General features: G+C 40.7%; 8 protein-coding genes across 9 annotated transcripts; 6 read left to right on the top strand and 2 right to left on the bottom strand.

The window, feature by feature from the left end:
* The first annotated feature begins 15,922 nt into the window (after window positions 1-15,922).
* LOC125178571 lies at window positions 15,923-17,069 on the top strand. Its single transcript, XM_047882666.1, has one exon. It carries the CDS (start codon window positions 16,215-16,217, stop codon window positions 17,067-17,069), a length of 855 nt encoding a protein of 284 aa, XP_047738622.1. The 5' UTR covers window positions 15,923-16,214.
* A 2,561-nt stretch (window positions 17,070-19,630) lies between these two features.
* LOC108669805 (flocculation protein FLO11) lies at window positions 19,631-29,665 on the top strand. The gene is made up of 11 exons (XM_047882665.1): window positions 19,631-20,216; window positions 21,122-21,243; window positions 22,196-23,810; window positions 24,468-24,520; window positions 24,653-24,907; window positions 25,129-25,817; window positions 26,181-26,391; window positions 27,288-27,488; window positions 28,218-28,436; window positions 29,252-29,428; window positions 29,569-29,665. Exons 1-11 carry the CDS (start codon window positions 20,093-20,095, stop codon window positions 29,590-29,592), a joined length of 3,690 nt encoding a protein of 1,229 aa, XP_047738621.1. The 5' UTR covers window positions 19,631-20,092; the 3' UTR covers window positions 29,593-29,665.
* An 8,908-nt stretch (window positions 29,666-38,573) lies between these two features.
* Window positions 38,574-43,782, top strand: LOC108669822 (eukaryotic translation initiation factor 2 subunit 1). The gene is made up of 4 exons (XM_018157238.2): window positions 38,574-38,863; window positions 39,201-39,429; window positions 39,970-40,202; window positions 41,802-43,782. The coding sequence occupies exons 1-4, from the start codon at window positions 38,626-38,628 to the stop codon at window positions 42,053-42,055; spliced, it is 954 nt and encodes a 317-aa protein (XP_018012727.1). The 5' UTR covers window positions 38,574-38,625; the 3' UTR covers window positions 42,056-43,782.
* Window positions 43,783-49,836: 6,054 nt separating this feature from the next.
* On the top strand, window positions 49,837-59,637 carry LOC108669808. Its single transcript, XM_018157218.2, has 2 exons — window positions 49,837-50,645; window positions 58,696-59,637. Exons 1-2 carry the CDS (start codon window positions 50,262-50,264, stop codon window positions 59,191-59,193), a joined length of 882 nt encoding a protein of 293 aa, XP_018012707.1. The 5' UTR covers window positions 49,837-50,261; the 3' UTR covers window positions 59,194-59,637.
* Window positions 59,638-65,020: 5,383 nt separating this feature from the next.
* Window positions 65,021-67,196, top strand: LOC108669809 (kxDL motif-containing protein CG10681-like). The gene is made up of 3 exons (XM_018157219.2): window positions 65,021-65,315; window positions 66,103-66,302; window positions 66,590-67,196. Exons 1-3 carry the CDS (start codon window positions 65,173-65,175, stop codon window positions 66,988-66,990), a joined length of 744 nt encoding a protein of 247 aa, XP_018012708.1. The 5' UTR covers window positions 65,021-65,172; the 3' UTR covers window positions 66,991-67,196.
* A 4,812-nt stretch (window positions 67,197-72,008) lies between these two features.
* On the top strand, window positions 72,009-82,790 carry LOC108669804. The gene is made up of 8 exons (XM_047882664.1): window positions 72,009-72,716; window positions 75,008-75,099; window positions 75,733-75,853; window positions 77,859-77,992; window positions 79,391-79,561; window positions 80,304-80,438; window positions 80,790-80,969; window positions 81,718-82,790. The coding sequence occupies exons 1-8, from the start codon at window positions 72,575-72,577 to the stop codon at window positions 82,003-82,005; spliced, it is 1,263 nt and encodes a 420-aa protein (XP_047738620.1). The 5' UTR covers window positions 72,009-72,574; the 3' UTR covers window positions 82,006-82,790.
* On the bottom strand, window positions 82,273-100,529 carry LOC108669803. Of its 2 annotated transcripts, none has more exons than XM_018157211.2 (17): window positions 100,405-100,529; window positions 98,731-98,753; window positions 96,215-96,361; window positions 95,550-95,691; window positions 94,930-95,019; window positions 94,563-94,708; window positions 93,729-93,875; window positions 93,190-93,288; window positions 92,496-92,661; window positions 91,610-91,713; window positions 91,092-91,268; window positions 89,807-89,924; window positions 88,913-89,143; window positions 88,115-88,194; window positions 86,990-87,077; window positions 85,422-85,559; window positions 82,273-84,032 (listed from the first exon to the last, which is right to left on the bottom strand). In XM_018157211.2, exons 2-17 carry the CDS (start codon window positions 98,744-98,746, stop codon window positions 83,936-83,938), a joined length of 1,986 nt encoding a protein of 661 aa, XP_018012700.1. In that variant the 5' UTR covers window positions 98,747-98,753; window positions 100,405-100,529; the 3' UTR covers window positions 82,273-83,935. The 2 variants fall into 2 exon arrangements, with proteins under 2 accessions (XP_018012700.1, XP_047738615.1); XM_047882659.1 differs by lacking the exon at window positions 100,405-100,529 and adding an exon at window positions 99,796-99,842.
* A 7,908-nt stretch (window positions 100,530-108,437) lies between these two features.
* LOC108669801 lies at window positions 108,438-113,379 on the bottom strand. The gene is made up of 6 exons (XM_018157210.2): window positions 112,765-113,379; window positions 111,746-111,948; window positions 110,981-111,172; window positions 110,182-110,277; window positions 109,659-109,829; window positions 108,438-108,616 (listed from the first exon to the last, which is right to left on the bottom strand). The coding sequence occupies exons 1-6, from the start codon at window positions 112,961-112,963 to the stop codon at window positions 108,440-108,442; spliced, it is 1,038 nt and encodes a 345-aa protein (XP_018012699.1). The 5' UTR covers window positions 112,964-113,379; the 3' UTR covers window positions 108,438-108,439.
* Between the last annotated feature and the right edge of the window lie 271 nt (window positions 113,380-113,650).

The raw sequence follows: 113,650 nt of genomic DNA, 5'->3' as shown, positions 1-113,650 counted from the left end.
CATTGTCATTTTTCACGTCATTGATATAAATCTGGAAGCAACGTAAGTAAGTAAGGAATTTCCCAGTTCAAATATTTATTTATTTACTTATATCAACTTCGAAACTGTACATATTTTAAAATTGAGTTGTTATGAGACCATAACTGAGAAAATGTTGCTCAATGGGTTAGTCCAGTCGTAAATGAGACTTTCGTTATTCCCTTCCTAAACCCCCCCCGCCGAGCCGGACCGGGCGATGCTCTTGCAAACGCATAAGTACTCACAATAATTCCCTGCCACCATGCTTCAATGCTCCCACCTCCAGCCAAAATAACATACAGAATGTAATAACAAGTCAACTCAAAACATTTCCTCCACGAAGATTGTGTAGTTGCAGTTACGTCAGAATGGTCATACTGCATTATCAATTGTACAGTTGCGGGAGTTGCCTGTTGCCTCTTAAGTGAAGACAAATGCTAGTGACTGTTTTTTGTATAGGACTTTGTAAATAACATGGGTCTTTGTATGCATGGGAGTGATGGGACTTTGTGAATAACAAGTTCACGGGTCATAGGGTAAACACACCATATTCCGACACATTAAGGACGTACCAACTACCAAGAAACGAATGCCTATAAAAAGATCACCGTATGCGCAGCTTGAGTTCTGATTGCTTTACGTCACTCTCAAAACACCACACTACGTGCCAGCAACAATGAAACGTCACATACTGTTGCCAACTTGCCATAGTTATTTAAAAGCCTTTAGAATTCAAATCTAAAAAATCCCTGAATTCTGACGCTGTGTGTGACTAAATTTGGCATATTGTGAGACTAATTCCAAGTCCAACACCTCTTCAAACTTACTAATTTGTAATTCCGACGCCCTGTGTGAGCTGTATTGGAATATGACACAGCTCGGAATGAGCTTAATTGAAAAATTTTAATTTTTTAATTCAGCTTTTAATTAACAGCTATTTATCTTTTAATTGAGAAAATTTCAATTTTCAATCTCTTAACTTAATCATCTATTAATTTATTTACCACTTGAAATAAGCAAATACAAGTACGTACCTATACCTGAACTTCTGAAGGATTCCTAATATATTCACAGACTTATTTAAAAGTCTCAAACCATAACATTCTTTCTACACAAACAGTGTATGGTATCACTATTTGGTAGAGCAAGGTCAACTATCAACTTTGACAAGTGTTTCAATGTTCTCACTAGTTGACTTGGACTTTTGCTCTGAGGATCTTAACATTTTCCCGCCAGACCTAGTGTTTTGCAGGAATCTGGCGCGCAATAGTATGACGTCACTATTTCAACCATCTACGCATGCGTGGAACTAAGACAAAGCTTAATATAAAGGAAAAAGTTGAAAAGTGTCGGAAATACATACGATGTCAGAATATGGTTCATTTACACTAATGGCTTTTCATGGCCGAGATATGGAATTCACGGCTTGAATAAATTGAATCAAGGCTGGCAAACTCATGAAGCTGCTGCTCGAATAAATGGAAACATGGCTGGCAACCCCATGAAGCCATGGCTCAAAAATCTAGTCGCGGCCCACCAAGTAGATTCATTCCATGCCTTTTGGCAATGAAGAAACACCTGTTGCCAATTCTTGTACTTTTGATGACTTGATTCACAAATCACAAGGGATCTGGCCTTTTGAACCAAATCTTTCCATAACTTATAACTGATGATTGATTGAGATAGCTTCTGCCTTCTAGACTTATTGCCTGATCCATAATTTGCTATGCATTTTAAGACTGAGCATATGTTCCTGTATAGCTTTGTCTAGTCTGTTCAACATATATATAATTATATATGTGTTTAGGTCAAGTTCAACCACATGTAGGCAATGCACCTAAGCTAAGAAAAGGCTGAGGAGTCAAGTTCATTTTTGAAGCTGTTAACCCAAGCTCATTTTTGAGCTGTGAAACCATTTTTAGGCCTATCTAAAATAAGCATTAAACATGGTGGCAATCTAGGAATTGGGGAAACCTCTATTTGGACTTGTTCACTTTTAATCACTTCACTCGTTCACTTTTCATCATTTGAAATACCACTTCTGTAAGTCTTGTAATCTGTTAGTAGCCTACATAAATTTGCACGACGAATGGAATAGCTCCTTATTAAAAGTTCATTATTAAATGATACACTAAACGACTACAAATTCTTGACCTGGTCTATATCGAATTACTGCAAAATGTATGCCAGTGCGTGACTGTGCGTGGTACGCATTTAGACGTGCAATTAGCCGTTACATAGTGATCGCGGATTAGAATGTTATTTTCCCGCGCTGCGGAAGAAAGTACGAAATTAATTGCAGCATAAGCACTAACCTCCGGCAGCATAATCATACCTTCTAATCATTTGCAACTGTCATATCAGTTCGCTTATTCAAACGTGATATTACTTGTAAAAATTTTCCTGAATATAGGTAGGTAATAAAAATGACAGCATCGAAAAAATTGCTTGTGCGTTAGCATGCACTATTGCCATACCGTTTTGACACGGCCCATTCATTCTATTCGTAATCAATATTTATGAAATTAAATACAGTTTTCAATGCCAATTGCTTTGTGGCATGGATATTTTTTCATATTTCCTCATTCCTCTACTCCCAATTTAAACAGTTTTGGTTAAGTTTGGCTAGGTTAGGTTCCACTCTTTTGCCGTATTAATTGAAGACGAGAGGACGTGAATATAAAAAAAAACATTGATACTGCTCAATGAGTATTTACATGTCTGCATTAAATTTCATATCTATTGCTAATGAATGGAGAAAAAAATTGTGCGCGAAGTGGCATCAAGATGGCTACGCTATGCCACGCTTATGGGATGGCCCACACGCTTCTGTCAGACCAGTCGCGTTGGCAATTTTAGGAAGAATTTTTTGGAAAAAATTTTCATAGCGGGTATAATAAGCATAATTAAGTAATTTCAAACATGATAAAGCTAAGAAAAAAGCTATATACAAACAATATTTTTGCGAGCGCTGTCAAAATTCGTTTCAATTTTAACTAGCGCGATAAAAGCAAATTTGTAGCACGTTTCATGCACATAAGTTTTTATAATCAAAACCAAGCTTAACCTTTCCAACAACAAAGCTATTTATTCAAAATACACTACTGCAAGCGTTAAGAGAATTATATATATGCATATGTAAGACCTCTCAGACACTTTTACGACCGGGCTCGCAATCTACAAGTTTCCGTGAGCCTAAAATATCTCCCAAACTAATGAACGCAGCTTGATGAAACTTTGCACACGTCTTCACTAACGTTGATGTTTAGGTCGTTTTAATTTTTTTTTAATTGCGCCTTTAATTAAAGGTACACAAAAAGCCTGTGCAAGAGGATAGGAGATGTTAGGCTCACTGTGAATTTAGAACCATATAAGGCGCACCAAAGGTGAAATTGAAAAAAATGATCATGACCTAAACATCCCCGTTTTTTTGAACATTTGCTAAGTTCATTAGTTTCGGAGATATTTTAGTCTTAATGAGGAAAATTAATTGATGTGGGGAAGAAGTGAAAAAAATGATCATTTATCACGTTCATTTGCTCGAGGGCATTGTGAATGAATAGTTTCGTTTGTAATTTGGTAAAGATTATTATTTGTTCACAAAGTGTTGGATCGATATATCATTTGCGAAAATCCCCTCAACACAGTGTTTGCTCTAAATCAGGAATTAAATCGAAAGCGGAATCCGGAAGGAAAATCCGGATAGGCAAGCACTTGAACGTCTGTCTCCTCCTATGACAAACGCGCCACTTATTTATTTTCTGAACGAGAGAATGTAAGCTAAATATGAACTAGTCCGAACGGCCAATCATAGCTTGATGCGTGTTGTCGATATATGTGTTGCCAGCTGCAGCCTGCACCCTGCAGCCAGCCAGCAGTGCGTTTTGAACTGGCGCCGCGTATGGTTGTTGATGCATGTGCTTCCAGTCATGCACTGTCGTCTGCCTCGATTCTACTAGCGTATGAGTCAGAGGTGTCTGGTGCGTAAAAACTAAGATTTTTTGTTAACTGATTTTAATGAATTGAATTATGATTGTTTAACATTCGCGTTCATAAATTTAGTCTGCAATGCATAGGCTTAATTTGCGTTCAGAAATGGGATGTTTACCCTAAAATAAAAACGTGTTCTCGATTGCCACTATGGCATTAAATATATCTGTGTTTTAAGCCATGACTCATTTACCTCTTTTCTTTACTTTTATCTTATTGGTAACCAAAGTGCATGATTGAACTGCAAGATTTAAATTTCTATGTATCAAAAATTCTAAACTTTGGAGCTGCACAATTTTAATAATCAGTAGAAAAATTTCCAGTGCTGATTCTGAAATATGTGGCAAAACTTTCTAAAAAATTTATGATAGAAGATAATTGTTTTATAGGTAATTTGTAGAAATTATGGGCAAAGATTTTTTTCTAAGAAAGAAATCAGACGAAGACCAGAAAAATGTTTGCAAGCATGGGTAATTTTGTCCTATTTAGTATTTACAGATGGTAGCAGCGGTTGCAGCCGTTGGCCTGATTTTCCAAAATTTTTCTAAGCAGCCCAATTTGGAAAACTGGTGCTTATTGGGCAGAAGTTTCCTGAAATTGTAGGCAACCAGGATCATTTCATGAGCAATTTTTGAAAACTACAGGTAAAAATGGGCCATTTATCTTAGCATTAGAATAATTGGGAACAGGCAATAGAAATGGGTAAATAGGCCAGATGAGTGGCTCCTGCCCAATGTTCTACTTGGGTAAGCAGCCAAGCCATTTAAAACCTTTTTTTGCCAATATTTATTTCTACAGCCCAGGGTGCAGAAAGTGAGCAAGATTGTAAAGATCATAGGAGGAGCATCAATACAGCTATTGTGCAAGGATGAAGAATGAACACAGATATACAGGCATAATGCATTGCATTTGCAATCAATATGGCCACTCTGCTGAAGAGGGCCGCAGAACACTATATTGTACAAAAGAATCATTCATTTACAGTTGTACCTTAATGTATGCCATGTTTTATTTCATTACCTTTCAAATGTCCTGTGCATCTTATTAATGAATTACAAATCTTCATACCGGTACTCTCTACCGGTCCGGTATAGTATTCTAACAATAAATTTTGCAAAAATTGTCTTTTATAAATTTAGCTCTAAATTGAATTCCTATATGGCTGCTCAGTACAAGATCCTGCCACTCACGGAGCTTACCCACCAACTTGCATTCATGAGGCGGTACGAAGAGTCTTTGAGTGATGGCACCCCAACTGGGGAGATGATTAGAAGCTTCGAGTCGCTCAGTGAAGATGTCAGAAGTCTGTTTACGGAGCCCATCGACTTGGTTCATTTCCGTGAGATGCTTAAGCACTTCCCTGAAATGATATCATCGTGGCAGACGCCCGGGGACGTGGCGAAAGACAGGTTCCTTCTGTACAGAAAACTTGTCCAGCTCAAATTATCGGCAAAGAACTGGTCAACTAGCGACATGAGGATTGACAATCTGTTTGATGACATCGGTGCTGAAGCACTCGGGTTGCTTCGTGAAAATGCCGCCACAGTCTCAGAAGTCGAGTTGCGTCCCATTAAACAAAAATGGGTTGATACCATTGACCCCCAAAAAATTTTATCAGTGGTCCTAAAGTGCACAAGCCACTGTCCGAAGGAGGGTGCAAGCACTTTGAGCTTCACCACAACTTTGTTCACGTAATGTTCGCTGCCAATTACATTGTCTATCACCTCATAGTCCGTGCAGAATCCCTCAACCGCATTCTGGCAGTCCCATCCGAGGATATAAAAAGGCTGCGGGAGTTGCTGCTGTACGTGGTGGTGGCCCTCAGCAGGGACAGTCCCCGCCACCTCACACGGCAATGGGGGGAGCTGAAGGAGGCCCTGATGGAGGCCGGCATCACCATCGCCGACGATGTGATGGACTGCGTCGCGCACTGCCGTCCCGACCACGCGGGGATGGTGGCCGAGCTCGCCACCCTGACGGAGGACGAGATATGGGACGCCAGGAACGGTTGCCATGTTGCTGCAATGTTGCGTCACGGTAAGCCTGATGAAGCGAGGGTGGACATGGAGGCCGCGGCCCTGAGGGGGGCGCCGTGGCGGCGGCGGCGGGGGGCGTGAAGGTCGAGCTGACGCTGTCCAGCCATGACGACTTCGAGCCTCACGAGTTAGTGAGGCAAGCTCGTGAGGCTCGTAGTTGTCGGGGCTGGACACTAACTCCAACAGTGGCCTAACCCCATCTCACTCGGCAATTACCTCCTTGGATACCATCCCCTCCCACAAACAACAGTCCAACATATTGATAAATTATTATGCTAGCATCAGTCACCTACCCAAGCATAGGGCAGACAGACAAATTTACAGGCGCAAACACAAATTTCCACTAGCGAATAACTTCATCCTAGCCACAGCATCAGACACCTCACGTGTCATAAAACAGCTCAAAAATTATTCAGCCATGGGGCCAGACAACATCTCAAACATTCAGCTGAAACACCTCGGCCCGCATGGTATCATCACTCTCACAAATATAGCCAACTTTTAATTTGCCAACTGCATCATACCATCAATCTGGAAAACTGGCAAAAATCATAACTCTCCTGAAACCAAACAAACCCCCCACCGAGGAAGCCTCCTACAGGCTCATTACACTCCTCTGCACACCATCCAAAGTTGTAGAGCGCCTCATACTCTACATAACCATGCCTCACATTTCCCTCTCACCCACACAACACAGTTACAGAACCCATCACTCCACCACCACACTCCTCACCAACCTCACACAATGTATACAAGAGGGCATTAACTCCAAGCGCCCTGCACATCACACACTTCTGATTACAATTGACATTATATAGCAAAGCATTTGATGACTTCCCACTCATGGACAAAATCTATAAAACAACACTACATAACAACACCAAACGTTGGCTTGCCAACTATTTAACAGGCAGACAGTTGTTCGTTCACTACAATGGCAAATCATCACACACAAAGAACATACCGAACAGAGTACCCCAAGGATCAGTCCTCTCAGCGACACTTTTCAACCTTTACATGCACGACATCACAGCCCCACCAGACAACATTCACATTTCGTCTTATGCAGATGACATCACAATTACATCAAAACACACCAATGCTAACGCATGCTCTACACAAGTACAATCTTACATCACACAACTAGAGAGCTGGCTAGCTGCAACAGACTCAAAGTTACCCCCACCAAATCAAAAAGCACACTGCTAACAAGCGACACAAAGGAGCATCAACACAGACCCACAGTCACTCTAAACAACACCATCACACCACAGTAACCACACACACATGAAACCAAGATCCTAGGTGTCACTTACAACACTTCTGTCTTTCGGGCAACACATACAGGACATGAAAACAAAATGCAGACCTAGGCTAAACACACTCAGAGCCCTCACAGGAACAACATTCGGACAAAACAAAGAAACCCTCACACTAGTGTACAAACAATACGTACGCTCAGTGCTAGACTATGCAAGTCCAGCCTGGGCACCCATAATTTCACCCACACTTCACAAACACCTACAAACCATACAAAACACAGCCCTCAGAATCGCACTTGGCACCACCTAAACCACACCATTCAGTCACGTCCATGCAGAAACCAAAGTCCTCTCTATGAAAGAACACCTAGACATAAGAGGCACCCAATTCCTTGCATCAGCACTCCATAACCCCCTCAGTCCCTGCCATCACTTTCAGTACCTACACCCAGACAAATTGCCAACACACCATACAACTACTATCTCACAATAATTAATTCCATACCTCCGCCCACAGACCCAGCCAACTTCATTAAACGCATACACACACACCTAACCCGGCACACACTCTTAAATCTACCAATCATCAACAGCATCATTGACGACATACCACCAGACATCAGCCATCAAGGTCCCAGAAGGATTACTAGAATTTGAAACAAGAACCAACACCAGGGGCCATGACTATAAACTAAAAAAACTGCGTTGTAACACATCCACGTGACAACATCTCTTCTTGCTTTGAGTCACCGATATGTGGAACAGCCTCCCTGATAGCATCGTTGATGCTCCGAGTATGAACGCCTTCAAGAACAGACTAGACGAAGCTATGCAGGAGCATATGTTCAGTCTTAAAATGCCTAGCAAATTACGGACCAGGCAATAAGTCCAGCAGCTATCTCAATCAATCGTCAGTTATGGAAAGATTGGGTTCCAAAGGCTGGATCCCTTGTGAATCAAGTCACGAAAAAATTCAAGAATCGGCAACAGGCCATTGGCCTATTTTTTCAGTGCCGACACTTCTATTCTATTATATTCTATACTAGGTACCTTGAATTAATCACAACCTTGCATAAATTTTCAGGTATAAACTATTAATTCATTTTAATTCTAAATTTAATTTTTATACCTTGAATTAATCACACAATGATATTTTCCCTTCTACTTCTATGTTATAAGGAGTCCACAAAAATTAAGATGAGCTAAATCATCTCAAAACCCTGACTTCATATGTGGAAGTGGGTTAACTCTACTCCTAATATATTGATTCAAATGGAATCAAGACGAGGATGACGGGATGTATCCCATAGAGCCTTCAGTATAACTTCATTTAATCACCCTGACTTCTTGCTAGGTGATTTGACTAAGAAATATAGATGGTCATAACCAAACAGATGACACACAAAATCAGGACTAAACTATTTGTTGAAGAATGTACCAAGCAAGCAAGAAGGGAGAATAAAATAAAGTTGAACGTTTCCTTTGAAGTACCATACCTATTGTCTAGGATAATAATTTTAATATTATGTAATTAATAATACCTTAAAATGGGGTAACTTTGACCACTTTTTTTCAAATGATGCCATTTTGTTACTAGATAAGTTAAACTTAAATTGAAAAATGCAAAATACAGGTCTATACTCTAGCTTTGCTCACCATAAATTGCTGGCTCCTGCCTCTCATAGTTTTGATGTAATTTAAACAAAATCAATCTTTTTTACCCCAGCTCTGGGGGTATATTTGACTGGGTGGTCTTAGTAACCCCATTGGGTGTTCTTAGTCACCCCATCTTGGTTTAAGTTGCCCCTAATGTTAATAATTTCGCAAGTATTTAACAATACACTTTATTTACTTTATACACTTTTACACAATACACTTTTATTTATACATATTGTATACAGGGAATACAATATTAACTTTTGAGCAAAATACACACAATTGGCAAAAAATTTCCATTTTTTGAACATATTTCAAAGAAATAAACATAATAGCTAACTGTTTCTTTTGTAAATATATGCACTAACTTCCTTTTGTAAATAAACATGATAACTTTCTTCCATAAATGTAATAACTTTTTTTCATAAACATAAAAAATGTTCCTTTCATAAATAAAGACTGAGTCACTGACCTAAGCTAATGCCTACAGACTTACATCAAGAGCAGCATTGAACACATACTGCTCTCTACTATTAAACTTATAAGGCACGTAAATTATCACACAGATGTCCGTCATCTCCACTGAGGCTGTCATCTCTAGCCACTGTAAATACAGTCTTGGATTCACTTGCATGGAGGAATGTGACAGACACCTCAGTCTCATCAAACTGATCAACAGTAGCTAAATATTTTTGATGTTTGTCACTGCTGTTGGTGACATAGACTTTGGTAATCACAATGCTATCCACTTTAAGTGCACTGCTTTTAGTTACTGTTGAGGTACAGGATCCTTCATCAGTGGCACCGATAGGAGCAGTTGCTTTTAGTTTCTTGGTAGGGGTGGGTTTTACTTTGTTAGATGTATTACCTGCTGTAGGGGTCCCAGAACTAGGAGAGGGTATTTCTTTCTGCACCTTTGATGGTGTGCCTGCTGGTGTACGTGTACAGGGAATAAAATATTAACTTCTTAGCAATGAACACACAACTAGCAAAAAATGTCCATTTCTTGAACATATTTCAAATAAATAAACATAATAGCTAACTGTTCCTGTATTACCAGGTATCATTGGCTACTCTCTTTCTGATCTCACTATGCCGCTTAATGAAGGACTGGGCCTGGCAAATTCATAGAAAACATGGGAACGGTGCGCCCTTCTGAATCAAGGTAGCTTTTAACTATGATGCACAAGTCCATTGGTTGGAGAGAGAAGCCATAGTCACTGCACTGAAGTGTCCTTTTCACTATAAGGGCCTCCTCTACCTGTGAGAGAACAGTCTGTCGTCCATGACTAAGCACAGTTTTTCCATGCACTCTGTTGAAAAGAACACACTTGCCGATGCCATACTGCTTTGCAGCTTTTGTCAAACTTATTTCCTTGTCTTTGATCTTCTGCACTACTTGATCAACAAGATCTCTGCTGTAATTCTGGTAGGTACGAGCCCCCTTCGGACGTTTGTAGGTCCTAGGCATCTTGAACTAAGGTCAATACATATAAGTTTAAACTCTATATCTAACAATAATTAGAGTCTGTAGAGTCGGAAACATAAAGAAAATACATTAATAGGTGTTTCAAAGATAAATTGTTATATATGGTCATTTTAAATTAATTAAAAAAAAGTTAAAATTAAAGTTCCCCCATTGGGGGGCGCCGCCCCCCATTTGCAAACTATGACACTTTCCTAAAATTTTTCATTTGCATATGTAACTAGAAGAGTTCTACTAAAATGCATCAAAACCTGGAGTTATTTTGCCAAAAAATAAAGAAATTGGAGGGGGTACTCTGACAGGCTTTAAATAATAGCTCTTTTTCGTGGGTCACATTTTTTATTTTTTAACCTATTAGATATGCAAACTTTTTAAATCTTTTTATTGTATTACGTAGCCTCAGGATTAGGCCTTTAATGCCTATTGACAAAATTTTTCTATGTCAAATAGTTTTTGAGTTTTGGTGGTTTTTGTTAAATAAACGAAAAGTGGTCAAAGTTACCCCGGGAGTCAAAGTTACCCCATTTTACGGTACTCACTAATATTAAATCAATAATAATAAGTTATGATCAATAATCTAATATTAAATATTACTTCTTTTGCTCAAATTCATTTCTTGCCTTCATGCCCAACAGCAGCGACTTCGTTTTCTCGTTTTCGTTGCTGTTTGCAAATAGCTACTAATTTCCCGATCTTAAATAATATTATATATACTGCTAAAAGCTTTTTGATGCATTTCATATCCATGTAGTACATTGTCACCTTATAGGACAAAAAATTCTGCTCAGTTCATGTAAGAAGTTGTTAAAAATGTATGACGTTTTCTACCCTTATTTTCCGTATGCTTTAAGCAGCTATATATCTCTGTGTCATAGATGCTCGCTCTCAGATTTTGTTCTGTGGAAGAAACAAATTTTCAAAATTTTAGACCAAGATTCATAATTATATACTACGACATGAACATTTTCAAGTCGTGTTATTTAAAGTGAAGACAGGAGTAGATTTTTAACACAATCTTGTATTGAAAAGGTTACCGGCTCACAGATATTTAATCCATTTATAGCTCACGCAAATATATTTTATTACTATATATATATATATATCACGAATTATACTCGTATCACGAATCGCATCGAACCGTTTTGTTCAAGTTTCAAGTTTGTTAGTTATGAGGTAGATGCTCTGTTATGTCGAACGAAACAATTTGAATTTTCTCAATAATTTAGACGCTCCGTCGCACTTTCAAGTTTCGAAGTTTCTCTATCGATGTTGGGTGATTGTCAAGTTGTCAACATGAACTAAATTGAACGAAATAATTTCATTTACTGCTTATCAAGAAGATTAGGCAATTCCATATTGATTTGCGTCGCACGAATTTGTATGAAAAAGTGTTTAGAACTGATTAATTTAGACAAGCAAATTACGGTGCATTTGTAGCATAGTTGACTACGGCCAATAATCAGTCGGGCCTTCCGTGTTTTCCTCTTACGGCTGCTACATCCATAGAATCAAAACCTATACATTACACAATTCCGTATTTTACTGCGATGGAGTTCGCAAGAAAAATGGAGTTCGATTAACTGGAGCCGGTTGTGCAAGTGAACAAAATGCGATTTTCGGTATCGATACGTGACTTTCAAAGTAATTTCCTACAATTCGCGGCGAGGAACAGTTTAGGCAACGCACCGTAGAATACAGACGAATTCTATTCATCGTTTCGAACGTGCATGAGGTTATGGCATGATCCACAGTAGCTGTAGATATGCTCATAAATATATTTTGAATGTTAGGTTACGATATGCTACACAGTAGCTGTAGATATGCTCATATATACAGTGGGGGGAAATAAATATTCGTACACTTGAAAAATCGTATTTTAATGTATGTAAGTACATCCATAAATATATTTAGAATGTTAGGTTATGATATGCTACACAGTAGCTGTAGGTATACCCATAAATATATTTAGAATGTTAGGTAGTGATATGGTGCACAGGAGGCATAGATATGCTCATACAAAAGAAGTTAGTATCAGAGGGCAGAATAAATAAATACATTCGAAACGTCGTTAATAAATTGATATTACTCCCTTGAACCTGCATTTTGATCAATTAATGTCATCTGAAGAATATTGTTCGACCCTGAAAATTTAAATTGACGAATTCTCTGGCCATTAACCACCCGTGTTCATACAAATGAGTAGATGATGCGCTGTACAAGCGAAGTGTTGTGCCGGGTGTCAGGTCTTATCTTGTTTGTTGGGGGGTCGTCTTCCGCTCACTGGTCACTGGTCAGCCTTGTCTGTGTGAGATAAAAAACCTCTAACTCTCTCACTAATTATATCGCCTTACTAGCAAGTGTTTTGGCATTGTCACGGCCAGCGGGATAAAGTTTTAGTATAAAACTAATACTGCGCTCCTACTTATTTCGCCTCACTAGCTAGTGTTGTGAAATTGTCACGGTCAGTGGATGAAGTTTAGTTTAGAACTAAAATTACGCTCCTACTTATATCTCCTCACTATAGTGTTTTGGCTTTGTCACGGCCAATGGGATGAAGTTTTAGTACTTCTATAGAACTGATATGTGATTATAAGTTCAGTGCTTCTCATGATATTTCATGTCGCCATTCTCATACACGAGTACGATTGAATTCAGATGTCTAATACAAGTAATACGAGCGTGTGTAATGAATCGTTGTTCATACAGACCTGGTGCCCTGTGTAGGCTCTCTGTCTTGACTAGTTAACACAAATCTGTGTAGCTCATCGTGCCTGCGATGGCACTATGAATACCGTAATAATAGTATCGTACTAGCTCAATGTGCTAAGAGAGCTATAAACATAACATAATTTATTTGAATGGCGGACGACACCGATGTGTGAATTAAAATATGCGTAATTACTCGGCTTTGTCGACGTTTTCTCTAAACTTTGCAATAAATATATGCGACTTTATTGAATAATATCACTATAATCTCTGTTATTATTCATTGTTACTTTGATCTTCTTGATTAAAATAAACGTACATGGTCTGGCACAGACATGCAGTTGACTTGAGATCGAGTATTTCTTGCGGGATCGATGGCAACAACGAAGAAATTCAATTTATTTCGTCAGAAATAAATTGAACTGCTCTACATAAAAGAGCCCCTAAAAAATTGAAAACGTTATTATTTTCAACAATAAGATAAAATAAAAAAACAGCACTCCTTCTCTCCGTGGAATTTGTTTAATCTAGCAGTAGACGATCACTGAAGCTGCATCTACATAGAATAGAATAGAAGTGTCGGCACCGAAGAAATAGGCCCATGGCCTGTTGCCGATTCTTGAATTTTTCGTGACTTGATTCACAAGGGATCCGGCCTTTGGAACCCGATCTTTCTATAGCTGACGATTGATTGAGATAGCTGCTGGACTTATTGCCTGGTCCGTAATTTGCTAGGCATTTTAAGACTGAACATATGCTCCAGCATAGCTTCGTCCGGACTTATTGCCTGGTCCGTAATTTGCTAGGCATTTTAAGACTGAACATGCGTCCTAAATCACCAGCGATACTACCCTTCGTAATGATCATAGTTACCGGCCAACCAACGCACACTTGCAATTTATTGACAATTCTATCGTATTTATTATCTCTCAATTTACAGGAATGTTATTTTTAGTTCATTAAAAATAACAGCTCGTCATACAGTGTCGGTTACTACTTATGAAAAATCTACTTTATCTGGATAGAGATGATATTGATACACTTCCTTGTATAGCGTAGAATTCTCGCAGGTTTACATGAAAAATTTACCATTATTGTTCCACGCAGGTCATTAATTTATTGCCGTTGTTTACATTGGATCTCACGGTACTGTGAACTGAGGTTATTACATTGCGTAAGATACCGTACTGTTACATTACTGTTACGTTACTGTTACATTACGTATTGCGTTACGTATGACACTTACGTACGTTACGTAAAATAAATTTCTTTCCTACGCGATTTATTAAATGACATGGCTAATTGACAAGCTAAGAAAACGCATGTACAGGAAAAGAAAGCATCTTGATTCTATTACTTTGTGCCGTCAAGGAACCATAGATAATCTGTGGATGTTAATTGTCATGAACTCAGCCTCAATCAAAAGGCGATGCTTTTTTTTGGAAATTATTATTCATGACCTGAAATGTAGCAGAAAGTCTACTTTATTATTCAATATTTATATTTACAGTAATATCTAATTAGTGATTAAATTCAATTATTATTTTTCAAGATTCATAAATTAGAAGTCCGTTGCAAAGACTACCTAGCGAAAATATGAATATTAACATTTTATCCGTTATTCCTGTTTACCACCTACAAGGCTTGCAACTTAATTGTATCGAACACAATCCCTGATTGAACCACAACTATAAATAACGATTAAATTCGCTTAATATTAAAACGAAAAATAAACTGCCTGACTACTCGATCATTTCTCCTGAGTTTCTCAGCCTATTTATCGCAGCTAAAATGTTACCTACAAATATTTTTCCTAATTTGCCAGTAATTAGCGGCAGAGAGGTGCTTGCATCGCTACAACAGGCGGCGTGGTGCTTGTCTGTTGGCTTTCCACGCTCTATCCTCAAAAAACAACCGGGGTCAAATTCAGGCGTCCAGTTTCCCGTGAAAAATAAAGCTGTGATTTGGAGCCCCGCGCTGTGGGGCTTCATCCTGTGCCACCGCCATTACCTCCACCATCACCACCAACACCACCACCACCAACACCACCACCATCCACCACCACCACCGCTGGGTTGCCCTGCTACACGCCATCCACCACCACCACCATCGCTCCGCTATCAGCGGGTGGAAGGCCCTGCGCTGTAATCGCTGCTGGTCACAAATGATGCTCGCGGTAATGTGGCGGTGTCGCCCCTACCTCTTCCTGTTGGTCGGACGCATGGTTTAGTCGACACAGTGGCACCTCCAGAGACGGAACTCCCCTCTTCTCTTCGGGAAAGTTTGCAATGTCAGTTTTCTTGTACTGAAAAAAAGAACTTATCGAAAAATTTCTGTTCATGCCTGGAAAAATGACTAACGGCAAGCCCGTCCGCTTCTTTTCGATAGTTTTTCAACGGGAATCGTGCATCTTCATTTGTATTCAACTCGATTTATGAACTTTTTCAATTTGCGCACATTAATCATAAAAATCTACTAAGCGCTAATAAACTGTGTATTTATTGAAAAATATTGACTGCACTATTAAATTGAAGTGCATTTATTTGCTCGCCGGCATTCGACGGCCGGTTGACGTCATTTTCCTTCGTAGGAAATTTATCACGACTGGACTAAAACGCATTTTATATTCATGCAGTCAAAATGGGTCTCTTTAAAGAAAAACGGAAGAAGCTACGAGTGCGGGAACCCAAGATGCTCCCGAAGGATCTTGGATCAACTAAGTTAGTCACTCCTGCAGGTGCAAACATAATGGCCGCAACTAAAGCAGATCTCCCAACTGAGGTTCGTGCCTCTATTATTTGTTCCTTATCACCCGTTGAAAAACGTTCACCACACACGCGGCACCACAATGGTGATGAACGCGAGGCTAGTGATGACGCTTCCATCCAAGCGGAGAACCACGAAAACGGGACACACAATCGCCGCGCGGCTGACGCTTTCGAAACCAACATTGATGTCATTTTTGCATCCGATCCTCCGACTGTTGTCCTCAGCATCAGCGCTGAGGATCTCGATTCTTCCAATTCGTCGTTACTGACCATTCCTCCTGCCCCAGAGTCGATGAAGAATAACATTTCATCGACTAATTCCTCATGTTGTCTAATCACGTCGGAAGCATCGCTTTGGAACGACTCCTGTAACTCGGCTGATGATGACAACCGGCATCATGTGTATACCCGCAGTTCAATTAATGTAAGCAAGCTCAAAAGTGAATCTTCCGATTGCATATCAGAGGAGTCCAGTGTTCTAATTGATGATGCCATAGAAATAATTGAAAAACACATGAGAAATGAAAAGCAACATGGGCTTAAATTTGGCACCGAGGAGCAGTTGTCGACATGGGCTTCGAATGCGAGCGTTGATAGCAGCTACCAACTCGTCGGTGACCATAAGACAAACTCGGACGTCAACTCCTGTCAAGAGCCTGATCCTTCTTACGCGTCATGCGTCAAAAACGAACCATGTGATCCGAATGACCCTATTTCTAACTTCGATGTTCAGAACTTCTCCGATCTCATAAGATTTAACCGGCCATCAATCATCCAAGAAATGCCTCAGAGTGATCTGTATGATTTTAAACTTCTTGACTCGAATACAAGTACTCAATGGACAGATCACTCGAATATGCGCTCCACTCCCTCGCACTCCTCTGACAGTATCCAGTACAGACCTTCAGTTATCTCGGACGTCTTAACGCCCGTGTCGAGCATTGCCGCAAGTTCTCATATTCTTGCGACGTCCGTGCAGTGCGACGGGTCATCAGTGTTGACACCTACCACGTGGAAGCCTCCAGGCGTTGAGAAAGACTTCGATGCTCAATATTTCGACCCTGCGTGGGATCCCTGGGACTATCAGGCATCGCAATTAGATCCTTATGATTACAGGTATAGTTATGTCATTAAATTTGTGCCATAATACAGGTTTAATTGTCGAACTTACGGCGCATACCATTAGATCCGTGCCATTACAGGTTTAATTGACGAACTTACGGCGCATACCATTAAATCTGTGCTATTACAGGTTTAATTGTCGAACCTGCTGCGCGCACCATTAGATCCGTGCCATTACAGGTTTAATTGCCGAACCTGCGGAGCATACATTAGATCCGTGCCATTACAGGTTTAATTGCCGAACCTGCGGAGCATACATTAGATCCGTGCCATTACAGGTTTAATTGTCGAACCTGCGGCGCACACCATTAGATCCTACGAATACAGGTATAATTGCTGCACTAGAAACGCCCATTTTCCATACGAGTCTTCGTATTATTTTTTCATCAATTACATAGTCTGTCCACCATCAATTACTCGTTTGTATGTCTATTTGCTTGTCATCCACCGAACTACTGCCATATTATATAACTGAGTTCACTACTAAGTGATCAGGACTCAACACAATCAATAAGTTCATTGTTAAAAATTCCTGTAACTTGTTGTACAAGACGAGTTTTGCAGAGGGAATAACTGCTTGAACAGTTCTTCACACTGACTTTGTAATTTTAATATGCAAAGCGCTTGTAATGTGTGCCGTTTTGCAATGGTACCTACCACATCATTTCTCAATAAAGAAAAATTTTTTTTCAAATTATCAATCATAACGAATACATAGATAGAGCGAATGCAGAGATGTATAACCAATGTCGATATATTATGAATGCAGTGACAAAGAACTATTTGGACAAGATCTCGCTCATTCCTATGAGTGATGGGCACAATGATCTGGTTACAATTGAAGGTCATGAAGGTAATTGTTCAATATACTGCTGAGTCACCAGCAGCTGCCCACATACTGATCTGTTGTGCATAGCGCCCTTGCTGGGTCATGATCACCTACACGGACAACCTTATGTAATCTGATCACCTCCTACACTCATCACCTCCTACACTCATCACCTCCTACACTCATCACCTCCTACACTCATCACCTCCTACACTCATCACCTCCTACACTCATCACCTCCTACACCAACAAATAGCCTATGGTATAAAAGTATAACCTACTAATCCCTACGTACGCCCGATAATGTGCCATTATTGTCACTTCTTCATTGAACTGCTGTGCAAGTTACTTTTGACTAATCTCAAAATATAATTTTTTTTTTCATAGCTCCGTATAGATCACGCGTGTGCTAATATTGTTTGAACTCCTAATTAATATCCATTTAACTGTTACAATCACGATTTAACTGTTGTGTAAAAACGATTTAAGTGTTGGGAGGCTAATTTGTTTTAAAATGTTGTGTAATTATTTTCAAACACTTATTTATCTCAAATTAAGCCTTGGTTCCCTTGCTAATCTATTGCACGTGTATTCTGATAGGCCCACCTGGAGACAGGCTATGTATAGGTCAATTGCGCTATCTTTATCAGTTAACGATGGCGTGGTAAGCAAGTGTGCAGCTCCTATAGTGACCGATACTTATCACTGTATCGCCCAGACTTTGGACAGTCTTCACTGAGCCGTTGACTGTGAGTGATGCTTGCTAGGGACTTGTGTCGCAAATAAATATTTATATATCAAATAAATCAATCAATAAGAAAGAGCTTCTGTCGCAAATAAATATTTATCAATCAAATTAAATATGAACCGATTAAATTTCTCGATTTTTTAACACCTACATTATTACAACACTAAAAGAAGCGAATATGAATAAGACGAAACAGGAGTGTTTCCCAGTTGTGTGCGTGGTGCCGTTCAAACGTTATTTTGATGTAGCCATGTTTTGATGTTCCTCAAAGTGTATCATCTTCCTTTCTGTGAACTTATCAATTAATTTTCATTTTGAAAAAACTTCTGTAAATTGTTTAACGAATGGATAATGAACACTGGACAAAGTAATTGCTTATAACAGTAATTTCATCCTTTATTTACGGATACATTGACCGTTGTCAATGCTATTCTTCTACTAAGGCCTGGGTCCCAGAGGTTCCGTCAGTGTTAAGCGAGTAACAACTTATTGGTGAAAAAAATTGATAAAAATTACTCTTAGCTTACAAAAGTTCATTATTATTGCGTTTATTTTTCATAAGTAATAACTTAATTTTGTTCGGTAGACGAAATCAATTTCCATGCCACGCGAGCTCGTAGACAAGCGGAAGGGGCGCCGGTGAGTGTAGCGATGCCATCAACAATCTCCGTGCATTCTGTTCTTACGTTCCAATTTTAGTTTAGTGTGATCTTCATCTTATATTCATTGTCGAGAGGGTCCACTTCTTCCGATATCTCGATGATGATCTACTTGTGCAGCAGATATGAGGCTATTCTAGCCTCGATTCCAGTCGTCAGCAACTATAACAAAATATGTTGTGCCTTTTACAATGTTGTCGTTATGACCATTTGTTCAACTTGTTACGTATTCGGTGGTAACTACACGTCTCTAATTTATGTACATTATTGTCATTTAGTGTGCATTACCCAACTATCCACATATTATTTCCATTAATGGAAAAATTTTGACTTACAGGCGCGATGTAGCAGCTGGTGGCCTGGCTGCCTGGACTCCATCGGCCACATGGAATGACAGGAGTGCTGGGAATGAAGGTATCGGAGAGGTGGCATCTACATCCATCAGCCTGCCATCTGCATCCATCAGTCTGCCATCTGCTCCTCAAACGTCTCCTCTGCAGCTACAGCTCCGACAGCATCTTTACGCCGCCAATCAATTTCTAGATGACACTTGCTATGACTTCAACTCTGACCACGCGCATCCTTGTTACTCCGGTAATCGGGAGTTTAGCTCCTACTCTCCGTGTCCCACTGAACGACCCCATTTGGACTCCTACGGGTACTTGTACCATGGAAGTCCTGCCCCGAACCCGCTCATAGTTTCGCCGCACCTTCATTTCGACACGTCGTCCAACTGTCTACGGTTGCCGGCGACTCAAGGCGACACGTCGTCCAACTGTCTACGGTTGCCGGCCACTCAAGTGCACCCCCGTATGGACCAGACAGGCGCGTCGCCCCCCGACGACGGGGAGCGCCCTAGGACGGACCAACAATCGGTCGACTCCAACCCGTCCGTTAGCGGGGCGAACTCCCCCTTCGGCAGCCCCGGTATGTCGGGTAAGTGGACAAACCCGACAACTTATAAAGCCTTTTTTAAATTAAGTTATTGAATTGAAATTAATAATGTTTCTAAAATTATTTTGTAGTAATTGGAAATTATTATCGTGCTGGCTATTACATGGGACTGCTAAATTCAACTCATTTTAATGCGGGTCCTGAAATTGAGTCATGTAACACATTCACCATTGATTTAAGAGTTCGTATGTTTCAGTCTAAATACGTATAGAAATGAAAGAATTATTAAAATATTAGTAGGTACTTATGTACAATAATTTTCATTAAAAACTTTTATATACAATACTTCTTTAGATATTTAATGTTCAATACATAAATAAATATTCGTCAAGACTTTCGAAATCTTTTTTCACTGGACGACTCTACACTTGGGCGACCGCTTATGTTCCCAGTAATTATGTATATGCCCCCTCTTGCACCTTCACATGGATAATTTATTTGCAATTATCTTGCTCGATAATGCATTATCTTGCTCCGCATTTATTAACCTGATCATGTGCTGTACGCTATCCCTATCTATTTATTATCCCCAAGCCACCCAGTTCACTGTAATTATCAAACATTTGCCATGATCCATCATCTGCGTGATGCGTGGGGATTGTTCGACGTGGATCTCGCCACGGCTATTGTAATGCAGCAAATAAGTTCTGCATTGATCTAACTGCCAGAAGAAACAATGATAAATATGAAAGGTTCATGCAACAATAATTGTGTGATTCTAGCCTCCTTGTGACGCTTGCCTCCTTGTGACGCTTGCCTCCTTGTGACGCTGGCCTCCTTGTGACGCTAGCCTCCTTGTGACGCTGGCCTCCTTGTGACGCTGGCCTCCTTGTGACGCTAGCCTCCTTGTGACGTGTGTGTGTGCTAGCCTCCTGTATGTATCGCAGGCAAGGGTCGCCTGGATCGCCTGTGTGGCGTGTGTGGCGACAAGGCGCTGGGTTATAACTTCAACGCTGTCACGTGCGAGTCCTGCAAGGCATTTTTCAGACGCAACGCACTCAAGAATAAGGTGCGTATACTTCGCGACATCTTGAATTCATACATTTTTCATTTAGTGTTAATTTTCCTTATAAATATTATTAATATTAACTGATCCTGCAAGGCTTTTTTCAGACGTAAGGGTACGCACACAGTGAAAGCAGGTTGCCAGCGTGCTGGTTACCTGCTCAGGCTGGCGCCTGTAACCATAGAATACAGAAGCCTATTCGTACAGGTTTTCACTGTGAACACTTACATTATTATCCTATGTTCATTCTTGTGGCAGGTTGGAGCAGGTTGCCCGCGCGGGCAAACCTGCTTTCACTGTGTGCGTACCCTAACGCTCTCAAGAATAAGATGCGTATACATCGCCGCCATCTTAACTTCATGCATGTTTCAATTAGTGTTAATTTTCCTCCTAACTATTATTACTTGCTAAGTTTCAATATGTAAGGTACCTATATCTGTGTTTCTATTTACGTCCATCAGATCCTTGGGTGGTTTTATTTACATTTCAGTTTACGTTTTCATTTCGCCTTAAATTAGCAGTTATGAGATACAGCTTCTGATGCTAAACACTTGAGCAGCAGCGAGGCTTGAAGACCGAGCTATCGGCCCACATTCATACATTTGGAGATAGTGTTACTATGTAGTTTATACATACCTAGAGTTTTATATAAATGCTTGGGAGTTTTATGTATACCTAAAGATTTTCTTAATTTTAATGTCACCTTCATGGAAGGTCTAGTTTGATGATATAAATTGTCTTGCTGTATCAGGAATAGGTAGGATTGGCGCTAGATAATTTTGATATCACCTGCGACTCCTGACGTTAAATACGAGGTTCCTTGCTAATCGTGATGTATGTTTTTGTTAGGTGTTATCTTATAAATTTTCTTTTTATTCCTACACGTGATTGTTTGTTGTTGTTTGTGTGTTGCGAATCACAAATTATTAATTAACTGCTATTAATGACATTTCAGAATCTAAAATGTCCGTTCCAAGACAACTGCTCCGTAGACACGGTCACCCGGCGCTTCTGCCAGAAGTGTCGTTTGCGCAAGTGCTTCGAAATTGGCATGAAAAAAGAATGGATCATGACCGACGAGGAAAAGTTCAAGAAGAAACAGAAAATAGAAGCCAATAAACTACGCAAACAGTTTGGCCATTCTATACCGAATCCCACGCTGACCACAAATGATGTTACCTCTCATCCATCGCCGGCAATTTCGCCGTTCCTTAAGGGCGATCTTTGCCCAAGCCCTTCGTCGTCTACTGCTTCTTCTGACCTCGCACAGACCCATCCAGACTTGCAGGGGCGCCAAAAATTATCTACTTACCAGGAAATAAATGATGTCTTGGGGCAAGCTCCCTCTCGTCCGAGAGCAGATGATGGAGCTGAGGGCGACTATCGCGACAGGACTGCAGCTGGAGCGACATCTATGATGACAAGTCCTGTTGTATTAGAACCTCTTGCTAATGAGAGTCCGAGCAAACCACAAGCGGTGGTCATAGGGATGGTCAGAGAGACCGATGTGACCGGAAGAACTTCTGCCAAGGTCCTGAGGCTAGATAATCAAACTGATGTCCACCACGAAATAAATAATTTGTACACAAATGAGGCTCACTCGTCTAACACATCGTCTACTCATATAGCCTCACTGGAAGCAGTTGGTAATTCTCATCAATTAAATGCTAATCTAAACAATCAGCAAGTATTTTACCAGTCCTTCCCTTCTATTCAGTCCAACCCTGAACAGGTAATAGAACTCAGTTCTCTTGTGTCAACTCCCAGCCCCGAGGTCACCGCCACCGATCCTTCAAGCATGACTGTAGGTCCCGCTTTACCTGTTGCTTTAGTTCCTCCTGTGCCTCATTTGATGTCAAGTGATGTCATAAACGACTTATCCTCAATTCCGCACACCACAGCTACGCCAAAAGTATCTCGACCTAATATCCAAACTGCCATTAATCCATCTGCACTGCAGTCTTCTCGAGCTTCCAGTTCATCTTCAAGTGAACCTTCATTCCCACCGCATCAGATCCTAACTTCTAGCGCACCTTTGCCTCCAGAAACTGGTAATTCTGCTCAAAATCCTGCCAGTTTACCGCTGCCTCTGTCAACTGTCAACTCGCCTCACAATCCTGCCAGTTTACCGTTGCCCCCGTCAACTGTCAACTCGCCTCACAATCCTGCCAGTTTACCGCTGCCTCTGTCAACTGTCAACTCGCCTCACAATCCTGCCAGTTTACCGCTGCCTCTGTCAACTGTCAACTCGCCTCACAATCCTGCCAGTTTACCGTTGCCCCCGTCAACTGTCAACTCGCCTCACAATCCTGCCAGTTTACCGCTGCCTCTGTCAACTGTCAACTCGCCTCACAGTCCTACTTGTTTACCGTCGTCTCTGTCACCTGGCAATTCTGCTCACAATCCTGCCAGTTTACCGCTGCCTCCGTCAACTGGCAACTCGCCTCACAATCCTACCAGTTTACCGTCGTCTCTGTCAACTGTCAACTCGCACTCTGATGTCACGGGAGCGGTCGCCGGTCTCGGAGGTTGCGAGGTGCGGGGTAGCGAAACTCGGACGTCGTCAGCAGGCAAGTTAACAATAATTATTTTGATTTTATGTACCTATGTGTATTTTTGCTTTTCAGCGCATTTTCTCATTTATGGAAATGTCCGTCTGTCTGTCATGTCCGTTTGTCTGTCTTTCCGTCTGTCTGTCCGCCTGTCCGTCCGTCTGTCCGTCCGTCTGTCTGTCCGCCTGTCCGTCCGCTGTCTGTCTGTCCGTCCGTCCGTCCGTCCGTCCGTCTGTCCGTCCGTCTGTCCGCCCGTCTATCCGTCCGTCTGTCCGTCCGTCCGCGACCACGTTTTTGTCGATGAGAAAATGCGCTCTCTGTCACTCACTGCAGTGAGTACTGAGTTATATTTTTTGTTTTCTTGGTGATCTCTTGGGTTATTTCCTTCATTCGTGTTTTATGTTTATGATCGTCTATATGTTGTTGCAATAGTTTGTTTTTATACATAGGGTTGAATTTTCTCTATTGTACAAGCCTCCGCACACGCGTTTAGTTTTGAAAGCATTCCATTTAATTCTGAATTCACCAAATCTTAGAAATAATTTCATTCACGATTTTTAAAATAAACGTAAATTTGGTTCAGGTCTGGGTTCGTTACTCATTCTTGTTGAATAAAATTTGTTCTGTAGAAATTCTTCATTGTATTTAGTACTTAAATGTTTGTTATACGAGCAGACTGCAGCACCAGCATGAAGCTGTCACAGCTGCTGCAAGCGCCCACATCAACAGTGAGTTATAGGCGGATTAAATTATGTCATATAGTTTTTTATTTGCTTATTCTACTCCATTTTGAGTCGAGCCCACATTAAAATATTTTACGGTTGCTTAGTGTTGTGAATAAAACTTAGTTCCCTCAACAGCGGCCGCTCCTCTGCTCTCGTCCTTCACGTCAGAGGCCAGAAAGCTTTTCGTTGTCACGTCCAACCCAAGACTTGTCCTCTCGATTCCCGATACCCGCACGTCTGGAAACGAATTCTCTTGTTGGGCCGGATTGTCTCGTTTCTGCTGGTCCAGATTCGGATTTTTCTCCTGACTCTGAACCTGGCCATCACTCCTGTAGAAATAACGGAAATATGATCCCGTCATCGCCTGCTCTGTTTGAAATTAAGCAAGAGGTTGGTAGTACGTTCGATAAAAATCATTCCCTGCAGATAATCTTGTGACGTTATTTGCCCAGTTCGCTCGATAAAACATTGAGAAAACTTTAACCCTTGAAAAATATTTATTCAACCCTAATATATTTATTCAACCCTAATATATTTATTCAACCCTAATTACTTCTTACCTAAACTAGCAATCACTAAAGCGTTTAAATAATCTAGAATCTTTGTTGCAGCCTGTAACGTCGAGCGGCATTACAGAAGCAGTACCTCTGCTAGACCAGCCCGCTTCTACCGTTTTGGATTCATCCTCGTGCACGACGCCGGGCATCAGCAGCTGCAACACGACGCACGGCAGCTGCAACACGACGCACGGCAGCTGCAACACGACACACGGCAGCTGCAACTCGACGCACGGCAGCTGCAACACGACACACGGCAGATGCAGTGACTGGAGCACCAGCAACGCAATGCTGGCCCCACTTAACAAAGTTCACACCGGCTGTAAACATCACGACAAAGTTACAGCCAATCCTAATCCCGCGTGTACCGAGAACTCGGCTGACAATTCAGGCACGTCTTCCGTGAATGTGGATACCTTTCCGAACTCGAGAGCCCCTGCCGGGAATATTGAAAGTCCAAAATCTGGTTCGTTATGTGCTGCAGCAGGCAGCTCGCAAGGACCTCCTGTGACCCAAGAGTCTTCCAAAATTACTCTCGTGAAGCCCGAAATTATCGAAGGCCACCCGAAATTATCGAAGGCCACACTCGTGAAGCCCGAAATTATCGAAGGGCCTCTTGACAGTTCGCAGGAACCTCCTACGAGCTCCGAGGACGCTACTTCGGCGCAGGATTTTGAGCCGTTCTGCGTGCTGGAGGCGCTGAAGAAAATACAAGTCCCCCAGGAGGACAGCGCTGACCATACGTGAGTCCCCCAGGAGGACAGCGTAGTCCCCCAGGAGGACAGTGTCCATACATAAAATAAGTCCCCCAGGAGGACAAATATAAGTCCCCCAAGAATAAGTCGCTATATCGCTGTCCCCCAGGAGGACAGCGCTGACCATACGTGAGAGTCACGTGGCAGTTACGGTGTTGGAAATGATGTTTCATGTTGACAAATTGCTTTTTCTTTTGCTGGATTATTTTTTGTTAGTCTCACCAAAGCGATGTCCGTTGCAATCTCGCCTACACAATGTCTTGTCTTTGCTCACCTAATCACCACTAGTCACCACCACCCATCACCACCACTAGTCACCACAACCCCTCATCACCCTCCTGTACACCACAGGACCACCAAGGGCGCTCCTGACGAGGCTGTGGACGACATCCTGAACAGCGCTGTGGCGGCAGAGTTCTCGCCCTACGCCCTCGTGTTCGGCGGCGCCCCCCAAGGCGCCCCGGGGGCGCTGACGCCCCCCGAGCGCCACAAGCTCGCTGAGCTGCAGCGCGCAGACACCGCCATGCTGGCGCCCCTCAGCGAGGACCAGGCCTACAAGATGGTCTGTAGGGGGGCGGTGGTTTGTAGGGGCCTACAAGATGGTCTGTAGGGGCAGGTGGTCTGTAGGGGCCTACAAGATGGTCTGTAGGGGCAGGTGGTCTGTAGGGGCCTACAAGATGGTCTGTAGGGGCAGGTGGTCTCTAGGGGCCTACAATATGGTCTGTAGGGGCGTGCGCTCATAGAAATCAACGGGACTTTGTCTAAATAGCGGTGCACTTCTTCCACTTTTGAGGGTCATCTTGATCCTGTTAGGCCCGATAAAAGAGGTGTAACATGGAGGAAGCGTGTCACTATTTGGACAATATACCCATTCTTTTCTCTGTGTGAGGATCCTGAAATTTATTAGTTAATCGCTTATAATATTCTCCCGGAAACAAAGTTTAGTTTCTCGATGGCTTGTTACTGAATTAACTTGCTCTAAATTACGTTTTGATTTAGTAACTCCTCGAAAATAAAATGTTGACGGTATTTTTTTCGTGGATATTTTTAGCAGCAAGACTTTACTGTAGATTAGGTTTTAATTTAATGAGTTAATGATGATTTATTAATTTAATAATAATAATTAATAATAATAAATAATAATTTAATGATTTAATAATGATTTATTGATTGAAGGCATTAAAACATATTTAATGCCTTCAAAATTAATCCATAAATCATAGTGCACGTGTCCTGTATGTTTTGTGTTCGGATATCAATAAAAGAATTTTTATGTCTGCAATATTGACTGATATTGATCGGCAGGACTAAGTAAATATAATTTAAATGTCAGGATCAAGTGAATATAATTTAAATATCATAATTAAATATATAATATAATGACGTATTATTATGAGCAGGACCAAATAAAGTATATTATTATGAGCAGGACCAAATAAAGTATATTATTATGAGCAGGACCAAATGAACTCGTCGCTGCTGACGGTGATCAACATGACGGACATCGCCATACGGCGGCTCATCCAAATGTCTAAGCAACTCGCCGGGTTCTCGGGCCTCTGCACCGACGACCAGATCGCGCTGCTCAAGGGCAGCTGCACAGAGATGATGATCCTGCGCTCCGTTACTGCTTATGATGAGGATAAGGAGGAGTGGAAGGTGGGGGAGTGGGTGGTGGTGGGGGAGTGGGTGGTGATCCTGCGCTCCGTTACTGCTTATGATGAGGACAAGGAGGAGTGGAAGGTGGGGGAGTGGGTGGTGGTAGAGGGGTGAAGAAGTGGTGGGGGAGTTGTGTCGTTTTTAATCTGCCCGCTCTAGGCACCAACAATCCTCATGTCTAATCCAGCTCATTTAGCCTGAAATTTGCTTTGATTTATTGCTGTTCTTTATTTTGTGCCACTATAAATAAAGGAAAAACATGTCTTATCCACCCCCCACTTTTTTAATGAACAATCCTCATGTCTAATTCGTCTCATTCCGCCTGATATTTGCAGTGTTTCAGCTGTTGTTGTCGTGCAGATCCGCAAATTGTTACGTGCAGATCCACAAATTGTTGCCGTGCAGATCCGCAAATTGTTGCGTGCAGATCCACAAATTGTTGCCGTGCAGATCCGCAAATTGTTGCCGTGCAGATCCACAAATTGTTGCCGTGCAGATCCGCAAATTGTTACGTGCAGATCCACAAATTGTTGCCGTGCAGATCCGCAAATTGTTGCCATGCAGATCCACAAATTGTCCATTGTTGCCTTGCAGATCCACAAATTGTTGCCGTACAGATCCACAAATTGTCCATTGTTGCCGTGCAGATCCACAAATTGTCCATTGTTGCCTTGCAGATCCACAAATTGTTGCCGTACAGATCCACAAATTGTCCATTGTGTCCGGCAGATCCCCGAGCACCGCGACACGTACAAGTCCATCAAGCTGAAGGTGATCAAGGAGGCGCCTGGCAACGTGCACGTCTACGAGGAACACAAGCGCTTCATCCTCGCCTTCAGGCCAGAGTGGCGGCATGACCAGAACATCATGCTGCTCCTCTCTGCCATCACGCTCTTCACGCCATCCCGCCCTAACGTCCTGCACCCCAAGGCCATCCAGCATGAGCAGGTCAGTTGTCCTGCACCCCAAGGCCATCCAGCACGAGCAGGTCAGTTGTCCTGCACCCCAAGGCCATCCAGCACGAGCAGGTCAGTCGTCCAGCATGAGCAGGTCAGTCGTCCTGCACCCCAAGGCCATCCAGCATGAGCAGGTCAGTCGTCCAGCATGAGCAGGTCAGTCGTCCTGCATGCATGAGCAGGTCAGTCGTCCTGCACCCCAAGGCCATCCGCATGAGCAGGTCAGTCGTCCAGCATGAGCAGGTCAGTCGCCCAGCATGAGCAGGTCAGTCGTCCAGCATGAGCAGGTCAGTCGTCCAGCATGAGCAGGTCAGTCGTCCAGCATGAGCAGGTCAGTCGCCCAGCATGAGCAGGTCAGTCGTCCAGCATGAGCAGGTCAGTCGTTCAGCATGAGCAGGTCAGTCGTCCAGCATGAGCAGGTCAGGTTATAGATTCCATCATCGCCAAGGTAGTGCTGCTATCTATCATCGATGTATAATTAAAATGATATTTACCCTGTTATGATCGCTATCATTGTGTGTGCAGTGCTGCTATCTATCATCGATGTAATAATAATAATAATATTCCTGCTGTTTTCGATCTCTTATCTGTATAGTTTTGCTGCCTATCATCGATATAATTAAAATGATATTTACCCTATTATGATCACTATCATTGTCTGTGCAGTGCTGCTATCTATCATCGATGTAATAATAATAATAATATTCCTGCTGTTATCGATCTCTTATCTGTATAGTTTTGCTGCCTATCATCGATATAATTAAAATGATGATCACACTGTTATCATCGGTATCATTGTCTGTGCAGTGCTGCTACCTGCTGCTGCTCAAGCGCTACCTGGAGACGAAGCTGGGCGTGTGTGAGAGCAGGGCGGTGTACTGGGACCTGCTGGAGCGCATCAACGACCTGCGTCGTCTCAACGAGAACCACGTCAAGCTCTACATGCAAGTCAACCCTGAGGAGGTCCGCCCTCTCTTGATAGAAATATTCGACCTGAAACAGCGGTAAAACTAGAAGAAATATTCGACCTCAAACAGCGGTAAAACTAGAAGAAATATTCGACCTCAAACAGCGGTGAAACTTGAAGAAATATTCGGCCTGAAACAGAGGTAAAACTAGTAGAAATATTCGACCTCAAACAGCGGTGAAACTTGTAGAAATATTCGACCTCTAACAGCGGTGAAACTTGTAGAAATATTCGACCTCTAACAGCGGTGAAACCCAGAAGTATTCGACCTGAGACGCGTTGACACTCGTGCCATATTCTGTCCAAGTTTCAATAGGTACGGTATCGGTTAATGTGCTCTTGTGCAATCTCGTAGTTCAGAATGTTACATTATTGTTGGATTTTATTTCTATAACAGAGCAGATTTACCCAGCACTATATTCGTGTTCTCGGTTAATAGCTTAGATTTATTTTAGTTCTGAATGCGGATAAGACACATCCGCTACCTCGGAAACTAAGGATGCTAGTCAGGGTTAGTATGCGAACGTCATAACAGTATAATATTGCACATTATTCAGATATACAGGACTTATAAGATCTTGCCAAGCATCTGAACTTTCTGTTCTCTATACGTCGTTGAAAAATCGACCGGATTGGAGGAATGATTTAATTTTGGATTTGGATCTCATTCCTGATTGATAAAAATGTGAATGATTTTCCTGTGCACTTTTTTGGTGCGCTTCTTTGGAAAGAAGACGAAAATTTGATGAAAGAGAAACACTGATTTATTTATGTATTCATATCTTAGTTTTTCACTAGAGGATCCTCACTAAGATCTTAGATTGATGTGATCCGCGCAACGAAAGATCATAGTTCTCTGGAAGTGTGTGACCGCAACAACTATTAATGTTTAGTTCGTACCATTTCTTTTAAGCGGCCATACCTCAATGAGATGAACGCTCTCTCAGTCTCTACTGTACATACTTTATTAAGAGTGTAAAAACTTGTTTACGTTTAACAATATCTTCTGCTTTCATTCTTTCTGTTTTCCAATACTCGTTTCTTCCGTTGTTTTTTAAATTTATATTATGAATGTTCGCAAATTTGTTGATTTCGATCCAATCAATAATCTTGGCATTTTCCAGAGTTGCTAATTATTATTCTCTAATAATTTTATCAGAATTGAGAGTAAATTGTTATGTAATAACATAATATTAATACATATTAACATTAACATAGTGATGTCGGCGCTGAAGTGTAGGCCTGATGTGGCCTGTCGCCGATTCTTTTCCTTTTCGTGCCTTGTTCACAGGAGATCTAAACTAAAAATATAAGCTTGTATATCGTTAATTTATAGCAGCCAGGCACCTGCACCCTGTTTCTTGATATTGCTGGGGGACTACGTCTTTCTACCACTTGATTCGGGTACTGCAAGTACATGTAATGGTTCAGTTCATTTAGCCTACCGAGATTTCACACGTACGTGTATTGGCAAATCACGTGTGTACAATTGCGTTGTGCTCTTATGCTCCTTTCCATCTCTAAAACAAGATTGATTAAATCTCGGATGCCTGCAAAACCTAATATGCGGAAAACTGTCAATCTAAATAGAAAGATTATTACGACAAAAATGATAATTACCAATTTGTTTAAATTGATGATATTCCCTGACAATATAACCCAGTTTATCGGGCAGAGGGAGTTCTCTTTTTCTGTCTTCTCCAAAATGATGAAATATTTTCATTTTATTTGATATATATGAAGTTTTGGCTCCAAACAAGTCTGTTTTATCATGAAAGTTGTTATAGGCTACGTGCTTACGAATCCTAAATGTGTTTGTGCAGGATTAAGACGATCGTCCTGTCGATATTCTTGTTGTGTTCTTTTCATAACATGTTCATGAAGTCTTAATATTTTGCATTGTTGTTTGTTCTTCTTTTTTAATCTCATGGCGAGCTGCAATTAGTTCTCATTGTTGCTAATTCGGCATCGGTGTAGACATTTCATGGGAACTTTTATGTTACTCTGAAGTATTTCCGAGAATTTTTATGGAGATTTATTTTGAAATTTCTTTACCCCATGTCTCTTTTGATGTGTTATTTTCCTCCAATGGAACGGAAATTACAATTTTATTTTGTTAATCAACATAAATCATGTAAATATTTCTATTTATACCATGTCTTAATCTTCAAGAGTGATACAGAGAAATCGCCCATAAGTATATTTTAAAAGAGCTCACTCCTAGATATCAGGAGGCCTCCTCTGAAGATTTCTTATCGTTCAGTTGTCTACCCATCGTGAACCAGCTGTGTTTTCTTTTCTTAAAATTTATATATTATATTTTTATTATCTTATTCAGTTATTTTTTTTATGTGTTCGCAGTATTTGACCTCTGGAGATTCAGAAGGAACATTTTATCTTTAGCGTCCGTACAGATTGTCGATCTGGTATCTGTTAGAATTTTTTTAGCATGAAGACTGAAATTCTCTTCAAATGTGAGATGCTAATGTACAAAACTGTGCAGATGTCGATACTATTACTGGTGTTTCGATACAATCAATTTATGATAACTAGTGCCTTGTGAGACATGAAGTCGAGATACATGATGCACATGATGCATGAAATACATGATGCAAGAGATACATGATGCAAGAGATACTTGATGCAAGAGATACTTGATGCAAGAGATACTTTATGCAAGAGATACATGATGCATAAGCTACACGATGCAAGAGATATTTGATGCAAGAGATAAATGATGCAATAGATACATGATGCAAGAGAGACTTGATGCAAGAGATACTTGATGCAAGAGATACATGATGCATGAGAGATACATGATGCAAGAGATATTTGATGCAAGAGATAAATGATGCAATAGATACATGATGCAAGAGAGACTTGATGCAAGAGATACTTGATGCAAGAGATACATGATGCATGAGAGATACTTACATGATGCATGAGAGATACTTGATGCAAGAGATACTTGATGCAAGAGATACATGATGCATGAGAGATACTTGATGCAAGAGATACATGATGCAAGAGATACATGATAAGATACATACACACTTGGCTGTTGGAGTCGGGACACAAATGTGATGGAAAAGTAGTGCCATGACACGGAGGTTTCCTAATTGAAGACGCTTCTTGTGAACAGTGATGTTACTTACATACCGAAATCAGGTACTATTTACTGTGGCATTATTTTAGGATTAGTCTGAAATGTGTAAGATTAAATATACGTTGCAAAATACAGGCTGGTTGATGAACCTCTGAAAAGTTGTTCATCAATTATTCTTATTCAGTGCAGCGCTCAAACTTCCATGCGATGCTATTTTAATTATCAATTATGTTGGTCGAAATATAGAATTAGTTTAAGACATCGAGTGCCATAAATAAGATTTTTTTTCTTGGTCATCACTGAGGCGAGAAGCCATGTTTACTTGTTAAGTAAATACAGACCTGGGGCCATACTTTCAAAACTCGCTAAGTGAACGTAAGTACTTACGCTCTATTTTCTTGTCTATGATTGGTGGATTTTGCTTGAAAGGCCGTCAATGATTGGCTGATGAACTTACGATCTCTTAACTGTTTTTAAAAGAGTGGCTTGAAAGGCCGTCAATGATTGGCTGATGAACTTACGATCTCTTATCCTTTCTTGAAAGTATAGGTCCAGCAGGAAACTTTCGTACTTGGGGTTAAGAGTTACCATTGATGTATTATTATAAGTGATCGAAGTTTGACACGGCATCTCGACTTTGTTAACTAATATGTGCTAATATTGGTGTGTGTGCCATTCAGAATTAACCTTGAATATTCAGCGTGTTTATTAGCATAGAGGCAATTACTGTAAGAAACTCGTTGCTTGTATAATCAATTTATTCTCAGTATATGTTTTTCACATTTTTGCCCTCTTTTAGTCGCCCGAGGTTATTTTTATGTATTGAAATCGTATAATTATTTTTTCATGTAATTCATGATGGGTCGTTCTCAACCCTGATCATCATAATGCGTCGTTCTCAACCCTGATCATCGTAATGCGTCGTTCTCAACCCTGATCATCGTAATGCGTCGCTCTCAACCCTGATCACCGTAATGCGTCGCTCTCAACCCTGATCATCGTAATGCGGCGCTCTCAACCCTGATCATCGTAATGCGTCGCTCTCAACCCTGATCATCGTAATGCGTCGCTCTCAACCCTGATCATCGTAATGCGTCGCTCTCAACCCTGATCAGGGGGGACTTCTGACGTGTGTCTGTGCTCGTCAGAAGTCCTATGGGATTTCGCGCTCCTAGGGGGATTGTTCCTGAGCGCCCCACCGCTGAGCTCGCGGTGTCTGACTGCAGGTCTCAGTTGTGGGGTTAAGTTATTATGTAGGTAGGATTCCTTACATTTTCCCTACGTTCATTACTTTGGGAGATATTCCTTATTAACTGAATTTGAAGAAGAACTTCACCGTAAGCTCTCGAGTGAAGAAGAATTTGAAAACTTTCTAATGCGCTTGAATACGAGCTACAGTACAGGTTTGTCTAATGCAAAGGTTCTCACTATAGGTTCTGGATCGTTTTCAGCAGTGTCCAAGAAATTTAATGATCTGCCTAATCGGGTCCGGAGAAGTGTCGATTCAGTTCTAATCTAGTAAGTTATTTCGACCTAATCGCTTCAATAAGTTCACGTATGAATTTCAATTCTAGTATGTTTAGTTTTTGGTAATTTTCAGGTAGTTGATTTTTGAGATTTTTATAGGTCGGGTGCTTATAATTTCGGATCGCACAGCCTCATTGCCAGTGATTCTATAAAATCGCACGACGCAAACACAAACGGAATCTTAGGGTAAATTGATGTAACAAGATGAATCAAATTTAATTTATTACCTGAAAAATATTTCTTGGATACTAATACCGGCTGCAAAAATATTCAAATTGTTCAAACGACATGGTAAATATATGAAAAATATTGAAACTAATACTGTTTTCAACATCGTCTCGTAAAAGGTGTTTCAAAATAAGATTTCGCTAATTCAGATTAAAATATTCGTAATATATTAGTTCGTATGGAAATCGAAAGCTCAAATATTAGTGACGCACCAGGAATTTCACATTCGGCGATTTTACTTGTTGAAGTTGCATCAGATTATAAAAGTAACAGAGTAAATGTCTACTAGCTAGTCACCTAGCATCATTTATATTTAACCATTATCATCATAATATTGTTTTCATCAATTTGAACAGTTTTATTTCTTGCTTATTATTTCAAAAGTTAACTCATGTTTTATTCACCTGCAAAACTAATATCAATTTGATAATTATTGTATCGCATTCACAGTAGTTTGCCGATCATTCTGAGGTCTTTCAATGATATATTATTTATGTAAGAAATAATCATATAATTATAGAAAGAAAACATAGTGTTTTTTATCGATTGATATGAAATTATTTGTAAATGAAGCTGTTGTTTTTATTCAGGTTTTTGTCTACTGCAAGGACATCTATCGGCATCATATGACCGAGAACTTCTTCGTCTAGTAGTGAAACGTGTGTCCTGTAGGAAGTCGGTAGTAGGTAGGCTAAATGAATTCGATTGTTTTTTATATATTTTTCAAAAGAGATCAAAATTGTTGTAGGTATTTTTTTACAGCATATTTTTATATAATTTCACTGGTACTTTCACTGTTAATTGTAAGGTTTGATTCAGTTTCAGAATTCCACTAAGAAAGAATAGTTCTAAGTCTTCTAACTTACAATTTATTCACCGTCAGGCGACAATTTAGTATTCACCGTCAGGCGTCAATCACTCAATGGCAGCGCCAAAGCTCTTCACTCGCCACTGAGTCACCAGCCTTATTAAAAACGATTAATTTTGTAAACATAACTGAGTAAACTGACTCTTGAGCCTCTATTTTCTAATACTATCGAACAAACATTCAACTTAACCCTATAAGCAATTGCCAATTGAACCATACAAATTGTAATTCTGTTTAGTGACCACTGACTGACCAGTATTCAATAATGAAGTTTTTTTGACAGATGGCTATCAAGGCAGGATTGGAGGTTTCTTATTACAAATCTTACTTAGCTACTTACTTTCTTATTCTTACTTAGAATCTTACATGTTACTGTTAGCCTGCAGTGTGGAATTCTGTATAGGTAATATATTCTCATGTCAATTTAAGAAAACGTATCGAAATACCAACCCTACCACCGTGTTACACCACCTTCCACTGCAATGAAAATTTATAAACTGAGCTCATTGGAAACTACGTAGTGAATTCGAACACGTGGATGTCGGCAATACGTATCAGTTAAATTTGAAGCGCTGACGCAATACAACTCACCACGTGTCGAATATTGCCACACAAAGTGACGGAATATTGGGATTTGGTAGGTTTCCATTCTAAAGGCTTTTTAATAAATATGGCAACATTTTGTGACGTTTTATCGTTGCTGACGCGTAGTGAAGTGTTTTGAGTCATGTGAAGGCAACAGAACTTACGTAACGCCTACGTTTTTTTTATAGTTTTTCATTTCTCGATGCATCCTTAATGTGTCGGAATATACCGCGTTTACCCTAAATGCCGTATATTGCGACACATTAAGGACTTAGCAAAAAATGAATGGCTATAAGTATAAAAAAATCACCGTATGCGCAACTCTAGTTCCGTTTGCGGTTTGCCTTACGTCACTCTCAAAACACCACACTACAAGCCAGCAACATGTCAATGAAACATCACTAAATGTTGCCATATTTATTTAGAAGCCTCTAGAATGCAAACCTACCAAATCCATATTATTCTGATGCTGTGTCTGACTAAATTTGGCAATCGGCATTTTGTGAGACTAATTCCGGCCGTGCTTCAAACTCTACTAGCTAATTCATAATTCCGACACTCTTGTGTGCGAATTCCGATTGCAGTGTGAGCTGTATTGGAATACGACACAGCTTGGAATTAGAACACCATTGAATATTGAACACTACTTATTACTTAATTACGCTTTTAGTTAAGAGCTATTAAGCTTTTAATTAAGAAAATTCTAATTTTTGCACACGGCTTGGAACGAGCTGTGTGAGCGTGTGTGTCTAATTCCAAGCTGTGTCGGAATTAGTTTTTATGTGTCTAAAACAGTCTCTTAACTTAATCATCTATTAATTTATTTACCATTTGAAATCAGCAAATACAAGTATACTTAAAGGATTCCTGATATATTCACAGACTTATTTAAAAGTCTCAAACCATAATAATATTCTTTCTACACAAACAGTTCATCACTATTTGGTAGAGCAAGGTCACCTATCAACTTTGACATATTTTTTGATGTTCTCACTGGGTGACGTGCATTGTCTCTCTTTGGATCTTAACATTTACCCGCCAGACAGCCCAGATCTAGTGTTTTGGCAATAGTATGGCACCGTGGCATGGCACGCAATAGTATGACGTCACTATTTCAACCATCAATGAATGCGTGGAACTAAGACAAAGCTTAATATAAAGGAAAAAAGTTGCTAAGTGTTGGAAATACCCACGATGTCGGAATATACCGCGTTTTCCCTATCACATCAATAATACTGTAATGTGTGGATATGCTAATATCATATCAGTAAAGGAAGAACAAACACAAATTGCAGAAAATGTCATTTATTCTATGCATACTCATCTACAATTTTAGACTACAAAGGAAGAGTAGGACTTTGAAGCACGGTTACTGTTAGTAATGGGCAGTTTAGGCACTAATGGATGAGCACTCTCTGCAACTGCATGCTTCAAATGTTTTAAAAGTAAGCCTTATTTCAAGTGTCTCACAGAGGTAATTCAGGACACTTTTTCTGCTTCTGGCACCTTACCAGTGGCGGGCACAGTTCCACTAATCCGCTAACCGCTAATTAGCGAAGCTAACTTTTTCCTTATCGGATTAGCTGTTCAGCTAACTTTGAAAACCTTTAGCGGACCAATTAGCTTCCGCTAAATTTAGTTCCGCTAACTGGCAGTCCGCTAAAAATGTTTTAAAATCTCTGATTTAATGCTAAGTATCTTAAGCCATGTGCCACGCCCACACTGACGGCTGACTACGTCATCAAGTGTTCGTAGGCCAATCACGTCTTATGTTACTGGCAGTAACACAAGACTGCAGTCCTCTGGTGGACGCAATGCTGGCAGGCATCACGAAAAGATTTGGGTCCCTCCTAGAAGACAAGGAGTGCCAGCTGGCAGCGGCCTTCCACCCTAAGTTTCGCCTGTTCTGGCTGGAAAAGCATAATCACAGCCATCTCAGCAGGGTACAGAAGGCCATGGAGACCGCCGTGGAGACAGCCTTGAGGGAGACCGTTGAGGAGGGCAGCAGCACCACCAGCAATGACGAGGATGGGGAAGATGACTTCTTCAGCAGCATTACTCAGCCCATGGAGTGCAGGAGGAGCCACGGGTCACTGAAGTCCAAGGCACAGAATTTGGTGAAGACCTGGCTGGAAAGCAGCTCGAAGGAGGAATTGACTGACGTTGCCTTCTTGGGCGAGCAGGTGTTGATGAACCTTTTTGTTAAGTACAACACAGCCATCCCATCCAGTGCTGCAGTTGAGCGCCTGTTTTCCATAGGCTAGGACATCTTGAGTGCCAAGAGAGCCACCCTGTCAGATGCCAACTTTGAGAGGCTGATGTTCATGAAGGGCAACAATCATCACCTCGAGGAGATGTAGGCGAAGGGCAAGCCAGAGTAAAAGGAGTGTGTAACCCTGGTGTAACCTTAATATTTCTTATTCATTTAATAAACTGTATGTTGAATGTCAACTACTGCCTAATTTCATTTGTTCATTTAATTATTTATGTTACGTACATCTTGATCATCATCTATCTGATCTTGGCATGCTACATCTTTTTGGAAAGCTCCTTTTCAAGGCTTAAAGTTCAGCTCTATATGCCTTTTTTCAGAGTTTCCCCCCCCCCCAAATTAAGCCAAATCTAAATTTATGTATTAAAAATTAGCGGTTAGCGGCAAATTCCGCTACATTTTTCGGTGATTTATCGGTTTAGCGTTATCGAAGCTAACTTTTCAGTTAGCGGATTAGCGGTTATCGAAGCTAACTTTTAGGTTAGCTGTGCCCACCACTGCACCTTACCCATAACTTTCTTCCATAATTCATCTGTTCTCATATAGGAATTTATTTTTGAACATTTTTGTTGATTAAATATTAAATTTTTATTTCCAGAACATAAAGTAAGCCTCATTCATATCCACAATGCCTCTCTCCTGTCGATTTTACTCCCAAAAGTATCCAAACATTGATGATGTTGTGATGGTGACAGTCCGCTCCATCGGGGAGCTTGGGGCTTATGTTCAACTCCTAGAATACAATAATATTGAGGGCATGATCTTGCTCTCTGAGCTGTCCAGGAGACGTATTCGCTCCATGAACAAACTTATCAGAGTCGGAAGAACAGAACCTCTTGTGGTCATCAGAGTAGATGAAGAAAAAGGTGAGTTCCTCCACTGTAAATTATTCGCTTTATTCTGGTAAACATGCCAATACTTTGCAAGGTCTATTTTTTGGAGAAAGTGAACTAATATGATGTGAGAACATGTTAGATGCTTTTTTTCATATCAGATTTTGATTTAGGAAGTCTTTTTCAATTTGTAGTTTTTTTTCAAGTTCAGAAATGTTTGAATGCTGTCAATGTTTGCATATCAAAATGAAATGCTTACCTGGGCTATAATAATAAAATGCATTATGCAGTCTTATTTCTAGTCGCTTGCATGTAATTTGTGATATAACATCGAGCATCTATGCTTCTAATTGCATTGTTCTCTCGGCAGGTTATATTGATCTTTCCAAGCGACGAGTGTCGGAGGAAGATGTTGTCAGGTGTACTGAGAGGTTTGCCAAGGCCAAGGCTGTTCAGAGCATTTTGAGACACACTGGCGAACTCTTAGGGTACAAAGATGATGAAGAATTTGAAGAACTTTACAAACAAACAGCATGGAAATTTGAAGCTAAATTTAAAGTTCAAGGAAGTGCATACCATGCCTTCAAACAAGCTGCTGTGTGAGTTCTGTCTTTTTTTCAGTAACTAAGATCATAGAAATTGAGATTTAGTTGCTTTATTTATTTCTTAAATGTATTTTTTATTGAAGTGAAAGTATTTCATTAAGAGTTTTTATGTATTGTGGAAAAATATGTTTAATTTTACATTAGTTCCTTTGTCTTCTATATCATTGCAAAAATTACTTCATTTGAATATAGATGTAAAATACTCAGCTCTTTCAATAAGCAAAATAATGACTAAGCTGTTAGATTTGTGCCAAAAAATTATTAATTACATTTGTACTTGAATTGCTAAATTTACAATCAAGATATGATTTGTGCTTTATTGATAAGGTGGTTGCAATGTGATCATTTTGTCTCTAAAATATTCTAACTGTTTCTTATTATCTCCCTAATGAAATTTTGTCTAGTGAAATCAACCCTTTCACCTCTTACCATTGGTGCCACCTAATCCCCATTTATCACAAATATAACTTGAATATGTAATAATTATCCAATTTAATCTCCCGATAAATTCAATATCTCTCTCCCATAACACAGAGATCACTCAGTTCTTGACGAATGCGAGTTGACAGAGGAGACAAAGCGAGTGCTGATATCACAAATTCAGAGCAAACTTCAGCCCCAGGCTGTGAAGGTGCGAGGAGACATTGAAGTTTACTGCTACGAGTATGAAGGCATTGATGCTGTCAAGACCGCTCTCAGAGAGGGCATCAAGGACTCTACAGAAGAGATACCCATCAAAATCAACTTGATCTCTCCCCCTCTTTACGGTGAGAATCATCATCTGTCTGGGATTCTTTTAAGTATAATTGTTGCAGTCACTGCCGCGGGTCAACTGCCATTTTGTTGAAGCTTGTTTCAACCTCAACATTTTCAGATATTTTTGGTAAATTTTTGTGTCTATAAGCTATCCTATAACCTGCATTATGACTATTAGCGGCCGCGAGTCAACTGCCATTTTGTTGTAGCTTGTATTTAGTATTAACCTCCCATTTTTTTACATATTTTTAGTAAATTTTTATGTCGATAACCTATCTTATTACCTTATAAACGGCAAACCTCTCTGACTTTCAAAGAGGCCAAATTGTTGGTGCCCGTATGGCAGGTACTAGTGTGACAAACTTCCTGAATGCTTGCCATTTCTAGAGGTAGGTACTGTCTATAAAGTTAAGTAATGACTGCTTTCGAAAGAGAAGGAAAAACGTCCTCAGCTAAGCTCAGGTCTGGCCGAAATCTGAAGTTGTCTGAGAGAGACTGCCGGTACTTAAATCGAATTTTGAGGGACAATCAAAAGACCACGGCTGTTGAAATTACTGCAGACCTCAATAGACACCTAAAAAACCCAGTCTCCATAAAAACGGTTTGCCGGGTGCTGCACAGATCTGAATTCTATGTGTTTGGAGTGGTGTAAAAACCTCCAGAATTGGTCCCTCAGAGTCGTTTAATCCCGACTGCATTCTCCCAACCGTAAAACATGGCGGGGGATCTGTCATGATCTGGGGTGCTATTGCTTGGAAATCCGGCGGACCATGGATTTCTCTTCATGGGAAAATCAACAGCCGTGACTATTTAGGAATTTTAGAGGACCAAATTCATCTAATGGTTCAAGCACCGTTACCGGAGAGGAACGTCATCTTTCAAGATGGTAATGCCCCAATCCACACAGCTGGAATTGTTAAAAAATGGCACGAGAAACATTCTTATGAAGTTTAGCATCTCGATTAGCCACTAAAATAACCAGATGTGAATATTATCGAGCATTTATGGTCAATTTTAGAGATGCAAGGCAGAAATCGATCCAGCCGCCATCGTCTTTAAAAGAGCTGGAGGGAGTTTTAAGTGAAGAATGGGTTAAAATTACTTTGAAAAATCAATACCTCGGAGAATTGAGGTTGTAATTGCCACCATACTAAAATATGTTTTGTTTATTTTTCAGGCGTTTTCATTATTTTGTCTAACCCCTGTATATACCTAGAGCATAATAAACAAAATCTATGGCTTTAGTTGGATTTATAAATTATAATCATTTCTGTTCTGATTTAATTTATACAATTCCTTCGTCTTCTTGTCTCTCATAACCTGTTTCTAGTTGAAAAATAAGTTTAATTTATTCTTACAAATTTATTCTCTCCGACTGTTAAACTGTCGCATGCTAATTTATTCTTTCAACCTGTTATGAAAAGAGTTTATTTCAAATTTACTGCATATGAACTCTTCGGTTGCACTCTACTTGTAAAAATTTACTTTCTGCAGTTTTAATCAGTATGATCATGGTATCTTTTTTGGCCTTAATTCATATTGAATGCTTATGCTGACGATGTAAGTATATTGCGTGAATGTGTTGAATCATATCTGATCTTTGTTTGCAGTTATAACGACGAACACAACGGAGAAGGAGCAAGGCGTACTGGTGTTGATGGATGCCATAAAGCACATAGAAAGCAAGATCAAGGAGTACGGTGGCGTGCTGAGCGTCAAGATGCCACCTAAGGTCGTCACTGACATCGAGGAGGCCGAGCTCGCCCGCAAGATCGAAGCTGCTGAGGATGCGCAGCGCGAGGTGGCAGGAGACGATGAGGAGGAAGACCAGGATATGGACGGCGATATTGCCGAAGTGGCTTAATAACTCAGAGTGACTGACGACTAAAATGCGTTGGGTGATAGTATGAGTAAATGGTATTATGGATTAAATGGCATAGGGACTCTGACTAGAATTGAGGTTAAGTAGGTAAATGACTAAATCTAGAGGACTGCCGGTGGCTAGGAAGCAGATGGTGACAGGCGCATCTTGAAACTTCAGTGGAGCATTTCTTACCTTGCGAGTGAACGGGACGGAACAACTGATAAATGAACTGTACGCGCTGCAAAATTATGCTTCTTACGCATTACACTCAAGTTTAAAAAATTTCTATCTTATAACTAAATTAAGACAGTATTACTGGTCACCAGGTGTTGTCAAATGATTGCTTGGTGAATATAGGAAATTTGTGCGAAGAACAATAGACCTCAATTTTGTTGAGAATCCTCGATTGACTATACTATTAAAGGCATTTAATCGTCAACTTGCTGTCACGACTATTCCTTGCAAAATTATGACCAACACAATTGAGTCATAGATCGCCTTACAATAGTGAATAGGCTTAAAAAGCAGTGAGCCTTTGACGGCTGGAAATACCAAGATATGCTCTGTATTATATAGTATCATGACTTAGCTGCTAATGTGTTCCGTAAGGATGCAAGTCTCCTTGGAGTTCTTTTGTTGAAAATGGCAAAACAGAACGCGATTAAAAATAAAATCATATTTTGCGAGATCATTCAATCGTAGGGTGAGCTTGGCCTGACGTAGAAAGAGATAATTGTCGATCTGGCTTTCGTAGTTCGATCCTGGTTCAATTTATTGTGCATTTTATCCCTCTCTACTCACTTAAATACTTTTTTCTTACATGCGAGGTCACTAGTTTGTTGAACAGAATGCTGTACTGTTCTACGGTCAACATTTTCAGAGGTTTTGACAAGCAAGTTCATTTGTTGGTGCTGTAGTAACTGCTCTGAAAATGTGCAAGTTAATTAATTGTTCTTAACATTATTGATTTCGCAGATCTATCCTTATCCATTTTCTACATTTATCACGTTTGAAATCAGTTGGGAGGTTTTTATGACCTATTTAAGGATTAAAGAGTTAATCAAACTCTTCTCATAAACCTTTCATACTACGAAAATATATACTTTTTTTCACGTTTTTGCCTTTGTGGCTGTTTCTCTTGTTCAACTGAATAAGCAATGAAAGTCATTATGATCGTGAAACTCGCATTTAGGATGATCGTGAAACTCTGATGATTAATTTTCTCACTTTCATACGCTTACTTGCCATTCAATATTGTTTGCTTTAACTTCTTGAACCATCACAGCTATTTGATAGGGTGAATATATCTATGCGTTAACCATCTACCGCCGTATGTCACTCTCCCTGGAACATAACTTTCAACTTTAATTACATGTAAACTATTGAGTGTAGTAACCCGATGACGTTTGTAAGCAAAAGACATTTGAAGTTGTCGTAACTTGGCGGCAACCATCATCGCAAGTCATTTTGCTATCACTCGAATGTATTCTTTTGCGGAAGTAGGCATGTGACAATATTGCTCCGGTTACTCATGTCAAGTGGTAGAGGGCTAAGGTCGTTTTAACGTTATGAGCAACAAACGAAAGGACTTCGGATTTTGCATTTCAGGGTTCTCAATCCAGATTCTCTGTATGAAATAGTTTTGCTGAACAAACCGCACTTTTCAAATTGTATCCTGCTGCTTACATACAATGAGCTTCTTTAAGCTGCCCATTTCCTCTTATAACTATCGCGTTTTTTCTTAACCATGATCATAAGAATGCCGTTCGTTGTATAACTATACGATTTCAAATCAGTGTGCGACAAATGCGAGACTTCTACCCTTTGCAAAATTTCTACGCAGAGCAGCGCTGTGGGTCTCGCATCGTTTCTGTTGGGGGTTGCAGTGTAGACAAAATGTTTCGTTGCTTAGGATGGTTAACGTAATCCACGGGGCGAGTAGTCGCGTCCAAATATTTGTGATGATCAATGTCTTCGGAGGCGAGTAGCTGGTGCATTGCAACCAAAACACTTCAGGTTGTTGTGAGCCAGTCGAGTAAGCCCAGTAACACCTTGGCCGCTGTAGTGTGCACGCCGGTGGCTGTACCAAAAACACTCTGCTCGTGTATAGGCTCTCAGCCGGCAAAACTGGTAATTCGAGGAATCGACGCGACTATTCGCCACGTGAATAAGCACCTTTAGTGTAGAAGGTCCACAAAACTTAGCCAGCGTCCACAAACACCAACTACCCCCCCCCCNCCCCCCCCCCGCTTCCGCCATCAGCTCGCCCCTTCAGAACTCAAGGATGAAGTCCCAAGTGGCTCAATACCCGTACACAGATTTACAAACCCCTTTAGACTCTCCTTTAATATCGCTTCCACCTGCCTTGGTCTCTTTTTTTTTCTCAGAGTAACCACAACCGAAATCCTTTCAGTATATCTTATTCTTGACGACAATGAGTGTTACGACTCTTGTCAACCCCTAGATGAAACATTAAATAAAGAAGTAGAAATTTTCAAAATTACATTGGGCGGGCTTGTATATGCAAATGAGCAAATCCAGTTGGTGCGGACTGCTTGGGATGCCGGGTCGCAGTGATGTTCTCTGTGGAGTGTGGACTGTGGACAGTGAGCTGTTACGTTCGACCGTTCGAGTTGCTGCACTGCACATAACGCATACGTCATAAGGTTGCTCATTGCTGTCAATTTGTTGAGCTCAGCAAGACTGGCAAAACTCAACAATTACCGTAGAGCCATTGAGGTTTGAGCTGCGCCTCTGCGGTGTCAACAGAAAAGGGAGCGCAGCCGTGCACCACCATCCACCAATTTTGTCTTTTGTGCACCAATAAGCCCTGAATCCAATGCCTTGGATCTCTCCGGACCTACACAAATCAGCTGTGAGTGGGTTAGAACTCAGAATGAGGTGGCAGTTCCATTTTGTTTTCATGTGCTAAAGCAGCTAAACTTTGGGTCTGGGTTAAGTTAGGCAGTTGTGAAAGGAAAGGTATTCCATTAGGATCAAAAGAGGAAAGTGATGAATTTTCATGACTGGTGTCTGGCACTGGTGGCGCCAATCACAGTCCACAAATTGACTAACAGTTAACAGTAAATTGCTGAAATTCCATGTGTACATAATCAGTTATAACTGTTTTGCGTGTCTGCCAGCAATTGTCAACTGTTTTCTGTTGGGTTGCCTGCCAAAAAGCGAAGACCACCATGGCCCTGGATGTAATGAACCATAATGATTCCTGCCTTCTGAAACGTAGCTTTCAACACTTCAAGCCGTCCGTATCTAAGCCGTGGGTCGAACCAGCCCTCTGTCAAACGGCCACTTGTCGAAGGACAATAAATTTTGGAACAGAACTATGCTATCTGAAACCTAACCTCAGATGCGGTGAACATAAAATTACATAATTAAACGATGCCTGGAAGTCATAGTATTCGATCCGCAGCCAGGTGGTGCACCGCAGGCATAGTCAATAGTGGCAAACCAGAGCTTTTTTGGAATCAGTTCATTTTTAATTTCCTCAAAAACTCAAGATTTAAACCAATTTCTTAAGTATGATAATGCTGGTATCCATGATACTTTACTGGTCTACTTATAGGACTCAAAAATGAACTTGAGGGAGAGTCTAAAAAACTCTCTGCTTTGCCACTATGCATGATACTTTACTGGTCTACTTATAGGACTCAAAAATGAACTTGAGGGAGAGTCTAAAAAATTCTCTGCTTTGTCACTATGACCGCAGGTGGTGGTCAAGGCCGGAAGAACCCATCAACCCAAAGCCGAGTGGTGCACGGCCAGGGTGGCCCAGTGTTTAAAGTTCAGAGTACCAAGATTGGTACAGACTACAGAGAGGCACAGGTTCAATCTCAGCTCTGTGCGCCAGTTTCTGGTCAGAATTGGCAAGGAGGCCGGGCGGTTAAGCACAGCAGAATTGTAGCAGTGAGTGGCAAGCTTGAGACCGCAAAATACTGTGAATCTTCTGTGATGTTAAGAATAGGTGACAGGCCTATGGACTACGGCCTACTAAACGCTGAAACCGCTATTATTATCATTATATAATTGATGATGTCTCTGACTATAATTACAGCAGGACAAACTCACAAAAGTACAGTGCTGAGCACTGAGCAGGCATGGAATATATCTACTTAGAGAGCCATAACTTATTTTTTTGAGCCGTGGTTTTATGGATTTGCCAGGATGCCAGCCGTGATTCCATTTCTTAGAGCCGTGATTAGATTTTTTGGGCTGTGATTTCCATATCTCAGCCATGAAAAGCCATTTACAAGGTGCAAGTTTATTTACAAAGTTCATGCATGTTTGATGTGTTATCCCAAATCTCTAATTTCACCCTAAAGCTGTCAAACGGCAACAATAACATTTGTCTTTACTATAAGCTGAACACATGTTAATGCAGTCTGATGTGACTGCACCAATGCATAATCTTCAACAAAACATTTAGGTTGACTTGTTTACATAAGGACAATTACGTTCTGCAGGATATTTTGATTGATCATCTGTCACACATTCTATCACTATGCAATGCAACCACTCAGATACCACCAATGCAAAAGAAACCATTACCAAACTTGCTGCCAAAGCCTTCAACCTCAACCCATCAGCTGAGACCTACTCAAGGGACACTAATCCTCTCTGCTTGGTGGTGCCAGATGCCTCAAACCCCTAAAATACTGAATCTCAGGCTGTAATAACAAATGACAATTCTGAGTAACTAAGTTTAAGATAGAAATCTACGCCTGTGTCATCAAAGGAAGTAGAAGCAAACCTTCCTCCATTGACCATTCACAGGAGTAAAATAATTTGTAAAAATTACCTCCAATTTATTCAGCTCTTATGTTGTCTGTTGTAGAATTGTTTCACATCAACCACCCTCAGGTTGTGCAATGTGGAACATCCCTGCTTACTTCTTTAGTGCCCAATGCCAACTCTATCTTCTCTTCCCTACAGAATTACAGATCACCATTCCGAGGTTACTCACATCTCTGATTTTTCCAGTGCCACCATGGTTTAACTTTAACACCAATAAATATCTACTAACAGGCTTCTTCTTTTCTCAGTATCATCTACCCTCCTTGCAGACTAATTCAGTTCAGTTCTCTCCGCGCCATAAGGCGCACAAGGCTTGGACGTCACTCCTCCACTGGGTCCGGTTTGCAGCTGCCTGCCGTGCTATGTTCCACGAGTTCCAGCCTGCTCGGTTTCTCTCCTCTTCCACCATTCGCCTCCAAGTTGTTTTTGGGCGTCCTCTCTTCCTCCTTCCTTCAGGTGCCCACCCGAGGGCCANAGGTGGCAAAACTCGCATAATCTTTCTCCATTATCATTCTGCATCCCCAGCCCATGCACGCCCATAGTCCTCTCGTACCCGCTGTTGTCACTTCCTACTTTAGCATTAAGGTCTCCCATGATGATAGTGATGTCATTCCTGTTGCATCCATCTAATGTTTCTTGTAATTCTTGGTAGAACTGTTCTTTCTCCTCTTCCTCCCTCTCGTTGTGAGGGGCATACACTTGAATTATAGTCACTCTTCTATATCTCGAGTAGAATCTTGCTGTTATTATCCTCTTGTTGACAGGTGTCCATTCCATGAGTGACTTCTCTGCCTGTTGACTTATCAATATAGCAACGCCTCCCTCGTGTAGTTCATCATCTCCGCTCTATATCAACGTCTGTCCTGTAGCCAACCTCGTCCTGCCTGCTCCTGCCCACCTGCACTCGCTGATCCCGAGCACATCCAGATGGTATCTTTTCATCTCGCTCGCGATCTGTGCTGCAGCTCCTCCCCTGTACATGGTTCTCACATTCCAGTGACCAATGGTAAAAATGTTTTTGGGTGTCACTAGAGATCTTGTCGGGCGTTGGGCTTCCCTAAGGCTTTGACCCATCGCCGTCATAGGGCCAATATTGACGACCTCTGTTTCACCCTGGTTTACTTGCAATATGCCGTCCGTTGTTTCTGTAACAAGATTGTTTTCTGGGAGTAGGTTGTTATCCTTCTGCCCAACCCCCAGGCTTGGAGGGCAGAAGGATACTACAGACTAATTACTCAACAAATATTCCTTTTCCTCAACAATATTCCTTTCACACTGCTGCTTCCACAGATGGATCTTGCATCCTTCAACCAGTCCCTTCAATGTCTGCAGCATTGCACTTCCCATCCAGAGGCATCCTCTTTAATTGGAAGCTTTGTCATGAGGTGGAGGTAGTGGAGTCAGAGCTGTTTGCAATACATGAGGCTCTTAAGTGGTTACTAACAAATGTTTTTCTTACTGAAAAACTTGTTATTTTTACTCACTCCCAGTCATCCATTTTATTGATCAAAAATAGAAGACCAGATAGTTACTTATGTTTAATTTCTGAAATCCAAACCAAACTAATGTTGCTACTTTCCTTGCATGAAATATTCCTACAGTACATCCCTGGGCACAAAGGCATCAGGGGCAATGAGGTGGTGGACCAGGCAGCAGCAGAAGCACATTCCTTGCTGTACCGCACCTTAACTGCCACCTCGTAGCTGGAACTGACCAGACAGTTGAATTTGAAGATTGTCACAATGGAACAGTTGTTGACTGAACAATATTAGAAATTCAGGGAAGAGCCACTTGATTAGCTTAATCAAGGGGGCAGTGGGCAATTGACCATGGGCCCTCATTAAGAACTGTGCTGTGGAGACTGCACTGGCCAGTCGGTGCACCAGTCACGCCGGAGTTGAAGCACACCTTGCTCGTTTCAACTTGGTTGACAGCCCCTTATGTCCTTGTGAGTCTTCAGAAACCATTCATCACCTGCTGCTAAATTTGTCATATTCATGCCCCTGCTCATACTAATCTTACTAGTAATTTAACCACACTTATGTTTCAGTCAATTTAAAGAATTGCTGAGAGGAGGCCCTTTTTCTGGTGTCACCCAGGATGCAATTGTTAATACAGTTGCCTCATGTTAAATTTCAACTAAGACTCTACAGACACTTTGCTGAAAAGTTGATTACTGCCGTAGTATCTTGTTACTCACTTTTTTAACCCTGAGTTTACTTAATGCATCCAAGACTTGTGGGAACCAAGAATCTAAATTTAAATTCCCTCCCCCACACTCAACTGTGTGCTTCTATTATGGAAAGACAATATAATGCATAAAATTTCTATTTTAGAAAGATGTTATATTATAATTCTATGCAGTTATTATAGAATTAGGGATATTTAGTTTAGTGAAGCAGGGACTGCCTGAAGCAGGGACTGTAAGGAGTGCTACTCTTCCCCCATTTTACACAGCTTTCCCTATTCTCCGTCATAATCCTGCCCACAGCAGATGGTGTTTTGAGTTGTTTTGCAGTCAGAGTAATTCTCTCTTGCTTTGGCTGTTGAGCCGAGAGAATCTCCAGGCCCCCAGGCTGGAGAATCTCCAAGCTCCCAGGCCCCTGGCCACCAGGCTGGACCTTCAGTTAACGTGACGATCTCATGTGTGGCGCAAGTTAGGCAGCATGGTTACAATGACTAATATGGGATTAAATATTGATTTGTTGAAATGAAAACCTGCCTGATAGCTGGCTGTAGTAGTAGCTGCCAATTTTGTATCCCATACCCATGTAGTTACTATAAGCACAAGCAGTTTAAACACTACTGTTATGTACACATGCAAAAATTTTCTGTTTCCTGTTTGTCTTTGTCTGTTGTGTTATTGTATTTTTTTCTTTTGTTTCAATTTTGTTTTTCTTTTGTTTCAATTTTTGTTCTTTTTCTATTTGTTTGCTAGTATTACTTTATTTATTTATTTTTTGTTTCAGATTTTCAGATTGTTATAGGACTAAATCAGTTTAGGCATCTAAAATCATTTTAGGCAAGAGACCAGTTTCCAGTGCTCTTATAAGAATAAAAAATAAGAAGAAGATACTATTATTACAATGGCCATAATATATGTTGATGTTTTTGAGGTCTAGTGATGCCTGACTAAGCTGGCTGAAGTTTAAGGAATTATTTCTGGTGACGTACTTAGTTTTTGGCCGTTACGGTGCTTATACACGGGGCGAGTAGTCGCGTCGATTTGTCGAGTCGACTCCAAATATTTGTGATGCTTAACGTCTTCGGAAGTGACTAGATGGTGCATTGCACCAAGAACACACGAGTGTGCCCCATACCGCCTTGGCCGCTGTAGTGTGCACAACTGTTGCTCTCTCTCTTGCTTGTGCCAAGTGACTTAAGTGATGTGAGTATGTCTTGTTCAAACGGCTGCTCTAAGAAGAACGTGAAGTGGAGTCCGGACGATATTGAATTGTTTTTGGAGACTTTCCAAAAGTATGAATTACTTTGGAATGTACGTCATAAGGACTATTCCAACAAAACTAAGCGAGAGACTAGTCATGGAAAACTAAAGGAAGACCTTATTTGTCAAGGTTTGATCGTTCCTGATGTTACATTTTTAAGGGCAAGAATTAGAAACATAAGATCAACCTACAAAGTCGAATTAACAAAGGTGATCTCTTCAAAATCAAGCGGAGCTGGGACGGACGTTTATACGCCAAAGCTACTGTGGTTCAAAACGGCCGATTCATTTCTGAACGACGTAGTTGTCCCGCGAAAATCTCAGTCTAATCAGGTAAGTGAACCTATTCCAAATAAGTAACAAAGACCTAGTTACAGAAAATTTGCAACAAATTATGTTTGATAATTTCAGAAAAGTTAACCCCTTTATTCCACAGCTCACTGACTTTTTTAGCCTAAAATAAATTTCCTTGTGTACTTCACGCAACAGCCAAACTAGTTAATCAGCGTGTTATAAATGTCTCAACCGCGTAAGTGAAAAGTTCTTGTAGTTAATTCAATATTCCAATAATTTATACATTTTTTATTTCAGCACTTGACTTCTAGCATTCTTTTCCAAGTTCATTGAAAATCAAACGGCTTTCGTAACGTGATACTAAAATCCTCATTATAAATCTTCCAAAATACAATAAGTCAATCAAATCGACTGCAAGAAATGCACACAATCAATTAACTATCTATAAAAAATTTTGAACTCGAGCGGACATTTTAAGTGATAATTCTTTATTACATTTAAATTATTTTAGGATTGATCAGAGAATTTATAATACATCATTATTCTTCTACTAAGCATTTATCGTGGCGTCTGGTTCAAACGAACTTCGAGGGCACGTTACGCATAACATTGATAGCAATCGAATAATAAATAGACTCAAGAAAGGATGGGAACGGATAAAATGACTAAGCACAAGACTCATACGCTCTACGAAATATTTCCGTCTTTAGGCGTCGACGAAACTCCTGCAGCAAAGGAACCGAAGTTACAGAAGCCGGCAGACGGTTTACAGGTTCTGGCGGCGGCAACCGGAAACGCTCTGTCGCCAACGGGGGACGCCTGTCGGAGACCACCACATGCCGTGCTTCGAATGGATTTTCATGATCCCTTCCCTCAAGAACATAGCCTATGACACTTCTTGACTGCAACATTATTAGCCGCAAGCCACCAGACAGATCATATCCGTTGAATTAGATCAATCAGCCCACAGAAAAATAGCCTGACGTAAAAGGGCCCAGCATCGTCTGCCAATGCGCAAAAAATTTTACACCACCTGGACGTCGCGCGCCGGAGCCGTCCGTATCTGTCTCACGTGTCGAATCAGCCTACGGTCGAACGGCCACGCGTCGTAGGACGATAAATTTTGGAACAGAACTATGTTATCTGAAACCTAACCCCCAAATGCTGTGAGCTAAAAATTACGTAAGTTAGCAAAGCTTCGGAAGTCACTCGTCGACGGACGATAGATTTTGGAACAGAACTTTGCTTTCTGAAACCTAACCCCGGATGTTGTGAGCTAAAAGTGACCGTCTTGTGGTGCACGGCAGGATGCATGCAGTTCCACAGGCGACCTGGGCAGGTACTTTCAAAACATTGCTAAGTGCTCGTAGCGGCTTAAGTGCAGCGTAAGTCCGCTAAGTGCTCGTAACTTCAAATAATGGTACCTTCAAAACATTTTGCAGTACGTTACGAGCACGTAACTTTGCGCCGATTGAAAGGTCGCGTAAGTGGAGGACGAGCAACTTTTGAGTGAACGAAGCGATTGGTAATCATTTAGTTACTAGTATCTAGTCTCTAATAGTGTCTGGACTAGTGTATCATATTAGTGTCTAGACTTTAGTATCATTTTAAGGTAAATCCTCTAATTTTGATTTAGAAAAATATCCTTATTCGATATTAAGAAAATTTTATTAGTCATGCATCAAATGAATTTTTTCTTAGTATATGTCAACAGAAAACGAATCTGACGGGTGAAGCTAAAAAATGAACTTACTAAAATTCTATTATTCTCGTTGTTCATTATGTCATATTAATCACTAAATAACAGTTTGCTATCTTAAAACGGCATTTGTCATCAAAATATTAGATTAAAAGAGTCTAGAATTCTTTAAAAAGAGACAAAATTTTTAAATAACTGAACACAGAAGCATGGCGTCATGTGGCGTCATGTGACTCATGATGTAAACAAAGGATGTAAGCGAGTTTGTGATTGACTGACATGCAACATGGTTTGAAGGTACGGTCTTAGCTAAGTCGGTCGTACGAAAGTTTTGAAGGTGTCAAAAAACGCTGATCGTACGCTAGACGTATCTTCTTGAGCTTAAGTTCAAGAATTTACGTCCACTTGGCAATGTTTGAAAGTACCTGCCCAGGTTGGTCGCAGTCCGTTGTCCGCAAGTTACAGTTCGAGCTTAAGTCAGGGTATGAAGTGATGATTCCATGCAACGTTCAGTGGTGCATAACCCTTACTCTCTGGGCTATTTGCTTCAGAATGTGGTAGAGTAAAGCTCCTAATATTTAAAGCAAGATGATGTCACGGGCTGGTTACCGACGGATGGCTTAATCCGCGGCTTATTGGTGGTCATCAGGAAAGGGTGGATAGCTAGAGGTCAGCATAGCCCAAGTCCACAGTGCTATTCATATACCTTCCCGAGCGTAACGCAGCCGGGCATCTTCACAGCTTTTGACACAAAGCGCCCACCAGAACAGCGCCGTTCGGTCACAGGCCGGATCCCAACTGGCCGGAGCGCAGCATGCCTTACCGCAACAGCTACTCCTAACGTAACGTAACCTAACCTGCAATCGTCTTCTAGAAGGCAGATCCGACACGCGCTGCAGACATGGGATCGTCAGAACAGCGAACTTGAACTGCGTGCGCTGCTGGGTCGCCTGCCGAAGACCATCATTGTCTTATATGTAATGGAACATCATGATTCCTGCCTTCCGGAACGTAGCCTTCAACACTTCTGGACAATTATATCACTGCAGTTTATTAAGTGCCATTGGTCGGAAGTCCATAAAGTGTGGCATTACCATAGTCCAATCTGGTCAGAACGAGCGCTACGTATAGAACTTGCGCTACGGGCCTCGAGGACCGGCCTCGAAAGACAGCGACTGATGCCACGTATTCGTCTCAGAGCGCCAAAACAAGCGGTGGTGACTTTGGCAATGTGATTGTTCATAGAAAGTTCCGATTGCAGCAGAATGAATGCCCAGGTTGCAAACTGCGGACGCATGCACGACAAACTCGTAGCCCACGCGAACAGGGTTAGCCGGAAGCTGATGCTGGTGCCGAGCAGTCGCAAACCAAATTAAGTCGGTTTTTTGCTGCATTGAGCTGAACCCGGTTGGAGCGCATCCAGTCTGAGACGGCGTCCATGCAGACAGACATTCGATCCTGCAAAGCTGCAGCAACAGCCGGTGCACAGTAGACATAAACAGGGTTGCCAGATGGCTTTAAAAGTGGCTAAGTCCGCGAACAAAAAAAGGCCTATAACTCAATATGTACTAGTATATTTGTAAGTTCCAATGTAAAAATTTCATTTATTGCAGTTTTTACCATTCAATTAGGGATCGCCCTTATCATAAATTTTAGCCGGCCAACGCAGTTGACAAATACTAAATCGCGGAATTTGTCCGGAAAAAAGACCGTCTGGCAACCCTGGCCACAAATTTGGGTGACGTCGGCGAACATATGCGGATTCAAACTACATTATTCGATTATATGTGTGGCGGCTTCCATACACCCGAGTTACTGTCACCGCCATAAAGAGAACTAGAACACGCAATTTCGCTAAGTCTTACTATTTCAAATTTGTCCGTTGTCACTATCTCAGCCTTGTACCTCAAGTTAGTACCTATGTCATACGCCGTTGTCCACATTCGGGACCACGTAAGTCGTTATCTTCAAGGCCGGAATATCTGCTACTTTGTTGTTACGACTCCTAATTTTATTACAAGAAAAATTCGTCATTATTAGGTATCGAATATTGTACTTTTTTGTAATAAGATTTTCTTTGTCGTTTCAGTTTACAAGATATAAGGAAAGGAAAGAACCTCTCGTGTATCTCATTTTTCGATACTTCGTTATCTGCCCGACAGCGCGTTAACAATGAACGGCTCGCTCGGAACAATATGCAATATGTCGACAGTATATTACTGAAAGATGATCGGGCCGAGAACTGATCCCCGTGGCACGGCACAATTGACTAATGATGGCCTACAAGGGTTCCAACGTTGAACGCATTGGAATCAGTTGTTGAGATGCATCGGACTCAAAGCACAACAGCACTGTACCGCGCAGGCCGAATTATTCGTCAAGTGGGCGCAATAAGGTAGCGTGGTCGAACGCCCCAAACGCGACCTACAGGTCGAGTAAAGCTAGTGCCGTAATGTCGTCGCGGTCTACTGCTCGCAGAATGTCTGAAATCACCTTCAGCACAGCGGTTTCCGTCGAGTGGAGATGACGGTATGAAGACTGGAGGCGAGGCACGAGACCGGAGTGCTGAAGAATGTTGTTCAGCTGTCGGGCCACAACTTGTTCCCGGAGTTTCGACAAAACCGACAGGTTGGAGATGATATGATTTGGGATCGGAAGCGTCAAGCTCTGGTTTTTTACATAAAGCGTAATGTAAGCTGATTGGAAGTTCATCGGAACCACACCGTCAGTGAAGCAGAGGTTGAAAAGTTCGACCAGAAAATGTGCTAGGGTTACAACAATTCCCTTAAGTAACGACGTCGGCAGAGGATCGCTGGCACACTGCTTGTTAGGCAGCACGGGCACTGCAGCGATGATGTCGTCAGCTGCGACGCGAGCGAATTCTTGGAGTACGCAGTCGAAGGGGCACTACGCAAATGCTGCCGGCGGAGCATCGGCCGACGTTGCTTGCACAGCAGGAGTTTTGTTTTCAAAAAACCGCATGGAATTCCTCCACGCTTACGTCACCCGAAGCCTCAGTATGACCTCTTGTCAAGATTTTGTCTAGCTAACGCCACAGCGCTCGAAGATCGCTGGGTTGAACGTCGACTCCTGGCGCCAAAATAACTTTATTTTAGAACAAAGAAGAGCGTGCGTTGGTAAGGTCACATGACAAACCATGCCAAAGGTGGCCAGAATGTCGTTCAGCTGTCGAGCCGATGGGTGGCAAACCGAGCCAGCGTCGTGCCAAGTCTCGGTCATGAAGACGACATCGAGTGCGTGGGAGTGACAAATGTGAAGGAACTCGTCAACCTTGTTATTCAGCAAACGGATGTTGAGGCAGCCGAAAGATAACTGGCGGCACGGCTGCGCACAGTGGCGATCAACATGAACGCTAAGCAGGTTTTGAGGACTACAGGTCGACATAGGCCGATACTCAGCAGCAGCATCCGCAGACGTTGAGTTATTCGCAAATGATTTCAACCGTAGCAACGGCCTATTGCCAGTGATAACGAACACACCGTTGTCGCGCTCTGCTCGATAGGTGGCAGCAGGACGCCTATTTCGGCCACCCGGCATCCACGATAATACATGCGAGGCGTGGGTGACATTGCGAAGAGTAAATCTACTTTCTCAGAGACGGTTGGATTAAGGGCTACTGCAGCAGACCGCAGGCCGAGCAGTGGCTTAGCCGAGTAAGCTACCGGCGCCATGGATAGCCGCCAGATTCAGCTTGGGTCATGTAATAGTGACGCCAATCCTACAGTCAGCTGAAAGCGGAGTATAGCGAGCTCCAAAACAAACTCGCACAATCTGGCCATGCCAGTCAAAAACACATGTCGATGTAGTTTGTGTCAAGCAAGCTGCATGAGTATAGCAAGAAAATAAAAAAAAGCTTGCTTGAGTAGCAAGAAAATAAAAAAAAACGGTCTGGCAACAAGCTCACTCCAGCAGTTTCGATCGAGACCGTATGGGGTATTTGCGTATTGTCAGTACAGTAACGGTCGCCCAGTCAGATTTTACGCAGTCAGCTCGCCTATAGTCAGCTCGGAGCTGAATATGTATAATGAACGCCGAAACGAAAAACCACGATATACCTAGTCCCCGGTCGAAAAACACGCTTACATCGACGTTGTTTGCACCAAGCAAGCTACGTGAGCAGCCGTAGGTAAAACTCCATTCAAACACTCCTCCAACCAAGATGGCCGATCAATCTAAGATGGCGATCAATCAAGCCAAGATGGAACATTGCTTAGAATGAGTGAAAAAAGTTAAAAGTTTTTATTGATACTTACTTACTTCTAAATTCAAGGTTATTGAATAATGAACGTATACCGAAACGCTAACTAATATTCCCTTTATTGTAATTGAACAGGATAAGCCAAATCCGTAGATTAATGTGGAAAAGATATTAAATTCTTTCTTTAATTTTAATTTGAAAATTTTACTTTCCGATAGCTTTCACTTGCCAAAGACCTTCGTTGTTGAAGTAGGCATCTAGTTCATTCCTTCTTTCCGGTGCTTTTTTGGAGTGGGAGTTCACTGCACGAGTACTTCTTAAGGCCCGTTCACACTATGGGCAATACACGAGAATCAAGTGCCTCAAAGCGCATGCAGAGGCGCTTTGCAGCCTCTGCATGCGCTTCTTGACCGATTGACGAGCTAGCGATTGACAGGGGCCATGCCTCATGCAACACAAGCGCGGCGCTTAGTAGATAGCTATTAAAGAATTGATATCAATTGTATGCTTAAATCGCAAATTAACTAAGAATTTAAATTAAATTAAAAATTTAAATCAAATTAAAAATCTAAATTAATTAATTAAAGAAATTCAATTCGTTCTATGGTTTCAATGTATTAATTTGTGACATTTGGACTTCTGATTTGTGATTCTAGATTCTACGAACTGACGATGAAGCTGGTCTCCGAAACGTTTTCTATAAAGATGTGAATTTTTGTGGACTATTATTTGCTTTTAAATTCTTAGTTAGTAGATAGCTGTCTGTGGTCTAGTAGTAGTAAGGTTGATTGAGTACGCTGGTCCGACACACCAAATGTCGACTAACACCACTCTCGTTTGAAGTAACTCTAGTAAGAGAGCCTAATTGATCTTTATAGAGGAAATGAATGCATATGGAGTGTTCGTTCAAAGGAGTACAAAAATCGAAATGCAAATGATGTAAGTTATTTCTACATGACGTGTTTAGTTTATGTGATTTTAGCAACTCCTGACAATTTATGCATTACCGTTTAGCGATTTCAAATGATGTAATGATATCGGTACGAATATTAGAACTTTTTATTTAAGAATAGACTATTTTTTTATAAACTGTATCTTTTTGAATGTGCTAGTTCTCTAATTATGATGCCTATGCTAAATTCTCGTTTACAACTGGCATAGTGCGAAGAATGACGGACGACAGCACACCCGAGAACAATGGCCCACAGCTCAAATTCGGTTACATCCATCCTCATTGACGTTTAGGCGGCAACTAGTGTTCAAAGCGCGCGGTCTCAAACCACTGAGTACAAAAGTAGTGTGAACGGTTGTGCGCGGTGAGGCACTGCAGCAAACGACTCAAAGCACATGTCGTTGCCACTAGTGTAAACGGGCCTTTATAGGGGTGGTAGCTCGATTGCTGCTGTACGCCACAGCCATTGATGCAACACTCCTGTTTTTGTGTCTTCAAAATCGGTCCATCCCTTTTCAAAGTATGTAGCTGGCGATACTGTGCGCAGCCACTTGTGAAGAGTGCATGCGGCTTGCACGATTAGGTCAACTGTAGAGACCTCAACTTCGATTTTTTTTTCGAAACATTCAAAATCGTGCTGCTAATATTCCGAACGCGTTTTCAACAACTCTTCTTGCTCTTGATAAGCGATAGTTGAATATACGTTATTCTAGGGACAAGTTTTTTCTTGAGAAGGGCTTCATTAGATTAGTTGACAAGGGATAGGCATCGTCTGCTACAATAATGTGGTCAGGAGGCAAATTCAGGCTGTTGTTGTCGTGAGCAGTTTTCAAAGTAGATAACATGAACAGTGAACACGCTTCCATCATTAACGCGTCCATTTGTGCCCAAATCAACATAGATGAACTTACAATCAGCATCCGTTAAAGCCAGCAGTATTATGCTGTATCCTTCTTTGTAGTTGTAAAATTCTGCACAACTTCCAGGAGGCCGTTTGATGGCTACGTTCTTGCCCTCCAATGCACCACAGCAAATTGTAAAATGTGATTTTACAAATTGATTTCAGAGTTTCTCTGTATTTCCTTCCATTCGTCCATAATTTGATGTACCTGCTGCAATAGTAATACGTATATGTTAGTTATGTGTTAAATTCCATGCAGATACTAAGATTTAAACAATTGCATAGCATTATTAAATTTTACATTTGGATTTATTTCAGAAATGCGGCTCTGAAGAAGCTGATGTCCTAGAAGATCAACAAGTCGAAGATGACGAATGTCTCGATGATGATGATGATGATGATGATGATGATGGCCTTCCGTTCAATATCAGTACAGAAAATGAAGCAGAAACGTCAGTCCCAAAGCGCCAATTTGCGACGCCAGCGGCAAAGAAGAGACGAATCACAAAATTTTCGAAGAGAGAACAATCGGCAAGAGTTGATAGGGCAATCGACAAATTACAAAATATTGTTTTGCGTGAACAGTCGTTTTCAAACCAAGCATTGGATCAATACGATGTATTTACTCGACATATTAATTTTCAATTGAGGCAACTTCCTTTCAGGAGCTTCATAATGTTGCAAGAAAAGATTCAGAGCCTCATCACCAAAGAAATGCTTGCAAACCTGTCACAGTCACCTGTCATTGTATCAACATCATCACTCGGAAGTACATCATCGCACCTGTCAAGTGAAGAGGAATGCCCTAACAACTAGAATTCCGATGTCTTGAGAATTAATGAAAGCATTAACTTTCAGTAGCTTTTCAAGAATTAATCATTGAATTGAGCTTTTTAGTTAAAGGAATCGTCCCGTTTGTATGAAATTTTGTCTAAAAAAATAATATAAGACAAAAATTATTTTTTTTTAAATAGTATCTCTCCTTTACCTCAATGTAATCATTTCGTACAGGATTATTTGGAGTATGTTATAAATAAATACAATCCATTTGCTTATAGATAACATTGTCGTCGGCGACAGGCCTATCCAGGCCTAATCTTCAATGCCGAAGATACTATACTATTGTAACAGTGAATCCTTAATCTTAGAACATAATTATCACATCAATTCTTGTCATTCTTGGAGCTCATTATGTCATTCTTTATGATTGTATACTTATTCATTCGTAACCCTTTGATACAATTATAATTTTAAAGGCGATATGGCTTCACGCTGATAAAAATTTTCCTTCAAGTAGTGTTGAAATCGGGATGCATGCGAAAAGCCAGCATTGCCCAATACCAGCATTTCTTTCATACTCCTTTCCGTGCGCAAGTCTGCTACAGGGCAGAGTAGCCTAAGGTATTATAGGCAAAAAGCCATATAGGCACAAATTTCCTTCATGGAAATGAACCAGCGAACTAAGGAGCAGAAAGCTCATTAGCTCGCTGTTTAACCGCCCAACAGTTCTATCCCATGCCGCCTAACCTCCTCACGATTTTCGGTAAGAAACTCCCTACGCCATACCGCTGTTGATACACAGCCAGCACTCCAGCCCGTCCGTTCGTCGCAGATGTTTTCCCCCAGCATAACTCTACCTCCACGCTTTATACCCCGTCTCCCCGCCTTTTTGCACCGACTGCAAAAAGGCTACCTATGACTTTAATCACTTGGCTACTCTACCCTGGGCGTGGGCAGGCATCCCCGCGACTGGTAATTGGGATCATGGTTGAACTAATAATTATTTCAACCACGATTGGGATATCTAAGGCCAGTTCGTCGCAACGATGAAAGATGATGCGAGATTAGATCCGGCGTGGCTGAAGTGAACTATATCGAGCACTGGGGTTTTGCAACAAAACTCAAGGGATGAATTAGTATATGGGGGCCCGGAAGTCGTCAATTTACGAAAAAAAAATATTATACATTTTTCACTGTATTTTAATTAGCGAAGATGGCCGCTTCTCCTAATATATTTCTCCAACTTTTGTTTAATATGGCTCGTTTGATTTGTAACATTGTCTACATTTTTGGTCATCAAAAATGTAAATCATGGTTAATTTTGGAGGGTTTGAATGAAAACAAATATCATATGGCGGTTTGATGAGAATGATTTAAGCGGAGTACAAAAATTTGATGTCGTAAGCTGACATTGATGTCGTGCGCTGCCTTCTAAGCTCCGAAACGCTTTTCGAAGACCTACTATTTATCGAACATTTGTGATCCTATCTAATTCACCAATATCGTAGTCCTATTTTTTCGTGCTCCATATTTAGATGGCGCAATCCTTTTCTGGTTGTAATTCCCAACCTGTTAGTGATTGAATTCCACTTTTAGATCTCGTTAAGCCGTGAAGTCGCCGCATATACACTCAGGTTCTACTGTGTACCAATAATACTTCGTATCAACCGCTAATATGTGTGTGCAGAGCAGGGCAGCGCTACTTTGAAATGTAGCGGCCGCTACCGCTACATGCTCTAAATGTAGCGGGCGCTACCGCTGCAATTGCTTAAATGTAGCGCCTCTACTGCTACTGAAAATGTAGCGCCGCTACCGCTACCGCTAATGAAAATGTAGCGCCGCTACCGCTACATATAGCGCGCTACTGCCCACCTCTGTGTGTGTCAGCTGCATTTCGGGCCGCCTTGGACCGGTGGGCGAGTGTGTAACGGTTATTAGTCATCAGTAATTTAATGAAATCATAAAATACCAGTGACTTAAAATAATTCATGAACTCTGTATGTGTTGGCGTAACAAGTAAACCCTTGCAAAAGTCTAGTGGTCAAAATTCTTGCTCTGGTTCGAAACCGCTAGGTAAATAGAATACATTAATTGATCGGCTAAACTCGAAAAATATGGTCTTGACATCTCTGAAAATTTGTTGTTAGGATATTTCCTCTTTTCGTAAAATATTGGTACTCACTGGCTACCTTACTTATATGCGTCCATCGCCTCTCAACTATAGGTACTTGACTAATATTAGTACAGGCTATTGTGCGTCATATCAATCCAGTCGAGTAACAGACGTAACGAAACAAAGTTTGAATTTGGAATTTTTCCCCGGACGTTGAAGCTCAACTCTACAAACATTTTGGCAAAGATTAATATTTAGACTGTCACGGGAACGCCTTAATTTGAAACATTCCTTAATTCTGTTGAAGAAACAACTTGATATGTCATAAATACGTCAAGATACAGCATTGTTACGGGATTTTCTCAGACTCGAAAAGCTCCCTGTGTATAAACGAAAAGCTCCCTATGTAATAAAGATTTAATAAGCTGTGATTGATGATAATTTTTTGAAATATTGTCCGTTAATCATTTATATAAAGAATACGACGTGCCACTTCATTTTCAATGTGCGCGGCAATCTATAGCTGAGGGAACACGAATTCTATAACGAGAACAGACGTGCAAATGGATCGGAAATCCCATGGTTGTACTAGTATTTAGTTCAACCATGGGAAATCACATCAATCAAAAGTGTGGGACTAATAAAACGGCTGGAAAAACAGTAGATTCAGGAATGATTGTCACCGTCGATTGAGATTGTGGCAGTTGCGAATTTGTTTCAAGAATCCGTTCAATAGAGTTGATTATGAGGATTTCTTAAATGAACAAAGGGGTCAACGATTCATGTGCGAATACAATGACTACTGCTAGCATGAACTAAATTAAACTCCATTCGTATGATCCTAGAATCTTCGGAAAAAATCAGCCGGCTATCTCTGCATTTTGCGGTAATGACGGCTACCAGCATAAGAAAATACTCTAATTATCATTAATATTTTCCTAGGTCGTCAATTATTTTTCAAAATTAGGAAACTACGAACTCTCTACCAAGGAAGCCGTCATGCATCATGCACCGATCCGTGTCTGGATCTGTAGAGGTACACCATGATTAGGCGATATATTAAAATAAACCTAAATATATATATACATTTTTTAAAATATGATTTAGGGAGTCTGGAAGCGAAATAGAGAGAGTAACATAATATCGTCCTCTACAAGTAATCTCAACTTGCACAAAAACAACGAAAACTGCTATGTATTGTACGAACAAAGTTATATTGAATACCTATAACTTCGAGGTTGCTAATTTAAACGTGATAAATTTTACATTAAATAATTAAAACTGATTAATGGTCGTCAGCTGGTATTGGTTGAATTCCAGTGGAAAGAAAATCTATGTGATCACGATGAATCCACTTTCGAAAAAAAAAACGTTTCGAAAGTAGACTCGAATGGAACAATGTTATACCAATTAAAAATCATCCAATGAGTTGAGAGCTGGCATTTGCCAATAAGTGATGTGATATTTAAGTTTAACACGAACTTCTGGTGAGCTTTCTTTTAGAAACGGAACCCATCGAACTTTAAGTCTGCTGTTCTTGCAGCAGGTCTTGCGGCTGACTGCAGTGAGACTAATATATCAATTTATAAAAACACTTTTGGTATCAGATTTCAACAAAATAGGCAGTAATGCGTTGAATCAAGTTAATAATACAATCTATAGATCAAACAAGTTGGAAATAAATTCTAAAACTCTAAAGCTTCTATTTATTTGCTTATTTTTTAAATTTAGCAAAACTAGCTGGACGATAATTGAGTTTAGTGCTGATGGTGATTAATTCGCATTTAGAGCAATGCTTATATTGATCGATCTTTAAAAAGCTGTTCAAATATGCACAGAACTAAAAGCCATTAGAGACATATCAATATCATTCGAAATCGTACGTAAGGAAATTTTCAGCGAGCAGAATCTAAGGGGTGGATTGCTAGAGGTCAGCATAGCCCAAGTCCACAGTGCGATTCATATACTTTCCCGAGCGTAACACAGCCGGGCATCTTCACGGCTTGTGACACAAAGCGCCCACCACAACAGCGCAGTTCAGTGACAGGCAGGAGCACATCCAGGCCGGAGCACAACTGGCCCTACCGCAACAGCAGCTGAACAGCTACTCAACGTATGCTATCCTAGCCTAACCTAACCTGCGGGCTGCGCCGCCTGTTGCGTTGCGCTCCGGCCAGTTGGGCTCCAGCGCTGTGAAGCAGTGGCTGTGTTGTGCAAAGCGGAATTACTGTTAGCCGGAGTTACCCACATCTCTTAGATCTGAGGCTATGTGTAGATATTGCATGCTGATGGTTGGCGTTAGGCCCAGGGCCTGTTTACGAGTTAATTTTCTTACCCACGGCTGCGCTCCCATTGTGATGGTATTCACGTTGCGGCCCATCTCCAAATGGTTTTTCCTCAATCTTTGCCGGGATGAGTTCTTTTATTGGCGTCTGTTGAAATAATTTCGCATTGGTCGGCGACGAATGTTAAAAGGAAGAGACTGGAAGGTTTTGAAGGGTAAACATTGGAAGGATTTCATTCTTATTATTATTTCAGTATTGAAATGCCTTGCACCTTACGAGTCTTGCAATAAGTCCAGCAGCTATCTCAATCAATCGTCAGTTATGGAAAGATCGGGGACAAACGGCCGGATCCGTTGTGGAATCAAGTCACGATTCACGAAGAGTACCTACTAGAATCGGCAACAGGCCATGGGCCTATTTCTTCATTACCGACACTTCTATTCAGACTATTGTATATTGATAACTGATAAGTAAAACCCACACTTGTTTTGGAAACTAGAATTTTATGAAAATGTACAAACGGTGGCTTTGTGCAAACAGTGCAACACTGCAACTGTATAGGTAGGTAAAGGTAGCTACTAGACAAGTGGGTATTGTAGATGGAGCCATTGTTATCTGTCTAATTATAAATGCAATATAGGAGAAGCTCGCGGATTATTAATACAGAACAACTTTGGATTATGGCATTATTCGATGCGCGGATGCGGCTTCACCGGCTTGTAGTTAGGCTAGCGATAAATTTCTAGGAAGACTGGAAAAGTCTTCAACTTAACAACTGGAGTGGACTGGAAAAATTTTTAGGTATCTTATTAATAAGATGTAACGAGTTCATTTGTGCAGAACTGCAGATGTCCTCAATGCTTTAAAAATGAATTGTTCAAATGATATAATCTAACTAATGTAGGTATCTACCAAAATTATAGACTACCATCAATTTGGCATCAAATGGGGTAATAAGGGATGAGCATTGGGCAGGGTAGGCTAATAAGGGACAGTCCTTCAACATTTTATAGAATTGTCATAGCAGCTAATTTGAGCTAAACTTATTAAAATGTTGCAAAACTAAAGATAGTGGCATAAAGTTCAAAATTTTTCCTATCATTGTAGTATAAACTATAGCAAGTTAAGAACCACACATTTACTACCTCTAAAAAATCCATGAAAAAAAGTGCATGAAGTAAGATTTTGGAAAATGAAAAGTACCTCTGGCTTTGCTAATGTCTGTAGCAAAAAAGATATTTGCTGTATTAAAAAATTTTCCATTCATTCCAAGTCTTGATGTTTTTATTTTTATGTATTAATCATCCAATTTTTGAATAAAATAAAAAATTAACCCATGTTTTTGTAACACTTGCATAATTTCACTTGTAGAAATTTATTTTTTACCTGCAATTTCTAAAAAAATATGCCATACATTTCAGTTCACTTTTCTCAGCTAGTCAGCTTAGTGGGCTTAGTGGATTATATTGAAGTGATTGCCTATAGCCTTTTAAAGAAATTTTTATTTCTATCGCAGAAGAGTATGAGCTTAATGGTAGTTTTGTCTGAACTCATGACAACATACCTAACCCTTTACCAGATCCAATTGTGCTAAAAATATTCATCCAGTCATTCTACATGGCTGATCCAACTGTGGGCTCAGAAGGAGACTGCGTTGAATGCTGGGAGAACTACAGTGCAGGCGAGGTCATGGTGCAAGGACTGGCCGGACAGATTGACCAGCAAGACGTGGAAGCCATTGTCAGAGCACAAAAACAAATGTGAGTCACTGATGGCAAGCATTGCTTTTGTAGGTGTGAATACTACATTCAGACAACTGGAATTTTGACAGAAAATTCAATCCAAAAATAAGTCACCAATGTGTAGGTACTTCAAGAAAAAATCATGGTTTCTTGAACCATTTTATGTTGAATGATTGCCTATACTATTATTTTTATTGACAAAGCAAGCTGCTCAAGGCATCAGAACGGCTTAGAACGGCTGTCATCTGTAGTGTGGTAATTAGTGCACTTGTACGTATAGCAATTTTTTTAAGCAATCAAGTTAGTAGGTACTGTTTTCTGCCAGTACTTGAGCATATATTTTGTGTTATAGTTTTATAATCAATATACCTATATTAATTCTCAAAATATTCCATGATGAATCCTAAATATACTATACCTATATCTGTTAAAATAGTCATTGATTGGTATTTATGAATTTGTTATAAATATTTATAGCAATATTTAGATTCATTTTCCTTGTAGATAACCTTAATTACCTACTTGATGATGTGCTTTCATTAGTTTATGTTTCATCAACCAACATCAATTGAAACACTTTGAGAATCCATAAGAATCTTTCAGGTTTTTTATTTTTTCAACTTTTTTTATTAACAATTTTTACCACATTTACTGTTTTCTGTCTCAAGGTTTTTTTAGAGGGGGTTTCATAGGAGTAGAATTCCAGATATTGGTAGCTAAAATTTTTGGATTGCAATGAATCATGTATTTTGAGTAAAATATATGGATATTGTCTTCCATTGGTATCTAAATAATCTTTTTGCAGGCTGCAACGGTTTGAAAAAACTAATGAGATGTTGAGCAACTGCAATGCTCTCTCTGCATCACGCTATGCTGCGGCCCAGCAAGAATTTTCCAAGCACACTTCAATGCTTTTGCAAGCCAAGAAAGATCTGGACTACATCTTTAAAAAAATACGAGTTATTAGGTCAAAGCTTGAGATGCAGTATCCACAAGCTGTTAAAGGTTGGTTGGTGTTGATTTGAAATTTTCAGATGTGTTTACTGAACGTTTTGGTCAATTGCTCAAGATATTTTGGGTTATGAATAATGATTTTGTTTATTACTTTTTGATGATGATTAATGCTCTCTGACATCTTTAACAGGATTTGATGATGAATTCTCACTTAATTTTTCAGTTATTTTGAATAAAATCATTGATTTGGTTTCATACAAATACCTATCTACCAGTCCACATTCAAATTTACTCCCTTGAAATGCCATGGAAATTTTCATCTTTGACTTTGATTTCAGCTGTTGCTGAAAAATTCAATGAAGATGACGAGCTTGAAGAAGAAGGAGAAGACGCTCTGAAGAGACAATCATCTGCTCCTTCTTCTCATTCCACTGAAGGCTCCTCGTCTCAAACGCTGTCAAGCAGACAGCAGCAGGGAGAGACTCTGGCAGTTGACAGCGAGAGTGAGCAGAAGAGTTGCAGTGGTAGCAGCAGGAGTGGTGGAGATGTTGCATGTGCAGTACCTGAGGAGAAACCCAGTGGTGGAGAGTTAGCACTCAATGCAGATGTGGATGAGGATTATCAAGACGCTATTTTACGTGGGAAAGTTAAGAATATTAGTGGCAAACTTCACCACGTCAGTTCCTCAGACAGTTCCACGAGTTCAACAAAGTCTAGTTGTTCTTCATCAGATTCATAAGTGAACTGTGAAAAGTGTGCATTTGTATAAATAATTCATCTTTCCCTCTTCATTTGTTTTAATATTTCAGCACTGACTGATGTCTTATGTTGTTGTAATTGTTCATCTTGGTAGTGATGACTAGGGAGGTGGTTGTGATAGGTCACTTTTTCCGGGCACTGGGAGCCACTGGTAGTTCCACGACCATCACTGGCTGGCCGACCCGCCAGAACCATTTTATTGCTTTACACAACACCCTGGACAAGTTAGGTACTCATTTATCAACCAGGGTTGGATGAATGGCTGAGTTGACCATGAGCTGAGCTTCCCGGAAGAACTTGTCCACAGTGGGACTTGAACCTGGGAGCTGGGTGCGAGAGTCTGTCTCCACTGCACCACCGAAGCTCCCATATCTTATGATGCCATCTGCATCAGATGACGGACACACTTGGCTATAAGGCAGCTACATCAGTGATCAACCGCGGTGCACAGAACTTGAACCTACTGCTACCTAATCATCCATCTGACGCATATACATCACATTTTTCTCATTAGAGCCATGAGAATTATATATACGTCTTATCTCTGGGCTAATAAGACTACAGATATTTCATTATTTATTAACTTGATAAGTTCTGTATTAGGTTTAAACTATACTATTCAATTTTTGCATGAACATTCATTCCGTCATATGTGAATCGTTTCCCACTGCAGCTTTTAGTCTAGTTTTGTGAGTGCTCGTTGCTCCCATTGAGGATAGATTTAAAATTATTTTTATGAGGCGTCATTCTGGTTAACCTAATAATTTTTTAGCCATTTTTTGTTAAGGACCTGCTGTAAGTATCTGTAAGTGGCATACTCCTTCTCCCTGTGCACGCTCATACAGTAGTTGTTGTGCAGAATGCTGAAGGCTTCTACACTTTTATTAGCTAAAAACTAGCGAATTGAACCTATTTATTTTTTACAATTCAATTTTGTCTGCCTAATTTTTAGGAGAAAGTTATCTCAATTTCTTTGTAATATTTTTGTGGCTTGCAGAATGCAGGTGAATTTTGAAATTTATATGAAACCGTTACCTATATAAATGAAATTGTCCCTGACCTAAAGTTCGTACTAAGTCGTGCAGGTTGAGATCCCAGATTCCATTGTCACCTTTATGGAGCATTTGACATAATTGCAGCCATTTTGCCTTTGTATGACGCTGTTGCCGTAACTTGAACTTTTTTTATTGCCAGTAGGTAAATCAAAATTTTTTCAGAGTGAAGATTTTACTAGTGCATCACCAAAATCGCTATCGCGTCTTTTCGTATATATTTTTAGGCTGTGATATAAATCCGTTTATATTTATGTTTAGAATGTAACTGAATGAAAAAATTTTAATTTTTTACTGTATCCCACGCAAAGAGTGAATTTTTTGTTTGAAAAATAATAGTAATACTTAATAATTCGTTATGCTGGTTTCTATGCGACCCAAGAATAAATGAACGGCTTTATTTTGGTCACAGCGTGCCAGTTTGGTAGAATAGGGTACTGAAAGCTACCTGTGTTTTTTATATCGTTTATGTAATAATTTTTGTGGAGGTGCTAGCATATTATCATTACTAAAGCTGTGATATCTCAATCATCGGCAAAATCAAAGAGGAATGACCAAGCTATAGGGCATATTAACTGACCTATGTTTACAAGATTTATTTGATATAAGATACCAAAGAGCAAGGCAGTTTTTTATATTTTTTGCAGGCAGCAATGCTTGCAATCAGGATTTGATTAAAGATACCAAAGAGCAATGTTGTTTACCATCCATCCATCCACTTTTTCAATTGTAAATTTACAAATCATGCTACATTTACTTAGGACTATTTTTCTCGACAATGGTGAAAAAATTTCATGATTTCGTTTCGAAAGTTTGTTACTTGAATATTATACACGTATTAGCCTAAATTCTCACTTTCGGTACTTGTCAAAAATCCTATGGGATTTTTCGTTCCCAGAGGCATCTTTCCTGAGCGCCCCATCAGCCGGGAGCGAAGTTGTTATTAAGGAAGGATTGTTTGCACTTCCTTCTGTGCTAGTAGCTGACGTGTCTTGTGAACCTTTTTTATGAACCTAAGGTTATAACCGTGAGCGTTAGGTTAGGTTAAATCCATGAGCGCTCAGTTAGGCTATAACCATGAGCGCTCGGTTAGGATATAACCATGAGCGTTCGGTTAGGGCGTTAGGCCATAACTCTGAGCATTCGGTTAGGCCATAACCATGAGCGTTAGGTTAGGCTATAACAATGAGTGTTCGGTTAGGCTATAGCTGTGAGCGTTAGGTTAGGCCATGGCCATGAGCGTTCGGTTAGGTTATAACCGTGAGCGTTCGGTTAGGCCATAACCATGAGCGTTCGGTTAGGTTATAACCATGAGCGTTCAGTTAGGCCATAACCCTGAGCGTTCGGTTAGGTTATAACCGTGAGCGTTCGGTTAGGCCATAACCGTGAGCGTTCGGTTAGGCCATAACCATGAGCGTTCGGTTAGGCCACAACCATGAGCGTTCGGTTAGGTTATAACCGTGAGCGTTCGATTAGGCCATAACTATGAGCGTTCGGTTGGGCCATAACTATTAGCGTTCGGTTAGGCTACAACCATGAGCGTTCGGTTAGGTTATAACCATGTGCGTAAGGTTATTCTATAACCAGGCCTCGGCAGTCACTGCAGCGTCCCAGACTTGCTGCTCTTCTTGAGCTTAAGTTCAAGAAGTTACGTCCACTTGGCAATGTTTGAAAGTACCTGCGGACCTCGAGTTGTGGCATCTCCGCCGTTTGCGAGCTGCTGTGGAAGGTCAGCGGTGGGTGACTTCAGCGTAACGCCTCGAAAAAATCTCACAGAATATCTAACCATATTTTGTGAGATTTTTTGAGACATATTGCAGGACATATTTTTTATTCCGCGTTGATAAGCACTATTTTCCACCAGTTTGTTTGAAAGCCTTCGTGTAGTTCGTGACGTGATGCGTCTTCTAATCCTGTTGTCGAATTCCCTTCAAATAGTTCATGTGATATGGGACATTTTTTATAGCCCGTGTTCTGTGTAGTCCCCGCATCCCTATAGCCGTGTGCCGTGTGGACCCTGCATCCATAGAGCCCGTGTGCCGTGTGGTCCCTGCATCCATATAGCCCGTGTGCCGTGTGGTCCCCGCATCCATATAGCCCGTGTGCCGTGCGGTCCCCGCATCCATATAGCCCGTGTGTATAGCCCGTGTGGTCCCCGCATCCATACAGCCCGTGTGGTCCTCGCATCCCTATAGCCCGGTGTGGTCCTCGCATCCCTATAGACCGTGTGGTCCCTGCATCCATATAGCCCGTGTGGTCCCCGCATCCCTATAGCCCGTGTGCTCCTCGCATCCCTATAGCCCGTGTGGTCCTCGCATTCCTATAGCCCGTGTGGTCCTCGCATCCCTATAGCCCGTGTGGTCCTCGCATCCCTATTGCCCGTGTGGTCCTCGCATCCCTATAGCCCGTGTGGTCCCTGCATCCCTATAGCCCGTGTGGTCCCCGTATCCATACACCCTATGATCCTCGCACTCACATAGCCCTTGTATCCTGTACAGCCCGTCTAATCCCCATATAGCCTTTGTGGTCCCGCATCCATATAGCTAGCCCGTGTGGTATCTATATAGCCAGCGTGGTCCCTGCATCCTTACAGCCGTGTGGTCCCACACCGTGTGGTAGTCGGTAGCTCAGTGCGCACTGGCGAGCTTATCGTACACGCCCCTGCGGCACCTCCGGCGCTATCGTCTTGCCTCCGCCAGCTTTGTTATCTACATTCATTCAATGAATTCATTCATAAATTCTTCTCTTCATTCAATAATGAATTCCCTGTATTCATTTATGAATTTTCTGCATTTATTTATGAAATTTGTTCATTCACGTATGAATTATATTCTTTCTCGTTCATATGAATGAAATCAGTTGAATTAGCTAAACAATTACCGTTGTTTGTATATTACCGCAGATTAGCGAATAAATGAGGCTATTCTCACAATTTAATTTAACTAATTTTGTTGCGTTCAAACTCAGCTCCGCTCGAACCATGATAAATAGTGCGACTTATTTAGTGATGCTTCACTCAGAGAAATTAGTGAGACTTGGTCCGAATATTGATGCACTTTTTGCCCGTGCGTAGGTCATCCTGACCCAGTTTGGACCGGCAAACGTGTGTGTATCAGAGTTCCGCAACCATGGTGTCCGGGCTCGTCGTATTTTACTGTCTCTTGGCAGCTGATATGTCATACGGTGGCATAACTTATTGTTAACTACCGACGAATAATAATTATTGTACGATTGTCATTAAATTCTAATCTTGCATTCATCACAATACACACACGCTTGGGGTTACACGTTTTTTAATTCAAAGGCTATTGTACTCGCGAAAGGTTCAATTTAACGTTCACTCTTTGTTAAATGCAAGATTTTTTCATTTCAAATTAAGGGAGACAAAACAGCGTACCAGTTTACCGTATCAAAATAATAATTATGTATGGGAGATTGTTGTAATAATAACTCTACGAGGTAGAAATGCCAGCGTATATGACTCGTTATCAGAAAATGAAGTTCTCAAGTGTCGTTTTTACGTGGCTTATAATCTCGACACGAGATGCACCCAACGCGCCGACAGGTTCGCGGTCGGTTCAAAAATCAGATTTGAGATGCATGCTGCCAGTCGAGGGTCAGCCGTGGCGAAGTGAAGAGTGTGTGGCGTGGCGTCGAGTGGCTGAGAATAAAGTTTTGAGTTTGCAGGTTTTCTGCATATAAATTGCTCTAAAGTAATACGAATAATTGGAATACGTCAATGTACTCATTTATGTAGGTCGTGGTAATTTATTTATTTTGAATGATACCGCTTTTAAACTTTAAATTGTTTATACATGAAGAATGTGCCTCTCAATGTGAACACGAAGAATATCAAGGAAAATTTGGGTTATTTAGATAGTTATTACTTTCATTTAATTAATCTGTGCAGAGATTCAGAGGTTACTTATCATTCCCACATTTTACAGATAAGAAGTATTGTGTACCTGTAAATGAGCGAGAGTTTATACGTAACGACAAAACATAGGTACAAACCCCTTTTAAGAATATAAAATTTTTACCCATTACTACCACTCATAATGTGACGCACGCGTCGGCTGCTAAGTATCACCATTTACAGCCAACAAGTTGTTTAGTCTACTACCGTCTATTGCACTGATTTATGAAATATCCACTATTCCACAGGCCCGTCATAAGAATTCAGTTTCTTCAAGTCTTGAAAAAAGTGCCAAGCACAATTCACGTTTGCTTCAAAAACTCGTGTGCCTGCATGGAACGCTTCTCAAGTCTAGGCGAACTTCTTACCATCACAGCTATTCTGCATTTTGCTTATTATATATTGCATTACAGCTTCTTCGTGTTGAATGAGATCATGACTTGACCTGATTCCTGTGAGGCTAGGGTTACCGATACAATTAGACAAAAAAATTATATGTTTTCGAACGTTGTGCGGCTCTTTTGAAGCTCTATTATAAATTTGAGTTCTTCTTTTGTACAATACAGTATCAATTAAGAGTATTTGCATATCATATTATGGCGGCATCATCAACATTGATCCGGCGGCAACACTGGCCCCTGAATCAGCGGTTCTTCCCGCTAGTTGTATTGCTACTCTTCTCCAACGTGTGTGTCGCTGTGGAAGACAACGAAACCATCGAAATTATCTGCCCTTCCGGTAACTATTGCCTGATTTTTAGGTTGTTATCATTAAATTTACATAATTATTCTTTCTATCTTCTTTAATAATCGTTAATCTATTCATAATTATTCTTCAATCATAGATTTTTTTATGTGTGTGATCTTTCTTGATTCTTCCGTGATTAAAACTTGCAACAGTTCGATCAATAATTTTCGAGAACATTGATGATTGAATAGTTTTGTACTTTGAACAAATGTAAATCGATGATTGAGTATTTTACCATAGAATTCGTCAAGTGACATCCGTATAGCGTAATCGTGCTGTCAAGCTACTACAAATTGAACAAAGCTATTTCATAACAAATTTTTTAACAATACAAGTAGATTACGATCACAGACATGAGACAGCATCTGCTTCTGTAAGGGTAAGTTGTCATGCTGTCAACTGTCAAGTCATGCATTTGTGATGAAACGCCCACAGTACTACAACTATTTGAGTAGCTATGGTTAATTATTAGGTATGGTCGGTTACAGACTTACAGTAATACTCGTAACATTTGCAATGGTTTTTGATAAGCTGTCACGTATAGGACATAACGAATGAAACTTGGAATAACAAACCCCTGGAGCTACAGCCACAACGCCAGCTGAGGAACCTATAATGGCAGCGGTGCTGACCGATTCGACACTTCAGCGAACTCGCGTGCGAACTCGCCTGCGAGCTCGAACTTCATTTTCAACTCTGGCACGCATAACTCCTTCAATTATGAACGGATTTTATTCAAATTTGAAATATAAGTAGATAATCAAAAAGTAATTGACGTAAAAATCTGAAAAAATACCCTCCGCAGCGTACTGATATTATCTACTTATATTTCAAATTTGAAGAAAATCCGTCCATTATTGACGGAGTTATGCGTGCCAGAGTTGAAAATTAAGTTAGGTTTTCCATTCGAGCTCGCAGGCGAGTTCGCACGCGAGTTCGCTGAAGTGTCGGACCGGTGCGGTGCTGCTGTACTCAATGCCAGGGGGCGGGTGCGTACAGTTCATATTCTTCACCATCGTCCTCTATGCCGGGCATTGCGACTTTATTTGATCAGGAGAGTAAAATACAACTAACATTGTAGCTATTTTATATTAAAAAATAAACATTTATTTCATGGATACGTGAAATAATAGCGAATTTTATATACTAGAGTTTGTTAGTTGCAATGGATGTCTTCCATGTAGGCTATCAAAATTTTTTTACGCCCTGGCAGAAACAGTTCTGAAAATGAGTCAAATATACGATTGTAAAACGTAAAAATATTGTCCTTTAGGTTTACACGTCCGAGTTAATTGTTGAGAATTTTATTGAATTCTACGAAGTTAACCTAGAAGTCGCCTAACCTAACCTCTTCCTTTGCCATCGGCTTGACCAACAGATCTGTTTAATTCGCTTGTCTCTACAATTTCGTATCATCCGCTAAGTTTAACGTGTAATTTTAGAAGGATAACCCGGAAGTCATTCATTAAAATGCGAAAGTTTGAACAAGTGTTTAGCTCACGATTTTAAATGTTTATTCTCTCTGGAGCTTCGCTACGCGCATGCGGACCAGACGCTCTCAAAATAGGCTCTCTTATACAAGCTCCTAGGAAAATGAATCGAAACGTTGAAGGCTTGGTGGTAACAATTGTAAGCGGAGCAAGAAGTGTCTGGCAACAATTGCGCAGTAGAACTACGTTGCAGCGATTATCATGTATGTTTTGCATCGCTTCGAAACTTGGTACAGTGGGACGAATTTTCATAGCAGGTTTTCCTCGTACAAGTTCTTCAAATCAAAAGTGATTTTAACCTAATTAACAACGATGATATTTAATGACCTTGTGCAAGCATTATCGAAATTACTTACGTCCGTTTCGTTTTCACGTGCGTAAGTACTAAACGCTGAGTAAGTTAGGCTGCTTAGGCGTACAAAGTGGCCAAAACATGAAGTAGAAGCTAAAAAAATTGACAATTCCTGCAGGAACGTAATGGGAATAAATAGCAGAAGCATATTAACTCAATGTTACTTAGCGGCCATACCTCAATGATACTTGCCGTACCTCAATGATACTTGCCGTACCTCAATGATACTTGCCGTCCCTCAATGATACTTGCCGTCCCTCAATGATACTTGCCGTCCCTCAATGATACTTACCGTACCTCAATGATACTTACCGAACCTTAATGTTACTCGCCGTACCTCAGTAATACTTACCGAACCTAAATGATACGTACCGTACCTCAATGTTACTCGCCGTATCTCAGTAATACTTATCATTAACATTATGAATGTGTACACACAGACGAAGGCGATACGGAGTACTGCTCATGCAACATCAACCAGACGGGACTCAGCCGCCTGCTGCAGGTCAAATGCGACTTCCTCAACAAAAAGGTTACTAGTATGCATTTTTAATACACATTACGAATTGCATGTCAACTCAGATAATTCCTATCTGATTATTTTGTTGAAGAATCGAATCATAACAATCAGAGAATCATGTTGAATCAAATCATAACAATCAGAGGATCATGTTGAATCGAATCATAACAATCAGAGGATCATGTTGAATCGAATCATAACAATCAGAGAATCATGTTGAATCGAATCGTAACAATCAGAGAATCATGTTGAATCTGTTATATGCAGGGTTATGTGCAGAAGGTGCGGTGTTATGTGCGGAAGGTGCGGGAGTTATATGCGGGGTTATGTGCAGAAAGTGCAGGGTTATGTGCAGAAGGTGCAGGGGTTATGTTTAGAAGGTGCGGGAGTTATATACGGGGTTATGTGCATAAGGTGCGGGGTTATGTGCAGAAGGTGCCGGGGTTATGTGCAGAAGGTGCGGGAGTTATATGCGGTTCTACACGAACTTGTAATTGCTGCATTCTCCTAGTAATGAATCGTCAGTTATGGAAAGATCGGGTTCCAAAGGCCGGATCCCTTGTGAATCAAGTCACGAAAAGTTCAAGAATCGGCAACAGGCCATGGGTCTATTTCTTCAGTGCCGACACTTCTATTCTATTTTATTCTAAAGTTTATGCTGGTGTGCAGGCGCTGTCCTCCGCCCTGGACATCTGGCACTGCGGCAGCGTGCGTCTCGTCTCCTCGCCGCCCATCACGCGCCAGTCCAGCTACAAGACTTTCGTGGGTTCGTTGCATGGTCATATTACATCTTGTATACATTCTTTTATAATATATTTTAGTTATATACATGTATATGTACCTATGTTTACTTCACTCCCAATGCTTGCTTCACGTCTTGCCAGTCCAGCTACAAGACTTTCGTGGGTTCGTTGCATGGTCATATTACATCTTGTATACATTCTTTTATATTATATTTTAGTTATATACATGTATATGTACCTATGTTTACTTCACTCCCAATGTTTGCTTCACGTCTCGCTAGTGCAGCTACAAGACTTTCGTGGGTTCGTTGCATGGCCATTTCATGTCTTATATACATTCTTTTATAATATATTTTAATTAGATAGTATCTATGTTTAGTTCACTACACATTGAGCTCTTGTCACGACACATTAATTATGTAAGTACTCGTATACACATAATATAGCATCTGATTCACTCCTAATGCTTGCTGCACGTCTGGTATGCATTTTTTTATAAAATCTATTATATAATTGTTTATAATTAATTTATAACAGTTAATTTCATATAATATAATGATATTTTATTTATTATAATTATTTACCAGGATTTTCTCATTTGTGGTAATAGAAGACCTCAGCCTATCAAGGCACGTATATGTTAGATCAATGAGCCTATTGGACAATAAACCAATTAGATCAATTTCTACTGCCACTTCAGATAAGATGTGTTACGAGGTCTGTCCTAACTTGCTTACGTCGCGTCACACTCTCGTTTTTAACCTTTCTTGAAAAATTAAGCCTTATATTAAACTGCCGACGCCATTGGATGCTTGCCAACTCCGTTGTATGGCTTTTCATCGATCAGTTAAGCGATGCAGTGAAGCTGTAAACTGTTGTATGTGATGTAGCATGGATATTACAATATATAGCCTGAAAGAAAATTAATTTAAGTGGCCGGCAAGTCAGTGTTAGGACCAATGTTTGGTAGGAACGGTCAGTTCCGTGCTATCTGAACAGTAACGCAAGATTTTTTCACAGTAACACAATATTCTGAAATAAAACGAAATAGTTCCGTGGAAAAACTCGATAAAGCAAGGTCTCGTTCGTTTTAACCAGGAATATGTTAGAATATTGAATTTCAACGACCCTATTCCCATAATAATGTATGGAAAGCCAATCTAGCGTGTCGGCTTAAAATAATTTTTTTCATACAATTTGACTTATGGGTTTAAAGAAAAGTTTGACGAAATTCGCTCTTAGTATTCACTCATGGTCTATACAAGGTCCCCGAAGGATTACTAGAATTTGAAACAAGAACCAACACCGGGGCCACGGCTATAAGCTTAAAAAAATTCGCTGCAACTTCTCCACGCGACAAAATTTCTTCTCGCTTTGAATCACCGACATGTGGAACAGCCTCCCCGATGACATCGTTGGCGCTCCAAGTATGAACGCGTTCAAGAACAGACTAGATAAAGCTATGGAAAAATATATGTTCAGATTTGAAATGCCTAGCACCATGTCGAACCCGGTGGAAGTCTAGTAGCTTCTTCAAACTATCGCCAGTCATGAAAAGATCCGGTCAAATGACACGATTTTAGATCTTTTGTGAACAAGGCACGAAAAGGAAAAGAATCGGCGACAGGCCACATCAGGCCTACACTTCAGCGCCGAGATCAATATGTTATGTTATAGTGTTATCTTATGTTATAGTGGTTATATCCATGGCTTGTCATCGATTGAATGTGTATATTTTTCTAAATTGTATTTCTGCTACAAGCGTCCACGGATACCTGCATTGAGCCTCCATATCTGGAAATTTGCCGTGTCATTTCAATATTCTCATTTGAATGATAGAAATTCATCATTATCTGATAAATAAGGTACTACAATATTGGACTAAGTTTGTCACTCCATGTATCAGGGATCGGGATAATCGACTGCAAGGTGGAGGGTCTGTTTCTATTTCATTTGAATGATAGAAATTCATCAATATCGGATAAATAAGGCACAATATTTGACTAAATTTGTCACTCCATGACTCAGGGATCGGGATAATCGACTGCAAGGTGGAGGGTCTGCCCAGCAAGCTGATCAGGGACCACCACCGCGGCGCCCTCAGGATCAAAGAGTCCACCGTGGGCGTCATCGAGGCGGGCTTCATAGACAACATTGACGAGGTATTTTATTTTATTTTTTTTATATTTTTAGGAATAATATTTATTGCAATATTCTCTCATTGAAAATACTGTTAGCTTTTATATTTTACCCACACACCGGCGAGGTATTTTACCCCCCCCCCCCCTCGAAGAAACGATGGCGAGGTATTTTACCTCCCGATGAAACAAACAACAATTTGAAATAATTTTAGCCGTTACATTCAACTCAAACAACATCGACGAGGGATCTTGCACTGTCCCTCGATCAAATCGCGGTCAGAGAAATGAACGTGACTTAGTCAAAATAGCGATGCACTGTTTTGGCCTTGTATGGGCCATTTTGATCCAGCAAATGGGCGTATCAGTGCTACGTTCTCTCAAATTCTCTTGCTGTTTGTTCGCAAGTGTGTCAAAATTTAAACAACATGGCCTTTTCATTCGTCTGAGTAGTCCTTAGGAACGCAGTAATATATCTTTTGATATACGAGGCTTGTATACTCTAACTAAAAATACTATTCATTTTCATATTCGACCCAAACAGCATCGACGAGGCAACTTGCTCTGTTCCACGCTCAAGAACAGAGTATAATTTTTTATCATATTCACTCTTACTAAAAATACTCTTCACGTTCATATTCGACTGAGGATGAAAAGAAATGGGAGCTGCAATCGCATGAGTCCAACCTCAGCAAGTTGAAGCTAATTGCTGCTAGCAAATTTACTACCATTGTAGATGAAATTATTCCATATCATTGTCAGGAAAATCTTTCGTGGACATCTTCGGTGTCAAATATTCACGCGACATTGCCTTTCTTGCTTGCACTTGAATGTCTACTAAGGAAAGGGTGGCCCAGTGGTTACAGTTCAGAGTACCAAGATTGGCGCAGAGAGGCGCGGGTTCGATCCCAGCTCTGTGCTCGAGTTTCTGGTCAGAATCGGCAAGGAGGCCGGGCGGTTAGCCAAGTAGAATTGTAGCAGTGAGTTGCGAGATCGAGACCGCAAAATGCTGTGAATGTTCGGCGATGTTAAGAATCGGCGGCAGGGGCTAATAATCTATGAAACCGCAATTATTATTATATTATTGTGAGAATTTTGTGTTGCTGTATTTGCGACATAGGAGCCGGCTCCAATTTATTTTAAGCTTATATTCCTGACGTTCCTAATTTACCAGCATGTTTATTTCCGCATCGGGCTCGACCAAATCGTCCGAATTTCAGAATCAAAAATGAGCTACATGGGTGTTCAATGGACACTTAGTGATGCCTAGTGTTCCCGAAAGCTGTTACCAGGTGTTCTATGTATCCCTATGTTCTCCATCAACACCCAGTGATGCCTAGTAGTGTTCCCGACAGCTGTTACCAGGTGATCCATGTATCCCTATGTTCTCCTAACACCTAGTGATCCTAGTGTTCCCGGCAGCTGCGGTATCTTGTGTTCGAGGACTCTGTAGTGGAGCGCTTCGCAGGGCCCGCAACCACGCAGGCTGCGCTGACGCTCAGCAGCCGCGAGCTGCACACATGGAACGGCTTGCTTATTGACAACGTCACTATTGCTGCCATCGCCCCCAACGCATTCAACCTCACGCATAAGGTGCAGGGGTTATGTGCAGAAGGTGAAGGGGTTATGTGCAGATGGTGCGGGGTTATGTGCAGAAGGTGCGGGGTTATGTGCAGAAGGTACGGGGGTTATGTGCAGAAGGTACGGGGGTTATGTGCAGAAGGTGCGGGGTTATGTGCAGAAGGTGCGGGAGTTATATGCGGGGTTATGTGCAGAAGGTGCAGGGGTTATGTGCAGAAGGTGTGGCTCAGCTTCATGAGCTAAGCTGGAATTTCTAATTTTAATTTACTCCAAGTTATCGCTGGAATTTCTAATTGAAGGAAATTGAAGTAATCTCGGTTTTGAGATTCTCATTTCTTGGAAGGGAAATTACTATCGTTGAATAATGATGTTCATTATTGGTTAGTAGTCCTGACGGAAGGTCGTTGGAGGAACGAAATATTTCCCTACGTTGTTTCATTGAACTTTATCGATTGAAGAACTTTACGACCTCGTATTTATAAATTTGCCTAGCTTTTGCTATTGCAAGATACAAATTAACGACCGATACAAATTCCATACATAAATAATTTATGGGAACAAAATTAACCAGAGCCCAATACGCGCATCTCATTTCCCGCTATTTACACGTGACTAAAACTTGAACAATACCTAATTACATAACAATGTTTAAATACTTATGAATGCAAATGATTGTACTATAATTAACCAATGTGCAAATATCAAACGATATATAACAATATCGGAAATAATGAAGAATATCGGTGGCTGGCAGGTGGATGATGAAGAGGTCGTCATCAGGAACTCGCGAGTGGGCGACGTGGGTAGCGGGGCACTCGTCGTCAGCGGTGACATCAACGTTAACATCACCGACAACGTCTTCCATAAAGTCGGCGACGGCGCCTTCCAGGTCACTGTGACCCACTTGTTCCAAGTCTGTTGTTCGCTTTATTTCTTTAATTTAATGGAGACATGAGAGCTACACGAGGTGGTGGAGGGGCTGACACGCGGTTGTAATGGAGGAACAAAATACAATTGTATGATGTCACATTCTGATTTTGATGTGACAGGTCCGGGACGTGCTGGCGGTGGTGTTTCAATTGTATGTCACATCCTGATTTTGATGTGACGATGTGGCAGGTCCGGGACGTGCTGGCGGTGGTGTTTCATTTGTATGTCACATCCTGATTTTGATGTGACGATGTGACAGGTCNAGATGTGTATAAGAGACAGTCCTGATTTTGATGTGACGATGTGGCAGGTCCGGGACGTGCTGGCGGTGGTGTTCCAGAACAACCTGCTGTACTCGTGGGGGGCGGGGGCGCTGGCAGAGCTCAGGTGTCCCGCCAAGTTCTCCATGCGGGACAACAGAATAGCGCGGCCCCCCGCCAGCAGCGCCGCGCCGGTGCTCAATTTCCACCAGACCTGCGGCACGCCTCAGGTGAGAGGCTAGGGGTCGTGAGAGGGGGATCGTAGCTCAACGAGGGTAGTTCAAGGAGGGCAAACTTAACTACAGGAGGGTTCCTATTTATCTCCGCCAGCCGATAGTTCAGGGTCCGCGTTGAGATGCACTGCTGTCCGGGAGGGTTACACCTGGGAAGGTAACTAAGCGAGGGTAAGGGTAATTACGAAAGTTATAATCTTCAGGGACCTCTAGGCGATGATTTTTGAACAAAAAGGTATCTCTCTTTCCAGAATCGGTATAATTGTATAAATAATAAGTGCTTTTAAGTAAATTCTGATCAGAAGAATTGCAAAGCAAAGTCGTCGTATTCGAGTAGAATTGTTTACGTTGCAAGAAAAGAAGAAACCAATTCTTGTGGTTGCTGTCAATAGGTTGCCTGTTATTACACACTGATGAAACTAGTGCCCTGCAGCGTGGCAAGTAAAGGCCGTTTTTGTAGCTTGCGCATTTTTTCAGTCATAGCGATAACATAATTCATTATCAGTAAAGCCACGTATTCGCAGAAATCGGTGTAGTATAGCGGCAGTTTTTGTTGATATATTAATACAAGAAAATTAGTCCCCGCCCTCACGTGGAGGTGGTACTTGTGGACGATGATGACGTGCCTTTACCCTGCCCTCACGTGGAGGTGGTGCCTGTGGACGATGATGACGTGCCTTTACCCTGCCCTCAGGTGTAGGTGGTGTCTGTGGACGATGATGACGTGCCTTTACCCTGCCCTCAGGTGGAGGTGGTGTCTGTGGACGATGATGACGTGCCTTTTTCTGCGGCCACGACGGCAGCGAGCGGAGGCCACACGACTGTGGTGTTCGTGGTGCTGCTGACGGTAGTGATGATAAGCGGCGGGGCGGTGGCGGCGGCGTGGTGGTGGTGGCGGGAAAAGATGGTGTGGAGTCCCGCCAGGGGCGACACGCCGCTCTGTGAGGACCAAGACCTGCCCGACGTGTCAGGCTCCATCGTCAACGCGTGTCACATGAACAAGCCTGAGCCCATCGTCGTCGTGCGGAGATGAGCCGCGCGTAGCCTCTGTATTTAATTAACTCTGCATATTACAGCGGTTAACGTTTTGCCAATTATTTTAGCACATGGAAGAAGTTCTTACGTTCACCTTCTATGAACCTGAATAATTCATGGTAAAAATATGAACCACTGATTTTTCAAATTATTCTATTAATCGAGAATTATGATTTGATAACTAACTGCGTTATTAAAAATAAATAAATAAGTCTATGTTGCGCGGGACGAGAAAGTAGCTCAAAGAAACAATAAAAACTCAGTGAATTGATATGGTCAAAATTTAATTAGCATCTCGGGTTTTTTAAGCTTGACAAAAATCGAAATTGCAAACGAGTTTTCGAAGTCCACGATTCCAAAATTTTACTGAATTGACGTGCAACGAAATAAACTCTCACATAGCCATAGTTGCTCATTAAAATGCTTGCTTATATGGGAAATTAAGAAAAGACATCCGAGGTACCGTGTAACGGGGTGATTTAAATTTTTTTGGCGCTGGTACTGTAATTTTGCAAGTCACACAGGAAATATATAAAATAGTCTTTATATTTTTTGCTTTTTAAGTTATTTCATGGTACTTTGAGCCATCAACACAATTTTTCTAGAGCAAGAACTTTTCCGAGGTGCAAGGTTTTCTAAAAAATCTTAAAGTAAATCAAAACGACCCAATTGACTTCTTTAGGAAATTCATGAGCTCGAACCGTAGTTCCTGTTCAGATCGATTACTATTCCAGAATTTTTGTATATGTTGCATACTAAAGATAAGTCCTCATATCACAGTTACCTCCTGGTATCATTTACCTTGATCACTTATATTTGGCATAAAACTAAACTTTCTCATGGTACTCGAATTTACATTAATAACGATGAAGTTTCCAAACCTATTCCACTAAACGCCTGACAGTAATGTGGCACCCATACACCCATTTCGGCTAGCACGGCTCCGCATTTTGTCAATGTTATCAACATTACTAAGAAAAACGTACAGTATGCATGAATAATGCATTATAGGAGACACAATGAAAAGTATGAGCGGATGGACCTTATTTGTTACTAAAAATTTTATAGCTAAATACGATTACGCGGTTGTGCGATGAGCTTGATAGTTTCTATCTCCAAACACAAAAGCTACTCCAGTAGCTCAGAGATTCTCCTGTCATTCTCACGATTTGAACTCCTTGGATTGAGCTCAGGTCCTAATACAAATGCTCTCATTCGAACATGTCCAGCAGCATCTCATTCCATCTTACACGTTAATGAATTCAGCGAACGTACACACTCCCATCATCATTTGTCACTCCCATCTTGCACCATAGGCTTTTGCTGACGGAAGCAAAAATTATTCAAGCATCGTAAAAAATCAGATTCCCGTGACGCGAGTCTTCCACACACAACAATCTCTTATTCTCATCTTGACTGTGTAGAGATAAATATTGCCAAAAACGATGATCTTCAGAACCACTTGTATAAAAACAGGGATCGACGCACCTTTAGCAATCATTCTACCTCTTAAATTTTATCGATTTAATTACATTGTCATACTTACATGACTTGCTCATCGTGATATTCACGAAGAGATAGTTACAGGTGCCGCCAGTAAGTTAGACCAAGAAACTGACGCAGTTTCAAACCTATACGAAAAGTAGCAATATAACCAATAGTAAAAGTTTTCAGCGAATAGTAAGTTATAAGCATCAAACCTAATTTTAGCTTAAACAAGTAACGATACGATAATAACTTTGGCACACATTACTCATTTGGCGTACAATATAAATACTAAACAACCATCGAGATATTCTAACATTCCATGACCGTATGTACAGAATGATTATTGAATGTAAGTAAAAATGGAAAAAAATCGCAATGGCAGTCGAATTGCTGACTAGAACACAATACTGAAAATTGTGACAGGTTTTTGCAAGTTCAGTTCACGGCAGCGTGGGAGCCGCTGCGACGTGAGGACTGCCGGCGAAGAAGGGACTGCGGTCGCTGAGCAGCAACACGTCCCGCTCATTGATGCTGAACCTGCAATCAAATATACAGGGGTTAGATAAAAAAATATAACTCAGTACTCACTGCAGTGAGTGATAGAGGGCGCATTTTCTCGTTGACGAAAACGTGAAGTCACGGACGGACAGACGGACGGACATGATTAGCACAATAGCACTTTTTTTCCATAAATGAGAAAATGCGCTAATAAAGAAAACACCTGAGAAATCCCAAAAAATATATTTTAGTATGGTGTAGGTTCACCTTTTTCGTCATTACAGCCTCAATTCTCTGAGGTATTGATTCATATAAATTGTGAATTTTTCCATAAAAATTTCAACCCATTCTTCAGTTAAAACTGCCCTCCAGATCTTTCAAGGACGATGGCAGCGGGAATCGACTACCGACTTGCATCTCTAACATCGACCATAAATTCTCGATAGTATTCAGGTCTGGTGATTGTGGTGGCCTATGAGATGCTCTTCTTCATTAGAACGGTCATCTTGCCATTTTTCAACAATTCCAGCTGTGTGAATCGGAGTATTATCATCTTGAAAGATGGCGTTTCCATACGGTAACAGTGCTGGAATCATTGGATGAACATGGTCCTTCAAAATACCTAACTAGTCACGGCTGTTGATTCTTTCAGGAAAAGAAATCATTGGCCCGCCGGATTTACAAAAAAATATCACCCCAGATCATAACATATCCCCCGCCATGTGTTACGGTTGGGAGGAGGCAGTCGGGATTAAATGACATTTAGGCTCCAAACGTAAACTCGATCAGAGGTCGGAAATAAGGTAAACGATGATTCGACAGAGAAAATCACATCTTTCCACTGCTCGAGGGATAAATTCAGAAGGTTTTTACACCACTCGAAATGCTTTAAAGCCTTTGTATTGAAACCAGAGGTTTTCTAATTACAGCTCTTCCATAGTTTCCAGTTCGGTGCAGCCCTCGGCCGACAGTCTGTATGGAAACTGGGTTTTGTAGGTGTCCATCGAGGTCTGCAGTAATTTTAGCAGCCGTGGTCTTTCTATTATCCCTCAACAATTCGATTTAGGCACCGACGGTCTCTCTCAGACAACTTCGACTTCAGGCCAGACCTGCGCTTTGCTGAGGACGATTTTCCTTCCCTTTGACAAGCTGCCATTACTTGAAAGACAGTACCTCTAGAAACGTCAAGCATTCGGGAAGTTTCTGTCACACTAGCACCTGCCATACGGGCACAAAGAATTTGGCCTCTTTGAAAGTCAGAGAGCTTTGGCATTTTTAGGCCATAGGTTAGGTTTGCCATTCTTAGACATGAAAATTTACTCAAAATATCTGAGTTAGGATAAAATATCAATCAGCAGCAAGAATGAACAAAACAATAAAACATAAAATAGTCACTTTTAGATATATAGGTATAGAAGTCTAACGCACCTCAGAATGCCCTGGTAGAGACCCTTGGGTTGGCCCGAATCGCCGAAGTCGAAGAGCCCAAAACAGCGGCACAGCAGCGCCAGCCCTGACCAGGTCTCCGACGCGGCGCTCTCTCGGTACGGCAGCACCACAGCCGACCTGTTGCGTGACGTAACAAGTGACTCAGTATATAGATATCGATTAGCTGCTACATGGAAATTACATCATGAATATTTCTGATGAATTGTATTTCCAACACGGTAGTTCAGTTTAGTTTAGTGGCCAAATGTTTACTAGCGCTTCAGCTATTTAGCTATCTCGCACCAAAAGTCAAGATGAACATCACCATAGAGGTGGAAGGTTTCAATTATTCATCACCCACAAGGGGCGGAAGGTCTCAGATGTCCAGCCCGCTGAAGCTGACTCGAAAGAAGCAGCGTTAGCATCTCAAAGAGACGAAGTGACAAGGAGGGACAGGTGAAAAGCAACAGAAACTAAGACACTCGAACAAGAGGTGGCTTACACGGGACGTCGGCCGCCCGCACGAGAGAGACAGAGAAGGGAAATGTAAGGAATCCTACCTACATAATAACTTAATGTAAGGAATCCTACCTACATAATAACTTAACCCCACAACTGAGACCTGCAGTCATACACCGCGAGCTCAGCGGTGGGGCGCTCAGGAACAATCCCCCTAGGAGCGCGAAATCCCATAGGACTTCTGACGGGCACAGACACACGTCAGAAGTACCCCCTGAGGGGTTCCAACACGGTAAACATCACACACGCGATCAGATGTATGAAACACGAGATGAGAAAAAAAAAAACGCCGATCGCAGAGAGGAAGTAGTATCTAACAATATTCGAGGAGAGATGAAAGCGTCAGAACCCGATATTATAGGATAATACATAGCCAGACCTCTTAAGATGTCTCCCCCGTAAATACTCGTATAATTTCAATACATTGATTCGAGTGTAGGTGTTTCAAATCTCCCTTTTGTTTAATTAATCACTCGTGAATATCACCCTCCCTGTCCGCTTGACCGTAAAAACTTTTCACTTACGGTAGGTTCCAGGTTTTCAAGTCCCAGGTTAGTTTTTATAGTTGTGGACATATCTTCGTGATTTATTGAAGACAATGAACCTAAATTGAAACAATGATACAGACCCTCCGCCAGAAGGGGACAACCACGCGAAGCAGACCCGCCGCCTCAAGTTTTTACTTAACCAAACGTCTAACACGGCTTCAATAAAAGGGGCGTGTCTTGGCGAACATTTTGTGCGGATATTCAACAGTAAGAGAAGGCACACGTCAAAATATATCAAAGCCCCACCGGTAGTCCGTTCACTTTGTTGTCAAGGCCACCGTTTGCCATTTACTAACGCATTTATGACACCGCCGTCAGTCCGTTAACTCTGTTGTCAAGGCCACCATTTCAATTTACTAACGCATTAGCATTAACGCTACCACCGCCAGTCCGTTAACTCTGTTGTCAAGGCCACCATTTCAATTTACTAACGCATTAGCATTAACGCTACCGCTGTCAGTCCGTTATACGCATTAAGGCCACCCATAGTAATGCACTTACGCATTATTGCTCGTCGTGGGCAGAACGAGCTGTTTCTCGTTAGATGCGCAGCGTCGCACCTCCTCGGCCGTGACGCGCCACAGGTCGCCTGCACAGAGGTTAACAAATTAAGAGGTCAACAGGGTTAACAGGTTAAAAGTGTCATCAGGTCAACAGGGTTAACAGGTTAAAAGTGTCATCAGGTCATCAGGGTTAACAGGTTAAAAGTGTCATCAGGTCAACAGGGTCGTCAGGTCAAAGGGGTCAACTGTTTAGCAGGTTCAAAGGGGTTAACTCGTCCTCCACATAGTAGCTGGTTACCTGTATATAAAGGCTCAAGCATACGATTTCATGGCTCTAGGAATGCACCACGTTGTCCTTAACGGCACACATTGCACAATTAGCTCGCATTAACGACAAAGGATTGGCCATCGTTATCATCTGGCGTCTGCCCCGCGTGTCACGGCGTCTGCCCCGCGTGTCACGGCGTCTGCCCCGCGTGTCACGGCGTCTGCCCCGCGTGTCACGGCGTCTGCCCCGCGTGTCACGGCGTCTGCCCCGCGTGTCACGGCGTCTGCCCCGCGTGTCACGGCGTCTGCCCCGCGTGTCACGGCGTCTGCCCCGCGTGTCACGGCGTCTGTCCCGCGTGTCACGGCGTCTGCCCCGCGTGTCACGGCGTCTGTCCCACGTGTCACGGCGTCTGTCCCGCGTGTCACGGCGTCTGCCCCGCGTGTCACGGCGTCTGTCCCACGTGTCACGGCGTCTGCCCCGCGTGTCACGGCGTCTGTCCCGCGTGTCACGGCGTCTGTCCCGCGTGTCACGGCGTCTGCCCCGCGCGTCACGGCGTCTGTCCCACGTGTCACGGCGTCTGTCCCGCGTGTCACGGCGTCTGCCCCGAGTGTCACGGCGTCTGTCCCACGTGTCACGGCGTCTGCCCCGCGTGTCACGGCGTCTGTCCCACGTGTCACGGCGTCTGCCCCGCGTGTCATGGCGTGCCCCGCGTGTCACGGCGTCTGCCCCGAGTGTCACGGCGTCTGCCCCGCGTGTCATGGCGGGCCCCGCGTGTCACGGCGTCTGTCCCGCGTGTCATGGCGGGCCCCGCGTGTCACGGCGTCTGTCCTGCCCCACGCCACTCATGTCACCCACCGCGGTCCAGGAGCTGCTGCAGGAGGCGCGTGTAGTGGTCTCCTCTGAGCTGCTCCACGCCCGTCACTTCCACGTAGCGCCTGCACGTGAGATGCAAGCTCAGCTAATATAATACATACCTATATTACATAATATACGATAGGTCAGGTGCATATACAATGTATCGAACAATAAATAGTGGATGCATATACAATAAACTGAAGAAATAAGTACAATAATTCAAATGCAGCTCCAGTAAATTTTTATTCAAATGTGACCAGGTATTTACAATATGAGAAGAATTAATAGCAAGACGATTGTCTCGTATATATAACTCCCAAATCAACCAACGCAAAAAATTCCAAAACGAAGTCATTTTGAGGGTTTAACATAATTTACCATACATACGTATTTTGAAAGTATCTCATCTGCCTAACTATATTTTCATTGAATTCAAGTAACATTACGGATATGAATTATAATAATTATATGTTAATTTGTGAGTTAGAATATGATAAGAATTTTTGTATTGATTCTCGAGTACCAAAGAATTACAAGTTTGGGAGATTGATTACAGACTGAACTTTTTATTATTTAAGTAATTCACAGCATTGAAAATATTATAGCCTTCCATTTAAAGAAACTTAAATCGTTAAGCAACATGGAACATTATTACATATACCGGTATACTAAATCATTACATAGTTAATATTTAGCAGTCAACACTATAACAAGCACCTAAATAATGAAAAAAATATACAAAAACCAAAAGCATTAATAAATAATCAACTTGACTGCGATCACGCATGGTCCACGCACAGGCTGGTGCGCCTGAGCCTGAAGAAGAGCTGCTGTACGAGCGTCTGGTGACGGAGGCGCTGCAGGTGCGGGGCAGACGGCCGCACCAGCACCCGGGACACTTCAGGGACCACCACCCATTTTTCCGCCACCCCGCCACCCGCCAGTCGGCCTCCCGCCACCCCGCCACCCGCTAGTCGGCCTCCCGCCACCCAGTCACCCGCCACCCAGCTCTCCCATCCAGCCGACCCTCTGAAACACGAACGACAATTTCAATAAAATGCCAATGAATGAATATGGAGATATAATTCAACGATTCAATACTAATTTCAATAAAATATTAACGACCTCCAAACAGAAAAAAAAACATATCTATTGCAACACAAAGAATAATTTTATGAAATATTAACGGCTTCTATACGGAGAAACACACTTTAAATATCAACATATTTGCACTGAACAATGACATTAAACTTCCAAAGAACTGAAAGGAGAGAAGCTTATGCTTGTCAATAGATAAAAAACACTACCAAAACTATTAGTAGAATTGCAGAAAAGAACCAAAGGAACTTAATAGATTATGAGGCCCGCATCAAGACCAAGTGTAACTAACATTACCTATCTTATGTGATAGGATATGGGGCTAGTATCATGACCAAGTGTGGCAAACATTATCCCATGTGATAGACTATGAGGCTAGTATCATGACCATGCGAGCATAAATGCCGAAACGGCACCACAATAAAACTACCTTAGGCTTATAGCCTCGTATTACAGCACAACGTCAGGGTGCCCGAACGACTGGGCGGAGCAGCAGACTGGATATTATTATCATTTTAACTATCAGAATTGTTATTATAGGAAGAGATGATGGTCTGGTACAACCAGAACTTGGAGCACACGTGAACACATTACGTGTTGCGAGAAGTTAGCAGGTGTTGCGTGAGGACGTGGTGCGTGACCACGAACGCCACGCGCGGCGTGTCCGAAACCCGCAGCACCGCGCTTGCTCTGCCGTTCACCCCGCTGTAGCCTGCAGACCAGAGGGTGGTGTTTAGTGGTCTACAGACCAGAGGGTGACGTTTAATGGTCTACAGACCAGCGGGTGATTTTAATGGCCGGCAGGTGGTGTAAAGGGTCTCTAGACCATGGGTGATTTTCAATTCTCTGCAGACCAGAGGGCAGCATAAATGGTCTACAGACTAGAGAGTAGGTAGTATTTAAGCGTCATTGACGACAAGCCGTAGTTTAGTATTATCATAATTCAAATTTATTGAAGATTTTTGCACGCCCAACCTTTATGGGTCTTCATGGTCAAGAGCCAGTATAACTTTAACATTAAAAACTCATGAATGTTGAAAGATGATCTTTGCACGTTAATATGTTATCAAGTTATTGCACTATACATGTAAACCTATTTGTTAATGATTTGGTAGACATTAAAATACAACACGTAATTTACATTTTTACAAATTTATAGTAGACGCGATCAGGAAGAGGCTGGCTCATAACGGCCATCGAAAGAAACCGCAAGAAATAGAAAACAAATTAAATCTTGACAGATTTGAACATCGCAATGCAATGAACAGCTCGGAAGGAGATGCCTGCTGTGGTTAGGTTAGAAACTAAATTCACATGGGATACTGAAATGTCAAAGTCTAGCAATGACCAAAAACATGCCTACCGATAGTTTATACTTGAGGTTGTGGTATGAGAACAACAATGCAAGCGTTACACACAAAACCGTGAACTTTAGAATTACACAGAACACAAAGATTCCATGAACTGCAAAGATTTCATAAACTGCCAAGATTTCATAAACTGCCAAGATTTCATAAACTGCCAAGATTTCATAAACTACCAAGATTTCATAAACTGCAAATATTTCATAAACTGTAAAGATTCCATATAGGTACCTACTGTAAAGATTCCATATACTGTAAAGATTCCACGAACTGTAAAGATTCCACAAACTGTAAAGATTCCACAAACTGTTAAGATTCCACAAACCATAAGGATTCCATGAACAGTAAGGAACCAAATCAAGTCCATGAAATGTAGGGACTCCACGAACCGTAAGGATTTCAAGAACAGCAAGGACTTAATGAACCGTAAATATTTCACAAACAGTAAGGACTCGACAAACTGTAGGAATTTCAAGAACATTGCGGACTCCATGAACCGTAAATATTCCACAAACCGTTAGGATTCCACGCGGACACAGCCATGGCTCTGGGTTCAGCGAGGAGGGGCAGGACGGCGGCCACGTACGGGAAGAAGTCAGGGCTGAGCACAGCGCCTTCCTCAAGTATGACCACGTGCGAGCTGCTCACGTACTCCCGGGCCACGTGCTCCATGCTGCGCTCCACGAACTCAGCTGTGGGTGAGGATAAAAAGATTATAAAGGCTCCATGAACTCCAAACACTGCTTCACAAACTCAACTGTGTGTGTGTGAAAGGGATAAAAGGATTATAAATGATATATAATTAAATCGACATTTTTCTTTTTTTGTGAAACTATCTAAACAGCGTACATAATTATTAGCATTTATTTCCATTGGTAATGCTGAATTGGATTCTAATATAAACAAAGAATAAGCAATTAACTGAATATTTATTTTTTCACGAGGCTATTTTTACAGCATAATTTTTATTATCTATTACCACTTCTAATGCTAAATTGGATCTAATAAAGCCCCAAATACAATGTGTTTTCACCTCTATTGGCGGCATCAGTGACGGGCAGAACTGAAAAGTTGAAGAGCTGCGCCAGCTCCCGCGCGTCTGGCAGTAGGAGAGGTTCAAACGCCACCACCACCAACCTGTGTAAACACCAACTTGAGCGTAAATAACAGCTTTGGTTGGGGGTGAAATAACAACGAGACTTGAGGTCAAATACTGGCGAGGCTTGAGCGTAAATAACAGCTTTGGTTGGGGGTGAAATAACAACGAGACTTGAGGTCAAATACTGGCGAGGCTTGAGCGTAAATAACAGCTTTGGTTGGGGGGCGAAATAACGGTGAGACTTGAGGTCAAATGCTGGCGAGGCTTGAGCGTAAATAACAGCATTGGTTGGGGGGTGAAATAACGGTGAGACTTGAGGTCAAATGCTGGCGAGGCTTGGGGTCAAATAAGAGGATGAACAAAGCTCTTGTGTAAGCCAATGACGGGGGAAAAGACCTTACAGCAGCTTTTGTGCTTGGTTCAAAAATTTCTCTGCAAAATTATGCGTGGATAAATTTGAGCTTAAGTAAATGACTGAGTTTTCACTGTTAATTCTATTGATTGTAGTTTTCAAGATATGACGCATTAGGTTGGTACCATCCTGAGCTGTTCAGTTTACATATATATGTATATATATATACGGTATATATATATATATAATATACCTGTAAAAGCTTCATCGGATGATCGAGTATCTAAATACGCGAAGTGAGGTTACCAGCTCTGTTGCTGGCAACAGACAAATGACTGCCGCGTTTTGGGTTCCACAAATAAAAACGCCCCTCACACATAATTTACCTCATTCTAAATCTTACTTTAGTTCCAGATTTCCATGCACATTCAATACACAATATTAACAATAAGGCACGACCGTGCATACCTCGGCACGAGAGCTGACTGAGCCGCGAGGGTTTGGAGGGTGAGGGCGAGGGTCGGCAGATCCGTTTGCCCCAGCACCAGCACAGGCGCCCTCAGCAGCGGGCTGTCCGATAGACCGCGGCTCACGGGCGCCTCGCATACGCCCACGGGCTCGTATTGACCCGTGACTGCTCACAAAAACTGCATTTAGACCCTCGGGCATCCAACCATGAATCCTAAAAATCTCATGAATGGGAACAAGAGGAAGAGTGCTGGATTAAGATGGAGACATACTCGGATCAGAGATTTCTCGAGACTGGTTTCATGGCATTCGAAATGGGAGTCAAGAAAAGGAAATACCCATCAGGAAAAATACACTCAACAAAAAAGTTACTTTCATAATTCCAAGGTCAAAGCAAGACACGTACGTTATCTTAATAAATGAGCAAAAATTTTACAGCCACACATATGTAGAAACCCCACATCACAATTAATTCACCCTTTACACTGATTTAGTCTCATTGGTACAAATAAATAAACATATTTCCTTGCATAATATGCACCACGCACTGCGCACCATGGCACATTGTACTCTAGTGCATCTCAGCAACAAATAAATTGATGCATGACATGAATACAAACACATTAAACAATGAATATATAGTTGTATAATATAAATATAAATACATATTAATTATTGTACGGCAGTAAGAGACCAGAGCAGAGGTGCTGGAGGTACGGACGGCGGGCGCAGAAGGTAGCGCGAGCAGCGTTGTAGGAGAGGCTCGCGTCAGGAGCTATCGGCAACCCACGCACTGAGGAGACATGACAGCGTCAGCAGCGGTAGTGAGTGGTAGTTAGTGAGTGGTGACTCATTTCCATATAGTGAGTGGTGACTCATTACCATATAGTGAGTGGTGACTCATTTCCAAGTATGAATTATATCAAATATGTATGACTATCATACCAACTCTTTACTATGATAGTAAAATGACACGAGTCAAGGTCAAAATAACATAGTTACAATAAAATAGACATTTCTAAGCCGCAACATAAAATTAGGAGAAAAAAGTATGAAAAACAAACTCATATTGCAAGCCAAGGACACACACTACCACACTTACATTAGGATAATGTCATCCAGAAACGCTTATTCAATAATGTTTCTGTATATAGTAAACCTTTTATATCACGTACCGGTATTCAATCAATATTCAATATAAAAGGTTTACTGCAAATATTCCCTTAAACAGACCGTGTTTTGGGACGCAGGCCGCGGCGGCGATGCTGTTATCCTCTCCTCTGCCCAGGATTTGCTCGTAGGGTGTGAATCCTTTGATGCCTTCCTGGCCGATCATGTACCACTGATCCTGATACCCAAGGTTCTGGATCTGTCCGCTCCCTGACAAGTGGATTGTCAATACATGAAGTTTCTAATAGAAATGGATACCTAATCATAGTTCTTGCACCTCCCTTGACTCGAAGTATTATCACAAACAGAAAATTCCATAGAATTTAAAATGGCAATGAAATCAATATTGAGCAACATTTAATGCTACATCCATACAAATGAGAATCAATAGCAAAAAAAATCAAGTTTTTCAGTGAGCGTCTTGAATTTTATGCAGAATTTGCCCCAAACAAAAGAGCCCCAATTCACATTTTTTAGCTTACAAAATGTCTCCTATTTAGTGAATAAAACGCCAAAAGAAATGAACACATAAACCAATGAAAATGCATTATTATTAATCTAATCTAAATGAAAATTCAACAAAATATGATAATTTTACATTCAATTAACTAAACATTTGAGGTTTGGCAAACTCTTGCTTAAGCCTCAGATCAAAAGAGCAAAATAATTCCACAAAAATGTATAGTTTAAAACATAGGAGTCTGAATTAGCTCAAATAGTTAAAACAAATTTCACACATCAAAAAGTTTAGACTATAGTCATATATATGCTGCGTATGGATTTGTAAACATCAAAAGGTCTAAAACATTTTGTATCTTTATGCTCACAAATTCTTATTTGCAATGCAAAAGTTGCAAAAATAGAAAAAAAAGAAATATCTATAAGCTAAGAACTTACCAAGGCGAGCAATGAGATGACGTGCGTGGTGGGAGAGATTCCTTGATGCCTCGTCAAATGTCAGCAGGACTACGATCTGACCCGCTGCTATGTCATCACGAAGAAAGTCTTCCAGAGCTTCAGACTCCAAGTTGTGAGTGTCAAAACTAAAGGAAATGCAACAGAATTTTACAGATAACATATGAATATATGTTATGATATAACATTCATACAGTTTTACTTATAAAACGTTTTAAGTTATAGGCATAAAAATGATACTATAAGACCTTTGGCATGGTGCTTTTGAAATTAAGGACATGAACTTACTAAAATTTTGTTTCATCTTGAAATTATACATGATTAATTATGCCAAATATTATGTTTTTACCTTCGGGCTTTAACAGGCTGGAGAGTGACAGGGTCAACAACAGCCACGTTGATGCCACGACCACCTCCATTCACACCAAGTTCTGTGACACTGTGTGCAGTCAATGGATGCATTCCACACAAATTCTTTAGGAAATTCTTCTTCTATGAATAGTTAAAATATTAATATAGTAACAAAAAGTCTGAATACAGTAGATGTGTCTTGCATGCTATACCGTATACCAAATTTTATAATTAGCATGGTAATTCCAATACTTTACATGGTAATTCCAATAATTAGCATGGTAATTCCAATAATTATCATGGTAATTCCAATACATAGCATGGTAATTCCAATAATTAGCATGGAAATTCAAATAAATGTTACCAGTCCTTTCACTAATTATAACAAATATGAGATTATAGGTATGAAAATAACATAAAATTCAAGCATTACTGCAATGTTTTGGCTTTTTGAATTTCTTGATTTAATAGAGATCAGCCTAAACTACATTCACCTTTTTACCCAGTACACAAGGCTCATCACAAAAAGATGTTATTTTAATCTCACAGCAAGACAAGCCTTGGTTATGAAATACTATCATTATATAAACAAGTCATAAGCACAGGCAGGAGACCCACAATTTGCCAGCAATGCAGATCCTTGGCATGTCACTAGGATGGGATGAAACACTGACTGGCACGTGGTCTTCAGGGCACAGTTCAGGGAGACCACAATTTGGCAAAACTGCTCCTACAGAAAGCCACTCCTTTGGTGGCTCAGCTGCAAATACAAATTAACTTCAACAGACAATAAAAATTGGCTGCAACATCATAATTGCTTCACCTTATTCAAGAGAATTAATAAATAAAGGAAACTTCAAGTGATCATTTCATGCAATGGTTCTTATAGAACAGCATAATAACTATCAAAAAGAACTGCATATAGGTAGCTATTAATATCTATGTATTCTTGTAGTTTTGATAATGAAAAGACTAAGGAACATAAGATGTCTTCACTAATAATGATTACCAGGTAGTCATCACGAACAAAAACAAAAATTTATATGTTGATTTAAATAACTTTAAATATACCTATTAAGAATCAAAGGCATAGGTAAATGACGATGCTTGGATACATTAAAAGGAAATATTAATCAAAAAATATATACACAAACATTTTGCTTAAAACACAATGTAGATATGAATAGAAAGCTTCATGAGAAAAGCTAGTCTAAAGTTGAATGATATAATTGAAAATTCAGTGTAAATGCATAAAAATACATTTATACTGTACATGTACTGACCATGGTAGAGTTCAGCACGCGTTGCATTTCCAATGTAGAGCTCAGGGACTTTCTTCTGTCCAGATGAGAGGATGAAATCCACAACAGAACTCACAAAATAGTAGCCAACAACAATGGCTGCCGCAAGAAGCAGTAGCCGACATAATGCTGTCAAAATAAAAAATGTTGATGCTCATTATGATAATCTAATGAGAGTAAAAAGTGATGAGATATGAAGTTCAGTTTATTATTTTGTGCTTAGATGCATTATTTTTCAATGCACCCTTTAAAAAAATTACAGCACAAATTTTCAGATTTTGTTGTAAATTACTGCCTGTCATTAAAATTACAATACCTTCTATCTGAGCCACATTAAGACTTCCATTATATATGTTTCAACCAGGGTTGGCGATTTTTTTGATTTTTTTAAAAAAATCAAAAAAAATCAAAAATCAATGATTTTTTTGATTTTTTCATGATTTTTTTGATTTATTTGATTTTTTTGATTTTTTCAACTTTTTTGTCTTTTTGAAGTGTTATTTTTTATGTTGCAATTAGCCTACTAACAATAGCAGTATATAGATCATAATGGATGTAATTGTTTTGTTTCTAGTTTTAAATTCACATATTTAAAGATTGAAATTAAATATTTTAATTAGAATACTCGTATTAGGGTGGAAAATCTTTCTAATTGCCTAAAAGGTCAATACAATCTCAACCTCTCAATATACAGGGTGAGGCAGAGCCCATTGAGCAGTTTTGAGGTAAAATAAAAGAGTAATGGAGGTATATAAAGAAGAAAGTTTATTTTCCTAGAAGTTAGCATAACATACCATTTAGAATACTTATGTTTTGAAAACAATATCTGGAAGATGGGTGCTATTAGCTGTAACACACTGTTGGAGTCGTTTTCGGAGGAGGGAGTAACCGTAACAGTGAATTCCGATCGCTATGCTGCAATGTTGCAAAATTTCTTGCAACCCATGATGGAAGACATTGTTGAAATGAAGCATTGCCAGACGTGTGGTTCCAGCAGGATGGGGCTACAGCTCACACAGCTCGAATGTCACCCAATGTTTTGAAACGCATGTTTCCCAGAGGTCTGGTGTCTCTGAGGGGTGATTTACCTGTGAGGTCACCTGATTTGAGCATTTGCGATTTCTTTCTTTGGGGACATCTAAAAGAGAAGTTCAGAAGTTGCCCTCACACCCTACCACAGCTAAGGGGATGGATTATTGCAGCAGAGGTTATGGCCATACCTCGCCATATGTGTGAACGTGCTGAAGAAAACTTCCGAGAACGACTCCAACAGTGTGATGCAGCTAACAAACCCCCATTTTCCTGATATTGTTTGCAAAACATAAGTATTTTAAATGGTATGTTATGCTAATCTTGAAGAAAATAAACTTTCTTCTTTATGTACCTCCATTACTCTTTTATTTCGCCCCAAAACTGTTCAATCAGTTCTGCCCCACCCTGTATAATAAGCTAGCTAACACATTTAAATTGTATATTGTAATCAATATATAACAAATAGTCAAATAGTTAAAGACTACTTATAGTCTTATAAGAATTAGCTAAGCTGCTAGCTACCTACAATGTATTGCACACTTGATGCCTCTGTACCAAAAACATTCAATTTATTTGAACCTAATACACACTAAAGGCAACAAGTTTATATACCAATTTGTCATTTATAGTACATTTATACTAAACCATGAATAACAATACCTCAGTATAAATTAAAGACTGCCACTCAATATATTTAATTATATGAAAAAATCAAAAAAAATAAAAAAAATCGAAAAAATCAAAAAAATCATGATTTTTTTATAAAAAAATCAAGTGATTTAATCACATGATTTAATCATTTTGATTTAATCATTGCCAACCCTGGTTTCAACATTATGCATAATAGAGAAGCTTCTGCCAAACTACACCAAGTTTCAACATTGGTAGATTCTGATCTCATCAGGACAGAGAAATTTTTGCATGCAGCCTTAAAGTAAATACATATATGTACATAAGGCTGTATATTTCAAGTTAAACATATTATAAGTACCTAAACTTGGTACCTATGACACATACTAACATAAAAGTATGTTCAAGCTTATTTGACATACATATTGACTGCTTATTATTGATACATATTATGTGCAGCATTATTAGCACCATTCATGGATGACTGGATGTTTTGGTAAACATACGAGTATATGACCCAATGATACTTCCCTATACTTATTACTTTTTATTGAACTTTGTTTGGCTATTTAGCCTACTTATTATTCAATAGAGCTCATAAGACTTGCACACTAAAAAGGCGGAATAAAAATCAAATGACAATTATGACATAAGTAATAGTATAATTTCATTTCCCATTTTCTTGCCACAGTGGCTTGAAATACTGATGCATCAGGCAGAACTTGCAAATATTGATAAACAATAATCTAAGTTAGAGAGGACATAGTCAACCTAGAAACAAGAATTTACTCAGGATTCACTTTCTAGAAAATATCATGAATGAAGGTTCAACTTACTTAAAATGATCCTCATTGTTCAGCTAAAAAAAATGACATTTTAAAAATTAATTTCGCAAGAAAATTACAGTTCAATGGCAATAAAATGTTATCTCAATTTATTATTCATCCTATCTTACCAGCCATGAAAATTATAAAATTATAAATAAATATACCTACAACAGTGTTAATTGATATGCTTGCATTTATTCATTTTAGCACTGGCCTCTGAATATGCATAACAAGGCTGTTAAATTTTCAAATTGAAGTTTCAGCTGGTAGGTACTGTAGTAACTGTACATTTACCCTTATGATAATTTGATGATTTCTCTTTCATGGAAATTTTAAGTGAACAATAAACAAATCAATATTTGAAATAAATTAGGCAAGGATAAACTGTTCAAAATTTGACATGTTCCAGATCAAATTTTTATAATCCAACAGTAAACATTGATTTAATAACTTGAAAAATTCACATGGTTTTAAGTATGAGGAAATCAGAAATGGTATCAAGCAAGAAACATTCTCAAGAGAAGCCTAAAATTTAGTATTATTAAACAGAATCTAAAGAACAACCTAGTTAAAATAAAAGGACATTCTAAATTTCTAAGGAATGAAGAAAAGCCTAACAATTGTATAATAAAATTGCATCAATACAATACCCAGACCAGAGTCAGAGACAAAGCAATAGGCTAAAAACAAGGTATGCATGTAGGTATGTGTCAAGTGTCATAATGTGTGACTAATGAATTAATGACTACTAATTGACTATTGACAATAATAAAAAAAGCTAAAATAAAGCAGTGCAGCAACATGGATACCTAATGTAAAACAGTAAAAGTGCTAAATTATTATGGTAAAAGAAAATAGATAGACTTGAAACCATAACAATAGAAATTAGAATAGATTAAAAAAATCCTGAAATCACTGCAGAAAGATCAAATGTAAGAAATAAGAAGTGGAGCAATATGAATAGGTAGGTAAATCATAAATGGTGGTCATGCAATAGCTAAATGAAAATTAGGTATTAGGTTTTTGTCCAAAACTGGTATCTTGTATATTGTAGGTATAAGATAGTTGACTCACCAACACAAAGATTAGCAATTCCACTTTTGAAGTTTACTAGGTACCTATTCCATTCCAGTGGGACCAGTGCTAGTGGAATGAGTGGGTTATTGTGTGGTTCACCATTCAGTGGTTGCACTTCAGAAGTTCAGTCTCCACTAAACGATTATATTTAGAAATGAATATTTAGTATGATCAATTTCATACATTGATGATAACCTTGATAATTTGAACCCTGAAAGAATGAGTCTGAGAATAACAATTTAGCTAGTCAGCTACGAGCCTACGACCAAGGTGTCTGGCGTCTGCTGCTCTTGTCACTTCTCAGCTATGATGATTGAGCATTTCAAATAGCGGTGATCGAAACCTGAAATTGTTGGTTGGATATTTCATGTTTGAATAGGCAACCAGCCTACCAGGCCATGGCCATGGTTATGGGCAGGCGGCAGCAGCTGAACTTCTGAAGGGCAGCAGAAGCCCAAGATATCTAGTATACAAACTTAGCAGGTTCAACTTTTAAGTTACCGTCATGCATTACACATAGGGCTAAGGGCACCATGACGGCTAAAGATCCTTCGATTAATCGAGGTTCAACAAGTGCCCTGTTGAGAGGAGAGCAACTCCACTCACCTTCTCTTCTTGTTTGATGTTTATTGGAGCTTTGGAGACGTGTCCATGTCTGCAAGGGGCTTCAGTTGTTACAGCAGTCCCAAGTCCCAACGGGATGCAATAAAACTATTCGTCAGAAACGTTGGTTAGAAAAAAATTATCTTATGTACTGTGCAGTTATCTGGCTTGACGATAATTAGCCAAATTGAACACGTTATATTTTTTCCCTCTCTGTTTCAGTGTTTGGAACATTTTGACACTTTTTTCCTGTGTTTGATTAAATTGACACTTTTTCCTTTTTTTTATCAGTGTCATTCCACGTGGCACTTTTTCCTCTTCGCTCAACATGAGCAAGCCACGGAAACAGGTCATCTTCATTTTGCTTATTTTCGTACATGCTTGCATATTGCATTAATCTATTTCGGGTGTGATCACTTGCTGCGGTTGAGCAGATAGCTTTTGGTCCGAATAAGGGACTCCAGTACCGTAGTTGAAATTTTATTCCGTTGCTTTTTTTCACAGAGGTGACTTGTGAAAACACTTGCACCACGAATGCTTTGGAGACAGGTCAAAGTAGACAAGTGATGCATTAGGCAGCCAGTTCCCTGAATGGATGATAATTGTCAAGATCAGTGAAATGTTGAATGGCACCCCAGAATTCAAGTGGCACTCCAAGAAGTGGCACTCTAGAATTCAAAACCACCAAACAAAAATGGTGGAGTTTGCGTCGCAGAGATCCGTTCGACATCCTAACTCGTCCTAGGCCATATCATCAGTTCATCACTGATCAGTAATCAATCGAGGATCATCACTCTCATGCTCATAAATTGGGGGTATTTTATCAAGCGGTAAACTTGCGGTTCCAAAAATGGCGGGAAACCTCTAGTCGCGCCACTCTGATGGTAATCTATATAATCCACGCCTACGTTGGAGGAAATTTAAACTTCAGAGGTGGAACTTAATGCACTAAGTCAGAAAATACCAGATTTAGGCAAATATACCAGATCTAAAATGTTCATACCAGACAACTTCTGAAAATACCAGATTTGTGAAATCTGGTATAGAAATATACCATCTGGCAACGCTTGACCCTGATGCTGTCTGCACGGCAATTCGATCCGAATTGCCAAATCGGTCGTTGCATCAGAAATCAGTCCCAACAGTCGTGTGGGCCAGTGTTGCCAGGTTTTTTCTTGGCGAGAATACCAGACTGCCTAGCTCAAAATACCAGAAATTCTATTGTTCAAAAACAGACTAATGCCTCCAAATTTAATGAAACTATTCGTCAGAAACGTTGGTTAAACAAACAAAAAAAAAAAAAGATTACCTTATGTAGTGTGCATTTATCTGGCTTGACGATAATTAGCCAAATTGAACACGATATATTTTTCCCCTCTGTTTGGAACATTTTGACACTTTTTTCCTGTATCTGGTTACATTGACACTTTTTCCTATTTTATCAGAGGAGATAAACTGGCAATGCCTCGTACTGGCAATGCCTTATCACAGTGTGGCACTTCTTCTCCTTCGCTCAACATGATCAAGCCACGGAAACAGGTCATCTTCCATTTGCTTATTTTCGTACATGATTGATTGTATTGCATTTACATAACATTTCGGGTGTGATCGATCACTTGCTGCGGCTGAGCAGATAGCTTTTTGTCCGAATAAGGGACTCTAGTACCGCAGTTGAAATTTTATTTCGTTCCTTGTTTTTCACATAGGTGACTTGTGGAAACACTCCCATTGGAGACAGGTCAAATAGACAAGTGATATCACTTGTCTATTTGTTCACTTGTCCACTTGTCAAATAGACAAGTGAAGTCAAATAGACAAGTGAATGCATTGGAGACAGTTCAAAATAGACAAGTGATACTTGTCTTAAGTTGTCTACTACTACTATCTGCTTGTCAAAGTAGACAAGTAGGCAGCCAGTTCCATGAATGGATGATGACTTTCAAGATCAGTTAAATGTTGAACATCACCCCAGAATTCAAGTGGCTCTCTGGAATTCAACACCACCAAACAAAAATGGTGGAGCTTGTGTCGCAGAGATCGGTTCGACAACCTCACTCGGCCTAAGCCCTATAATCACTGATCAGTAATCAATCAAGGATCATCACTCTCGTGCTTATATCTCAATAAACACTTTTGTTATATGTTAACAATTAGATTGGGGTTATTTCATCAAGCGGTAAACTTGTAGTTCCCAAAATGTCGGGAAACCTCTAGTCGCGCCGCTCTGAAGGTAATCTATATAATCCACGCCATCGCTGGAGGAAGTTCAAACTTCAGAGGTGGAACTTAATACAGTTAATTTGCAATAGGTCAGACAAATACCAAATTTAGGCAAATATACCAGATTTAAATATTCATACCAGAGGGAGCGCTGCCGTAGCCCAAAAATTTGATTCTTAAATCAGCCTAAGAGCCAATGCCAACCCTCTACATGCAACAGAAATAGTCAGCCTAAATCCTATGCAGCTGTTCTTACTTGCCTCATCTTGTTTCAAGCCACACCAGCTTGAAACAAGCAATGCCTCAGCCCACAAGCTGATACTCCAAACGGATTACGCCCAATAGCTCCTACACCAATGATTTAAGCCCATACCATCACTTGTTACAAATGCCGTAAGCCGCAGGGTCCGTAGACCGCACCAGACTGCCGTAAATGGGAACGGCCCCGCACCGGACTGTCGCATCACCTTAGCCACTTCGCAAGAGTAAGCCCAGCCCTGACGCTCACCAGCATCTTCTCCCTCCACATTTACCCCCTTCTCTCCACCTTTCCGCGAAAAGGTTAGGTTTGGTTAGAATTCTTCCGCAAGCTGGTAGCGAAAGGAGGGGGAGCAGGGGGTAAGCGTGGAGGTTTAGCCTCCAGAAGAACGGACAGGCTGGAGAGGTAGCAGTGTGGCGCAGGGCGTACCGAAAGGAGGGGGAGCAGGGGGTAAGCGTGGAGGTTTAGCCTCCAGAAGAACGGACAGGCTGGAGAGGTAGCAGTGTACTGATAGCACTGTGGCGCAGGGCGTTCTTTATCGAAAGTGGTGAGGGGGCTAGGAGGCTGCATGGAATAGAAATATTTTGGGGTTTAGCGTGTGGGTTACGACCATTGTTTTGGCGGCTTGCAGGTCATTGGCTCGCTGGTTTACATCCATGAAGGGGTTTGGTCCCTGTGGCTTTCAGCGAGTAATCATGTTGGCTAATTTGCTCAGCACCATGCTTGCGCACGGGGAGACGTATGAAAATTATGCTGGTATTGGGCAATGCTGGGCTATTTCAGTCGTCCCATACCAGACACTTTCTGAAAATACCCGATTTGTGAAGTATGGTATAAAAATATACCATCTGGCAACGCCATCGTGTGCACATGGAAAATGTCACCAGCATTAACCATCGTAAACATTGCATCAAATGATCCAATGGTCATCCTTGCGGTTGTCCTGTGGCTTTAAGTTCACCCAGCGTGGACACCCGGAAAAGAAGAAGATCGAATGATCAACTAGAGCCCACAAAATTGGAGAGTTATACGCCAATATCTTGTTCAGGGAAATATATTGCTGTAGGCAGATCAAGAAACAATGTATTTCAAAGTAAAATGACATTTTGGTACCCATAAGAAATGTTAGATCACTGTTTCGCAAGCTAAACATGAAAACATCATCAAGGTGCCTAGGGAACAGTACTGGGCCACTGGCCGTCAGTTCATCCACCACTTGCACTGTCCACGCTACTGGACTCGTGTATAGTGAGGGGTTCAGCCGCTTCTGTGGCAAGTGCCCGAGAACGGCCCTAGGTGCTTGTGCAAGGGGACAGTGCTGGCGGCCAGTAGATCCGGCAAATGTCGGCCGCTTGTTGACTATCCCGCAAGTAAGCCTGCACACGAGGACAGTATATCGGTGCCGATAGGCGATAGCTTCTCGTTCGCGCCCGCCAGTGCGTCGTTAGAAGCCGTCGAGTGAGGTCTCTAAAAATGTATAGTGGGATAACCATCAACAACTCGAGTCTGCACGTTTTTTTATACTCTTTATTCTACCCTTTAATAAAATGTATAAAAAAAAAATTTAAAGACCACGTTTTTCATGTGGACTCAAAAGTAGAAAATAATTTTTCGGCCGCTACTGATCTCTGTTTGCTTTCATTCTCTTGGTCTTTTGTATTTCAGTTAAAATATTTTACAACATCTAAAACGAAAAACGTGGGGCGCATATGTATTTAATTGTTTGGTGATTACTTGATATGATGTTGAGCTTCCCTAAAAGTTTCAGAGCGCTAGCTAATGGGAAAGTTGGTGAAATATCGATTGCAAGATTTGATCATCACAGACACGAAAGCGAGGTAAGAAAAACGTGGTAATAAAAATGCAACGTCAGGAACAACTAAAACCTGACTAGTAAGGTCTTCTTTCAGTTTCAAAATACTCGTTTATCTCTTCATTTTGTTGGGGTAACCAGCATGGCAAACATTCCACGTTGATTCATGTTTTTAGAATATCTCAAAGAACAATTGAATATCGTCTGGACTCCACTTTGTTGGTTCTTCTTAGAACCATTATCGTTCAAACAAGCCATGATTCACTTGACCCAAGATGCTTCACAAGAGCGAAACAAATACTCTCACCATGGCTGCATCAGCGCTACTGTCCGCTTCTCCAATCTCCAGTGAAGACAACAACACATCGTGGTTCCTCTCGGCCGCTTCTCGGGCACATGCCTCTGAAGCTGCTGAACATACGCGAGGACAGTAGCGTGGACAGTTCAAGCGGCGGATGAACTGGCGGCCAGTACTGTCCTTGTGTACAGGCACCTTAATTAGGTTCTAATGAATTACGTGTACCAAGTTTCATCGAGCTGCGTTGATTAGTTTGGGAGATATTCCTTGATCACTGAAATTGGGAGACCGGCCGAATAGTAGTTCAACCATGGTTTACGGGAGCTGATGGAAGAATTCACTTTAGTCTTGCTTTTTGATGTATGGTGCTATTACTTCTGTAACATTAAACAATTCACCATATATTTCCATGTTCTTACGTAAGAAATCATGACTATATGAGCTATATGATGGTTCCAATTGTAATTTCCGCAAAAACTTTACATTGGAGTTTCCTTCTCTCCCGTAATCAATGTCACAGTAATTGATAATAAATATCATTGCGGCTATCATATAACATATTGATTTTGATTTTAAGGATTCATGCCAAAATTCTGTTATTTATCTACGAATTTTTGTAGAAACATTGTTCGGAAAAAAAGTTCTGAACAAGTTTTTAAAATAAATTTGCTTCATTAATTGTGGTTGAAAATGGAACTGGAATAAATTGTGTGGAAGCAATCAGGAGAAAGTGTTAAAATGATTATTTTTAGAAAAAGATTTCTGATAGCAAGTTTGAATACCATCCAATAACGAGTCAGAGTTTCATTGTTCATAGTGAAAATCCTTTAAAAGAAATTGGTAACAAAGAGGGAAATAAAATACAAGTTACATGTATCACCAAAGACTGGTTCGGGGGCACGGAGCGTAGCGACTCACGCGCGTGTAGCGCCCATAGGCTTGACCAGGCCATTGTTAGATACGCTCCGCTTGTTACCCTTTTGCCTGTACGAGCATATTTTTTCTGTTCAAACTTGTCTAGCTCAAAAACGGCTGAACCGATTTTCTTTTTGTCTACTTCGACAAACTATTTGGGGGAAACTAAGGTTAGGTTAATTCGACTCCAGGATGTCTTAATAATGAAAATTTGACCCTGTTACACGCAGTTTGAGGTTGGGTCCTTGACGCCAAGTCCCACCTTAATGTAAGACGCTGCTTGAGCACATTGAATGAGACATCGTGGGATGTAAGATGGTTTAGTTTATTGATATTTATATTAAAATGTAGGGGGTAAGGGAACATTCTGGATCATTTTTTATTCAAATGTCAATAATCAGCTAACGTTTGGAGATGATGTGTCTTGCTCATGTAATGTTTGCTTATTATAATATGTGGATCAAAATGACCCCCTGCAATGTAACGCAGAAGTTAAATGGCTAACGCTGGAAGAAAGCTGGTCACGTACGAAGTCGCTGTCATCAAACATTCTGAAAAGAATGGCACAGTCGACTAGAATTAACTTTCATCATCGCAGGCAGATAGTCTCACGCAATAACCATTGGTCGTAGCCAGTTAGCTGGTCATTGCATGGCTAGAATCGCGGCAAACAGTATCTCGCTCCCGCCGGTTGCGCACATCAGACTGCATGATGGGAGACTACGCCAACGTCTTCATTGTTGTGGCTGCAGCTGCTCGACGCTGTCCGAAGTGTCGGCAGTAATCACAATATTTTGCTCTAAAAATTTTATTGTCACTATTTGAACTTGCGTGACAGTCCTCGCCGTGAACCTCGCTTCGGATGGCACGGTCAGGAACCACACTGAGAGCCCTTCTTAAGTTTTTCCTCTTAATGATAACACAAAAGTGTCATTGATATTCCCAACGTCTCAACTTAACAAAGTCATCAAATGTTTCTATGCAATCAGTTTTATAGGCATTTCCTGTGTATTTAAGATATAATGATGGTGAATGGCGATCGAGATTTATTTCAGTGAGACAGTGAAAAATGTGACTGTCGAAGCGAAATTGATATCAAGGGCGACCACATATAATAATCAGCGTATCTCGAGAAACTAATTCCTTCAAACAATGTTAATATTCAAATATTTATCATTAAAACTTCCCAGACTGTATTATTTTTACTGAATCATTCGTCAACACTCTTTTCTATATACTCATGCTGTCATGCGCTCCACGCAGCCTACGGCTCCGCTCTATTTGTGAGGTCAGTATGAACGAATGAAAAGAAATGGCCGATATAATTTTATACGTCTTAATAGGTTAACATTCTCGTTTCTCTACTGGTCTGTTGATGTACGAGTAAGTAAGGCGGATATGGCAGACTTACCCAATCCAAAATATCCTAACCTAACCCTCCTTTCTTCCCCATTAATGGCAACCCTTCCTACCAGGTAGCTACCTGAGAGGGCCCCAAGTAGGAGCATCAGCAGGTGAACACCTGCTACGAGCTGTGGACCGCCCGCAACATCTACTTCAGAATCATCCAGGGACCTTCCAACTTCACCTAATGTTGCTACTTGTGTTTTTTTTTTCAAATCGACCAGCTAAGTCACTTTGTTCATAGTTTTTGCAAAAATTACAGCCAGCGGCCGGCCAACACGGTTGTTAGTTCTTCGAGTAATCTGGGGTGGAAGCCTCCTGGTCCACAAAACTTATTGGTATTCAAAGCAGCTAGGCGCATGAGTACCTCTTCTTCTTGGATTTTGAAACGTTTTAACTTTGGGCCAACGTGGCGCTCCTCGAAAGCTGGTACAATTTTCAAGTTCTCATCTGTGAAGATGCTGCTACAGAACTGATTGAGAACAGTAGCCTTGACCTCATCAGGAGATACGTATAAGTTTCAATTCAGAAATAGCGAGGTTTTTAGACTACGAACTAGCGCATACGGAGAGAAGACTTTGGGTTCTTTTCCGTAGTCTTAGCAATAACTATCTAAAAAAAGTCATTCAATAGCATTCTAAAAGTCATGGTAGGACAGCTAGTTTAGCCTGATTTCGTGCTCATAAATTCCAGTTATAATTAACACCAGTACAAGTCTGAATTAATGCTTGTATAGGCTCGTTATTGATCTTTTACTTAACTAAAACCGCACTAATCCTTCTCTGTGTCTTTTTGCCTCTCCCCAGACAAATTTAAGGGTCATTTTTATTAACTGCAGTCAAAACCGTGTCATTAAGGAAAGATCACGGCTCTTCCGAGTTCCTTGTTCCTAATACAGTCGGAAATATTCGTTGCACTCACATTTTCACGGAGTTTAACAAGTCACATTTTTCAAAGTCCAAACGCTCACGCTTCCGAGACTTCTTTTTTGTATGGAACAAGAAGACTTGTGGTGGCTTTTGCCCAACAGAGCCTCGTAATAAAGCTCATTTAACATTGATTCTTCACTTGTAAACACTATTTCTATAATGTCATTGTTGGAGGCAGGATGAATAAGCAATTCCCTATATCATACCGTTTTTATTTCGGGATTTATGGCTTCCTTATAAACTATTTTAATATACCGGTCAATGAAGAGAAGGTGATTGGTAAAATGAGCTTTGGGATGGTAGGTCAATTTCAATCTCTTTGTTTCGTCGATCAAGTTGATGTCCATATATTCCTTGCTACCTCTCACCACCAGCATCTGCGCGAGTAACAGATATCGCAAAGTTGAGAACAAATTCCATTAGTGAAAGTTTATTTGTGAGAAAAAAAAGCATTCTTATTTTGAAATGTGAGTTTTCCTAATGAAAATATCATCAGAAAATATCGTTCAGCATATTACGGTTCAATATACATTTACATGATGTTGACAGCAGAGCTGTCTGTATTGGGGAGCTGAATTTTTTCATTCTAATGATAACCAAATGAGATAATTATTGTTTGTAGTTCTCCCAAAGGAATTTCAATTGTTCTTAAACTAACTGTGCTCATGTGATAACTATAAAATTTGATTGTAGCAATTGCTAAATTATAATTCAATTTGTATTTCTTTCAAATTTTACTGGGATTCAGTGGTGTTCGATAAGGAAATATCGCTCACACAATCAAGATGCTGATTAGCTGCCGTTTTATTGAGAAAATTTAAAAAGATGAAGTAAGTAACGTAGAGCATTGTATTTTTTGCCCCAACTTAATATCTTGCTATTGTTTGGATGGGTAACCTGCAATGTTAACGAACCCAAGCGAGGTATAGATTTTATAACACCAACATAAGATAAAAAATAAAATTGATTTAAATGCGTTGAATGTACATTGTAGAGCTGGTATCGCAGCTAATTTTTTGCGCATTTTCTCATTTATGGAAAAAATGCACTATTGTGCTCGCCATGTCCGTCTGTCCCTCCGTCTGTCTGTCCGTGAATTCACGTTTTCGTCGACGAGAAATGTGCTCTCTGTCACTCACTGCAGTGAGTACTGAGTTAGATTTTTTTAATGTGTTGAGTCAACAGTACTTGCCATTGGTTACTGATTGGCTGCTTTTGATTAAAATTTTTTATGTAGCCTACATGAAGAATGCCCTGAAATCACCGTAATATTTTTTTCTTAACTTCTGATGTAGTTATTCACCACTTAAAATAAGCAAAAGCGTATAATTTCTGATATAATCATAATATCACCGCACAAAATTTGTCACGGGTAATCATATTCAAAACGACAAGCTATCAGTAGACGATGGGACTAACCGTTATCTGAACACCGTTTAGAGAACTGAGCATGTCAGCTGCCCCATGGGCGTCAATGACGAGTAGACTGAGTTGCGGCCACCTCTGCTTGAGTATCTTGCTAGTATATGCGTGGATGAGGGAGTTTAATGTCAGGCATTGCACTGAGTAGAGTTCTCCATCGCCTCGATCCTGCACATCAAGCAATGGTAATTAAAATTTTGTTTTTTATGCAATAAACTTGTTATGCAAATATTGTTTAAAAGGGTTCAAGCGATTAATGACAGACTATCAAGCGATTAATGACAGACTATAGGATTAATGAACGTGGATTATGGATAATTAAACTAATCAAGACAATTTCCAAAATTATGTTTGAAAAACTTTATGGCCGCCTTTAGTTCAAGTTATCGGCTGCTTGTACCCAGCGATATTATTGATTTTAGTTCTATTTTACTAAGTGATGGTGCTTATTCAATTTATTTTCATCACACTTAGTACGATTAAGTTCACAGAAGTGGATATAGCGGCTCAAGTACCAGACCTCGCTCGTGACGTGATCGAGGAGTGTGGCCGAGGCGTAGTTGATCTTTTGCAGAATCTCTGACAAGTCAGAATTTCGAGGCTCCCAGAAAAATTTCTGTAGATGAAATCATACAGAAACCTTTATAAACCGGTATAAGATTAGGGATAAAGTACAATTAAAATTGTGTCACATAAGGAAGAATTGAGCTCGTCCTGAGACATCGTATCTTTTAAATGATGCATACATAAAAATCCTACCACATTTTGCACAAAAAAACGTTCATTAGTGTGATATCTTGTCGTGATTTATTCACTAAAAACATGCGTCTTAACCTCGATTAAAGACTCAAATTTCACTGTCTTTGCCTCCTGTAGATATGATATGTCACGTCAGTGTTTATCATAATAATGCATACTAATAAAGTGAATATTTCGATCCACCAATCAAGAGTCTCAAGACCGACACTATCAAGTCACCTTATAGGAAGGTGTGCCAGATTCATTGCCTCAAAACGGTCTCTATCACACAACGGTTCACGTCATTATGTACAACATGAATGTCGGTAAATAATTTTTTAATAAACGAAAAAATACTACATGATTTCATTATACACCCACAAATGCCTTATCCGCGATTGTATGAGCCCGAATGGAAGTAGAATCTTCAATATAAATGCATTATCTTACACTATTCAGCGAGGCAATCCAGACATGCTGCCCCATTGCGCTTCCCCAACAAAATTCAGAGTCGTCCCAGCTACTGGTAAGTCAAATCAGAATCTGCCGCGTCTGTAAATTTTCACTGGGTTTGTGCTCACCTTTCCATGCAAGTTCTCGACCGCAACGCACACGTTGGCGCCGGCAGCCTTGCGCGTGCGGCGCGCCTGCTGGTACACAGTCGGCCGAGGCTCGATTAGCAGCCCCTGCCAGCCCAGCACCACCTCCAGCTGGCTCGAGAAGGAGAACAGCTCTCCGTCGCCTGAGCCAACTTCCACGTACGTCCCATTATCCTTCATAATAATAATAATACAGGAGAAAATTTAGCTTAGCCTCTTTATGATTGCATTGCTGCTATATCCGATAATTTTGTGATATTAGCATTCCCTAGCGACTATGTTCTAGAATCACCTGCAGTTAGGAATAAGGCGCATAACTTTATTGTGGACAAATGTTTGCTAAATGGTTTACGGTTTTCTATTATTTTGCAGTGGAATGATACCACAACCATAAATATATTATGATACCTCAACCATAAACCTACTGGAATAATACGCTATAAATATTGGGTAGAATTACTCTCTTGCTTGACAAGTTTAATTTCAACCAACTGGGGAGAAAATTACGTCGGTCCTATCATCGCTATAGTAGAGTGCTCTTGAAATATAATGTTGCTATATGAACACTATGGATGTAGATGCCGTTCATTGCGTGCAAATGTATTTCTTGCCTTAATTTTTACTGTACCTCCAATTAAGATCATCACAATCACGTGTTTAAATGGAAACGTGTAGAAAAATTTGACTAGAAAATTCGCATTCTTGTATGCAAATTTATAGTTATTTCTACTTCGTGCCGCCACTCACTATTCCATTGACAATGTCTCTGATGGTGGTCATGACTGAGTACCAAGGCCCGATGTCCTTCCACTCGGGCGTCTCCACCATGTCCAGGGTCAGGGGCTCCACAGGCTCACTCTGGGGCGGGTCCAAGACTTGGTCTTTGATGTACTGGATGAACATCGCGTCGTCGGGGCTCAAGGGTTTCTTCATTAGATCTTCTTCACATGCTGGCCATGAATGTCAAATAATTTGAATTTAAAATTATACGAGTTTATTTGCATTAATACGAGTTGATAGTTTGCAATAATGTATGATGATGGTGAACAGAAAAATAAGATACATCAGCAATAAATTTATATGAAATACAATCAATTTTGTATTAGTTTGCTATCTATTTACAGTGGACGAGTGCTACACAGATTTATACTGTTCATAATATTCCAGAGAGATTCTATAATGTACTGAAATAAATTTAAGATTCAGACTGTGAGCGTTTAAGGAGATTATTTAATTTTACTTTTCATTCTCCGATTATAAAATCAATACTCTTACCTGCTTTCCTAAATAATTTTAGAACAATAATTTATTATGCTCGCATCATTACGTCGTAGTACTTATATCCGATCAACATCGTTTAGCGTTGTATTTTCTATATGTATATATTCAATAATCATCGCTAATGGTTCAATTTGAGTACCACCATTTCCCATATGAAGCAAGGTATTATCCTTATGGTGAAGAGAAAACTCTAAAATGAAAAGATTAGCACGATATTCACTCTCTTCCTCCAAAATTCTCAGCACAGAAGTAGCGTAAACCAAACATAAAAGCCGTGCCAATGAAAGGCTTGCACCCACCCTCAATTAGAATAGAAGTGTCAGCACTGAAGAAATAGGCCCATGGCCTGTTGCCGATTCGTGTACTTTTCGTGACTTGATTTACAAGGGATCCGGTCTTTGGAACCTGATCTTTCCATAGCTGACGATTGATTGAGATAGCTGCTGGACTTATTGCCTTATTATTATTTTACCTTGATTACGTACATCTTTCACACAGCTCTCCCAGATCTGGAGCAGACACGGCCGACAGAGCTAGGAGAGCGAGCAAGCACAAGGTTATGGACGCTGCATTCTTCTGGACCCTGGCACACCTTCTCCTCCACATCTTCAGCAGGATGGAGAGAGGGCTCTTCCGTGGACTTACTTTGTCTCTATGCTTTGTCGTATGCGATGCAATCGTCATTGTATTACGTTGCTCTAGTCTAGTCAGTCTAGTGGGTTCTGCATTCGATATACGTATGAGGTGCTAGTGCACAGGATTATAAATATGTCTTCGATTTCAATGTTCTATAAATCGAAACTGTCATGTCTTTGAGAGTCTTTTTATTTTTTTGTTTTCGCTACGAGTAAGTTTTTGAGGCACCAATGAAAATGTAATAAATTTATCTGATTCTTCATTGCAAACACTATATCACATCAAATATAGTTTGGAACGTCATTGAGGTAGTAAACTCGAATCACGAAGTCGAAACTATGAAACACTTTCCTTCACAGCAATTTGCTCACAATTTCATAGTAGATGCAAGATGTGCAACGTTGGATCCAGGAAAATCGATCTAAAATTGTTCGAACGTTTTTGGCATCAACTTCAGGTGTTTTTTTTTTGTCTAGCTGATATCTATGACAAGTTTCCTCCTAATTCCTATTACTTATTTCCTCCCAATTTTTACGAATTGTTTCCTTCTGACTTTGTTCATGCCTCGGATGTAGATGTATTTTGTTCAATTGTTTTCGATGTTGGAGACTGACCGTTGTGGTTGTAGGGTATATATACAGCAATCCCTTTTTACTCCTCAGATCGAATCCCGCTGGTGGAGTTTTCAGTTTTTCATCTATTTTTACTTCATGGGTTTTTAGCTTTATTTATATC

This window comes from Hyalella azteca, unplaced genomic scaffold (genome assembly GCF_000764305.2).
Source record: "Hyalella azteca isolate HAZT.00-mixed unplaced genomic scaffold, Hazt_2.0.2 contig10992, whole genome shotgun sequence".
Classification (NCBI taxonomy): Eukaryota; Metazoa; Arthropoda; class Malacostraca; order Amphipoda; family Hyalellidae; genus Hyalella; species Hyalella azteca.
The sequence above is the reverse complement of the archived record's forward strand: the minus strand, read 5'-3'. Positions and strand labels throughout refer to the sequence as shown.

Excerpts from the sequence above, each read along its gene's own strand:
- LOC108669804 (XM_047882664.1), top strand. The coding sequence starts at position 72,575 with ATGGCGGCATCATCAACATTGATCCGGCGGCAACACTGGCCCCTGAAT. Across the intron at positions 75,100-75,732 it reads GCGACTTCCTCAACAAAAAG|TCTAAAGTTTATGCTGGTGT; the intron begins GTTACTAGTATG and ends ATTCTATTTTAT. Across the intron at positions 79,562-80,303 it reads CATTCAACCTCACGCATAAG|GTGGATGATGAAGAGGTCGT; the intron begins GTGCAGGGGTTA and ends GGTGGCTGGCAG.
- LOC108669801 (XM_018157210.2), bottom strand. The coding sequence starts at position 112,963 with ATGACGATTGCATCGCATACGACAAAGCATAGAGACAAAGTAAGTCCA. Across the intron at positions 111,173-111,745 it reads GAGACATTGTCAATGGAATA|GATAATGGGACGTACGTGGA; the intron begins GTGAGTGGCGGC and ends ATTATTATGAAG. Across the intron at positions 110,278-110,980 it reads TCGAGAACTTGCATGGAAAG|AAATTTTTCTGGGAGCCTCG; the intron begins GTGAGCACAAAC and ends TTTCATCTACAG.
- LOC108669809 (XM_018157219.2), top strand. The coding sequence starts at position 65,173 with ATGGCTGATCCAACTGTGGGCTCAGAAGGAGACTGCGTTGAATGCTGG. Across the intron at positions 65,316-66,102 it reads GTCAGAGCACAAAAACAAAT|GCTGCAACGGTTTGAAAAAA; the intron begins GTGAGTCACTGA and ends ATCTTTTTGCAG. Across the intron at positions 66,303-66,589 it reads GTATCCACAAGCTGTTAAAG|CTGTTGCTGAAAAATTCAAT; the intron begins GTTGGTTGGTGT and ends CTTTGATTTCAG.
- LOC108669805 (XM_047882665.1), top strand. The coding sequence starts at position 20,093 with ATGGACCAGACAGGCGCGTCGCCCCCCGACGACGGGGAGCGCCCTAGG. Across the intron at positions 25,818-26,180 it reads GAGGACAGCGCTGACCATAC|GACCACCAAGGGCGCTCCTG; the intron begins GTGAGTCCCCCA and ends TGTACACCACAG. Across the intron at positions 27,489-28,217 it reads AGGATAAGGAGGAGTGGAAG|ATCCCCGAGCACCGCGACAC; the intron begins GTGGGGGAGTGG and ends TGTGTCCGGCAG.
- LOC108669803 (XM_018157211.2), bottom strand. Across the intron at positions 92,662-93,189 it reads CCTCCAGCACCTCTGCTCTG|TCACGGGTCAATACGAGCCC; the intron begins GTCTCTTACTGC and ends TTTTGTGAGCAG. Across the intron at positions 84,033-85,421 it reads CTCTACCAGGGCATTCTGAG|GTTCAGCATCAATGAGCGGG; the intron begins GTGCGTTAGACT and ends ATTTGATTGCAG.
- LOC108669822 (XM_018157238.2), top strand. The coding sequence starts at position 38,626 with ATGCCTCTCTCCTGTCGATTTTACTCCCAAAAGTATCCAAACATTGAT. Across the intron at positions 38,864-39,200 it reads CAGAGTAGATGAAGAAAAAG|GTTATATTGATCTTTCCAAG; the intron begins GTGAGTTCCTCC and ends TTCTCTCGGCAG. Across the intron at positions 40,203-41,801 it reads GATCTCTCCCCCTCTTTACG|TTATAACGACGAACACAACG; the intron begins GTGAGAATCATC and ends CTTTGTTTGCAG.
- LOC108669808 (XM_018157218.2), top strand. The coding sequence starts at position 50,262 with ATGTCTTGTTCAAACGGCTGCTCTAAGAAGAACGTGAAGTGGAGTCCG. Across the intron at positions 50,646-58,695 it reads GAAAATCTCAGTCTAATCAG|AAATGCGGCTCTGAAGAAGC; the intron begins GTAAGTGAACCT and ends GATTTATTTCAG.
- LOC125178571 (XM_047882666.1), top strand. The coding sequence starts at position 16,215 with ATGAAGAATAACATTTCATCGACTAATTCCTCATGTTGTCTAATCACG.